This window comes from Trachemys scripta, chromosome 2, assembly GCF_013100865.1.
Source record: "Trachemys scripta elegans isolate TJP31775 chromosome 2, CAS_Tse_1.0, whole genome shotgun sequence".
NCBI classification, from domain to species: Eukaryota; Metazoa; Chordata; order Testudines; family Emydidae; genus Trachemys; species Trachemys scripta.
Window position 1 is genome coordinate 143,451,180 of NC_048299.1, and position 142,274 is coordinate 143,593,453.

Consider the following 142,274-nt stretch of genomic DNA (forward strand, 5'->3'; position numbering starts at 1 on the left):
TTGGTGGACTCTTCCCCACTGCAGATCCAGAGACTATTTCTCAGGCTTGGTGCTCTTCTAACCAGAGACTGTTCCACCCCCAGCGAGGCAGGGTCATTCAATAACCAGACCCATCCAAGGTTACTAAAGGAACTGAAAGGGGAAAGTGAGGTTTTTACTCACGAAAGCTTATGCCCAAATAAATCTGTTAGTCTTTAAGGTGCCACCAGACTCCTTGTTGTTTCTCTAGGGCACCTCATCTAGGGGATTTCTACTGGCATGGAAACAGATAGCCCCACGGCTCTGTGACTCTGACATGGCCAACAGGAAATCCCAGTGAGATGGAGCATCCAGCTACTTAGAAAGTTCCTCATTAGGGACTGTACTGACTTATCCCTGACTTGGATCTTGAGGATGACACCCTCTTGGTTGCAGAGCTACCAACCTACCTCCTCTTTTCCCTACCAAACCCGATGACCGGTGACTTGTCTAGCCCTACATGCGCTGATTTCCAGCTGGCTTTTCCAACTCTCTGGCCTCTTTCAAGACTTGTTCGCCTAGTGGCAGATCTCATCTCAGTCCCGGAAACAACATGTGTAATGCCTAAAAATAGTCACTTGTTAAAAAAAACAAAACAAAAAAACAGTCCCTCAAACCAAACCTTGTCATCGTTCCCCCAGGGATAGGTGATATTTCACGCCCTATTTGACTTTCAACTGCAGCATGGAGCTTTGGGCATATTCGTAAGTCACCGCCTGTCAGCTTTCAGTGTCACAGAAGAGACAAGATGGGTGAGGTAATAACTTTTACTGGACCAACTTCTGTTGGTGGGGAGGACAAGTTTGAGCTACACAGAGCTCTTCCTCTGTCTCCATGTACCTCAAAAGCTTGCCCTCTCCACCAACAGAAGTTGGACTTATAATAGGTTGTACCTCAACCACCTTGTCTCTCACACACCCTGGGACCAACGTGGTTACACAACACTGTCCATCCCACAGAATAACAGTTTTCCAGCGTAACCTTCAAGTGCAGTCAATAGATATTTGAACCAGATCTGATGGAAATGACGGACCGGTGGAAAACGATGGAAAATTTCAGCTCCAAAACGTGGCAGCGCGGGCCCGTCTCTTCCTCCAGTTTGGAAGCGCCAGGGTATTTGTGCTTGTACTTCTGCTTCAGGAAATTCAAATCCTGTTTCTTTGTTGCAGATCGCCCCAGTTCCAGTTTCCTGAGTGAAGATACCTCGTTCTCCCCTACAGTTGCAGGTGGAGGGACATTCATTCTCAATGTGATTGGAGAGAAGGTGTGCTAGCTTCTTCCTTTGCTTCCCTTCTCTGGGGACGCTAGAAGGCTCTGTACACTCTCTAACATTCGCACACGATGTGGAACCTGCCTTTGAATGGACGTTCTTGTGCTTTTAGAACTGAAGTTCTGGAGATGATTCCCAACAGCCAGTAATGTCTTCTGTTCAGACATCCACAGACAATCCTCTCTCAGCTGAGACACATTCAGGTTCCAGGATCTTGGCCCAGGAGCTGCCTGCACATGGAAAAGTGGGGAGCAGGTCCTCAGCTGGTGAAAACTGATGGAGTTCAGTTGAAGATTTCGCAATGGGGGTATGAAGTCCATGGAGTTATGCCAAATTGTGCCAGCTGAGATCTATTTCTTCTTCAGTAACTGCCTCTCCCTCCTTTTCCTAATGGAACCCAGTAACTGCCTCATTGCCAGGTTCTCACTTGGTGCTAGTGAGAAGAACTCCAACTCCACCTCCCACATGCAAACGTCCTTTCCATCCCACTACCATGCGAGAAGTGCTGAGCTTAATCCACGAGGCTGGTCTCTTTCTCACAGGTGGTATTTGATGCTGTGCAGCATTCCCTTGCTATATCTTAGGGGAGAGCTAGCCAATCCCCCTGCTAGGTCAGACAAACCCATGAAACCTAATCTCTTTCTGTCTCCTCTTGCCCTTGAAGTGAGAATCCGGTCAGTGTTGGGAGCAAACATGATCACGTCCTCTTTTATTTATTTTGTTGTTGTTTTTTTTTGTTTTTAAATATAAAAAGAGTTTGTTTTTCTTCTCATAAAGATGTGTGTGTGCTTAACGAGAGAGAGAGACAGAGGCGTCCGTCTGCGTGCAGGCCAGGAGGCAGCCGCGCGGGAGAGACGAGATCGCATTCTAGATCACATTCTCGAACAACTGCATGGAGTTCATGATGTTCTCGTCCTGGAAGGGGAGGAGAGAGAAAGGCCAGGGCAATGGTTCAGAAACAACACGACCAATGGAGATTTGTGGTTCAGTGAATGAGGAAGCGGCTTGGGAGACAGGAGATTTGGGTGCTAATCTCAGCCCTGCCACTGGCCTGCTGTGACACCTTGGGCAAGTCACCGTCCTCTCTGTGCCTCAGTTTCCCTTCCCTGCTCTTTGGGGTTGTAAACCCTTTGGGGCAGGGATTAACACATGTCTGTTCAGTGCCTACCAATGGGCAACTGGTTGGCTGGGGCCTCTTAATCTCTACTGTAATAATAACAATATATCTGACAGAGGTGTGGTCTGTACATTAGACTGGCAGCTGTCAGAACTGGAGTTCTAATACTGGCCTACTGGGTGAACTTGGGGAAGTCCCGTCCTCTTTCTGTGCCGGTTTTCTCATTAGGGATAGTAGGACTGACCTGCTTTGGACAGTGCTTTGAGGTCTGCTGATGAAATTAGCTAAGGATCATTACTGAGTCAATGTGCATCATCTAGCACTGTTCATGTGCTACCATGCACACATGGGCATGCTCCGTGAATTAAGTCAACCTGCTCTTAATAGGGCTTGGTCTGGTCTCCTGTCTCCCTACAACAGCTCCATCCCCTCTTCGCTTATGCAGTAGGTGCCTCCACGGCAGGAATCAACATGTGTAACCCCACAGCCCGCGTTACACAAGAGGAGAGGATCTGGACGGGGGGAAGCTGCAGTCAAAAGGGATTAGAAATGGTGTGACTGGAATTTGGAGGGTCAGATGAATCAGTGTCCTGGCTGGAGAATGCTCTGGACAAATTGATAAGATGACTTCTAGGAAAGGAAGATGGGTAAGATGGGCTCTGAATCCTATAGAGGGGTCAGGGACGTGGTCAGGAGGAAGAGGAGGAGGGATCTGCAGGACCCGGAGGGCGATGAAGAATCCACAGCAGCGACCTGCTCACCTTTTGACAGGTCTCTAAAAACTCCTCGATTGTCACCACGCCGTCCCGATTTCTGTCCATTTTCTGAAACAGAAAAGCGACGCTCAGCAGGTGCGTGGGTGGCGGTCCCGGCGAATCTGTTCCTAGGTGCAAGAACACGCTCATCCCCCCACCCCTGCAACCAAGCCATGCCCGCCTGTACCCTAAAAGTCCACCTTCCTGCAATCCTGGCAGGCCTGGGAATGGCCTCTCTCTGCCTGCATTCTGCCCTATGGCTGTGAGCCCCCATCAGTGACGCTCCTCCCAACCAGTCCTCCTTCCTACCTGCCAGCCCAGGCCTAAGGCCTGTAATGGAGCAGCCCCCCCGGGACCGGAGTGTGTCTGTGGCTTGTAACCCAATCTCAGTGAATCCTCATCAAGAGTCCCTAATGGGGCCCCTGCTCTGCAGCTGCCAGGGTCTGCAGCGGGATCGCCAGCCACGGCCCCTCCATCTGCCTCCTGCCCGCAGCCATGTGGGAATCTGCATCTGCCCTTGTGTCGGTGAAGCTAATCCCACGCCCACACCCTTTCCACCCCGGCATAATTCCACTCATGGGCGCCGACTCCGTGGGGGCTCCGAGGCTCAAGCGCCCAGGGAAAAAAATAGGGGGTTTTCAGCACCCACCAGCCACACTGGTTCTGGCCCGGGCTCTCCACCGATCAGCTGTTTGGTGGGTGAAAGCTGTTGGGGGGGGGGGGAAGAAGGGGGAGCAGCTGGTGGGCGAGGGGGGCCTCGGGGGAAAGCGCGGAGTGGGGGTGGGAAAAGGCAGAGCAAAGGCTGGGCCTTGTGGGAAGGGGCGGAGCCTCAAGCAGAGTGGGGCTGGAGCCCCCACCGGGAAAAATACAAGTCAGGACCTGTGATTTCATTGTCTTCTGAGACACCACTCCTGAGTTACACCTAGGGTGACCAGACAGCAAGTGTGAAAAATCGGGATGGGGGTGGGGGGGTAATAGGAGCCTATATAAGAAAAAGACCCAAAAATCGGTACTTTCCCTATAAAATCAGGACATCTGGTCACCCTAGTTACACCAGGATAAGCAAGACCAGAATCAGGCCCTCTGTGCCCAGCTTTTGGAGGACTCAGGCCCATCCGCCCTCTGGCTAACTTGGAACCTATGGGTCTATGGGCCAGGCCCGCTGCCCTGGTTAGCAAAAGGTTTCTACTCCCAGACGCCTGCGAGCTGGCTTACCTGGAAGAACTTCTCCACGTGCTCTACGGGGGCATCGTCCCTGACGATTGGGTACGTGTAGCGGCCCATCATGTCGTAAATGGACTTCATGATCGCCAGCATCTCCTGGCAGAGAAAGAGAGAGACGCACTGAGCACAGGGAGGAAGCCCAAACAAAGCCCACCACCGTCCCCCGGTCTCGGCCAGGTTCAGGTCGGCGTCAGGGCCAACGGAAAATCACGAGGGCGAAACGACGGGTTTCCAGGCAGGCCCTGTGAGCTGCATCCCCGAGGAGGGGTTAACTCCATTGAGCAAGGCAGTGGGAGAAACCATTGCGCAGCGGGAGCCCGGGGATTTTAGGAGTATCCCAGCCATCCCTATTGCCCACCTCCAGGCAAATGGCAGCAGTACGGTCTAGTGGACGGAGCACTGGACTCAAGAGACCTGGGGGGTTTAATTCCCGGCTCTGCCACTGGCCTGCTGGGTGACCTTGGGCAAATCACATCGCCGCTCCGTGCCTCAGTTTCCCCATCTGTAAATTGGGGAGATCGACTGAGGATAAGTGCTAGTTAACAGTCACCTATTCTCTTGTGCTGTGACCTTGTCGAGGTAAGCAGGGTCGGTCTGGGTTTTAGATGAGAGACCTCCAGGGAGCACCGTGGGGCTGCAGGAAGCGATGCTGAGGATTGAGGAGGGGATACGTGCGTTCAGGGTCCCACGGTGGTGTTACGGATACAGCAGTGGGGTCCGCCATGCGGGAAGGGTGCTGTGGAGGTCTGTGCTGTTGGCAGTGCATCAGGACACAGAACTCATGTCCTGACTACATGTGGTCATTAGTAATCCTGGGGCACTTCTTCCTAAAGCTAAGGATGGCCCCTTCACTGAACTAACCCCCCGAGGTCTCCTGGCAGGCAGTGCTGCATCCTGCTGAAGCCTCTGGAGATGCAGCCAGTTGAGTCTTTGCCATTTAAGTCTCCTACAAACCTGAAGAAGGGGAGGCTGCGTCTAGATGAGGAACTGTCTCCTGCTTTGTTGCGCCATATGGCGTCATATGGATTATTGCCTCAAGCCTGTCTTCACATTTGGGAGTTGAATGCACGTCCAAGGGGCAGAATTTTGGCAGTGCTTTTCCAGTGTCGCAAACATGGCCCCTATTATGGTATCACAGAGCATAGCCAGGGACCAAATACTTCCATAAACTGGCTCAGTGCATGATGTGAACCTCGCTTTGGTAAACAAACCACAAGGGAGCATTGACACAGACAATGCTAGGGCAGGCAGTAGGCTCCAGATGTCTCGACCAGCAGCACCAAAGCAAACCGGTGCTCCTCACCAGCATGGGGAAGTTAGGCCAGTAGGATGGGGAGGAAGCGGCGTCCAGAGGCTCACAGCAGGAATATCCAGCACGGGAACCTACAGAATTCTGCTGACTCGTCACAAACTTGTCACACAGGACCAAGTCGTGGACCCAGTGATGTCAACGTGAGTTTAGTCATTGATTTCAGTGGGGCCAGGATGTGACCCACAGGAAGTGAGAAGCATCACAGGTTTAATGAGTAAACCAGGTCCATGTCAGGTAGCCATATGGTACACCACCAAAGAAAGCCACATTTGGTCATAGTTCTCTCCCAGCCTCTGACATATGGTCATGGCCTGGCCTGGTGATTTCAGCTGTTATTCTAGCCCTATGGGCTTCACGAGGGCTCACACACTGATCTAGGGGAAGGGGGATAAAGTTGGGGTTTTATGGACACATGGAAAGAGGCTGTTGCCTTGTCAAGGCCATGGAGGTGGCCCGGTGGGAGCTGAGGTCTCACATATGGCAAAACTCAAGCAGCCACTACCGCCAGCTGGAACAAAGCACCCGAACGGCCAGACCTTTTCAACCTCAGGTGCCTAAAATGAGGCACCCTGAAGTAGCCTGATTCATTCTCAGAGGTGCGGAGCGGCCAAAGCTTCCACCACCATCAAAGGCAGCCTCAGGCCAACCCAAGAAACAGTTCCAAGAGCCCAAGAGTAGGCCCCCCAAGACGGAAAATGTCGGCCTAAACCAGGACTGGAGCCTGTCATTGCCTGGAGAAATAACTCCGCCCCCCCATTATGCCCCCCACGTCGCTCGTGGAGGGGATCCCTCAAACCCAGTTGTACCACTAAAACTTCTGAATCCGATCCATACCCGCAGGGATCCTGCCTCAGGGCCTCCATTTGTGCTCCTCACCCAAACTCTCAGCTCCTTCCCATCCTACGGGCTCCTGTCGTGGTGGGCGGTCACACAGCAGGCCTGGCCTGCCTGTCTCCAAACCACTCCCACTTCATGGGGTCTCTGAGATTGAACTTTATTCAGATTCCCCCTGGGCCCTAGCTAGCACAGACACACACTCATGCTCCTACCGCCTTTGGAGCTCCCATCTCTGACTCAGACCCTCCGTAGACGTAAGTACCACACCTGCTGTGGGCTGTGGTACTCTTACTCATTTCCACCTCCAGATGCCCCTGTCTCTGATATGGAGCCCCCACAGATTCATGTGTCTCCTTCCGAACCTCACGCATACCCGCAGCCACATTCCCCTCAGCCCAGCTGCAGGTACCTCCTTGGTGATGTAGCCGTCCTTGTTAATATCATAGAGGTTAAAAGCCCAGTTCAACTTTTCGTGCACGGTCCCACGGAGCAAGATGGAGAGGCCGACGACGAAATCCTGGAACAGAGAATGAAGCAGAGACCTAGTAGGACAGGCCAACAACCCAGCACATGGACAACTGCAAAATATAGCAAGCAAACCCTCCCCGCACCACCACCCTGAAACCAACGCCCCAAGAAAAAAAACGGTTTTGCAGCTGGTGCCTGGGACTTGCTCTTTAAAAGGGGGCGGCTCTTGACCCTTTAAAGGGTGAAGCGGAAATGTTATCGACCATGAAACTCTCCTGGTATTTTTCCTATCGATCCTGTTTCTGTTCTCGGCTGGATCTATTTTTAGTTGCCTCGCTACCCACCTGAGCCCGAAAGCCCCTCGTTGACAATAATAATACGAAAAACCCCCTCCTCTTTGGTTCCTTACTGCTCAGCGCGTCTGGCAGGGAGCACAAATAACCAAATGAAAATCATTAACTGCCTCTTCCCCAGTGTAGAAATGAAATAAAAGGCATTTTGGTGGCTGGCTGGCTGAGAGATTTGTGTTACATCCATTTACTAAATAAAAGAATGATTTTATGTATACATACACACACACTCATTTGAGTGTGATCTTACATTTCTATATCGTCTTTATTTAAAACAATCCCACAGTTCATTGGACATTTGACTGTTTGAACACTATAGATATACATTGCATGTATGAACGGTGAGGTAAACAAATGAGAAAAATCAACCCAAGGCTTTTTGATCTTATGATCCGCTAATTTTGAACGACTAACAGAACAGGGCCTAACCTGGTTATATAGGCTTTATGCTCCACAATAAAAATACTGTCTGATGTATTACCCTGTGCACTCTGCTCTCACATAGAGAGCTGAGCTGGAAGACAACATCTCAAGCTAAGCAGGCATGCCTAGAACCTCAGAGTTACAAACACCGGAGTTACGAACTGACCAGTCAGCCACACACCTCATTGGGAACCAGAAGTACACAACCGGGCAGTAGCAGAGACCAAAAAAACCCAGTAAATACAGCACAGTACTGTGTTAAATATAAACTACTAAAATAATAAAGCGAAAGCAGCATTTTTCTTCTGCATAGTAAAGTTTCAAAGGTGTATTTAGTCAATGTTCAGTTGTAAACTTTTGAAAGAACCACCGTAACGTTTTGTTTAGAGTAATGAACATTTCTGAGTGCCGAACAACCTTCATTCTCCAGGTGTTCGTAACTCTGAGGTCCTTCTGTACTGGGAGGGGAGCTCGAGAATGGCAGGACAGGTGCTGGGGAGTCAACAGGAGCTTGTGATCCTGAACCAACGCCTCAATAGTGCTACGGGACACAGCACTTCCAGGGGCAGTGCCCTCGCTGGACAAGATGTAATGCTGAGGCCCTGATTGCTTGTGATCATTAAAGGTGTGTTGGCACTTTTTGTATATGTATGAATCACTCCACCCAGCACTGAAATGCAGCCACCTCTGGGGTTGAATGCAGCGGCTGTTTCACAATGTGCAGCAGCCACCGCACAACGCTTTAGGACAGGGAGCCAAGAATGAGTGGGCCAGATTTTTCTCTCACTTAGGCCATTTTAACACCCTCCCCCACCCACACACATACCGATTTGAACAGAGTCATTTCGAATTTACAGCACTGAAAAGCAGAACCAGGCCCTCCGGGTCCATCTGAAGCTAGACAAATTCAGACTGGAAGGACAGCGTCCATTTTTAGCAGGGAGGGTAATTAGCCATGGAAACAATGTACTAAGGGGTGAGGCGGATTCTCCATCACTTATAATTTTTAAGTCAGGTCTGGATGTTCTTCTAACAGATCTGCTCTAGAAATTACTTTGGGGGAAGCTCCCAGGCCTGTGTTTTACAGGAGGTCAGACTGGATAATCACACTGGTCCCTTCTGGCCCTGGCATCTGTGACCCTATAAAAGTTGCAGAGGGTGGGCTTGGGGGCAGATTTGGGGAGGAAGAATGTGAGTATCCAAGCTGGGAGTCTGGGCAGGACACCAGGGTTAACCCCCCTGCTCTCCTATGGGGAGTGTCCAGTGCGGTCCCCTTTACAAAGCTAAGAAGGGAAAAAAATCCACACAAGGGGCTGGAAACAGGCAGGAAGAGAGGCTTTGAGACCCTGGCTGCCCTGGAGAGGAGGAGAACTCTGATGTGACCGTGGAGCAGAATCAGGAGAGGAGGATGTGACTACCCCTACCCATTGGTCAATTTCTCCCCTGCTGCCCCCTGTACATGGCAGAGGCCCCCCATGAATATCTGCAAAGCCACCACATTGTCCTCCTTTCTAATCTCTGTTCCCTTGAGTGTCCCCCCTGCCACTCCTACCAGCTCCCTGCTGTATCCACCTGGTGTCTCGCAATTTATTAGGAGCTTAAGTCACAGCTCATGACCGGATGGTGCTAGGAGCTGTACAAACACAGAACAGAAAGTCAGCCCTCGCCCCCAGGAGCTGGCAGTCTCCGGTTACAAACTCTCCAAGGCAGGGATCTGTGTTTGTGCAGCACCTAACACTGCGGGGCCCCATCAGACCCTCTGGACACTACTGCAATACAAATAAAAACCCAACCACAACGGGGAACATTTCCAAACTCCCACAGGGAGTTAGGCACCTAAATACCTTTGTGGATGTGGGCTGATTCATTAGGTTCCTAAATACCTTTTTTAAACACCTGGCCCTTTGAAAACCGGGAGCTGGGATCTTACCTCGAAGCAGATGGCTCCGTTCCGGTCCACATCAAAGGCGTTGAACAGGAAGTGGGCGTACATGCTGGCGTCTGCGAGGAGAAACAAGAGAGACCCAGTGAAAGGGCTGCACTTTCCTCCCCACCCCCGCCATCCTCGACCTCATACTCTTTAAACACATTTACCCTCACGCCCCCGGGAGGCCGGTTCTCCCCATTGTACAGACGGGAAACTGAGGCACAGACAGGCCCAAGGTCACACAAGAAGTCTGTGGCAGAGCAAAGAATGGAACCCAAGTTTCCCACGGGCCCTAACCATTGGACCGTCCTGCCTCTTAGCTGCTGCCAGTGTGGAAAAGGGTAAGGGTAATCTCACAGCACAGTGAGGGTGACCGGGGAGCTCGCGTCCTCTGATCCCAGCGCGGACTGAGGCAGGGGCTAGGATCATTATTTCACTAGCAATGGGAACTGACTTGTAAAGCTACAGCTATTTGGGGCGGGGACCATCTCTGCATTATCCAAGGGTACCGCACCTAGCACAATGGACTTTACACACTGCAAAACACCAGCGCCTTTAACACCCGGGCTGCTTTATCCCCTGCTCAGGCCAGGCGAGGGGCTAGCCGCAGTGCTCAGCTGGCTCCCGGGGCCCAGCCTCAGCGGAAGAACTCGGGAACTTTGCAGACGAGAGTCTTTTCCTCACAATGGGACATCGGCAACGTTGTGACAGGGAATCTGCAGCCTGGGATAAAGGCTCTGAGCTCCTGGTGCCTTGCTAGATAATTTAACCCTTTCCCTGCTCTGGGAAGGTCTTGATGGGGACTGGTGCCAAACTCACCTCCCTGAGGGAAGAACTGAGCATAGATCAGCTTGAAGGTGTCTTCGTCTACCAGGCCGCTGGGACATTCCTACGGAGGGAAGTCATCGCCAGGAGGTTAGCCCCCTATTGGTCTGACCATCACCCTCCGCACAGATCAGGCACCGAGATGTAGCCGGACTGGCTGGGAACACGACTCCCCTCTCGCCCCATGGCTCTGCCATGCAACAAGCATCTGCCCTGCAATGCACCCAGGACATCCGTCCTCCTAGGGCATACGAACATAAGAACGGCCCTACTGGGTCCATCTAGCCCAGTATCCTGTCTGCCAACAGTGGCCAGTGCCAGGTGCCCCAGAGGGAATGAACAGAACAGGGAATCATCAAGTGATCCATCCCCTGTCGCCCATTCCCAGCTTCTGGCAAACAGAGGCTAGGGACACCATTCCTGCCCATCCTGGCTAATAGCCATTGATGGATCGATCCTCCATGAACTTAGCTAGTTTTTTTTTAACCCTGTTATGGTCTTGGCCTTCACAACATCCTCTGGCAGGGAGTTCCACTGGTTGACTGTGCGTTGTGTGAAGAAATACCTCCTTTTATTTTTCTCTGCTCTTACGCTCCCTCCTCGAACCCTGACCCCCATGCACCTTGGTATTTGTGGCCTACTCTCATCCCACTGCACCGCCTCTCCCCAGCAATAAACCCACCCCATCCCCATGGTGACAGACGTCTCAGCATGTAGCTTAATGCACGGCTGGAAGGCACTCGGGAATGATGGTGATGAGTGCAGTAGAAAAACCTACCTAGAAGGAACAGAACCCCCAGCCAAGCACACTCATGTTTGGTGGCTCAGGTCTGTAATACACCCTCCTCCCTCCCCGCCATACACTCCGCTCTCAGCCTGTGTCCCCCAGGGTCTGTCTATGCCGCAGGCAGAGGTGTGATGGCAGCAAGTGCAGACGTCCCGCGGTAGCTTTGATCGAGCGGAGTAACGATAGCAGCGAAACCACAGCAGGACAGGGGGTGGCTGCCCAAGGACACAGCCAGGGAGCGGGCAGGACGAGCCCGCGTAGCTGCCTGTGCTTTTGCTACTCGATCTCAGCTAGCTGGAGGATATCTACACGGGCTGTAATCATTCCCGAATGTAGTGTCAATGTAGCCTGAGTGTTCTCACATTGCAGTAGGAATGCCCTTCACCCCATGCCCCGCTCCTCAGTTCAGTGAGCAGGGAATGAACAGGGCACAGGCCAAAAACACTCCATCTCCTATCAAATCTGATAACATCTCGCCCTCCACGCTTCAGTAGGACTTAAGTGGTGCCTTGGCCTTGTGCGCGCACTCAGCACCGGGATGAATTTCACCCATGGCTCCCTGAGCCCCCGAGGCTGCATCTCAACCAGCTCCCATCTCTCCAGGGTTCAGTTTCCAATCTCGTAGGGGCAGCAGATGGAGCCCGACAGAGGCCACAAGGCACAGCTGTTCTCGGGGATCATTTGGCTGGGGGAAGGACCCAACACACACTCACGTTCTTGAAGCCCCTGTACAGGGACTGCAGCTCCTTCTTGGTGAATTTGGTCAGCTCCTGCAGCTGGTCTAGCCCTTCTGGCTGGTGCCGGACAGATGAAAGTTCGAGGTCGCTGTCGCTGGTGTCTGGAATGACATAAGAGAAACTCTGTGAGCAAGCAGGAAGGGAGACACAGACTCCCAAAGTCCAACCCCATGTAGTCCTAAGGATTAATCTGCTTGCTTGCATAGATATATCTTTTCTTATAAGTTTAAGTATTTGATGTATTGTAACAGGTTTATAGATTTATATTCAAAATAAGTTTGGCCTACAGGCAAAAACACCTGCATGTTAAGCTAAGGCAAAGTTAGTATCTCTATATTGGGCCCTTTTACCTAGAAAGTAGAGTTGACCTTTATCTTATTTATCCTATATCCAAATAGATAAAGTACCTACGCCTATGTCTAAGACCTTTACCTAGACTGATAGACAATGAAGAATGGCATAGGGGTTTTTTTCAAAGTTGTACCCACAGACTTAACAAGAACACCACAAGGGCGCATGTACCTGTCATCCATATGCACATACATATTAGCCTATGGGGTAAGTGTACCCTAACATTTTTGTGGGGGAGGAATGAAACTTGGGCATAAGAGGAAGGATTTCCGTGACTTATTCCTTATAAAAGAGGTGATCTACGATGGCTACTTCACTCTTTTCATTCTATCTTCACTCTTCACTCTCTTCATCTTCAACTACGTATTGCTGCTATCCATCTACGACGGCTATTAACTATTAATAGGCCGTACTTATCTTCTTTTCAAACTTTCGACTAGCTTGGTCTCCCTAAACTTTATTCTCAGTTTGTGTATTACGTTTTGTTTTAACTAAGTTAGAGAGTAAGCTTCCTTTGCACACCTCTGCAAAGGGCAAGAAACCGGAACTGCCAGAGGCGAGGTCCTGTGTCTTTCAGCACCAGGGAATCAAAACCGGGTGTGAGTATTAACCACAGTTTGCAGCACATAATATTGTATTGCCCTGTGTATCTCTTGAATAACAGCAATACAACTGTAACTTTGTAACTCTGACTCTTTTACCATTTGCTTACTATTTCATTGATCTTAATAAAAAGTCTTTATGAGTATATCTGTCTGAGTGTGAGCTTCCTGTCATACCCCCGAGGGTCCCTTATAAATTCTGTAGAGCCAGGTTCGGGACAAGAACTTTAATCTTCTGATCAAACAGACTGGCAAGCCTAAACCCATACTAATTAATATTAATACTTAATTATTATTAATATTAATTAATTAAAATAAAAGAAAATTAAGTTGATACATTAAATCAACATTACTAACACACCCCAAATCAGGCTACACCCAGCACAGCAGGGAATAAGGAATACTCTTGTGTTAGAGAGGGTTATTGGTTGCCAGCAATCAGATGTTTGATCTATGTATTATTTATTAATTATGGTGATGATGATGATTAGATCTATGGGCAATCACAGACCTTGCTGAAGCTGCATGCTATCCATCTTTCATTCAGGCTAAATGAGGGAGCAATTAAATACCCATCTATTTAGTGATAGCTGAAGCTATGGAAGTCACTGCCCAAGGCACTGGGCTGCATTGGAAGGCTTGAGCAAGAACTAACTCGGGGAGAATAAGAGAGGTTTCCCTGGGGACTGATTGCAAACCCAGCAGCTGGGGCATTGATTTGGTTGCAGCTCTGTGTGTGTATGCCTGTAAGGAACCAGAGAAAGCCAGCAGAAAGCAAGAGATGCACTGTCAGCGAGGCCCTGGGAGGTAGCCGAGAGAGAGAGCTTCTTCCGGGCAGAGTGCTGACTGGAAAGGCAGGCTTGGAAACTGTGAGCAAGGAAACTGACTGCTGTTGTTTGCTCCTACTGCCTTCAGGGACAGGACTTTGTGCTCATTCTTTGAAATAAACAGGTTTGCACCACAGAAATGCCTGACTCCCATCACCAATTTCTCCTCCTAATGGAAACAGCCTAGCAAAGCCCCAGATACTGACTCACCACTCAGGCCAAAGGACACCAATACACAGACCCACTGTGCACAGGAGTCATATAGACCCGCCAGTCCAGGGAAGCAGGGGACTCCAGAGAAGCACCCCGTAGGTGAGGGGTAAGCATCAACGCTGCCGGTTTGGTCTGCGTAGGGTTGCTAGCCGGTCTCCCCAGCCCAGGAAGGATTCAACACCATGGCGAAGCCTCCTGCAGCCCCTTCCTTCAGGGCACCATTTATTAATTCAAATAGAAAAATTACGAAGAAAAACAAAGCGATTCCCCTGATCGACACAGGCTGCAGGCCCAGATGACTTTCACTCTCTCTGCTCCAGGGCCAGTCACAGGTGCCACCCTCCCTCCTGCAGCTTCTGCTCTCACCTGAGCTCTTTACAGCTAGGTCTGATAATTGAACAGGGCTGGTTGGTCCTAGGCCCCTGGTCCTTAAAGGAGAAGACCATCCTCAAAAAATCCATGCCTCTGAGCCCCATAGTGACACCGACCTAACCCCTGGTGCAGATGCAGCAAGGTCGATGAAAGAATGCTTCATAAACCTAGCTACCATTGCTCGGGGAGGTGGTTTTTCTACAGTGATGGAAAATCCCCTTCTGTCGCCGCAGGATGCGTCTATACTAGGGGGTGATGCTGGCTTAACTATGCACCGTAGCTATGCTGCCACAGCCCCGGTAGTGGAAACAATCCTGGAGGGAGGCACGGAAGCAGACCCAGACTGAGAGCATCGTAATGTGGCCCTGAGATAAAGCTAAGAGAAAAAGCTTTTTGGGCACAGAGTGTTGGCTGGAAAGGCAGGCTTGGGACTGCGAACAAAGGAGACATCTCCTGTGATTGGATTTGTACTGCGTTCAGAGAAACAGGAGTGTGCACGTTCCTTATAAATAAACAAGACCCCATCAAAGAAAAGATCAGACCTCATCATCAGTTTCATCTCCCAACTGGAACAAATTGCAGGGCCCTGAAATCGGACAAGGCGCTTGGGTAACATTATGTTCAAGGCACAGCTGCAACCGATCCCCTGTCGCAAATTCTCCTAAATGCTCTGTAGGGCTCATATTCCCCTATGCCTTCCACCTCCCGGCAAAACTTAACAGGATGAAAGATTAGTTCAGTCGTTCGCACAGAACTGCCCTGGCCCCAGCTCTGTATCCCAGGACAAGAACCATGAAATTTCTAGCACACACACGACCTGCCAGACTGGATCAGAACCAAGGATCAGGCCCAGTACCCTCTCACAGTGGCCAGCACCAGCTGCTCCAGAAGTAGGTACAAGAACCTTTGCAGAAGACAGTGATGGGACAACTTGCCCCAAAGGAAAGTCACTTCTAGACCTCCCATTAGGTTGTTATGGGTTGGATGAAACCTAATTGAAACTCGGGGGAGGGGGGAGCGTAACTGCCATGCTTCACTTACAATAGTTGTAAGACACCATTAAGGCTCAGATGTAGGTACTTAGCAGGGTGACCATACATACCATTTTGGCTGGGACAGTCCCTTTTTTAAGCCCTGTCCCGGCCATCCTGACTTTTTTGGCAAAACTGGGCATGTGTCCCATTTGCTTTTGCCCACTGACCATCAGCTGTCAAAAGCCAACGGGACCAATGCCCAGTTTTGCCAAAAAAGTGGGGAGCGACCCCTAGCAGGGCACAGAAGAATGTGCAGGGGGCGATGCCAGCCCCATGCGTGGGTGAAGGGGCCTTGCTGGGTATTGTTTTAAGCCGGGGGGGGGGGGGGTGTTTGTGAGACAGAGGGACAAGGAGAAAACAGGCCACAAAGACGGAGCAGAGAGCTAAGGACAAAGCCTGGAGAAGCACTGGGAAATGTGGCTCTAGAGAGGGATCTTTTGGGCAGAGTGCTGGCTGAAAGAGGCTTGGAACTATGAGCAAGGAAACAATTTCCAGTTTCATTCCTGCTGTGCTCTGGGAAACAGAACTTTGTACATTCTTTGTAAATAATCGGGACTGAAAGGAGTTGACTGTGACGTTGCACTACATAATGTTTTATGGAAATATGCTTATAAGTGTGAATATAATGTAACTGGAATATGTTTTATGCAAAAGGTCTCTTGTAAGGTATCATTACAAAGCTTATAATCTACTGAGTGTGTTCATCCTATTTGTATACATGTATCATTCTTGTATCTGAAGATAGAAATATGAAGTATAACTCTGAGATCCTACTGTAATTATGCCAAGTGTGGGCCATTAATGGTGGTTTATAATCTTGATGGCTCCCATTGACTAGGACAATTGGTTGTAAATGGTTTATTTACCTGCAAGCCTTCCTGTGTGCCTGTGGGCCAGCCCGTGGGTAATGAAGAATGAGGTCTCACAGGACATGTGAAAATGTCCCATGATACTGGAATACATCTTAAATCTGGTACTTTTCCATTTAGAAGGAGGGATGGGGACCCAGAGAGATAAAAGATTCCCGCCTTGTGCCAAAGCTATAAAAGGGGGTGGAACAGAGCAAAGGGGGCTGCAGTAATGAGAACACCCCTGCTTTCCACCTAAGATGTCTGCTGGAACTAACAAGAACTGTACCAGGAGAAAGGATTGGGCCCAGACTAGGAAGAAATCTAGTCTGTGAAAGAAGCTTATTGGAACATCTCTGAGGGTGAGATTTTACCTGTAATCAGTTTCTTAATGTATTAGGCTTAGACTTGTGCGTTTTTGCTGTATTTTGCTTGGTAACTTACTTATTACTTGAAACCACTTAAATCCTACTTTTTATACTTAAAAAAATCACTTTTGTTTATTAATTAACTCAGAGTAAGTGATTAATACCTGGGGGAGCAAACACCTGTGCATATCTCTCTATCAGTGTTATAGAAGGCAGACAATTTATGAGTTTACCCTGTATAAGCTTTATACAGAGTAAAACAGATTTATTTGGGGTTTGAATCCCATTGGGAACAGGGTGCTGGAGATAGGTGACCTGCTGAACAGTTTTTGGTTCAAGTCTGCAGCTTTGGGGGTGTGGACCAGACCTGGGTCTGTGTTGCAGCAGGCTAGCGTGTCTAAATCAACAAGGCAGGGTTACGGAGTCCCAAGCTGGCAGAGAAAATGGGCTCAGAGGTAAATTCAGCACGTCAGGTGACAGTCCCAAAGGGGTCTCTGTGACTGAACCCGTCACATTGACATCCTTTCCAAAACTCTTGTTTGGAGGCCTGTCCTGCCTGTAAAAGAGCACTGGGCTTGGTGACTTATGGAAGGGTTACAGCATGTTTGGAAAACAGAATGCACAGAGAATCTCCTGGAAATCTAGAAGAGTGAGATTTCACCATTTCTGGGAAAGAATGGGGGCATGGGAAGGGGTTTGCAGCAAAAAAAAAAAACCAAAACCACAGAATAATTTGCCAAATTGCCACATGCTTGCTCAAGATAAAAGAACCCTCAGAACACCTTAAAGTCCTTTGCAGAAGCAACCTGGTTCAAAGACATTAAGGAGGCTATAGGGCTAGCAAACAGATATCTTCAAGTCTGCCGCCAAACTAGCCGGGTTGAAGGACTTTTAGAAGTGTACCAGGGCAGTTTGCTGACCTCTTAGTCTGGAGCTGAACTGGCTGGGCTGGACGGCATTAAGAAGGCTGCAGAAACTTTGATGAGTTCTGTCAAGCAGACCAATGTATGCTAATGAACATAGCTGTCATCTAGAATATAATATAATTTACTTACTTGGTGGAGAATAAGTACTCCCACCCAGCACCGGTGGCTTTCCTCTATAGCTTTATTTTTAAAAACTAAGGAAATTCCAGACCAATAACCTCGTTCAGATGACAGTGATGATTACAAATTGCTATCATTTTCTGAATGGAGTAACAAGACTTATCTCAAACCTTTTAAAGTTGGGCAACTCTAAGTTAACATTAACCTTCAGTAAACAAAATGCATGAGTCTGGAAATGCACAGTTATGGTTTCATAAGGGTAACTGACATATCAACACCTATTCTATCCAGCAACTCAACCGACTCCTCACAGCCCCCTTCTGTCATTTCTAACCACCAACCCTCAGCTTTGTTATTCTAAATACAGATCTGCACCATGCCTAGAGCTCAGCACAGATGTGCTACTGACCCAACCACAAACCCTGCTCTTCTTCAGCCACCAACATGTTGAAAATGAGAAACAATGATGCCTTCTTTCTTATTTTTCATATAGATTCCAGAACAATGCGATCTATCTATCCATTCATTCATCCACCCCCATACACACCTATCTATCCATTCATCCATTCACCCCCACACACACACCCTCTCCATTTATCCTCAGACACATCTATTCATCCATCTCTCCATCCATCCCCATACACACCCCTCTATCCATTCATCCATCCCTATATACACTTATCTAGCCATTCATCCATCCACCCCATACACACCCCGTCTCCACTCAGCCTCAGACACATCTATCCATCCATCTCTCCATCCATCCCGATACACACCCCTCTATATCCATCCATCTCTCCATCCATCCCCATACACACCCCTCTATCTCTCTCCATCCATCCCCATACTCATCCATCCATCCATCCATCCATTTTATCCTGCCACTCATCACCGTATTATCTGAGCCCCTTCCATGTAAAATCAGTAGCAATAGCGAAGTCCCTAGTGGGCTACATGGAGTCTCTGGCATTTCTCCTTTTTTGGGGTGGTGGTGGTAAAAAGTCTGTGTTTGGGGTAGGGAATTTGGTTTTGATTTTTTACATTTTTTGTTTTCTGTTGCTGAGGTTGATTTGTTCCCATGTTGGGTGGGTCTATCTCAGTCCCCCCTCCAGAGGGGATAGTGGCTGTAACACCTTGTAATAGTTCCCTTCTTCATCGACTGATAAGTGTTGAGGATTCTGCACCATAAGAGACTTGCCCATGTCCCAAGTCTGAGAACAGCTGGCAGAGCAAGAAGTAGACTCAAGGATTATGATACCACCAGGGCTGCACCAGGACCACCCAGAGGATTCAGGGGGCCTGGGGCAACGCAATTTTGGGGGCCCCTTCCATAAAAAAAAGTTGCAATACTATCAAATACTATATTCTCGTAGGGGCCCCTGTGGGGCCCAGGGCCTGAGGCAAATTGCCCCACTTGCCCCCGCCCCCCCGGGCGGCCCTGGGCTGCAGTTGGGCATGACCCAAAGCCCACTGAGGTCAATGGAAAGATGCCCATTGACTTCAATGGGTTTTGGGTCAGGTGCTAAGTGAGGGATTCATTCCCCGTTCAGAGATGTCGCCTCATACCAGAGTAAATTTCCTCAGCAGTTCAGTTTGCAAGGACTTTCCACTGGGATTCCAGCCGGCCTTTAATTCCATATCCCCTTTCTGAAAGGAGAGGGATCCCTCCTACGTATGTAGCGCAGCACAGCATGGTACAGCCCTAGGAGCAGGGAGACCAGCTCATCAGACACTAACAGAGGCTGGAACTGGGACTCCTTCGCAACCACCAAAGCCAGAGCCTCAATCGGGTCAGCATCAAACCTCTGTGAGGGGTTAAGGGCTCTTGGAAGTGCCTGCAGTTCACATACATTAAAAAAAGAACTGCCCTGAAGATCTGTGCAAACTTCATGACGCTATCTGCCTTCCCCCCCCCAGCCCCGAGAGATTAAGTTCATTCAACTTTGCCTAGGAGCTGGACACACAGCAGGCAAATGCAGTTCATGATATCAGGCTCTAAACTCCATTTAGATAATGATTCAGCTGACCACGTCAATCATCTGCAGCAGCAGGTGAGAGAATGGGTACCACACCATAGACAGAGACATGGGGAAAGGGAAGGAAGGCGGCACTGCCGGGTACAGTACATGGATATGGAGAAAATGACAGGAGACGAGGATGATACAAGCTGGATTTACTGGGTCAAATTGAGCCCTGTTGCAAACCAGCGCACTGAAGTCAATGGAATTGTGTCTCCTTACAGCAGGGCTGAATCTAGCCTGGTGCTGAAAGGCTTTGGGCTGCGCCATTGAACCGAGGTGAACGTCAGCCATGCAGCATAAGATACATGAAGGTCTAACCAATGGAAATAGATGCAGCTGAATAGCTGGACGTACTGCGCAGTACAGGACGCAGCGGTGGAGAGACAGACAAACAGAACAGAACAGGAGGATGGAAATCATTGGAAACACGGGCCCAGTTCCTCCGCTGGTGTAACTTAGCGTAGCTCCATTCAAGTGTGAGGATCGGGTCCGGGGACAATACAGAGCAGAAGGGAATGGGACAATGGAGATCTCTGTATATGGCACGTCCGAGGCAGGTGACCAAAGATGGCTAGAACAATAGTCACAGAGATCAGGCCCCAGGAATGGAGAGAGACCGCTGGATTCAGACATTGCAGCCTAGATCTCAGGAGGGTAAAACTGCTGGGTGCCTGGACAAACCCAGCAGGGCTGGGGAATGCATTCAGACAGAGGCTGGAGCAGGTAGTGATGGGAATAGGTTCCCAGCAAGAGAGAACGGCACATGGAGAATGAACCTTGCTGAATACAGAGACCTAGAGGACAGGAGCCTGGGTTATATCTATGGTGCTGAAAGTAAGTTTGTATAACCCCCAGCACAATGGAGCCTCTGTGTTGACTGGGGTCTCTTGGAGCTCCAATATTAACAACGCTGCAAAATTTAGTCTGAATTCCCAACAGCCTGAAGTCCAAGTGTCTTTGGAGCTGAGGTCTGAGCCCTTCTCTGAACACAAGACAGGAGAGCTGAATGGACAGGTTGATACAGGGACAGATCCAACACCCACTGAATGCAATATAAAGACGCAGATGGAGTTAGGTCATTCTGCTGTGTATTTTCCAGTGGGCCAGGGGAACAGCCAGGATTTCGAGGGCTGGGGGTGAACGCTGCTAAATTATTGTTAATTAGTATTAACACACCACAGATGAAGGTGCATGGGCTCTGGACCGTCACAGTAACACACAACAACTCCTGAGCTCTTTGCATGAAATTGCCAGCTTTCCAGCTGGTAAAACTGGCAAACTTCCAGAGAGGTCAAAGCCAATGTACTCCAGATGAGGAGCTCTCCTTAAATATACTGGTTAATCCGCCTGTCGTTTTCAGTGGTGCATTTCTCATGCCGGGGCAGAGGGTCAGGAGCAAGTCACGAGATCGTTAGGTTAATCAGCACAAGCGGCTGCATCAGAGACAAGAATCTGCACCGACTCCTGCTCCCTTTGTGAGCGACGGGCCCGTCACAAACGCAGGGAAAGGTTCAAGTTCACCTCCTCGATCCATATTCATTACACTTCCTGAGGAGGGGTCAGCCGAGGCTGCATGCCAGCCCAGTTCTGCAAGCAGTGCATGTTTGCAAGCGAGTATTAACCAAACAAAGGTTTTCGGGGTGACTATTGGCTGAGATTTGTTTCTGCATGCAGCTCAGACCTGGGATGCTACCAGGAAAACCTTGGAAATCAGCTTGGGGATACCCCGGAGATGATGCTGTTCCAAGCGACTCATCTTCTGGGATGCCAGACACCACGTTAATTGCACCGTACACTAAATAATTTGGAGTCAGTCGTACTGAGTGAAATCCACCACGTGAATCCTATTTCCAGGGCTGCTACATTGATTTACACCAGTGGAGGAATCAGCCCCGAAGCCTAGAATGTCCTTTGCAGCTAAGAGTGATTAGAACCAGGTGACATTTTTTGGTGGAAGTTTTTTTCGTGTGTGACAAAAATGGAGATTCAGAGACACTGAACCATTTCATGAATATGTGTCAGTTATGCCAAATTGTTTTGGTCAAAAACCTCTCCCCAGCCCCGAAAATCTGACAAAAATCAAAATGTTTCATTCCCACATTTTCAAACTGAAACATTTCTATTTTTCGGTTCCAAGTTTCCTTTCCTTTTATTCACAGACCCACTCCAAATCCCTGTCAAACGGTCGCAATCAAAACAAAACGTCGCAATTTTGTCAAAACAAAACCTTTCACTTGACTTGAAATGAATTTTTTTCTGACTTTTCGAGGTGCCAAAAATTTAGAAAAAAAATCGTTTCCAGTTGAACCCAAAACAATTTGCTTTTTTTCGTTTTTTTTCTTCCTGAACGGCCAGCAAACCAAAAGGTCTGTTATTCACTCAGCTCTAGTGACGACAACAAACCGGTAGGGTATGGTCAGAAAAGTGTCCGTATAGAATCATAGAATAGAATCATAGAATGTCAGGGTTGGAAGGGACCTCAGGAGGTCATCTAGTCCAACCCCCTGCTCAAAGCAGGACCAATCCCCATCTAAATCATCCCAGCCAGTATAAGAATGGCTCCTCCTTACCCAATCAACCTACTAGTTGGGCCAAACTCTGGAGTAGCTCCTCCAAAGTCAGTTAGTAACACCAGGGTTCACAGTTATGAATGAGCGCGCAGGACACATCTGCCGACTTTAATGACAACAAAACTAAGCCTGTACTGCTTTTGATTCCCATGAGCCTCGCAGAGCCAACCCCGCTACGGGACAGTGCGCCAGAGCCTAAACTGGCTGATGCATCATCAACAGGATTGTTAATTTAGTCCCACTTGCAGGATCTTTATTGCCGGTGGTGATGCATGAGCCAGAAAGAGCACCATGCCTCCCCCAGCGGGAGACTGCATGGCCAGCCAGCAGAAGTGCTGAGTACCCACAAAGGCAACTGAAGTCAATGAGAGCTGCGGCTCTGCAGCCTCTAGATCAGGGTGGGCAAACTACAGCCCGGGGGCCGCATCTGGCCCTTCAGACGTTTTAATCCAGCCCTCGAGCTCCTGCCAGGGAGCAGGGTCTGGGGCTTGTCCTGCTCCGCCGCTCCAGCTGGGGAGCGGGGTTGGGGGCTTGCCGCATGGCTCCTGGAAGCAGGGGCATGTCCCCCCTCTGGCTCCTATGTGTAGGGGCAGCCAGGGGGCTCCGCATGCTGCCCCCGCTCCAAGTGCTGTCCCCACAGCTCCCATTGGCCTGGAACCGCAGCCAATGGGAGCTGCAGGGGCGGCGCCTGCAGATGGGGCAGCATGCAGAGCCGCCTGGCTACCCCTACTCATAGGAGCCGGAGAGGGGACATGCCACTGCTTCTGGGAGCTGCTTGAGGTAAATGCCGCCCGGAGCCTGCATCCCTGACCCCCTCCTGCACCCCAACCCCCTGCCCCAGCCCTGATCCCCCTCCTGCCCTCTGAATCCCTCAGTCCCAGCATGGAGTACCCTCCTGTACCCCCCAACCATCGTCCCCAGCCCCACCCTAGAGCCCGCACCCCTAGCCAGAGCCAGAACCCCCTCCCACACCCCAACCCCCTGCCCCAGCCCAGAGCCCCCTCCTTCATCCTAAATTCCTCATTTCTGGTCCTACCCCAGAGCCCGCACCCCCAGCCGGAGCTCTCACCCTCCTCCCACACCCCAACCCCCAATTTTGTGAGCATTCATGGCCCACCATACAGTTTCCATACCCAGATGTGGCCCTCTGGCCACAAAGTTTGTTCACCCCTGCTCTATGGCGATCATGCTCCCTTCTTCTTACCTGAAACCTGAGGGTATTTCAATGGAGCTACGTTGATTTACACCAGCTAAGGATCTGGTCCCATGCATTCAGTATGCTCCAAAATGATTGCCATTAAAATGGAGCATCCCGGCTACCCCCAGCAGGACAGACCCACAGCAGAATCACTCTGAATTACACTGTTCAACCCTTTAATCAGGATTGATACGGAGGGTGGTTTTGCAGTTCATGCACTGGCCTGGGATTTAGGAGAGCTGGGGTCAGTTTCTAGCCATACCGCAGACCTTCCGTGTGACCTTGGGCAAATCACTTAATTTCTCTGGGCCTGTTTCCCCTTCTGGGGTCATTCTTTCTCTCACCCTTTGTCTCGTCCATTTAGGGCCTGATCCAAAGCTAGACTTCAACAGGCTTTGGACGAAGCCTTTAGACTGCAAAAACTGTATGGGGCAGGGACTGTCTCTTACTATGTGTCTGTGCAGCGCCTGGCACAACGGGCCCTGATCTTGGCCGGAACTTCTAGGCATTTCTGTAAAACAAATAACCTATGCATAATAATCGGCTCAGCTGTTCCCTTTAAGTGCAGGCACCGACGAGGGGATCTTGATTCCTAATTACCTGATTCGTGGATGCAATCAATTAGTTAAAAGGTCAAAATCCCATGAGCAGCACCCACAGTTTAGCTGCGCCCACAATTGGCTGGTGCCTGGAAAGTTAGAGGCGTTGTTAATTATGTGGCCCCTACAGAGCTAATTATTCTGTATTCAGGCAAATGTCCTATGTCATAAAAACTCAGGGTTTGCCACCGTAGTCCACAATTCAGGGCATTCCACATCCCCCTTTGTGCCTGATCCACTCAGCATGTGACTCTAGAACAGGGACCAGCTAGGGAAGTTACTCCTTTAGCACAAGTAGGAGAAACTCACTGTTTTTAGCTCCGGAGGTCCTTAGTTCAATCCCCAGTGATAGCTCAGATGACAGTTGTGTGATGGGGTAGGCTTACCCCATAAAGGCAATACTGCCTAATGGTCAGTCCACCCCACCACCTGGCTACTTAAAAGCTGAAAAGTCCGATTGTAGACACAAGGATCTGGGAGATATTCAGACAGAGGAAGCGGGGCCGGGAGTAAGAAGTGTTTGAGAGGAAATCTTGTTCCTGTTTCTTTAAGGGCCTGGGTTCCTGAGAAGGGAAACTGAGGCAGGGAGCATGTGCAGGCCCACTCTAATTCAGCAGCGGGTGCTGCAGGGCAAGCACACCCTACGATGCTAGCAGTACCTCAGCTGAACTTGAGTGCTAAGGGATGGAGCCCTACTGTCATGGCTGCCGAGTAACAGAGCCACGTGAACATTCCCTGGGAGCAACGGCACCACAGCCCATTCCTTGCACGTCACCGGCGCATCTCCTGTCTGCTGCTGCCCTATAGCTGTATGGTTGGAGGAAGAACGTCATGTGTCCAGAGCCAGCTTTATGCACTGGAGCATGACCTACCCCCGGGGGGCCTGGCTGATGTCGGTTGTCCCCAGGATCACACTGATTGCTTTAGGAAAACAGCCAATGGTGGCCACAAGCAGAGGCAGGATACTGGGTCAGCTGGGCCAATGATCTGTTCCATTGCTGCACTGCTCAGCTTCTCTGCTGGAGCATCTTCCTTTGCCCCTGGGAGGCAGGGTCTTTGGGGCACCCACCGGCAGAGCAAACAACTCCCAGGGTCTCTTACCATCCCCTCTGTATCTGCTACAGTCCATCCACCAACCTGTATGTGACCACAAACTCCTTCCACTCAAATATAACTGGGTGCCAACCAGAGCTGTCACCCACTTTCGCACACTCATCCTCCGTCCCAGTGGTTCTCACAACAGAGATCCATCCATCCATCCAGAGCAGCCTTTCTAACGCTACTATCACCGGGGCACTCGGTGACAGCAGTGGGTCTAGGGGACTGTTCTCCCTGCACATTGCTTGCTCCTGCAGTCCAGCCCAATCAACCCTGATAATACTCTGTCCTGCTTTCTTCTGTCTAACCATTCGGTATTGATGTAACATGCATCGGACTGTATCAGATACTAGAACAGGGGCAGGCAAACTTTTTGGCCTGAAGGCCACATCTGGTTTCGGAAATTGTATGGAGGGTGGGTTAGGGGAGGGGGTCGTGGCCCAGCCCCCACCTCCTATCTGCCCCCCCCCCCCAGGACTCCTGCCCCATCCAACCCCCTCTGTTCCCTAACCCTCCCCCCTTCCCCCAGGACCCCTGCTCCATCCACACACCCCTGCTCCCTGACCCTGACCTCCACCGGATCCCCGCCGCCCCATCCAACCCCTCCTCTCATTCCTGACAGCCCCCCTGGGACCCCTGCCCCATCCAACCACTCCTTATCCCTGTCCCCTGACTCCCCCCGGAACCTCTGCCCCTGACTGCCCCCTGCTGCCCCATCCAACCCCCCTCCTTCCTGACTGCCCCCTGGGTCCCCTGCCCCCATTCAACCCCCTATTCCTCCCCCAACTGCCCCAACCCCTATCCACCCCCCCGCCCCCTGACCACCACCCCAAACTCCCTTGCCCTCTGTCCAACCCGTCCCCCAGTCCGTGCCCTCTTACTGCGCTGCCTGGAGCACCGGTGGCTGGCGGCACTGGAGCTGAGCCATGCCGCCACCGCCACCACGCAGCACAGAGCACAGGGTCAGGCTGGGCTCTGAAGCTGCGCTGCCCCAGGAGCTCACAGCCCTGACACCCAGAGCATTGTGCCAGTGGTGCAGTGAGCTGAAGCTGCAGGAGAGGGAGGACAGCAGGGGAGGGGTGAGGGTAGCCTCCCAGGCCAGGAGCTCAGGGGCTGGGCAGGATGGCCCCATGGGCCGGATATCACCCGTGGGCCGCAGTTTGCCCACCCCTGTACTAGAACATGGACTCTTATGGGTAATCACAGACACCTCGTGCAGAACCTTCCAAAACCAATACTCTTGTGCCCTTCAAAACCAATATAAGGAAATATTTTTTTCCTCGCAGCACATAATTAGACTGTGGAACTCACTGCCACCAGATGTTTTGGATGGGCTATAAACCCTCATGCTTCAGGATTTAAGCCAATTGCTAGCAATTAGGGGTCAGCAGGAGACTCGCCTTGGGGACAAATTAATCCACTGCAAGGTTTCTTGCCTGTCCCCCTGAAGCAGATGGTACTGGCCACTATCAGAAAAACTGGACCGGATTAGATGGACCTTGAGTCTGATCCAATACAGCAGTTCCTATAGGCTAGCAGATTTGGGTTCTGTTCGATGGTCAGACCTTGCCCAGCTCACTTCACCTCCGTACCAGCGGGCTAAGGATATATTTCCCCACTTCCCAGAGTGCAGTGAGGATTAATTCACAAAGTCCCTGATTCAGCTAAACACATAGCTCATTGGCTTCAGTGGAGCTTAGGCATGTCCTTGAGTGTATTGCTGAATCGCGGGCTTCAGTACTTTGAGCTTATCACACTCTCAGAGACCTGGTCCACATCAAAAGCTCCGACCCAAATCATCCCAGGCTTTGAGGAAGTCGAATTCTGGGTCAAAATTTCACAGCTCAGTCCTACTTCTGTCTCCGTCACTGTCACAGCTACCAAGAATAAAGCTCGATTTGCAATCGGCCAAACTGCTCAGGCTCATAGGAGCAAACGAGAGTTTGGATTCCAGGAAGTTTTAAAGGGACACGCATTTCAACTCCCAAGACAGAGCAGACTGTGGAACTCATTGCCACAGGATTATTGTTGAGGCCAAGAATTTAGGCTCAAAGAGGGGACAGTCATTTCTATGAATAACAAGAATAGCCACAGTTTGAGTAGTTAGTGCGGACGGAGTTTTGGAGGGGACCTAACACCTCATGCTTCAAGCCAATCACTGACATTTAGGGATTTGGAGGAAACCTTCATAGTGATCATCACAGCCTACCACAGGGTTTCTCCTTCCATTGTATGAGGCGTCTGGTTCTGGCCACTGTCACAGACAGGATGAGCCATGGATCTGATCCTATATCTCTAAAACACTGTCCCCAACCAATGTGACAAACATGCCACAGCTCGCAATACTGTTACTTTAGTGCTGGGTGGCTAGTACTGTAGGGGAAAGGCAGTGAAGGGCTTGTTCCCTTTGAAACATCATGACTGGACAGCAAACCACTCTGCTGGGATGAGCAGCTACAAGATGTTCTTAGCAGCAGAAGTCACTGTGGTATTTTGCAGCACAGTAACACACACCCCTACAGAGCCAAATTCAGCTCTGCGGTAACTCTGCCTTCCACGGAATTGCGCCCGGGATCCATTTCCATCCACTATGTCTTTGCTTTAGTGCGGTCCAACAGAATCATAGAATATCAGGGTTGGAAGGGACCTTAGGAGGTCATCTAGTCCAAACCCCTGCTCAAAGCAGGACCAATCCCCAGAATGGTCCCTTCCCAGCTAAATCTCTCCCATTTACTCTCCCTGTCTCCACAACCTGGGGTGCTTTTTCAACGGATGATGCAAATTCAGCCTCCCCGGACAGAATCAAGGCAACACTCACACAACAGCAGTCTCAATAGGAGAGCCAAAGACTGCAACCTGCATTCCCTCTGTTCAGATGCTGGGGTGAGCTAATGCTTCCCAGCTGAGCGGATTGGTCTTTCTGCCTCCAACCAGCACAAATATTAAGCATGCAATTAATAAATAATGCCACGCTATAATCTCCAGTAATGGAGTCCCACGATGGGCTCAGAGCTGAGTCAGGGGCCTACGTCACATTCTCAGTCAATGGGAACTAACCCGCTCCAGAGAGAGCCTGAAATTCCATGTCCACCCTCACCCCGCCCTGGGCTTCCTCTGACCCTGCTCCACCAATGCACCTCCACCGTGACCTGGGGAGAACGGCCACTACTGGCCAGAGAGGGGAACACCACTGCCACTCACTTCTCCAGCACCCTCTCGCTCTTCTTCCCACCAAATGGAGGGGTCAGAAGTCAGTGGAGCTCCCCCCCAATTCCAGCAGCTGAGGATCTGGCCCTAGGAGTTTTATTTGGCGGGCAGGGGGAGGGGCGAGATCTTTAAAATTCAGCCTACTTATCGCTGTAATCAAAGAGCCAGGGCCACCGCACGAGATTCCCCTAGAGCAAGGTCAGAGCATGACTGGGACATGACGTGGCCACCGGGCGCCTTTTAAAAATAGGAGAAAGCAGCAGCGACACAAGCGACTCGGGGAGCTGCCAAGTCAGGAGGGGGGTGCTCTCACTCAGGGTCCTGCCTGCTGCCGGGGCGGAGAGGGGGGTTAGGGAGGGTGGGCGAGGCGCTGTATCTTTTGAAGAAGCTTTGGGGTTCGCGAGCATCTGCTTTCCTCTTCCTCCTCCCCACCCAGGCTGGCCTTGTGCCGTGGAAATGGTGCAGAGGGAAGTGCCCTTGAGGGGTCGGATCCAGTTTCTTGATTTAAGAGTCAAACAAGCAGGTTTCGCTCCTTGGTTAATATTTCATGGGGGCCACGTGACGCCGAGATGGCTGTGTGGTTACTGAGACGCCTGGCTCTGCACTTTGCAGCGGAGGGGGCGGACGTGGAACTACAGAGAGGACCGTCCCGGGGTTGGCGGGGGAGATTGGGTTTGGAAGTGGGGACTCCCAGCCAAGCAGCAAGAGACCCTCCCCGAGGAATGCTTCCCCTGTCACTAGTGCACCAGCGTTCGCAAGTCACGTGCACGTGCATCCCACTGGTGAGTGAGCATTACAGGCCCCCCTCCCGCCGTGCCCAACTCACAGAGGATATGAGCCTGTTATAGACTCTGTTAAGGAGCCTTGCTCTTTAGCTCAAACTCCAGCGGCTCCTGCTTTTTGCTCTAGAGCTCCCTGGTTCAATCCCCGGCCAAGCCGGTGGCCATCACATGTGTCCATGACATCTCCTCCTGAGGTAAGGAACATGGGACTGCTCAGGAAACAAGTTCCCACTCATCCCAGGTGTGATCCTGAGGGACTTGCACCCAGAGGGAATTTGGCCCTGTGCATCCCAAAATATGCATGGGGTTTTGATAGGACTTCGCTGGAAGTTTGCCTGCCTGGAGCACGCAGGAGGAGTCAGAAGGGGTATGGATGTGTTGAATTCCTGGCCCCTCCAGGTCAGCCTTAGGCTCTTATCACACTGGGCACAAGCGAGAGGAGCATCCGTGCACCGGGGGTGGGGGCATTCACACCTGCGTGGAGAGTAGCAGCTCTTCCCCCTTCATTTCCAAATCAGGGCCTTTCCTTCGGGTGGGCAAAGGGGGCCCTGAATGTGCCTTCGGAGCCTGGTGCTGGTGCTGAGAGCACCTCAGTCAGCAGGAAATTCACGCCCGAGGGGCAGGGCTCCTTTGCAGGAGACTCACCCTGCATTTCCAGCCAGGGAGAAAAGGACCCTCAGCCCCAGCAGGGCAACCGCAGAGACTCCTAGTGAGTCCAGGGGGAAGCTCAGGGTAGAATTTCCCCTTATCCTGTACCCCGTCCCCCTCCACCACCCGGGGGAACAGCACTAGGAAGGAGTCAGTGGCCACTGTCAGTCCCTGGATGATGCTGTATTGAGGGTAGAGCTGTCCTTACCCAGGGCGTGGGGTTTAGAAGGGGTCAGGGGAGGGGATCATGGGTGCTTGGCTCCAGGAGCAGGGAGAAGGAGAAGCTGGACTGAGCCAGGTACCGGGGTCGGGATGGGGGTGGATCCAGGCTGCAGGGAAATGTACAGTCGGTAGTTACCTTCCATGGACATGGGCTCCAGGATCCCGAACTGTTTGAGGACGGCGATGAAAAGCATAATGACCACGGCCATGGCACAGAGTTCCATCCCCTGGATGCCCATGGCCGGCCAGCGTCCCGCGACGGGTGGCGCAGCTCCGGGGGCATGCGACTCACGCCCCCCGGGGCCAGCTCAGCTGGGCCAGCGCCCGGAACCAGAACTGAGGGGCCAGGGAGCAGCTGTGCAGCAGAAAAGAGCCCGTGGTTCCCCACCACCACCAGCACCTCGGCAGCCTCACATCTCCGAGTCCTGGCTGGAGACAGATTGCTGAGTAATCTCCTCCTTTGGCTTCCCCCGCGGGGATGGGAAGGCAGGAGATGGGAGCGGTGCCGTTGCCGCCTTGGTAAAGCCTTGAGCGTGAAAGAAGAAAGAAATCAAACTTTCCGAACTTGGCAGGGCAAACTTTCCTAGCAGCAGAATCCTGGCACGACCGGCTCCTGCCGGGGGCCCATGTCGCTGGGCTGCTGCAAACTCCCGTCGCTCCGGTGAGTCTCTGATCAACTCAGCGCTCCATCAGTCCGGCACAGCAGGGTCAGCTGGAGGTTCTGAGGGGCTCCCCCATGCCCGGGTGATGATGCACTGACGGATGGAGCATCCGCCCGGCGCCTCCATCTCGCCTCTCCGCAATGCCATTGGCTGGAGGGTGGCTATAAAATTCCACACACTCCCCTCCCTCCCCACCCCCCCACCCCCAGGCACACTCACACCCTGAGACCTCGGAAAGGGGGAGGAGGCTGGAGCGGGGCTGGCTGGGTGTCTCTCGTGGCGGGGCGGCATTGATCCAGACGAGAGAAGCGCCGGGCCCCAGCTGCGTCTCCGAGCGACAAGCGATGCCGGCGGTTGCAGACAAGCCGTTTAGTTGGTTTGTTGGTGTGGAAGCCGCGGCACGTGAGGGCAGTTTGGGAAGCCGGGGTGGAAAGGTGACTCTGTAGTGCTGACCCCCTGAGCTCACCGACCTGGGGTAAGGCAGAAGCAACTCCCCTGGGGCCAAGGGAGCAACGCTGGAGTAAGGAAGAGCAGAATCCAGGCGGGCACCAGCCGTTAAATGAAAGGTGATTGAGAGCACACAGCACAAATAAACCCTGGGGATGCAGGAAGCATCGCAGCCGATTCCTCCCCACTGCAATACAGTCATGGGGCCACACTCTTCCTGGGTATAAATCCGGGAGCTTCATGGACTCCACTGGAGTTCTGCCCATTTGCACCAGCTGAGGATCTGGCCCCTGACCTCTTAAAATCTCCCACGCCCTGCAGTGGAGTTCCTACCTTGCAGGGGAACGTTATTCACCAACTGCGAGCTCCTGGGAGACTGACAAATCACTTGCTCTCTCTGCCTGGATTTTAAGGCTGCAGGACTGTACTTCTGCCAGGCCACACCCTACTATTCCACAAGCCCAGGAGATAAAACGCTCCTAATGACACACGACCGAGCACAGTGGGTCTGTTTAGGAGATGGACCCTGGGACATGCTCAGTATTGCACACACATGCCTGCATGCAGGTTGTCCAGTTATTCATTAGCTGATGTAGGGGCCCAGACAAATCTGCTAGCCTGTGGCACTGTATAAAACATGCAAAGAGCTTGAATGCTGCATGCACACATGGCCATGTGCCACGCATGTTCACACGTGCTGCAGGAGACAAGGCCAGACAGTGTAATAGGAACCCCCGGGGGACCACAAGGGGAATGGCAGCATAGCAAGAGGTATAGGGTAGGATCCCCAGGGGTGTTAGCAGGGAGCTGGGTGGCATGTGCGGGGTCAGGAATCCTCAGGTGCTGCGCCGTGCCAGCTGCACATCTTTAAATATGGTAAGAGACAGTCAGTTCTAGCTGGCGCATTTAGGGGAACTACGGTAAGAGAGCCAGATCCCTAAAGCACGCACCTGGCTTCACAGTTTGCACAGCAGTGGGCAGATTCCGTTACCCCTCGTGTGACTGTTATTGACTTTGATGGGTCTGTGCGGGCCGAAGGGAAACCCACTGTGGTTTTCGCAAGGGAAGCCAATCTCCTGTGGGGAGGGTGGATGGAGAGAGATAGAGGGGTGTGTACAGGAGATTGTCTCCGCTTCCTCTTAGCACAGGAAGTGAGGACACCCCGGGTCTCCTTGCGAATCGGGGCGGTGGCAACGCCCTCGGCTCCGCTCTAGGCACTGTGGGACACGTTCTCCTCCTTGTGCCCAGCTCACTGAGTACCTAGATCTGTTTGCACACCAAGACATTCACCTGCGCATGGAGAGGCCCGGAATTTCTGTGACGCGCTGCGTACCCATCCATATAGACGATTGGGCTACAGGTTTATGAACCTGTCGGAATTATAACCTCACCCACTAACTCCAGCGGGAAATCAGCAAGATTATGACCCCGTGCGTCTGACTCCGCTCGGGACACGAATGATCTAGCAAAAGTGTTTGTCCCAGGGTATCATTGCCCCAGTCCTCCCCTCCCTACAGGGCTGCATGGTGTTCTGCATCCTCCACCCCAGAGGTGGCTGCATTTCAGTCACTCTGCACAGATCTATAGATTACACATACATGCACTTTATAAGATGGGACACTAGGAAGAAGTGACCAGATTAGACACAAGGTCCATCTAATCCTGTATACTCCCCCCTCAGATGTTTCAGAAGAATCTGTATAATCTTCGTAACACAGAACCATGCAATAATTCTTGCATAGAAGACAGATTTTTCCAATCCCCAGCCCCAGCCGGTTAATATCCTTCATGCATTTTTAGCATGTGGCTGTTTTTAAAAAAATCATTTAGGCCCCGATTCCTTCCAGTAAAGCAAATAAGTTGCATTGAAATCAACGACACACACACATGCTTAAAACTAGGCTGAATCAAGGCCAGAAACAAGTAACCCCTTTTTGACCTCTTTCCCTCTGACATCCACTGGCAAGGAGTTCCACAGGTTAATTACACATGAGGCAAGGAAAAAGCCTTTATCAGTTTGCCTTCTAATTTGGTCAGGTCCTTGTGTGGGAGGGAAGGCAGATAAGAGTGCCTGACTGACCTTCTCTAAACCATTCATTATTTTATATTTGTCTATCGTGTCATCCCTTATTCATGTCCCGTCTAAGCTAAATAGTCCTTTCCCATCCCGCAGTGTGAGAGCTGAAAACTGCAAATTATTATTATTCCAGCAAGAAAGCAGCTGAGCTCTCAACACGCACACTCCGTGGCTGGGTATTCACCCCATTCCTCCACATCCCTCCTCCCGGGAAATCCGCTTGCAAAGGACAAAAGCCCAGAGCAATTCCCCATGAACACGGCGCTATAAACAAGACATTGATCCCTGTTTTCTCATTGTAAAATATTAAAGATGTTTAAATGGATAAAAGCGCCAGCCTCCAATCCTCTCCAAGCCAGTCTGCATTAGCAGCTGCAGCAACCAATTGGTTTAATGGATGGGGCTTGGAGTTGCTCCCCCCAAAATCTTGCCTGCTGGGGACTGCCAGCCAATTTGGGGTTTGGATTCTTTTTTTCTGCTGAGACTGAAAGTTTGACTTAGAAACATTGTCAGAGGCTGGTATTTGGGGAGGTTCGTTTGCAGCTGTCGGAACAGGATGGGAGATGCAACCAGTGACACACAGGAGAGCGAAGAGGACAGATTCTCACTTATGCTAAAGTTGCCTGGCAGCAGGCAGCTTTCTGGGAACACCGCTGTGCAGGGGGCTTCCTAGTTGGTGTTAGGGGCTCTCCACCTGCCCTGCTCCCAGTCCCCAGTGTGGCCAGAATGCCCCAACAAAAGGACCCTGAGAAGCAGAATGCAAGTTAGAGCTGTCTAGTGGCTGCTCTAAATTATGCTGAAGGCCAGGCAGAGCTCTGAATAGCCTCAAAACCTGGGAAGGCCAAAGGTGGCTAAAAGCTACCCCCCATTCCCTCCCTCCCTGCCCCAAGCACAGGAATGGAGTAAGAGAGAATCAGGCCCATGAGCTCCAGGCCAGGGCACCAGGAAGTATATTGCTCAGAGAGGCAGTGGTAATTGCTGTCCTTCAGCCGCAAGGCCATCAGACTTCAGGCTTCCCACGTGGGGATGGGTCTTTTGGGTGCCAAAGCCCCTCGTGGACATAGCTTTAGCGAGAAGCACGCTGCAGCCAGGACCGATGCAGCAGTGTGGCCAAGGACAAGCAATGCTCTTTGCAAGAGGGAATGTTTGCTCCTGCCGGGAGGCTGCTCCTCCCCATCTCCCACCAGCGCTGGGCAAAGGGACACCTTAGCCAAGTTCTGACGGTGCAAAGCTCCCAGTGCACAAGCTAGATGGAGCTGGGGTCCACCTTTCCTTGGGGTCTCTCACCTCCCTCACCATTCAGTTCCCCTCTGCCAGTGGCTGCAGTGAGCAGCTGGGGAGAGGAAATGCAGGTGAAGAAAGCAGAACCTAGGTTTAGTGCAACGCACCCTCGTCTCTGGCAGGCAGAGCTGAGGCCATGGGAGGAGGCCAGGAGGATTAGCTGGAGAATGATGGGTGCGGGGAGGACATGGCATAGGTCTGCAGCAAGGGGAAGGGAGCCAGGGTCTGGGATACAGAGGGTAGCTGGCATGAAGCCGCCTGCAAAATAATCCTCCATGGATCCCTTCCAAAGGCAGCTGCTGAGAGCTTTACAGAGGGGCGTGGTGTGAGGAGGGCAAAACTGAGCCCCAGAGGTGGTTGGGAGGAAGGGGAGAGTGCTCTGGATTGAGGCTGGAGAGGCGATAAAGAACCGCTAGGGCCAGAAGCCCCCGGGGAGGAAAGCGAGAGAGACGGAGAGGGCAGGGGCAGAAAGCATGATCACAGGGCCTAGGCCCCGGGGAACCGGCGCTCTGCAGGCACGGCCACTGGATCAGCCAGCGGGGGAAGAGCTTTGGTGGTTTCATTAGGAAGCGTGGGAAGGGGGAAAAGCCACTGTGGAGAGATGGACTCTCGCATTCACTCCTTCCCACGCCACAAGCTGCTGGCAAAGCCCCAAGCCGCGGCATGATCCACCTCCGGGGCCAGCAGCCGGGCCAGAGCCCATCGGGCAGTTCCCTGCTGCTGTGTTCACAGCCTCTCGCACTCCCTCTAACCGGCGGGACAGACCCCTTGGGAACTCTCCGCCAGATGCTCCCCTCCCCATCCCAAGCGCCCCGTGACCCGAGCAGGTCATTAAAGGAAACTTCCCGGGGTGCATCTACACTGCAAAGAGAAACCCGCGGCCCCGCAGCTCAGAGTCCAGGGCAGGTGACTCGGGCTGTGGGGCCAAAAAGGGCCGTGGTGCCTATGGCTGGAGCTCAGGCCCTGAAATATAGCCGGGAGAGGGTCTTGCTACAGAGGGAGGCAGAGGGAATGGCCCCCCCAAAAACGCCAGCAGAGAAGCAGGGCCTGGGATCACAGGTTCAAATCCAGGCAGTGTCCTCTTCTTCCTTCCCTGGGGGATAAATGGTCACCAGCTGCCAGGGTGAGCCTTTCAGTGGAGACCACAAGGAAACCTGTGCTCCTGCTGGCTGTGTGTGGATGCTAAATACCTCCCTGTACCTCTTCTAAGAGTTGGGGTTTACTCCAGTTGCCTTGGCCAAAATCCCCCTTGCCTGCAGCATCTCTCGTCCCCTGGCTGCTGCCCTCCGGCCCAGAAGCGGCTGCATTTCAGCAGTATTATAGAGATAGAGACAGCAAAGCACCTTGGGACAAGGAGTCAGAAAAATGCAAGGTGATCCAGCAGATAGAGTACTGGGCTGGGACTCAGGAGATCTAGTTCTTTTCCAAGCTCGGCCCCAGGCCTGCTGGGTGACCTGTGGGCAAGTCACTGCACCTCCCTGTGCTTCTTCACCCCTCCCCGCCCCCGCATCTGATCTATTTAGACCGTAACTTCCTTGAGGCAGAGACCATGTTTGTACAGCACCTTGCACAATGGGACCTGATCGCTAACTGCTGCCGTAACGCACATCGAAAAGATGATTCACATTCTACTTTAGGCTCCACGTTGGGTTCTCAAGTCCCTGGACTCCTTATGTTCCCGACTCCCGGTACCAAGGGGGAAGGCGTCAGCAAAGGTAATAAAAGCCCTCAACACTAACCTCTTGGCTTTTGCGGTGAGTTGGAGGACCAGGTCTGGCTCAGCTAGACACCCCACCCAGCCTCCACCTAAAGGTGCTCGGGGACTGGGACACGAGCATCACCGCTCCTGTGTGCGCCAAATAGGGTGACCAGATGTCCCGATTTTAGGGACAGTCCCGATTTTTGGGTCTTTTTCTTATATAGGCTCCTATTACCCCCCATCCCCTGTCCCGATTTTTCACATTTGCTGCCTGGTCACCCTAGCGCCAAAGGCGCATGGGTGTGGAGTGGGGGGCTGACAGAGCCCTGGGCTGCTAATAAGCCAGCGTTCCTGTCTCCCCCCTTATGGCCATGCTGGCTGGGCCCTGCTAAATAGGAAACCTCCATCCACTATTCCCCCAGCTGGTCCTCTCTCCACTGGTCAAGGGGAGGGGTGGGTCCAGGATGGAACCACTGCTCGAGCCCTTTCCCAGGCCCAGTCCTGGATGCATCATGCCCGTGACCTCCCCTCTGCGAGGATCCGGGGGAGGTTTGCACACTAAGTCGAGGATGTGCCTGCTGGGATTGCTCCCCACCCGCAGCTGAACAGCTTTGCAGCAGGCCCCAGATTTGCTTACATCAGCCCCGCTTAAGTGTCCTCCACTCAGGACTCCGCTCCCTAAGGAATCCCTCCCTTTCACTCCTCAGAGAAGTCAAGAGGCTGGATTTTGCCTGATCCCAGACTCAGCTCACCCAATCTGCCACAGCCTGGAAAAGCTGGAGGGAATCTCCGAGATGAAGGGGGGATTCTCAGGAGCCCTCCCCTCCCCCCTTTAACACTGCAGAGCCCCCAGCAATCAAGCTGCCATCTGCTCCTCACCACGTGAGAAGCTGGAGACGGGGCTGCGGTGAAGGATGCGCACTGATGGATAGGCCATTATAAAGCTTGGCGGTTCAGTCTGCATGAGCCGTGAAGGACTCAAATGATTAGCTGAACCGGATCCAAAAACTTTCTCGTTCTCTGCCTCCACACCTGCCCTTCTCCCATTCACCTTCCTTCTCACCTAACAGCCTTCTCTGGATCCCTTCCCCAGAGAGGGGATCTCTGCCCCAGTACCTCTACGAGAACTCCACCGGAAATTCTCTTCCCTTCTCCTCTAACAGGCCTTGGGGACTCTTGCATTGCTGCTCCAGCCAAGTGTAATGACTAGCCTCTTGGCCACCGCTGGGGATCCAGCCCAGGACCGACAGAACTAAGAACACCAGCTGCAAAGGAACCATCTCCCCTAGCTGATCACTGTAGCAGGCTCTTGTCTTCAGCGGCTTGGGCACAGAGGGGGTTGACACATGACGCACAATGAGCAGTGAGCACGACCCCCTCCTGGCACACACGGTTCCCTGTAACGAACCCGGGTTACAGCCGACTGCAGCAGGCTAATAGGACACGCTGCAGGGCTTGTCAGACCTTGGAGACAGTCTAGGGCAGGGTGGCCAACCTGGGGCTCCGGAGCCACATGTGGCTCTTCAGAAGTTCATATGCGGCTCCTTGTCTAGGCACCGACTCCAGGGCTGGAGCTACAGGCGCCAACTTTCCAATGTGCCGGGGGGTGCTCACTGCTCAACCCCTGGCTCTGCCACAGGCCTGCCCCCACTCCACCCCTTCCCACCATAGGTGCCAACTTTCCCCGGTGCCGGTGGGCGCTCGCACCCCACAGCCTCTGTCCCCGCCCCGATCCCACCTTTTCCCCGCCCCCATTCCAACCCCTTCCCCAAAGTCCCCGCCCCAACTCCGCCCCCTCCCTGCCTCTATTGGACTCCTTCCCCAAATCCCCGCCCCGACCCCGCCTCTTCCCCGAGTGCGCCACGTTCTCCTTCCTCCCTCTCCCTCCCAGCCACGCGAAACAGCTGTTTCGCGATGCAAGCGCTGGGAGGGAGAGGGGAGAAGCAGGTCTTGGCGGTGCACTCAGGGGAGGAGGCAAAGGAGGAGTGGAGGCAGAGGTGAGCTGGGGCGGGGAGGGCAGGGGGGAGCTGCCAGTAGGTGCTGAGTACCCACCAATTTTTCCCCGTGGGTGCTCCAGCCCCGGAGCACCCATGGAGTCGGCGCCTATGCTTCCCACCCCCTCCCCTGAGCCTGCCATGCCCTCACTCCTCCTCCTCTCCCTCCAAGCCTCCTGCACGCCGTGAAACAGCTGATCAGGAGGGTGCAGGGAGGGAGGGGGAGGTGCTGATCGTGTGCTGCAGGGGCTGGACTCTGGCTCCCATGGGCTATCGCTGAGGCTGGACGTGCTGCAGCCGGCAGAGCTAAGAGGACATCGCTCTACAGGGGGGCTAATCTGGAAGCATTCATAGGGCCCCCATCAGGTCTTCCTTGGCCAGAGAAAGGTCACTGCAGCTCCGGGAGCTTGGGGAACAGGGTGGGCAAACCAGAGCTAGCCAAAAAGTGTGGCAGGAGGGAGATTCCCCCCTGCCCTCAACCCCGGTCCCCAGGCCATATATGCTGCTCCAGCAACTAACAGCAGCTGTGCGGCACAACTAGCCAGGGACAATCCCCCAGGGTAAGACCAGAGTAAAGTGCCATAATCAGTTCTCTGCTGCTTCTGCCCCAATCTCTGACCCAGCAGCCTTGAGAGGGCATGTCCTATGGACAGCTTAGCGAAGAGCTCTGTAGCAGCGGGGGCAGAGAATAGGAGCAAACAAAGTTTTAGGCTGCCTAAGAAAACGTATGGACAATAGAAGGCTGCCCTTGTATAAATCAACCAGGGGCAGTAGGGGGCACCCCAGCTTTAAACAGGGCACAGCAGAGGAGGCTCAGAGATGGAGGACAACAATTATAAGACACCTGGAAATAATTTCCACTGAAGAAAGGCTGAAAAGACTCGGTCTATTTAGTAGGGAGGAGTCACATAAGAGAGGATATGGCAGAGGTCTATAGAATAATGATTGGGATAATATTCTTATATAGAACTTTTCAGCTTTAGATCTCAACATGCTTTACAAAGGAGGGAAGCACTTTTACAAATGGGGAAACGGAGGCATGGGAAAGTGGAAATGACTTACCTAAGGTCACCCAGAAGGCCAGTGGGAGAGTTGGGCATAAAACCCATATATACCAAGCACCCGTCCAGTGCCCTACCCAGTAGGTCAAGGGCACACCTCTTTTTCCTGTCTCATAATACAAGAATGGTGGAAGGAGATCGAACGCAATCGAAAGGCGTCAATTTTAATATTGAGAAAAGCAGCTGCTATTTCACACAGTTGCATCCTTAACCTGCAGAACTCACTTCCACAAGAGCTCAGCAAGAATCAAAGAACAAGACTATCCGGCTCGTTCGTAGTGCTTTTCGTCAGCAGATGGCAAAGTGCTTTACAAAGGAGGTCAGACACTTCTATACAAAGGATTAGACACGTCTATATGCTAATGAGAGACACGACGCAGGGAAGGGATATAAACTCTGATGCATCAGGACATAAGCCCCTAGATTGTAAACTCTTGTGATAGGCCTGTCCGGTACCCAGCACAATGCGTCCCTGCCTCTAGGCACTGCCAGGAGACAATAAAGAGAAGTCAGCACTTGATTGGTCGGTGCAGGAAGCAACTTCCCTATGAGCAAGTTCTTCCACAGTTATCCAGTTATAAGGTTTCTTGACCATTGGAGACGGAGCACTGGGCTGGACCCCCAGGAGTGGATTTACCATGAAACAAACCGTGTGGTGGCCCCCGCCCCGGGCAGTGCACGGAGACCTGCTGCTCCCCTCCCCCAAAGGGGTGCAGAGATGTGCCAGCAGCAGGGCTAAGGCAGCGGTGTGCGGAGACCCCCTGACCTCCCTGCCTAGTAGCCGCTGCTGGACGGGGTGTGTGCCGGTTGCTTTGGGAGCCATGCTACCTGAGGTAAGCACCACCCTTTCTCCCCCTCCCGCACCCCAACCCTCTGCCCCAGCCCAGAGCCTGCACCCAAACTTCCTTCCAGAGTCCACCCCCCGCATCCCCTCCTGCCCCCCAACCCCCTGCCCCAGCCCAGATCCCGCACCCCGCACCCAAACTTCCTCCCAGAGCCCGCACCCCTCACCCCCTCCCACACTCCAACCCCCTGCCCCAGCCCAAAGCCCGCACCCCGCACCCAAACTTCCTCCCAGAGCCCGCACCCCCCACCCCCCCCCCCCCCCCCCACCCCCCTGCCCCAGCCCAGAGCCCACACCCTGCACCCAAACTTCCTCCCAGAGCCCGCACCCCTCACCCCCCCACACCCCAATCCCCTGTCCCAGCCCAGAGCCTGCACCCAGCATCCAAGCTTCCTCCCAGAGCCCACCCACCGCACCCCAACCCCCTGCCCCAATCAAGGTACTTCACTTTATTTTCATTTACTTCCCATTATTTATAATATAGGAGGAGGATGAAGAAAAAAAGAATGAAAAACGGGGGGAGATAAGAGAGAATGTTCTTTTTCTTGGCTGGGTCCCGGAGGGCCCAAAAACGAAGATGCGCACAGGGTCCGACTAACTAAATCTGCCACAGTGGACCCCTACTCTGATCCAATCTGGTAGTTCCCCACGTTCCTTCCTTCTGTCCGCTATCTATTTCCTTGTCAGCCTACCGAAGGGAGTGCATGGTGGGAACACGCCTTCCCCTGCCAGGACACAGGCTCCGGTGCTCCCTCTTAGCAGGCTAACTCCCCTGTCTTTGTGACACCAGGAATAAAAGCGCCAAGCAACGCAGGCTGGGAAGGCCACTGAATGACATTGGTGGAGCACAAGCCGTGCGGCGCTTTCCACAGCAATGAGCAGCAGCGGCGGCTCCAGGCACCAGCGCTCCAAGCGCGTGCCTGGGGTGGCAAGCCGCGGGGGGCACCCTGCCGGTCCCTGCGAGGGTGGCAGTCAGGCAGCCTTCGGCGACATGCTTGCGGGAGGTCCGCCGGTCCCACGGATTCGGTAGCAATTCGCAGGCATGCTGCCGAATCTGCGGGACCGGGGACCTCCCGCAGGCAAGCCACCGAAGGTAGCCTGCCTTCCGTGCTTGGGGCGACAAAAAAGCTAGAGCCGCCCCTGATGAGCAGTCAACACGGAGCATGGGGGTAAAACATGAGGATGGGCCCTGTAATAAAGCAGTGGGGTCATGTAGCTCCACCCACTTGGGAGGAGCCTTTGAGTCCAGGGTAGGAACCATGAAGGACAGATTTCCAACTGGGAGTGAGGAATCTCCCCCCTCCAAACCCTCTTATGGTAAAGGACCTGAAAGGCAAAGAAACTGGGTCTTATCTCTCCTCCCCTCACTGATTCCGCCTAAAAGGGTGGAGTTACTTGCAAGCCCCTCCTCCTCAATTAAAGGGCCAGTCCTATTTTCACCAACTTTCTTCTCCTGGCATCACATGAAACCAAAAGAGACAAAAGACATTTCAGAAGGGAAAGGAGCAGCTGGCTGTCAAATTGCACCAGGCCATAAAAAAAAAAAATGTATTTGATTCCCCCCACACACACACTCATTACCGCAGCTTGGATTTCATCAGCAGCTACTCTTTGAGAAAGCCTTTTAACTCAATTAGCTGTGGCTTTCGTTAGCGAGTTGCGTGTTTAAGCGAAACCCGAGCGATGTTTATTTCTGCTCTAACAGTCACTTGCAGGCAGGGCCTGACGCGGATCCAGGGCTAATCATAATCAGCGATGGGGCAGCTAATGCAGCCCGGTAAGCTTCATCCCCCTTTGCCTCTCTCATTGAAGGCAGCAAGGAGGAGAAATGAAAGGAGCGGGAGAAAAAGAGAGAAAAAAGTGAGACCAAAAAAAGAGAGGAGTGCGCAGAGAACGTGACGGATGGAGAGCAGTGGGGAACAGGGGTGTGTGTGTGTGGAGATGAACTCACTGAGTTGGCATTTTAAAGTTTGCGTTTCTAGACAATTAGCGCCGTGAATTATTAAAGAGCAAAAAGGAAAGAGGTTGTTTTTAATAAAGTATGAGTAAGCAAGTATTGTTCCACTGGGGGGGGGAGGAGCCCGATCGAAGGTAATCAATCAGCTCCCTGCCCCATTCTAATGGCTGCTAATATTTACTTGGTTTTATTGTTGTGTGTTTAGCTGTGTCCCTGGGTCCCGGCCAATCGTGTACTTAACACAGGCGGTCGATGAGTAACACGGGCCAAATTGGGCCTCGGAAATGGGGGGGAAGGGGATCTCAAAGCTGAATGTCATCATGCGTCATCTGCAGCCCCGCTGCTGTTACTATTAGTCTCACTGAGATCGCAGCCCCATTTTGCTAGGTGCTGTACGCACACAAAGCAAGAGACCAGCCCCAGGAGCTTGGGCTCTAAACAGACCCGACCAGAGCAAGGAAGGATTCTTATCCCCGCTTTTACAAATGGGGAAACTGAGGCACAGAGTCAGTGACATGCTCCAACTCACAAAGGGAGACTGCAGCACAGCCAGGAACAGTTCTCAGGAAAAGTGAGTTCAACTCGAGCACCTTAGCCACAAGATTATCTTTCCTAGCTGCACGCAAAATCTGAACACAGTCACAGGGGCGGGATGAGGCTGGGAGGGGGCGGAGCAGGGGTGGGAGGAGGTGGGGTGGGGGTGGAGCAGGGGCGGGGCCATGGGGAAGAGGCGGAGCAGGGGCGGGGTCAGCTTTCCTGGGTGGCTCAGCAGGCTGGGGGATCAGACTAGCCGCTGGAGCAGCATGCAGCTGCGTAGGGCACCGGGAAATTTGGGGCAATTTGGTGCCCCAAATTTCCTGGTGCCCTGCGCAGCTGTGTACTTTGCATATGGGTAAGGAGGGCCCTGTGCATGCTAAGCCAACCACGAAAAAGAGACCAAAGCATCACAGCCTACAGGAGACTAGATTCTTGTGTGCCACCGGCAGAGAGCAGGAGGTACCGAGGTTTAAATGAATAAGTGAGAGATACCCACATAATCCTTGCATGTCACCCGCACCCCACGCTGCCGAAGAAGGCGAACCCCCCACCCTGAGGTCACTGCCTGGGGGAAAATTCCTTCCCGATGCCACACGCGGCAATCAGGGAGACCCTGAGCGTGGGAGCAAGAACCAGACAGCCAGGCACCTGTGAGAGAGAATGCTGGGTGCCACCTGTGAGCCCCGGCCCCCCCGCCCAGCGTTCCATCTCTAGCCATCCCTGATGCCTCCGAAGGAGAATAAAAACTCCAAATGCATGGTGGGGAGGGTAAATCTGTTCCTGACCCCTGCCAGTAGCCAGCAGAAACCCAGCAGCAGGGATCAGAAAGGGCTATGTTTTAACTCATACTTGACAGCATCTACCAGTCTAGGCCACATGTAGATAGCTGCCTTCGAAACATGCCCCTGCCCATCCTGTCTCCGACCCTCTCCAAACTAGTGGGGCTAGAGATCCAGCAGAGGGCCTGCTGCAAGATCCCAGGGCATGGGGCAAGGGGCCAGCTTCAGCAGTGCTCCCAGAAGCAGAGGGGAGCAGCTGAGCCCACTGCATTTAAGCCAGTGTCAGACTGGCTGCCTCTCTTCTGTAAGTAGGGCCCTACAAATTCACAGACCATCTTGGTCAACTTCACGGTCCTAGGAATTTAAATATCGTAAATTTCATGATTTCAGCTATTTAATCTGAAATGTCAGTGTTGTAATTGTAGGGTCCTGACCCAAAAAGGAATTGTGGGGGGTTGAAAGGTTATTGTAGTGGGGGTTGCAGTATTGCTACCCTTACACCTGTGCTGCTGCTGGCAGTGGTGCTGCCTTCAGAGCTGGGCAGCTGGAGAGTGGCAGCTGCTGGCTGGGAACCTAGCTCTGAAGGCAGCGCTACCATCAGCAGCAGCGCAGAAGTAAGGATGGCCTGGTATGGTATTGCCACCCTTACTTCTGCGCTGCTACCTGCAGAGCTGGGGCCTCAGTCAGCAGCCGCTGCTCTCTGGCTGCCCAGCTCTGAAGTCAGCACAGAAGTAAGGGTGGCAATACCGTGACCCCCCCTAAAATAACCTTGTGACCCCCCCCCTGCAACTCCCTTTTGGGTCAGGAGCCCCAATTTGAGGAACACTGGTCTCCCCCATGAAATCTGTATAGTATGGGGTAAAAGCACACAAAAGACCAGATTTCACGGGGGGAGACCAGATTTCACAGTCCATGATGCGTTTTTCACAGCAGTGAATTTGGTAGGGCCCTAGCATTAAGCTACAAAAGAAAGGTCTGATCATGCTCTGCCACTGGCTCAAATGGGAGTAGGATCGAGCCATCGTGCACCTGTCGTTCTACAGACGTTTTCACCGCTCGGTGCCAGCACCACCAGTGCAAGCATCCTGTGGGAACCTCCGTGTATGAGACACGAGTCGCTCGTCCTGCTGAGACAGTCAGCTCGACGGTTAGCTCCAGCTCCAGCGCCCCCAGCCAGAAATCCCAGCTGAGAAAGCCTTGGGAGCGGAGAGTCTCTGACTGCATCCAACAGGCTGGAAAACACGGTCTGTTACCGGACTGAGCCGAGGGGGGATTATTTCCATCCAATGGCTTCTCCTCTAGGTGTGGGGCTTGGAAAGCGCAGAGTGTTTCGTGGAGGAGCTGCAGCTGACGGGATTTTCCTGGGACTCTTAAAGCTGTTGGGGGCTGGTGAACAGGGAACAGAAGCTGGGGGATGGATTCAGACACATGAACTTTGAGGGGGCCCTGAAGCCAGTCTAGTGGCCGGGTTACTAGCCTGGAGATCTGTGTTCTAGTCCCACTTCTGCCAGTGACCTTGAGCAAGTCCCTGTTTATGCAGCTGTAAAATGAAGATGATACAATCTATGCAGACAAGAGAGAGGCAGGGAACAAGCTCTATGGGGAAGTGACTGTTTCTCACTACACATGTACAGCACCTCGCAGAATGGGCCCCCCCCAAGCTCAGTCATGGCCTGTGTGCGCTACTGTAGTACAGCCAATCAAGGCTGCTGCAGTTGTTGGCTCCTTGCCTTATATTCAATCCTCTAGACTAGGGAACTAGGCTAGGACAGGGGAGACCCAGCTCAGACAGTGTGTGGGACCTTGGGCATGTCACTTCGTTTCTCTGCACCTCAGTTCCTCATCTGTACAATGGGGACAAAGCCCTGCCTCGGGGGGCATTGGGAAATATCAAATTGTGAGGCACACAATAGCAGAGAGGTACTAGGACAGACCGGAGCATAGAAAGCAGGATTATCTTTAACAAGGAAATTTCCCTGGCCGGTGTGGAGATTTAAAAGCGATTTACTGGCTGCAACCATTCCAAGACCTGCCTATCACGCTGTTTAGCCATTCACGTTAATAGGAACCAGTTTGCCCTCTCTTGTTCAATACAGAAGACACGCAATACAACAGAAGTGTCCTAGAATGCAACAGAGGCACCTTGGGCTAGCGCGGTGAGATCAGAAACCACGTTGCACTTGTGGTTACAGTGACGTCTCAGTAATGATCTGAGTTGCTATAAAGGGAGCTGCACTGCACACAGTGAGATGCAGTGAGACAGGGAATTACATCTACCCAGCCCCTTGCCTCCCGGCACAAGTTACAGTGGGATGCTAATAATAGCCTGACACAGAGTTAAAATTTGGCTGTGAAGAATCATGTTAGTGGCATTAACAATATTAACCAGGCTGGGCACTGCTGCCCTCCAATGGATGGAATCAGAACTGCTCAATGGTGTGTCCTACACCCTGGACTGCATATGGCGATTCTCCTGCACGCCAGTAGTAGGGGCTTGTGGGTGTGGAGATGGGGTCCATGATATTCCACATGGCTACAGAAATGCAGGCTAGAGAAGCTTAAGGTAGGCACAGATGTATTAGTACATAACTGATGGGAAAATAGAGCCAATATTATTATTATTCACTCGCCTTGCAGGGTAAGGGTTGATGGGAGTTGGCCCTGATCCTGTCAGCTGATCTGCATGGGCTGGAATCAGAGAGGCTGCGTAGAAGGGATCCCCCTTGCATGGGCCATAAAGTGTTCCTGGTGGTACCCTGGTAAGCACAGTCCTTCCTCCCTCTGAAGCCACTGGAGGTGCTTCTAGGCAGGCGGTAGCAACGGTGAAGGTGGCAATGTAGGCAAAACTCTGGCATTCTCAGTGCTGCCAACCCCAAAAATAGCGAGGCTGGCCCCGGGATTTTAAAAAAAAAAACATGAGTTTTTAAAAATAGTAAATATTGGGCTCTTTCCATTGGCTGTGCTGGTTTCTGAGCCTTGCCAGCGCAGTCTCGCTACATTTCCAATCTTTTCTCCGCCGCCGTGCGGACCAGGCGCTTTTTTAAAATGAAAGCCGAGATGCTCAGGCCATCTCCTGATTCCAGGAGCTAAGGATTTTTTCATATTTGTAAGGTACCCATCACCGGGGTTTCCAGGCACCAGTCCATTTATAACCCACGCCTGCTCAATGTGGCCCTCTCTCTCTCCCTCTAGTGGTGGCTGGGTCACATATACAGGCTGAAGAACCTGCTACCACCTTGGCTAACACAGATCAAAAAAATCCCTGGTTTTAGCTCCAGAGAATGAACCTGGGATCTCCACCACCAAAGCTACACCCAGGAGATGCTTACAGTATGTTGACAATCACTACAGGGAAGCTCATGGGGCTGGGAGCCAGCAGTGGCCCCCCTCCCCCTCCACACACTTAAAATATAAAGTCATGGAAGTGAAACTTCAGGGCACTGTGCTCAGCAAAACTAGCAATGCTTTAATGGTTTTGGATCGTTCCAGGTACGGTTGAAGTTTCCTTCAAGTTTGCACTTTTCAGGGCCATCCATCTCGCTGCTGCTTCGCCAGCCAGCTATGAAGCGAGACGCTGTCAGCTCATCTCCTGAAAGATGCATGAGCACAAGGACTTGGGGTTCCCGGCGCAGAGGGAGGGGGAAGACCAAGTGCATGTGGACAGACCCAAGAGTTTTGGGGGCAGATCTGAAACTCAGCCAGGCTTCTTTGAACTGAGAAATTGGGTCGGGAACGTGGCTAGATCTGGTTTTTCCATTGTCAATGGACTGACAACGGTGGTGGGGCAGGGACCCACTCACTGTGGGGAAGTTGGCAGGGAGAGCTCTTCATAGGGCCATAAAAGCAGGTAGGGGTACACCAGCCGTCGAAAGTCAGGGACAGCTAAGTGCCGATCGCCCATGTGGCTTCGTACAGGGCCCAGCGCAACAGGACTCAGATCGGCTTGAGATGCGTGTGAAGTGCTGGCTTGTACCTAGACCAGGGCCACAGCCAGAGTCTCTTTCCAGGCAGTTAGGTTTTCCAAACAAACAGTTCCTCAGCCCACCCGGGGCTACAGCTTCAAGGGGATTTTCCCCCTTCGCCTCCCAGTCCCTCCTGCAGGATTCTGCCTTGTTCTTTCAGTAAGCACCACGCTGGACCCTTTTCCCCCAGCAGGTTCCCACTGTCTCCAATCCCAGGGGACCGACTTCCCAGCCCTGCGGCTTCTGCCACTCTTCCATTCTGCCAGCTGCTTAGAGAGAAGCCCCTGTCCCTTCCTCAGCTGCACCTGATTCTCAGGGCTGGCTGTTATTCAGGGACAGACCCCCCTCTTTACAGCATGGCCGTCATATAAATGTCATAACAGCTAATAGTTTCAGGTTTGGGCCAACTCTGAAATGCAGAGACAGCCGCCCAGTCTCCCAAGTAGGGACGTATCAGCCAGTCCAGATGTAAGCTCTCGCCTGAATCCGCACTAAAAACATGAGCTGAGATCGGACGACCATTCCCAGGAGACCATGGACTCGCTTTCCTTTCCATGCATTTCGGGTAGAAATGCCAATCTGCCCAGGAAACCCCTGTTTTCCTGAGATCACGAGCCCTGCTTTGGAGAGAGAGAGAGAGAAACTTCTATAGCTCTGAAGCAGAGTTGCACCTGGTCCTGGTGCCCTGCCAGGGGATGGTGTGTTCCAAAAGCAGGTGGGTGAAACTGACCTGGAAAGATGTGCTAGGAGCCAGCCAACAGCCCCAGAGAAAATCACACTAACACTCAACAGGAGAACACGTCCATCCTTCTTGCCCTGAGAAGCTGCCAGTGCCAGTGCAGATATGAACCAGGGATGGGAAGAAATTAACCAGAGGAGGTTCGCCTGAACACATGGAAAGGTCTCTGAGAAGCGAGATCTAACAGGCTGGGGCATCATCTCCCCAGGGGAGGGGGTAGGAGCCTCATTACTTGAGACTTTTAAATCTACACTGGACGAGAACACCAGAAAGTGAGCTGTAGGGGACAGTCCTCCCCTGAGAGAGGCAGGGTGGTCAGATCTTAGGCCACCAGCCTAGACCCTCATTCAGTCCCCTGCTCTCGCACTGACTCCCTGGGTGATTCTGGGCCACTCATTCAGCCCCTCGGGGCCTCAGTTTCTCTTCTGAAAAATCGGAAAACAGCCCTGCCCTGTTGTACAGGGGTGTGGCAAGAATCAATACAGAAAGGTTGAGATAAGTCCCTACAATAGAGGAGTCCCAGGGCATGGGCTAGGTGGGGTCTGACAGCTTTCCTTGTATCCTCTCAATCCCATGCTTTATAGCAATGATGAACTCTGCCATGTGGCCCTTCCCTATACCCTGCAAAGGGCTGATTGCTCCTGGAGCAGCTGAGTGTGCTTAGAATCATAGAATAGCAGGTGTGACAGACCCAGACCAGTGGGGTACAGGAGTCTGGTAGAGGGCAAATATACTGGTCACTGGATGAGTCGTTTTCTGTTCCCTGAGTGACCAGAGAAGGGGCTACACTAGAGTAATCAGGAACCTGCTAGAACCAGTTAAGGCAGGCAGGCTAATTAGGATACCTGGAGCCAATTAAGAAGAAGCTTCTAGAATCAATTAAGGCAGGCTAATCAGGGTACCTGGGTTTTTAAAAGGAGCTCACTTCAGTTTGTGGTGTGAGTGTGAGGAGCTGGGAGCAAGAGGTGCCAGGAGCTGAGAGGGTATACCGCTGGAGGACTGAGGAGCACCAGTGTTATCAGACACCAGGAGGAAGGTGTTTGGAGGAGGCCATGGGGAAGTAGCCCAGGGAGTTGTAGCTGTCATGCAGCTGTTACAGGAGGCACTATAGACAGCTGCAGTCCACAGGGCTGGAACCCAGAGTAGACGGTGGGCCCGGGTTCCCCCCAAACCTCCCAATTGACCTGGACTGTGGGTTCTTCCAGAGGGGAAGGTCTCTGGGCTGTTCCCCAACCCACATGGTGAATCTCTGATGCAAGAAAATCTGTCAATAAGCGCAGGACCCACCAAGATAGAGGAGGAACTTTGTCACAGAAGATTGGAAGGGACCTCAGGAGGTATCTAGTCCAACCCCCTGCTCAAAGCAGGACTAATCCCCAGACAGATTTTTGCCCCAGAGCCCTAAATGGCCCCCTCAAGGATTGAACTCTCAACCCTGGGTTTAGCAGGCCAATGCTCAAACCACTGAGCTATTCCCCCTTAGCACCTTGCAAGAGGAGGCCCACTCTGGGGCAGTTAACGGCATAGAAAGCAAGACAAAATACCGGCCGGGAACAAGAACAGCAGCTGCTGCAGGAGGCTTAACCCCCACGTCTGTGCGCAATAGCAGGCTGCCTTCACACGGAGCTGGAAGCTCGCTCTCAATCACACTGGTGCAATGCCCTGCAATCGCCAGGGAAGCACTGGCATAGGCAGCAGTGCAAGGGATTTCTGCCAGCTGTGCGCAGAGAGCGGTAAGTGCTGGAATAGGTCTGCAGCTGCCGAGAGCCGTCTCTCACTGTGACAGCACCAGCGCCCCGCAGACCCGCTAGAGGCCATTTCACCCAGGGATTCACACCGTTATCGCTGGTTTACAGATGGGGACACGGGGATGGAGGGAGGGGAAGGCGCTTCCTCAAGGCCATATAATGGACCGGTGGCTGTGCACGGAGAAGGAAGGAGCTGGGCAGCTGGTACTTTGGAACTCTGATCCAAGCTACCCTGACGAGTCCTGCTCCAGAACTGCCTCGCACGAGCCGTTTGACTCAGCTCGCCCTGGGGCAGGCAGCCGCGTCCGGCCCCGCACACAGGAGCTGGGCACCGCGGGCGGAGGACACGTCAGCCTGACTTATTTCACTTCACCCGCCATAGCCAGCTACTTCCCATCCTCTCCCTCTGGAGCCCATGTTAACCCGTATGGCCCAGCTCTCCCACGGACGGTACTATACACAGCTGGGGCGGGACCTCTGCAGAGACTGAATTCCCATCTCATGGCTTCCAACGTCCCTGGGGGCAGGTGATCACCATAAAACAGCTTCAAAGCCCCCGAGTGAGAAGGGTTCTCTGCCTCCGTGGTGTGAGCTCGCAGGCGTCGGCCAGGGCCAGGTGAGCCTAGGACGGTGAAGAAGCCCCATCGCACGCAGAGATGGAACTGGCTGGGTCTCCCCAAATGCAGGAGTGGCTTATGAATGGGATTCCAGTGCCTGCAAGCTGGCCTGATCTCTCCCCCGCCCCGTTCCCTGAGTTGGGAGCAGGGAAGCAACGTCATGGCCTTGTCCTGTCAAACAGTGGGGAACCCTGCAACTCAGTCAGCCAGCCTGGACTGCAAGCCACCTCGCACCCACACAGCAAGAGCCCTGCTGCCCCCAGTATACGGCCATGAGGTTTCTTTGACCTGTGTGTTTGTTGCTCAGTCCCGGTCCAGGATGCAGCATCCAAGTCTCACTAAGGCATGGTTCCCTCGGCATACCCCTACCCAGCTTCCCTGGAAGCCTTTATGTGGATGGAGACAGGGACACCCCACTTGCCTTTTCCTCATCCTTCCCCAGCAGGGGGGCTAGACCTCACGGCTTTCGTCTCCAGAACCACGGGCCTGATGCTCCATCAGCAGTAGTGGGGCGTCTCTCTTCTTTAGGCTGCAGCCACTAGGTGGCGACCTGAGCAGAGCGTAGCCACGGGCTGCAGGGCACTTGGAGCTTGACCGGATGCCTTCTGAAGTCAACGGGAGTCTTTGTACGGGTTCGAGATCAAGCCAACTGATGTGACACCTGCACTGGGGTTGCATTAGGACACGGGCTGGCCTGCAGTTTAGTTTCAGGGCAGAAGATGAGCGGGGCGGTGGAAGACAGGAGAAGTGGGAAAAACTCCACCCAGTTAATTCCATAGCTCTCATTCCATCTCCCCACCCTCTTCTCAAGCCCGGGCAGGCTGGTCCTTCTGGCACAGGGGAGAGGGGGCAGCTGCTTCTCTTCCTGCTGGGCTCAGAAGAGACAGCGGCACCAGCGATGCATTCATATGCACTGCTCCACACATAGGCCAGTCTGTTATTCAAGGCCTCAGCTGCCTCCTACCACACCTGGAGCCAGTCTGGAAGCAACCAGCTGGCTGTGCGGCATTAGCCAGAATTGGAGAGGACTCTTTGTCCCACAAGGAGACATCAGATCTTGCAGTGCTGGTTGCAATTACAGCAGGGCCAATGAAGGGACTCGCTTCCCCATGCCCTCAGCAGAGGCAAAGCTCCCCGTTGAAAGGTGCGAACCTTCTGCTGTAAACCCCCCTGGAGCCGGGGAAAGTCAATGCGAATATCAAATGGCCTTTCTAGCACAGCTCCCCTCCGCCCCAGGGCTCCCAAAAGCCCTGCACAAACTGTTTGGGAATCACTTCAGCTGCTGCAATGTGGCCACCTCTGAAGTGGAACAGGGCAGCTGTGTATCGGAGCAATGGAAGAGTAAGGAAGGGGAAGTGTTAGGGAACAGCTGGGGCAATTCAAGGGGAAGGAAGGTAGCTGAATTTAGCCAGGACATAAGGGGTAAAAAATACCCCCTCAATGCTGCAAACAGCAGCCAGCCTGGTGCTAGGGGAGCTTTCGTGCCAAGCAAGGAAGAGCTCTGTTTTACATCTGCCCAGTAGATGGCGAGACACCACCACGTAGCGCCTAAGCTCAATGCTGCCTCAGATGGCTCTGCCAAATCACCAATACCAGGGACAGATCATACAGACCCAGGCCCCCGCCTTTTGGTCTCTCTGCACCCGCTCTGCTGAGCTAGGAGAAGTGGGGCTACAGGGCAGTGGGAGAAGGCAGCACCGGTTCAACCTGCCCAGCCAGCTCCTGCAGCACAGTGCCTCATAGCATCACGCTGGGGCATTGTAGCGGGCTGGTCACCCCGCTCCGGCCCGGAAGGGGTTAAGCAGCCCTGAAGAGGGCTGTGGAGGAGAAAAGCCAGGCGGATTGGGGGAAGCAGCCACAGGTGGGGCCACGCCCCAGTCAGACCACAGCTGGCCCTATAAGAGGGCTGAGGGCCAGAGACTGAGAGGAGAGACACTCTCTCTAGCTCCCTAGAGAGAGAAGGACCTGGCTGCCTGGGAAGCTGAGGAGGGTACCTAGGGTGGAGCAGTGCTGGGGAAGGGTAGAGGGAGCTGGGGAACTCCAGCCCAGCAAAGCCCCAGGCTGCAGGCCAAGTTAAGGGCCCACAAAAAGGAACTGGGGCTGCAGAGGGGCAGCCCAGATATAGGCAGAGGCCGCAGGTCTAACCCCCGTTGCCGATGATGAGTGGTATACAGACTGCAGTCTGCCCCCGGGAGCGGGGGCTAAATGGAGACCGGCAGTAGCCACTGAGGTGAGGTTGGGATAGGGAGTTGGGGGTTCCCCTGGCAGGGGAGACCCAGATTGTGGGTTGCTGCTGGGGGCAGCTCCCCAAAATAAAGGGGCACCGGGGTCTGGGAGGGACATGGGGGCCAGCGGCAGGCAAGACACTGGCCTGCAGAGGGCACTCCAGGCTGGAAGAGCTAATTCCTGAGACAACCAGCTGCACCCCGCCACAGTCATGGACTAAGTACAGACTCTGAAGGGGATGAGCTTCAAGCCTTCAGCACGGTGGTAATCCCACAAGATACGTCTACATGGCCCACCAAGCCTGGGTTCGGTCTCAGTTTTGAGCCCAAGCTGCACCTTCCGTCCAAAAAATCAGTCTGACTCGGGTCAGCCAGGACACTGCTAGGGAGGTGGGTCAGAGCCCAAGTGCTACTGAGACCAAGGTCCAAGCCCCGTCTGTCTGTAGTGTGGACACAGCTCAAGCCCCAGCCCAGGTTTACAATGCAGCATGGGCTTAAAACACTGAGACCACAAGCCTGGGCCCCAAAGACCTAGGCTCAGCATGCAGTGGTGTCAGTAGGTCCCCAGCCCAGAGTTCCTGCACAGGTACCCTGGTTACACGGGCTTCAAGCCCCCAGAGCCAGGGCCAGCTCCAGGCTTGGGGCGGCCACTCCGGACAGGGGCGGCAGGTCCAGCTATTCGGCGGCAATTCGGCGGACGGTCCCTCACTCCCGCTAGGAGCGAAGGACTTTCCGCTGAATTGCCGCCGCAGATCGCGATCGCGGCTTTTGTGTGTGTGTGTGTGTGTGTGGCTGCTTGGGGTGGCCAAAACCCTTGAGCCGGCCCTGCCCAGAGCTGCAGCCACCCCATTGCATACCCCCATCTGCTGGTTGCCCCCAACCTGGGAAAACACCCCATTGCTGACCTCACCTGTTATGGACCCTATTTCCCTAGGGATGCCCTTTGTTCTCCAGCCTCAGGTCCCTGTTAAGCTGCCCCGTCTCACCCTGGCACGTCCCCTTCCATTCCTGCAAGGAGCTACTCCAGGCATGCTCTGAGAGACGCTGGGAGGAAGGGAAAAGCTTTCCTGCTTCCCTTGCATTTTTCCGCTCCACCGACACTGGCTGTGTCTGTCATTTGGGTCACTTCTTCCTCATGCGATCAGCAAGGTCCCAGTGGGGCTCTGACACCAGAGTTGGCTGCTGCAATGAGGAGAGGCTCAAGGCTGGCCTCGGAGCTCGCTCGGAGCATCCCACCAGCAACCGTGGATTGCTCCCCCGTGCAGCCATTTCCAGTGTGGGCCCCGAAGCTGGGGTCTGCCTTTGCTGGCTGCCACATTCCCCAGAGCACCATCTATCCCATGCCCAACGCCAGGACAGGAAGCAAAGGGAGTCTGACCCCAAGTCATCAGTTACTGAGGGTGGGAATAGGCTGATACTTTGCACTTGGGAAACTGAGGCACAGAGAAGCAGGGGAGCGACTTGCCCAAAGTCACGTAGTGAGTCAGTGGCAGAGTCAGGAACTGAGCCCAGGAATCCTGACTCTTGGCCCCCTGGTGGGAGTCCTGACCCCCAATCCCCCTCTTCTGAATATGAAGCAAACACCTTCCCGGAGCTGGAATTTACAGTAGACCGAGGAGCACAGGACCGCGAGGGATCTACTACAACAGGTTCCCTGCTGTTCTGTTATTTATATCACAGCAGGGCCGAGCCAGTCAGCCCACTGTGCTAGGCTCTGTACACACACACACAGGAGGCATGTTTGCACAGAAGAGCTTTGCAGAGATGAGACAGGCCAAGGGTGGGAGGGGAAACTGAGGCACAGAGAAGGGAAGGGACTTTTGCCTAAGGTCACACAGGAGGCCAGTGTGAGAACCAGAAATAAAACCCAGGTCTCCCGAGTATCCAGCCACCACACCGTGCTATAACCACTCCTTCCTGCATCCTCCTTGCAAAGTCGACTGGGCGGCGGGGAGGGGGGAGAAGGAGTTATTCCCTAACCAAGCATAAAGACTCAATAACCATGTTTGTTTCAGTGTTCACACGCCACCCCCCTCTCCAGCTTAAGAATAACAGTAGATGAGTCACCCCTGTGGATGACTCATGACAATTACTGCCCCTTCTCCGCACACCAGAGCCTGCCTGGAGCTTGCCAGGATGGGCTTGAATTAAATCGGTGCACTAAACTCAGCAGCAGTTTGTCCTTCCCCTGGAACGCCCTGCCCCCAGGCTGGGAGAGGTCTTATACCAGGAGCTGACAGAGCTTTAGTAGGGCCGAGATGCTGCCAGGACACGAAAACAGAGGCTGGCTCTCAGGGGGCAGACAAAGATAACTGCACCACACAGCCCTCCCAAAAACCCAGGTTTGTGTCCTGACTTCAGGCCTCTGCTATGACCTAGCTGTTTTCAAGGAGTAACAGTCTCAAGTTGCAGTGGGGAAGGTTTAGGTTCCTGAGGTCCCTTCCAACCCTGATATTCTATGAATCAGTAGAGCCATCTCAGGGCAGTATCATCTCCATTTTATAGATGGGGAAACTGAGGCACAGAGCTGGACTGAGACTGGTCACCCAGCAGGCCAGGGCAGAGTTGTTCTTTAACTCAGGTCTCCTGAGGTTCAGTCTGGTGGTGTTCGATCGATTAGGCCGCACTTAATGATATTGGCCCACCCGGGCACTTTAAGATCCAGCGAGGAAAAATGCTACTGCAGACCTAAGAGGCTTTATTTCCAGAGCTGTATATGGGACAACCCCCTGCTCTCCCCACAATTAATGTTACTTCCTAACCCCACCATGCCTTGCTTTTTATGCAACATCAGGACAGGGATGGAGAGAGAGAGAGAGAGAGGGTCAGACTAAATTCACCTCGATGTGCTCCAAGAACAGATGCAGTTATTGCAGGGGGCAATAATTTCACCCCTTCATTGTTGCAGTCACTGGGGAGATGGCCATTGCATACAATCACACTTTATATTAAAAGGTCCCCTTAACCCTTTCTAAGCTGTTTATAAAGATATGATTAATAGAGGTCTTAAAAAATGGTAGAGAGCAGGTGAAAATTTTGCCAAAACGTTTTTGACCCGCTCCCACTGCCACCCCTTGCCAAAAATGACTTTTTGAGCTACATGAAAATGTTCAGAACAGATTCATGGTTTTTTTGTTTTTTTTTTGGGAGTGTCGGTGGTGGGGGAGGAAGAGACTATTTCTCTCTTTCCATCAAAAGAAAGTAATTTGTTTCCAGTCACTTTTGGTTGTGCCTCCTGGTGGAAAAAGGGGGAGGGGGGAAGAAAAAGGCTGGGGGGGAGATAAAAACAAAGAACTGAACATTTTTTGTTTGGATGGGGAAATTTTTCAAAGAGAGAGAAACAGTTTGGGATTTTGACAATTTTCAAGAGAAAATAAATACTTCCCATTTTTCAGCCAGCTCTGACCAATTGTTATAAAAATCTAACAAGTCAATCAGCTGCCATTTAAGCGCCTATAAATACTTCACACACTCATGCCTAACATACTTAGAACAGCTATCAATCACATATTAACCCCTTATCGCACATATCCTGGGAGTTCAACCCACAAAACACTGTTAGACTGAGGCCAGAGAGAGGGGTTAAGATTGGCATATGGGCCTTTGGCTGGCTGGGTTTGATTCTTTCCTGACTCCGGTATAAGTCAGGAACAAAGACCTATTAAGTCCCATCTAACTCCACCCCAAACAGTACTAGCATTTTGTCCAGTCTGGCTGCAAATGCGTCTAGTGATTGAGCATCCATTGCTTCCCTGGGGAGATTTAGGTAACAGCCGGGCAGATCTCACTGCCAGGAAATCTGGAATTCAAGGATGAGATCTTGTAAGGTACTTAGCTTCCTCATAGCCTCTCTCTCCACAAATGGTTCAACTGTATATTTAAGGAACTTGCATGATTGGGTTCTACACTGGTAATTAACTAAAGATGCCTTCTCCATAAGCACTGCCTGGTTATGTTAGAAGAAACAAATATTCATTCATTTTTGGACCACATGTGTTTTACTTCTATTTTTAGTTGCTCTCCTTCTACTGATAATTTCTGAGCCATATAGCCAGGGTACATCAGACACTAAGTTTCACTACATGCTGACTAGTTTGTATGTGCAGCTCTGCCCTCTACTGGACGAAATCAGAGCTGCTCATCTGTGTGTCATAGGCCCTATACTGTAAATGGGGAGCCTCCATCACTTCTAGCCCTAGGGGGCTGTGCTTTAGGAGCGGACAGGTTAGAGTTCTACCACCGCTGTCACCTTGAAGCTGTGAGTGGCCCTGGCATGCAGCAGCGTAACAAACATGAGGTCTTTTATAGCCACAGAAATCTGCAAGTCACTAATGTTCTATGCTCCGGATTCAGATCTAGAGCGTACAGATCATATAAACAAGAGCCAAGGAGTTCTCACTTGAGGAAGTAAGCGAGACTATATTTAGGATCGGGGGATGGATGTTGTTGTTTTCAAACAGCTCCCAGAAAACTGTCAACACACCAGCAGCCACTGGCAAAGATAAAGGCAGAATCAGAGCTGCAAAGGGACTCTGTGCATCTCATCGGTTTGATCATCTCTGCCTAACATGCAGCGCTCGGAGTACAGAGACTGTCTAGCAACTGTCAGTGAATCCATGTGGAATCTGAATTTTCAGGTGGACTCAATTAAACTGGAAAAGTTACTTGTGCTTAAAAACACCAACCTGGAGAGATCTAAGTAGACAGTAGCTCTGGCTTTTCAGTGCAGTCCCTGGAGGTTCATGGGTCTGAAATGTTATTTTTTCCACAGCCTATATAGCAGCACGTAAGTGGCATAGGGTTTCTGGTGCAGCTATGGAGAGGCTCTGGCAATGGAAAATAACTTCCAAAATTAGGCTCCCTTCTTGTCTATTTTTGTGTCTTTTGATCACCTACTCCAGGTGTGTCTCTTTCCCTCCTCCACCCCCCAATGCACACCTTCATTTTCATTTCTATGAGTTTAAAATTAATTTGGTGCTGGTGAAAGAAAACAAGTAAAGACAGCAGCAGCACTGTAAGCTACCCCAACCAGCTTAACCTTGAAATACCAGGTGTAGCAATAGAAGGGGCATTTGATCTCCACAGTCCATCAAGCTCTCAGCTTCCCTGCTGAAACTGACTATATAAGGACCTCTGGTTATTAGCGGAGATCTAACCCACGGCTTGCAATACGACCCTCTGCCACTTGAGCTAAAGTAGGAACTCCAATGGCTGGCAGCAGTAGTAGGCTGTTACCTTCTAGTAGTTGGTGCACATAAAGGACAACACAATGTGTTATAACAGGACCTGTCAGAGCAATTGGCGCCAGTGGTTTTTGCTGTTTGCTGTTTCACACAAAGAAATGGAAATGAAAACTTACAGAAATCTCTCATTTCGGGACCAATCCTGCAGCCCTCGTGAAGGCAGTACCCCCATGGGGGTTAATGGGAGTTCTGCCTGAGTAAGTACTGCAGGCTTGGGCTCTTAATAGCATTTCTAACACTATTAAACTTGTGGAAAGTGTGAAACGTGTCCATTTTGCTGGTTGTGATCCCATTCATTACTCATGGGCAAAAGGGGCTCTGAATTCAATAAGATCAGGACAAGGCATCTCACTGGGGTTAATACCTCTGTGTACAGAGCTTAACAGCCACACTGGCTAAGCAAAGGGATAACCAGAATCAAAGCATAAAGCAGTGATGGGATTGGAAACAGGGCCCAGGCAGATGTGGTCAGCCCCAGATCCCAACTTCAAAGGCTCAGCTCCACAATAAACAGGCTGAATTTTATGTTAAAATGAGCCGTCTTAGTTCTTATTATGTTGTTCCCCCATGGCCACCTCAAACTTCACAGCAAGAGCAGGGCTAGAACACACAGTCTCCTGCTCTGAAAGCACATGCAACTAATACTTGAGCTAAAGGAGAATCACCATTAGCAGTATGGGGTCTAGGACACACAATTTTAGACAAACCAATAGACAGCAGTGAATGGAATTATACACACACACTAAATAATACATGCATTAACAATGATAGATTGAAAACCTTGTTATCTACTCTAAGTATTGGATCATTATATTACACCTAAGAGTGTAAAGTGTTTCTAATTTTGAGAAAAACTGCTTAAAATATATTAAAAATGAAATATTTAATGCACAGAACATACGGACTAATAACTGTTCAGGATTTCTCTTTTTCTCTAAATAGGGACAATTCATTAGAGTATTATGAGAATTTATTTATTTATATAATGCTTTCAATCATGCACTGCTGAAATGCAGCCACTTCTGGGGTGGGGCATGGCCACTGTTTAACAGGATGGAGCAGTGCATGACATCAGATTTTCAGGCGGATAGAAAAAAAACTTCAACTAAGCTACACACAGAGTTTTGGGCAGGCAGGAAATAATTAGCGCTTGACCAAGACATCGCTGTTAACAACCCATTTCTCCTGAGAAGTGTGATGGGGTGTGTTAGACCCACAAAAGGTCAGGACATCATCTCTCATCTAGAAGATGACAGTTCCAGAACCAGGCTGGGAGCATTGGCTCAGTCACAGCCAGAGGGAGGTGCACCACTTACTTGCTCAGCAGCGAGAATATTTGGTTATGTACATTGCAAGAGTACAGCAAGAATATATTTCTGTCCCTGATTTTTCACCACCCAGGCCGCGTGTCCTGTGTTTTCTAGCATAGAGCTCCCAACCCAAAGCGTGTGTCAGCTGATCAGTGCCTCTTATCTTAGCATCTCAAAGGCACTTTACAAGCCAAAAGGACCCAATTCTGCTGCTTTTACATTGAGTAGCAATTACTATTGAGTAGCCTCTCTGGTCTGGCAGGTCTCTTGAGATTGTACTGACTAGTCCCTGTAAGGATTGCAGAATCAGCCCCTAAATAATTCACCCGTACAGCATCCCTGTGAGCTAGGTAAGATATATGGCTCACCATTCCCCTGCCTCAAATCACTGATAGGCAGCTACTTCTGGAGCGAAACACAGCAGCTGTTTAACAGTGCCCAGCAACTCTGTATAACAGTTTAAGACAAAGTACAGCAAAATCCAGTTCATTCTTCAGGGGTAATTTCCCCTGATGGAGTTTGGCCACAAAACAGTGTTAGACGCTTACAAAAACAAGGGTTTTAAAGACCACAAAAATCAAGGACTGTAGCTTTACACTGCATCCACAGGAGTCTCTTTGGTGGCTTCTCTATGATGTTTGTCAATAGAATATGCATCCCTCACACACCATTCATGAATTTATCCTTCTGGAACACCCTGCTAGGATTACTATACCCATTTCACCGATGGGGAAACTGAGGCACAGAGTGACACTGAGGCGACAGAGGTAGTCTTGGGACACAGCCGGAATTGAACGATCCCAGGCCCATGCCTTAGCCACAAAACCACCCTTCCTCTCTACCACCATCGCCCCAAGAGCCGTGACAAAGCCCGCCCTGAATTGGAATTCCGATGCTGCTTTCATACAATTTCGTTTGCAGTTTGACAGTTCTTCACTGCCCTCCTCTTCCTCCACCCATGATCCTGCCCCCTGTGTTCCTTCCTGAGCTTAAAAGTCAATTACAAAACCCCACCACAACAAAGTCTAGCCACCCTGCCAGGAACCCTTCTTTGGAACCCTACACTGACCTACGCATGCAGCTTAAGATGAGGCCAAATGAAGGCCAAATACATTGGGAACTGAACCAGGGACAGCCAGGGCAAAAATCTGGAGCTGCTTGTTTGAGCTAACGCTCCCTAGCTGGGGCTGTAACAGACTCATATCCTCTTGGAATCAGGCACAGAAGGAAGCTCATAATACACCCACACCAAAGGTTACGTTCCCTTCTTGCAACTTTAAAACCCCCTCTAGAAAGTCCCAGACAGGTGTGAGACTAGAAGATGCCTCAAAGCCCTTAGTCTCCATGCTTGGAGAAATCTCCCTGGGAATACCGCCAGCTCCCTGCTAAATCTAGGGGTGGCTAGAATCCTCTCTGAGTAGCTGCAGTGATAGAAGCAACTCTTTGAGGTAGCATTGCCCTGCTACGCAAGGTGATTACAGCGATGCCTGGAGCAGGGCCGATGGATTCCCTGGTTCCAAAGGACGGGAGATCATGCTCTGCCCAAATGAAGAGCAAGGAGTGAACATGCTCCAGCCGGCTGCTTGATTGAGTTAGCTGATAATCTCTGGAGCCAGGCAGCTGTCTGTGCCCGATTCCAATTAATTAACAGCAGCGCTGGGTTTGGTGTTTAACAAGAGAATCGGCCTCCTCCAGCAAATTTTGGAAGAACGGGTAGTAATAGATTCAATCAGGCAGCCCGTGGCTGAAGTCTCCCTGCTCTCTCAATCCTCCTTCAGGGGAGAGGTGGTTTGATTAGCCAGGAATGCCCATCTCGGAGCTGGTCCTCTCATCCGGGGGGTTCCCCAAAACCAGGAATCTATGGGCTGCCGTGATGGGGAGATTAGAGAGACAAGGAAACCTGTCCAGACCTCCCCAGCCTCATAGAAAACCGAGCCCAACCAGCATGACCTCGATCATTGGGGGGAGACAACCTGTCAACTTGGGAGACCCATTCTCAAGTGGCCCCATCCCAACCACTTGGGAGACCTAACCTGGCCCATGAAATCCAGCAGTTGCTCTCCCTTTCCTGGCTGTCTAATGCCACCGAGCTGGATCTGCAACCATAGTTCCTGCTTCCATGTCTGGCCATTCCACATGGTGGCTCCCAGTATCACAGGTATTTCCCCAAGGATGGGTGCTCATACCAGGGCCCTGCCTCTCAGAAAGGCGTCCTTGCTCCTGGGCATCTCGGTTGCTTAACGGGGGAAAGAACCTCCCGTCTAGTAGCCCCTTGGCTATTGGAAAAGATCCTCTGGAACCCAACGAGACTCCATCCAGCTCAGACAGAGCAATGAAGGGCGGGTGGATGGAATTACCTGGTTAAGCAACCACCTAAGCCTTACATCTGTCCATTCTCCAAACCAAGAATCCCACTCCTCTCCCTTCCTCACCATGCCAGTCACATCCCCAGCTCCATCCCTTTCCCCATATGGCGGTTCCCCCTTTCCTTACTCCTCCCATTGCTGGCTGGCTGCCCCTCCCATAGAATCATAGGATTGGAAAGGACCTCAGGAGGTCATCTAGTCCAACCCCCTGCTCAAAGCAAGACCAATCCCCAACTAAATCCCCAATGGCCCCCTCAAGGAATGAACTCACAACCCTGGGTTTAGCAGCCCAATGCTCAAACCACAGAGCTATCCCTCCCCCTACATCTAGCCCTGCAGGGAGCTCCATGCATCTTCTGAACACAGCCCTCAGTTCCTTCATCTCTCCCCACACTGGACATTCTGCACGTACCCAGCACTCTATCTATTCATCACACTGTGCAAACATTAACCCTGATCACCCGCTTGGGAGGGAGCCTTTTGCCACCATTTTACAGATGGGGAAAATGAGGCACAGCAAGGGGCCCAAGTAGGTCAGAGGCAGGATTCAAACTCCAGATTCCCTGGCTCCCAGCCACACTCAGCTCCCTCATCCCCCTACTACAAGCCACCAAAACACCATTGGCCCACACTGACTGCTCCCTCCAAATGCCTCGCAGCTGGGGGTGCAGGGAGCCCCCTGCTGCACGTCTTACCTCGGGACAGGTTCCCGGAGATGAAGCGGAAGAAGTAGCTGATCAAATTGCCCAGATGTTTCTTGCAGCTGTAGTCCCAGATCTCAAGGCGCGCTTCCAGGAAGCGCACCGAGGTGGTTGCTGCTTTGGCCTCTTTCGGGGGCATCCTGTCTCGCTCCAGCAGGCCTAAGCACTGCCCCACACCCCTTCCACTTGCCCTGCCCTGGCTCGCTGGGCCAAGTTGTCTGGGTTTCCTTAAGGTAAGTGCTTTGTTTCTGCTGCTCTCCGCTGCACTGACCTTCTCTCCCACTCCACCTGCTCTGACTCCTCCTCTGCCTCTCTGGGTCTCTCCTCCCGCTCCGTGCTGGAATCTCTGGCAAAGTTGTATTTTCTCTAGCTGAGCGCAAGGTATTTCTCCACCTTCCACAGGGTGTTCGGGAATAGAGGCGCTTGTCCAGGCCCCTCTGGCAAACACCCAGCAATGCCAGAAGGGCACAATGCCATTCTTCTCCTTCTGAATTCAGGAGTCCCAAAGCGCCCCATCCTCTGAGTATCGCCTGCTTTCTCTTCTCCCCTTTCCCACCATGGTACAGTTATTACTTTCTAATCCCTGGATTTTAGTAAGTTTAAGGCAGTGCCTGGTTCAGCCTTTTCTGGCCAAAGCCGCGTTGAATCCCTGAATTTCAGATTGCCTTCCGCCAAGGATCTGCGTACCACAAGAACTCCAGCTCAACCCACCATCCCCTGGGAGCAGAGGAGAATGCTTGCCTTACATGTTAACCCTAGCCACCCTGAGTGCTTTGCAATGCTCTTTGTGCACATCTGTCCCTTTGTCTCAAATGCCCCAGAGTCCCTGCCACTCCCCGGGCCAGGGACATCTCTCAAAGCCTTACCAACAGCTGGACAATTTGCTTCTGACTTCTCATTTTGCTTCAGGAGAGGCGCTCATGATTCTCTGTTCATCAGCTGTCCCCACAACCATGGCCTCCACTCCTTAGGCAAGATAGACCTCACAGCCTTCTAATCCAAAGCCACAGCTCCCTACCCCTTGAGCTACAGGACCCCCTGCAGTCACTGCCCTGATATTCGGGCTTATCTCTTGTTTAAACATCCAGCCAGCAGAGAGGCAGGAGTCACAGCTGTACACTCTGACCTTCTCTCCAATGCAAGGTTACCAACAGGCTCCACCACTGCATTGCAAATCCCTGCTCCTCCAGTGTACTAAGTACCCCTTGTCCCCACTGAATCAGGACGGGGATCTCCTGGTCTAGATGTTTTATTCCCCACCACAGCAGAACGTTCTGGCCTAACAGACCCTGTCCCAACAGGCATTAGGGAATGCAGGCATTTGGCCAAAGGGGCCTGGACAACACCCATCAATGCCAACGCAACTTCTTCCTGAACATCTCAAAGCTCTTTAAGAAGGGAGCATCATCCCCATTTTACAGACAGGGAAAGTGAGGCAGAGGGAGGTGGGGAGGGACATGCTCACGGTGTACAGGAAGTCAGCAGCAAGCAGAGAATAGAACCCAGGACCAGGAGTCCTGATTCCCAGTCCTGTGCTCTAAATCCTCCAGGGCACTGCATGAGGACATGTTAGCAGGACCCTGGGTTCGCGTGTTCCAGGCAGATGTGGAGACCTTGTTTTTAACCAAGGCCAGGGGGCAGGAGAGGTCAGTCCATGTCCCTGGTGGCACTTCCCCCTTTCCCATATTTCACCTGCATCAAAGCCCCCCTGATCTCCACATCTGTGCCCATCCCCCTGGCCTGGCCCGACCCGACCCTTAGTGGAGTGGGGAAGTTTGCTCTGAGTAATGAGACACCCCCACTGCCCAGATGAGGCTGCATGCCCACCAAGCAAGCATCTGGGACTGGGAACCCAGGCTACCTGGGTCAGAACCTCCCCAGGATGCAGTGTTTCCCAGGAAGGGCGTGCACAGCTCAGTGGGAACCAAGAGCTCCCCTCACCGCACAGAACTGGGCCCTTCCCCTTCCCTATTCCCATCTCCCCTGGAAGCCAGTAGGGCCAAGGGGCTCCCCACTCAAGGGAGGGGGATCAGCTCCTTCCCCCTCCCACCAGGTCTCAGGCTCCCGCTCCCCTTCTGCTTTCCTGACCTTCACTGGGCAAAGACAACTCCCCGTGTGGCAGCACAGTGCCCAGAATACCGGCAAGGTATTAATAACGGTGCTGAGTGCTGGACAATTCCTGCCTTTCTCGGTGTAATTGGACCCCCAGCCCCTGAGACAGGGCTGAGGCATCACTTCCTAGCAGTGCAGAGTGCGGCACAGGCCCCCCTCTGTGCTAATCTGCAGAGAACCTGACTGACTGCCCCCCGCCCCTGGAGCCTTTGTTCTTCAGCTCAAGCCTTTAGCTCTGGAGGTCCCCGGTCGGTTCAATCCCGCGTTGGCCAAGAGGGTGGCCGTCAGAGACCGTAGCCAAGGCCTTGACCCAACCTGTCCTCAGCCACTTCCTTCACTGCAGCCCGCTCCCCCAGTGCCTTAGCTGGACACATCCTCGCACCCGGCACCCCATGGTGGCAGCTGATCTAGGGCTCACTCCTGCCTGGCTCATTTGGATGAACCGCAGACAGCCAGCAGTGGAGGTTTTACAGCTAAGAGCAGGGGTTCTCAAACTGGGGATCGGGACCGCTCGGGGGGTCACAAGGTGATTACATAGGGGGTCGCGAGCTGTCAGCCTCCACCCCAAACCCCGCTGAGGGGGTGGCACTCAGAGCCTTGCTATGTGAAAGGGGTCTCCAGTACAGAAGTTTGAGAACCGTTGGCTAAGAGATTTCAGCCCCTGCCCTTAGAAGGGGATGTATTCACTGATTCCAAGGCCAGATAGGACCACTGAGATCTAATCGGACCTTCTGGATGGCACAGGCTGTGGGACACTCCCCAGTTCATTCCTGTCTGAACCAGAGCAGAACTTTGAGAAAAACTTTCACTCTTGGCTTTAAAATGGCCAGTCAGAGAATCCACCACAACCCTTAGTAAGTTGTTTACCGTGGTCAATTACCCTCGTTGTTCAGAGTGGAAATCTAGCTTCTACCTCCAGCCACTGGGCACCGCTTAGTTAGCAAGTTAGCAGCTCATGCCCCCTGCAGACAATTCTTTGTATCCCAGGAGATCAGGGCCACATTGTGCTGGGTGCTGTACATGCTCATAGCCCTGAAGACACTCCCTGCCCCAAAGAGCTCATGATCAGAGAGACATTGAGGGGGGAAACTGAGTCACAGAGGAGCAGTACCTAAGGTCATCCAGCAGGTCGGGGCAGAGCTGGGAACTGAACACAGGTCTCCTGACTCCCAGTCTGGTGCTCTGTCTGCTAGAGGCCATTGCCTCCCACAGAACAGATACCGCACTAACGGGGCAGGGGAGATGTGCCATGTGCCTCTGCCTTGACCAGGAGGATTAAGGAAAGAGACAAGTTCAGTCCCTATGGCCCATTCAGTTCTAGGCCTCTCTGTGGATGCTGGTGACAAGCAGCCTGATTCCCTGTTATCCTGCATCTTGGGCTCTCATTCACACTCAGACAAGCGGTCCCAGTTACAGCAGTGGGGTTTTACACTCCCGATTGCAGGGAGGGTTTCTGCCTGCCCTTCACAACTCTCTTGGGGTGAAGCTAAGCTGGGGAGGCCTGTTTTGCACAGGTCAGAGGTTCGTGGCAGTGAGTTCCAGCTGCTGGGAAAATGCCTCCATAACCCACGTTGATATCAGCCTGGCTCTTGGTTCCCATTAGTGCCTACATGACACGGGGGCTTAGGAGTCCAATGGGAAAGGAATTTTTTTTCCACCAACTTTTTTTGGTGTTGGAAAATGTGTTTGTCAAAAGCAAAATTCTGTAGGAAAGAGGCCATTGTGGCAAATTTGCTGGAGGGGAAGGGGGAGGAAAATTTCAAAGTTGTTGAAAGCCCCATTCTGCCATTTTTTTAAACCAAAAAAAAAGTTCGTTTTTTGGTTCCCAATGGCTTTTCATTTTGAAATTTTAGCTAATTTCTAGTAAAAAAAAGTTGATAAGCCTCAAAATCAAAACCAGAACACTTCAATTGACTCAATCCAACTGTCCCTAATGGGACGAATTTTCAAGAATTCAAAATCCAGATAGGAATTTGTCCCCCCGCCCAAAAACCCGCCCCCCTCAAACATTGCCATGGGAGAGAAAAGCTATTTTCCACCCTGACCTATCGATGAGTTTGCTACTAATGAGCTAAAGCAGTGCTTTTCGGCCTCTCATTTGTGGAGCCCTAAAAAATTTCAACTGGAGGTGCTGACCCCTTTGAAATCTTAGGTGCTGACCCCTTTGAAATCCAGAGTTCTGTGGACCACAGGTTGAAAACCACTGAGCTAAAGGATCTGGTCCTTTGCTTCTGGCAGTAGCAGCTCATGGTTTTAAATCCAGGGTTCAGTCCCTGCACATTGACCCTGCAAAAGGGACATTATTTACACAGGCTCAGTGATGAGATGGTTCCTGAGGAACGCAGCTGTGGTGTTAAGTTATGGAGGGGGATGGACAGGCTTGGATCCGGCTAGCGTTTATCTATTGAGATACTTACTGTCTGATTAGAGGTTAGCCCAGCAGCACATGCATATCACCCCTGACCTCCTAGCATCTAATCGCAGCCTCATACCAGCAGAGGAAGACATTCCAGCGTCTCCCAGTAACGTCTGGGAGACGGATGAAGCTAAGACAAGCCGAGTACTTGTTTTGGACCATGAGCCATGAACAGGGGAACCATAGGGGTTCTTCTGCCCTTGGCAAACCAGCAAACGTCCCTCCCCACTCCGCTGGCAGTGAGCCACAGCCACACACACTTGCATCCAGCTTATAGCTTGCAGAGCGGTAGCGGGAATGAATCTCTCCATGCTGCAGAGCACGCAGGCTACCTGCAGAGGGAAACAGAGCTCCACCGAGCACTAAGCTGTTTCCCAGTTAGCACCATATGCAGAGCTGTTCTCCTGCCTCTCAGGAGAAGGGAAAGCCTTGCTCTGCTTGAGTCAGGAAGCAAGTTCTCCAGTGCAGGTGGGTTAACGCAGTGGTTTCCAGGGCGGGGGAGACAGAAGAATTAGCCAGCTGCTAGATCCCATCCACCCCACAATTCAGACTCCGGGGTGATCACACCCATTCCCAGCCCCAGATTTCTTTTACACTAGAAGTGAATTCCAGATCTTGACTTCCTCAGTCGGGTGATTCGGCTGCAACATTAACCCTGGAATAGCTACAGACCTATCACTGACCAGAGGGAGTTGCCCCCACACACACTCACGAGCCCACTTCTGCAGCTCCAGACGTACGCCTGGCATGACCAAAGCTCCCATGGAACCAGGTAACGACACAGGGTTAGAGCAGACACGCGTCATCCCCCAAGCAGACGCACAGGCCAGAGCACAGCCAGAAGGGACCTGCAGGGAAGCCTCCAAGTACAAGCAACTGCTTGGGGCCCTGTGCTTCTGAGGGCGGGGCCTGGGGAGACTTTGCTCATGGGCCAGCCTGAAGCTGCTTCCATCAGCAGGGATGAAGCTGGAGACAAGTCACCTTCTGATCCCGCTGGGCAGGTTGTGGCTACCACACTGCATCGCTGACACCTGTCACAGCTAGGAGGCAGCAGGGCTGGGGGAAGTTGGGGGAGGAGGGGGAAGAAGCGGATCTCTCCAGAAGCAGCACGGGACCTTCCTCTGGGGGGCCACCATTTCCACAAAGGGCACAATATACCCCGAGTCCCAAGCCACAGAAAGAAACCCCAGCAGCATGTTCCATACAGGAATCTGGGAAACCGTCACGGTGACCCAGGCTGAAAGTGTGGGATGACGTCAAAATAGGCTGGGAGAGGGAGGGGCCTTCCAGGCAAAGGACGGTTCTCCCCAGACCCCTGTGATGGAGGGTCTGTAGTGTTCATAAGGCTTTATTATGCTGCTCCTCAGCAGCCAATCGGATGGGACAGCAGGGGAGGGATGGAGGGAGGGGGCCATGCTGGGGACACAATGAGAATCGGCCTATGGGATGCTGTACAGAACTCCACGTAGGGGATTTTAAGTCCAGACTGTTCTGGATCTCGACAGCTGCTCCTGCTCCAGTGTGGCATTAATCCCTAGAGCAATGTTCTAGGAAGGAGCCAGGGATTACACGGGATTATGACCGGCCTGGACAGGAGGTGGATAAGAGACTGACCCCCGCCCCCCCCCCGACCCTCTTCCCCACTTCCAGGGCAGGAGCATCTCAGCAGGGCTGCTCCAGGGAGACTGGTCGGATAGAGCCGGGCACAAAAGGGAGTGTGCTCTGCCAGCATATGGGGGATTGGCAGCGCTGGCACAGATGTGGAAGCAGATGGATTCCCATTCCCCACCCTCCCTCGCCTGGGTAGGCTGGTCCCAGGTGGAACTTTACAGGCTTGGGAAGTTCTCCATGTAGCTGGTCTGGAGGGGAGAGATTCCCAGACCCTTATCCAGAACCTGACACCAAACGGAGACAACCCAGGTCCCAGCCCAGCCCCAGCCCCCGGTTCCGTGCTCGTTACCTGATCCCTGGGGCGCCGCGCGGGAGAGGATCCGTTTCACCAGACAGCAGTTCAGCAGCGCCTTGCGCGTGAGCCGCGGCTTCTGCCACTTCACGTGCCCCTTCTTCCCTGGGGGAGTGTGACCTGGGTCGCCCAGCAGGCTCCCGTCCGTCTCCTTGGTCTCGTCCTGCAGTGGAACACAGCCCAGGTCATCGCCCACAGACAGGGAGGTCACATAGGCAACCAGGTTCCTACTCACCACCTGCAATTACCCATTATGGTGCCCCACCCAAGGTGGGCATGGCTAGGCACTGGCCTGATAGCCATGGAGGTATCAATGCAGGACAGCTTCCAGCAGAGCTGGGTCCAAGTCCCAGAGCGCTGATTGCCCCCAAAGTCAGGGGGACATGTTTGATCCTGGGGTTCAGACCCCATCTCTAATAACTGCTGTTCACACACATACGCTGCACCTTCATGCCGGGCATCCTCTCTCATGCCAAGAGGATGTGACAATCCCACCAAGTTAATCAACACAAGAGCAGGGGGAGAGGGCGCTGTGGAGCTAAGACAACATCAGCCTGTGGCCCCTCCATGCCAGCCCACAAAGCAGGTACAAGGCCTGTCTGCAGACATGCCCGTGTCCCTGCACCACCCCTAAGCACAAGAGGCATTCGGGGGTGTGGGGGGAGCAGAGCAGAGGTGCAGCATGAGCAGGCAGGGACATGGTGGGGGTGGATTTGCACCCCAGCCATTCTGCACCCCGAAGCCTCACCAGGGACCCCAAAGCAGGGGCACACCTTGCAGCGGAGCTGCTCCAGGCAGGAGATGCAGAGGAGGCGGCTCTTGCACTGGGAGCAAGAAGGGGCGATGCAGAGACTGTGCAAGCAAGCAGGGAAGCTGGCACAAGCAGGCCTCCAATTCTGCCCTCCTCTATGCCCCCGCTGGCTTTAGCAGGATAGCAGAGGGCAGGGTGTGGCCCAGGTCCATGAGGTCAGCCAGAGCAAGTCATGGGCAGGTTGGGAAGCAGTTCGTGCAGTGACTGGGGAGCAGGGTGGGCCGTACAGGGACTGAGGCACTCTGCCTGTGGAGTGGGAGCCTTGTGGGTTGGCAGGGGAAGCTGCCCCTCACTGGGGTCGGAGACCAGCAGCAGACGGAGATCAGATGCGAGATGATCGGGGAGCAGGGCAGGAGCTGCAGAGGAGGCGGCTCTCGAGCCCACAGTGCCAGCAGGAGAATGGTTTCAGCAGATGCCCAGGAAACCGAAAAACCTCTGGCAACCCCCATCCCTTATCTCCAGCCCCTCCCTGCCCCATGCCACACTCTGCAGTCTGCACACTGCACAAAAACTTCCCCAGAGCATTCTGCCTCGGGCCAGGACCATTACGGGTGCATTCCCAGTCCCCATAGCTGTCGGACCCCCCTCCCAACCCCCGCTCTCATCCCAACACACACACACACACACACACACTTCCACGCCACTTTAGCCCACCTGCAGGGGCAGTTCTGAAGAGATGCTGCCACGGGGAGCAGAAGTGAGGACATAATGATGGTTTCCTAAGGCCTGGCCTCTTCCTCTTTCCTAGGGGTATGTCTACACTACGAAATTAGGTCGATTTTATAGAAGTCGATTTTTTAGAAATCCATTTGATACAGTCGATTGTGTGTGTCCCCGCTAAGCGCATTAAGTCGGCGGTGTGTATCCACAGTACCGAGGCTAGCGTTGACTTCTGGAGCGTTGCACTGTGGGTAGCTATCCCACAGTTCCCGCAGTCTCCGCCACCCATTGGAATTCTGGTTGAGCTCCCAATGCCTGATGGGGCAAAAACATTGTCGCGGGTGGTTCTGGGTACTTATCGTCAGGCCTCCCTCCCTCCCTCCCTACATGAAAGCAACGGCAAAAAATCGTTTCTCGCCTTTTTTCCTGGGTTATCTGTGCAGACGACATACCACGGCAAGCATGGAGCCCGCTCAGCTCATTGTCACCGTATGTCTCCTGGGTGCTGCTGGCAGAGGCGGTACTGCAGTGCTACACAGCAGCATCCCCTTGCCTTGCCTTGCGGACAGCAGACGGTGCAATACGACTGCTAACCATCGTTGTCCCGTGGGTGCTCCTGGCCGACCTCGGTTAGGTTGGTCGGGGGCACCTGGACATAAATGGGAGAGACTCCCGGTCATTCTCTTCTTTAAGTTTCGTCTAATGGAGATTCAGTCCTGCCTGGAATATCATGCCAGCGGGAGGCTTCTGCCTCAGGCTGCTCTCCCAGCCGGTAGCATCACGCGATCGCGCCTACCCCAGCCTACCCCTTGCTCCCATAGCTCATGAAGCCTGGACAGTAGTAAGAGCAGTTCAGCTATAGGCCGAGCAAGTGCAGAATGGTGGTAGAATGTGCCTTTGGACGTTTAAAATCTCACTGGCGCTGTTTGCTGACTAGGCTGTTTGCGATTAGAATAGGGTTACCATACGTCCGGTTTTTCCCGGACATGTCCGGCTTTTCGGCACTCAAACCCCCGTCCGGGGGGAATTGCCAAAAAGCCGAACATGTCCGGGAAAATGCCGGCCGGGCACTTCCCCTCCCGCGGCTACTCTGCTCCTCCCCTGACTCTTCAGCTCTGTTTAAGAGCCGAGCTGCCCGAGCGCTATCGGCTTCGGGCAGGCCCCTTGCCTCCGGACCCTGCGCCGCCGGAGCTCGGGAGGGGAAGTGCCCGGCTGGGGGCGCAGGGTCCGGAGGCAAGGGGGCTGCCTGAAGCCCAAGCGCTACCAGCTCCACGGTTTTCCGGGCAGCCTCCAGACCCTGCGCCCCCAGCTGGGCGCTTCCCCTCCCGGGCTCCAGCTGCGCTGGGGAAGCGCCGGCCGGGGGCGCAGGGTCTGGGGGCTGCCTGGCAAACCGTGAAGCCGGTAGCGCTCGGGCAGCCCTTTCCGCGTGGCTGGGAGTGGGAGGGAGGAGGGGGCGGAGTTAGGGTGGGGTTGGGGTGGGGGAGGGGCGGAGTTGGGGCAGGGCTGGGGTGGGAACTGGGCGGGGCCAGGACCCCGTGGAGGGTCCTCTTTTTTTATTTGTTAAGTATGGTAACCCTAGATTAGAAGAGCACACTGAGGCGCGCTGCGCATCACAGAGGCTTTGAAAACCAGTTTCATGACTGGCCAGACTTCGGTGTGACAGCTCGCCACGGTGGCCAAACAGGAAATGAAATTCAAAAGTTCGCGGGGCTTTTCCTGTCTACCTGACCAGTGCATCAGAGTTGAGAGTGCTGTCCACAGCGGTCACAATGGAGCACTCTGGGATAGCTCCCGGAGGCCAATACCGTCGAATTGCATCCACACTACCCCAAATTCAACCCAGCAAGGTCGATTACAGCGCTAATCCCCTCCTTGGGGAGGAGTACAGAAATTGATTTTAAGAACCCTTTAAGTCAACAAAAATGGCTTCGTCGTGTGGACGGGTACAGGGTTAAATCCATCTAACACTGCTAAATTCGACCTAACCTCATAGTGTAGACCAGGGCTAAGAAAGGGGTGGCCTGGAGTTGAGAGTGCTGGACTGGCAACCAGGCGCACCAAGATCCGATCCTGATGCTGACACACACTCAGGGTTCCTTAGTCTTTGTGCCTCAGGTTCCCCTCTGTGAAGCCAAGATGATACTTACAACCCTACTTCACTGGCAGGTCGGGACATCCGAAGTGGTTTATGAACACTGAGTTCTTCTGATGGAAGGTGCTGCCATTTGCCCAGTGCCCAAATACCACAATGATGGGCACTTAGAAACACATGTAAGGAGTTCAGGCTGGCATAACCAGCCACTCAGCAGGTGCCCAGATTGCTGTTTCTAAACTCCGAGGAGCGCATCTGTAAAGATAACAGAGCTGCGTCTCTGCTGAATAATTGATGTTTTTATTTCAGCTCCCACTGAAAAGAGAACCGACCTCAATCCGTCCGTCTGTCAGAGCCAGCCTCTCTTTTCATTGCATGCAAGGCGATGCGACAATGCTTCGGTACGGGGGGGCTGCCTGGAAGTGATAAGGGCATATCAATCACATCTGCCATCGACGGAGCTCAGAGACCTTGGTAAGCATTGATTAGCCAGCCAACGTCCCTGTGCAAAGGAAGGTAGACAGGTACCGTTATACTGGTTTTACTGAGGGGGAAACTGAGGCACAGAGCGCAAGGCTAATATTTTTCAAAGCATCCAGTGCTCTGGGTACCCAGCTTGCTACACTTCAGATGTCCAAAATGGAGGCAGGCCAAAAGCTCTTAGGTAAGTCCCTTGCCTGAGACATCCCAGGACATCAGTGGAAGAGCAAGGAACTCCCAATTCCCTGCTCTGAGCCACTAGATTTCACTCTCTCTGGAAATATTGATCTCCCACTGCTGTCTGAAATTCAGTCTGACAGTAATGAGGACTGTCTCTTGAGTCAGGCCATTCAGTTGTTCGTGGCTTCACACCAGGCAGAGAGCCAGGGGCTGGCTTTAGCCAATCAAGCCCTAGGACCTCGCCTCACATTCGCATGGTCTCACCTTAGGCTGTGTGAGCCCTTTGCAAGTGGTTCTGCTGCCAGGCCACCATGCAGGGCATATCAGCCACACGAGTGAGTATGACACTTTCAGGAAAGGGCAGAGTTCGGATTGCAGTTACCTGTCGTCAGGGCAATTTGGAGCCTGGGTGGCTTCCATCCACACCCTGCACTTCCATGTGAATAGGGGTTTAAAGCAAACCTGCTCGCTCCTTCCCCCAGCCTCTGTCCCCTCCCTCTGGCTGCAACCCAGCACTCCAGCAAAACGCCTTTGACTTCTGGGGGCATCAGGATGGTGCAAAGATCACAGTACAGGAGCTTGTGTGGAGACAGCAGCCTCTCTTAAGCTCCAGCTGGAACAGCACCTGGACTTGCCTCCTCCTTCAGCTTTTCCTAGTCTGAGTAGTTCAGTGTGATTGGCCCAAGATGCCAGGGGAGACGCCCAGCTGGTAGGGAAGCAGCTGCCAAGCATGTGCCACTTATCCCATCAGTCATTCCCACCAGCCTGGCTCACCGCCGGCACAGAACCCCTCCCAACGGACACAGGCACCGGCAAAGTTAAGAAAGCCAAGCCACCAAAGTGGGGAGATTCAGCCAGCTCCCACTCGCACCCCAGCACGTCTCTATACCATTCTAGTCACCCTGCTCGCAGACAAGCTGCTGCGCTGCACAGAACGTGCGTCCTGGATCCCAGCAGGCTAGCTGCAGTGGGATGCGACGCATGATTCAACAGACCAAAGGGGCTCTGTGTTACCAAAGTGATTTGAGTAGTTCGGAGCCAGCTGCAGACAGATGGCTGTGGAGTCACATTTTTTAAAGCACGTCATAACTACAAACGTGACAAGCTGGATTTTATTTTTAAATTACGGATTTTTCCAGCTAAGCAAAGTCAGGCTCGCTTAGGCTGGTGGCTCACAATGAATTCACCAGTGTGTCCCTAGAGGGCTGTGGGCTCGGCTGCCAGAGAGACGGGACACTAACAGGTTTCCTAGGAGTCACCCCACGGGCTCCTGCCAAAAAGACATCGGGGCATCTCAGGCTTGGAGAAGAGAGCAGAGGTAGCAAAGCCAACAGGTGAATCTGAGAGCCTGGGATAACGGCTAAGACGTGTCCCAGCGCAGAGGATCGAATAGAATTCAGAAGAGGGGATTTGGGACTCAGGACCCCTAGGTAAGTGTCTTCATGACTGTGCCACTGATTCAAGCCCAGTGAGCCCACGCTGGGGCAGAGTCGGGAGCCGGAAGGAAGTCCCTTATCTTGGTCCGTAGCCATCTCCCCAGCGCTTCCTTTCTACACGTCAAGCTGTTTTCTAGGTGGACCAGGCTCCACACATCACACCCAATACACCATCTGCAGTGGAGAAAACCAGAGACGTGCACCAAAGGGGGGGGGGGAGCAACTCAGGTTTCTGAGAGCTGGTGAGATGTTGACACATTGCAGCTGCTGAATCACCACTCCTGGCAGATGGTCGACGTGTCCCCATCTGCCCCCCCCCCCACGCAGCCGAGCCAGAGGGTGAGATTCTATGGCTGGCAAGTTTGGGGGGGTGGATTTGTGCACACACGGAGCGGAAGGAAAAGCTAAAGTCTTTCTTGCAGGAGAGCGCCCATCAACCAAGTAAGGCCTGGAGGGATCGGACAGGGAACAAGACGCAAAGGGACACCAGAGTCAGAGCAGCTGTCGGGCTAGAAGAGAGGAGGTTTGGTACCAGTCAAGTCCCAGCACTGGGCAGACTTGAGAGGAATCAGCCTGGATCCAGTCTGAGCGAGCGCTCTTCCATCTACTGACCCCATCACAGACTGCTCATGGGACCCTCTGCCTAGCCTGACTGACGATTTTACGGGGCCCCAACAACTGGGCCATCAATTGCCTGCTAAGTGGTAGGTGGGGGAGACAACAGAGGAGGAAACTGACTTTCATGGCTTCACTTCCAGAAGAGAACATAAGAGCGGCCACACTGGGTCAGACCAAAGGTCCATCTAGCTCAGTATCCTGTCTTCCGACAGCGGCCAATGCCAGGTGCCCCAGAGGGAATGAACAGAACAGGGAATCATCAAGTGATCCATCCCCTGTCGCCCATTCCCAGCTTCTGGCAAACAAACAAACAAGAGGGGTGGCCGCAGGGCTGCTGAGGTTATGGTTCCCAAACCTTCCCATCCCTTGTCTTGCTTTAAACAGGTTCCTGCTCCACCAGGGTTGAGAAGTGACAGGGAATCTGGGCAGGGGGAGGCATGACCCATATGGCCTGCCCTGTGCCACACATGGCACCCGCAGTGCAGCATCTGTTCCTCCACGTGACAAGCGCCTCATCACTGCCCATCAATAATGCACAGTGCTTCCTCTTTTGTTGTCAGCTTTACCGGCTGGTTCATTATTTATAGGCATGGGCTAATTCCACCTGACAGGTGCACCTGTTCCTGGGAACCTTGGCCCAGCAAGATACCACCTAGGTCAGAACTAGACAAAAGGAGACACATCCCAAGAGCCTCCACCACAAATGCACACTTCCTAAACTTCTGCTGGGTGTCACGAGTCTGCCGATCTCATGCACAGTGGCTCTCCGATGCAGGCATTTGTTACACCCATGCCCTGGCATCCAAGTACATTTCTAAGGACCTGTTGGAACAGAGATTCCAAAGCTTTTCAACAAAAAGCCAGATTCCTTTCTGGTGGAACTCCATTGGCTTCAGAGAATTTGGCTCAAGCAATCCAGGATTCACTTTGCTCACCACTGAAATGCAGCCACCTCTGGAGTGGAAGTCGGCAGCTGTTTAATATGACTCAGTGTATCCATGATGTACCACATGACGAACTGGAGTGTAGAAGGGTTCGGCCAGGTTTGGCCCTCTTCAGGGCGGCGGGGAACCAGACCGCCTCGCTACGTCTGTCGGGTTATCTTGGGGGAGAACTAGCCTGGCTGTAGGGTTTCACCCCCGCGGCAATGGTAGAGACCAACAAACAGTACTATTCCGCAGACCCAGGCCCTAGTTCAGGGCGGGGCAGTCAAGAGTCTTTGGCTCAGGCCCTTAGGCAGGGGCTGAGCAAACAAATGAGGTCAGGAGGCCGAGGCCCTGGCTCTGAAGGGCCTGGGAGAGGGGGAGAAGCCACGCGCATGTTGGGTGGCAGGGGGGACGCAGGCCCACCCACTTCACTGCGTCCCAGCCCGGGCCCTAGCCGCGGCAGAAGACCTGCTGCTGAGTCAGTGGGGATCCCGGCCACAACACACTGACATCGGCTCTAGGGCTGCTGCAACCAGACCAGGGTCGGCTGCCCCCGGGCTACTTCCTACCTCCCCCTCTAGAGGTACCTGCGTCCGGGCGGTGTCCTCCAAGGGATCCAGCACCCTGGGCTCCTCCAGGTAACCGGCGAGCGGCAGGCTTGGCAGCTCCTCTGGGTAGCTTGCCACAGGCAGGCTTAACTGCTTCTCCGGGGCCTGGTCGGCCTCAGGCCTCGGCTGGTCTGGCCAGTCCTTGGGTCGGTCACAGACTGCAGGAGTCTCCACACCGGGAGCTAGGCCACAGGCATCTGGCGTCTCCGGCGGCCAGGTCTCTAGTGAGCTCTGGGGTTGGGCTTTTGTACTTCTTGTCCTGCACCTTGACCTCTGGGGGGGCGGGCGCAGGCTCTGCCCACTTTGGCGGCCAGAGGGGCTCGTCCCTCTCCAGGGCGGCAGGGAACCAGACCGCCTCGCTACATGGAGCCATTCCAGAGCAGACCGCAAAGGACGAGAGATTTGGAGGAGCTGGGCAGGGCCACGCTGCAGAAGAAATGGCGACGGGGAGAACTAGAAATGCATAAAGGGATGTTCTAAAGACGACAGGGACCAATTATTCTCATTAGTGGCTGAAGACAGAACAAGCAGGGATCGGCTCAGAGTTGCAGCAGGGGAAATGTAGGTTAAATGTTACACAAAACTCACCAATCCTTTGCCCTTCTCCTAAGCCCTCTTGGGACAGAATCTCCCAGGGCTTTGGCGACATTAACTAGTTAATAACCCTCAGCTGTCCTGCAAGCTGGGTATTCTCCTCATTATACAGATGGGGAAACCGAGGCACAGAGCTTCAGTAACAAAACTCACCCCGCAGATCAGTGGCAGAGCTGTGAAGAGAACCGGGAGTCCTCTCTCCTGTCCTAACCACGCAGAAACTCCCTTCTGAAGCAAGGAACAGAACCCAGGAGTCCTGTCTCCTAGCCCATGCTGTGTTTGCTAGGCAACTCCCAGACAGACAGCTGACTTTCCCTCCCCAGTTTATCATCTGAGCGGCCTTAAGCCCGTGTCCTTTCGGCTTTCTTCCTTCCATCAACCAAACTGGTCCTGCTTCTCAGATCCCCATGGAAAATGCTAAATGGGGAGCAATTGCAAACACCAGCATGGGAGAAAGAACTATACGGGGGATTTGGGGAGTTTTGCTAGCCTCCGTTAGGTCCAGCACCTACTGGGAATATAATTCACAATGCTGTCACCTATCAGATACAAGGGAGACCCTCGCTAGTCAATGGAACAAGCTGCCAAGGGCGGTCCTGAACTCCCAGTCTCCGGAGGCATTCGGCACTCAACTAGCCCCCCCTTTTTATCCAGTACTAGGTAGGGCTGGCTTTGTGACACCATGAACTCCATTGCTGGCTCTCATGTATGCCAGGGGTACTGCTCCGAGCTCGACACTCCTCTCGAATGCCCGTGGAGCCCTGCCCACAACCCGTCTCCTCTTAAGGGAGCGATTTGCTTTGGAACCTCAGAACATCCAGTGTTCCACCTCACAGACAACAGGAAGGGCAGCAGTGAGGCCCGGGGCTAAGACCCCAGGGTCGTTGCTAAGGGAAGGGGGAGAACGTAGATCATAAGAACGGCCACACTGGGTCAGACCAAAGGTCCATCTAGCCCAGTATCCTGGCTATTGACAGTGGCCAATGCCAGGTGCCCTAGAGGGAATGAACAGAACAGGTCATCATCAAGTGATGATGTCGCCCATTCTCAGCTTCCGGCAAGCAGAGGCTAGGGAGAAGAGGTTCTGGAAGCAGGCATGTGTCTCCTTGTCTGGCTTCAGTGAATACCGTTGGCTGGGGAAGGCTTTGTGAGATTTCAGCTCCCCAAAGCCTGCAGAGAGCAAGTAGCATGCGCTGCTTCCCAAGGAAGGGGCAGGGATGCGCGGCTAGGTAGAGGGCAGATTCTTATGGGCTGCACTGAGCCGGAACTCACTTCTATCACTGCCACCACAATACTGGCTATGGCCTCTCACTGCCCAGGACCAAGGGCTCTGGTTTCCCTTCTTCCAAAGGCTGTCCAAGCTTCTCTGCACTTGCAAGGACTCTCTGTAACAACTACCATCTGCTATTCCCTGACTTCACCTCATCCTAGATCACCTACCCACCCCGTCCCCTCCACCTGGCCATCACTCCTGACTTTCTTCCACCTCCAAAACAATGTCTCAATCCGCTTGATGTCAAACTGCCCCTGAAACCACCTGTCCCATCATGCATTCTGCCCCCCAACACTCCCGCATTCCCCCAGTTTTGCATCCTGCTGCACCAGCTTGTGCCCACGGACTGTTGCTCATTGGGGTAGGCACCCTACTGACTTGGCACTGCCTACCTACTGTGCCAGACCGCCCCTGCTTGCTTCATGTCTAAACAGCTCATAAAATCTCCAGCAGTGTGCAGCTATCCGGCCTATTATCAGGGCAGGAGAGGGAATGGGGCAATGGGAGGTGGGAACCGGAGCTGTTTACTCATAACTGACAAAGCAATTACAGGAGCTAAAATTAAAAGCACTCTGGAGGAGCCCAGCCGGGATGTCAAAAGCAAGCACAGAGGTTGGAAACGGAGCACAGGGGCTTTGCATTAGCACCTGGGTGTGGCATTCTACCTTCTGCTGCAGGTCTGCAACCCCATTCATTGTCGGGTTGGAATTTCTTCACGAGATCCACTCTGAGCTCCTTTCTAGAACCAGCCCGCAGAGCACCAGGGTTTTGCAGTGCAATTGCACCATCGGCCTCTAAGCGTGGGTGGTTCAAAAGGTTACCATTCATCTGAACTGGCATCCTAAATACACCATCCCCCACCACTAGATTTGGGATATTCAAAACCTCCAGTGCTGGGTCAGGTCCTAAATGGACCTGTTTTCCACAGCTAGCTTGGATGCAGTCCACGATTGGAAGTTGTCCCGCAAAATCAGCCTGTGGGATTTTAGGGCGCTTGAACCCACACTTCAAACCCCATTCCAGGCCCACACCCCTCCTCCTCAGTCCTTGTTTGCTAGCCCTGTTAGATCAACCTGGGATCGGGAAGTCAAGACCTTTGCAAAAGGTCTCTGGTAGTAAAGATCCGCCCTCCGTTACCATCCTGCCTTGGAGTGGGACAGCTCAGAGTCTGGCTCTTCATTTGGGAGCGTAGTTAACAGGTCTACCAAGTGCTGCTGCAGGCACACGGCTATTTTTAGGCACTAGCAGGAGCACAACGAGCATGTATATATCCACCCATGCTGGGGATGACACCTGAGCCAGAGTGTAAGCACCCCATAAATCACTCAAGCCAGCAGATCTGATGGATACACACAGGGGCAGAGGCCATGGGAGTACCAAGGTGCTATTTTTGTAGCATGATTTTTAAAGGGTGGAACCTGCACTTTAAGTCACTGGGAACCAGGTTAATTCCCCGCTCAATAGTGATCGCTAACTAGTGTGAAAGTGGGGAGGAGAAGGGACAAAGGGTTCTGCAGGAATGGGAGGTTGCTGAGCTAAGACATGCTGGGCTGCAGGATCTGAGGCAGGAGGGGAACAAGTCAAGGGGGGTCAGAGTAAAGGAGAAAAAGGACAGGGCAGAATAAAGGGTGTGGTGGTGGGGGGGAATAGGATTTAAAGAAGAGACATTGACTAGAAAATGAAAGGGAAGGTAGAGTCAGATACTGGGGGGGTGGGGTGATATACAAACTTGGCAGGGCAAGTGGAAGAGGGGGTAACCCAGAGAAGGGGAGGGGCAAGCAGGAGGGGGAGCATGAAGATCAGTACCAGGAGGGTGGTAAATAAGTGGAGCACCCAATCTTCAGTGGGATCCCAGCAATCACCCCAGGAGGCTGCCCCCTGTCTAGAAACAGGAGGGAGGGAGCTGGGGCGGTTACAGCAGCACTCGGCAAATACAGGAGGGTCGAACAAAGTCGAGCAGGGGCTGATCACTTGCAAACCACACAGTGCCGGGCTGCAGAGAGCTTTAACTCCACTGGCAAAGCTCCCAGCTCAGGAGCCGCTTCCCTCCCCGCTGGGGAACAACCCTACCTGCAAGAAAGAGACCGAGCTTCTCGGCCAGCTGGTAGGCTCCAGGTGACACAAACAGAACCAGGACCCTCCAGCTAAGCTGGAAGGCTGGAAAAGTCCCTAGATGCTGTCTTTTAATAGAGCAACACGAGGGTCAGGTGACCTGTAGGCCTTAAAGTTACACACACCCCAGGACGGCGATCCATGCCCAAAACAAGGCCCCTTCCTATTTCACAGGGGGCTGCTCAGCATCTTAATATTAATGCTTTATATATATATATATATATCCTCTCCCTCGCAGGCTCATCAGCAAATCATCAGGCATGGGGGACCACATTGGAACGAGCGAGGACATCTAGGAAAATGACCCCAGTTATCTGCAAAGCATCCTCGTCTACGCCAGTACCTGATCTGCTAGTATGACTGCTAGTGCCGATTGGACCTACCTTTCAGCACCATAGCGAAGCATGAGCAAGACCACTAGCAGTTAAGCCGTGCTTCTCCCTGTGAGAAGGGATCAGTGGCTAACAATCCATTGCCCTGTATAATCTGATCTTGTTAGGTCACCAGTTCATAGCCAGCCCAGATCAGCAGTGACTGATGGGCATTCAATGGCTGCTCGGTGACCTACATAAAATAAGGTGGAAGGGGTAAATTATGATTTGGGGCAAAAGCCCCCCCACACACACACACACAACATTTTGATGAAATTTTTTCGATCAGCTTGGGGGACGGAGGGGCTGTGAGCCCAGTTCCTTGGGGGTGGGTATATACAGCACAAAGACCACAACTCGGGTACCGATTTCTTCCCTTACCCATTGGAAAGTCTCAGTAGCCAAGGGATGACCAAGCCCTGGAGACCCATCTCCCCTCCACTCCCTGCAAGTCTCTCTCCAGAGCTGAGAGGTGCTGGTGGGGGAATACCCAGGCTGCACCTGTTTTGGAAGGTAACTAGAGGGATCAGGCCCCAGGGCTGCCCTGCCATCAGCTAGTGGGAATGTGGGGTGTGTAAGGACAGGGAAGAAAGGGAATAGGAATTGGAGAGAGAACAGAGGGATGGAGGGAGGGGGATCCAAGATTTGCAGAGAGCCTGGGAAGGTCCATGCAGTGGAAGGAGAACAGGAGCGGGTCAGAGTAAAGGGGAGGAGTGGGTGGAAAGGGGGATCTCAGAGCATGGGGGAGGTAAAGAGGGGCAAGTGACCAGTGGTGGTGGGAGGGTGAAGGGGGAGCATGGAACAAGGGAGCGGGGCAGGGGGATAAGGTGGGAAGGTCAAAGTGCAGTGGATCAGGAGGGGAAAAGGGAAGGAGATGGGGTGGGCAGCTGGGTGGAGGTAGGAGAGGGGGCTGAGGCAATGGGACAGGAGGGGAGTCGGAGGCCCCTCGGGATCCTGTCCCTGGTCAGTGTCCTTGGCTTCCCCCCAGACTCCTGCCCCTCTAGGATCCAGCCCCATGGCAGGGTTTCAGTGCTTCTCCCCACAGCGACGGAGGGGATGATCCTGCCCCCCACACCCCTGTCCCCCAGGGCTCTCTCAAGGCAGCCTTTAGGGGCACGTTGTCCTGGGGTCTCTCCGCAGACCCCCGCCTTGGACACTGCCACTGGGCATGGGGCAGGGAATGCACACACACACACACACCCCCGCACACACACACACAACCCCGGACCCCTCCCCTGCACCCAGCCTCTCCACCGGCCCCCCACCCAACTTCCCCTGCCTGGGCGCCCCCCGACCCGTTGGGGGGGGGGGGGGGCAGGGGCAACTGTCCACGGTGCCCGAGCGTCTCCCCTTCCCCGGCCGGGCCATGCCCCGCCGCAGCCCGATGCCAGGCGGCCCCCGCTACCTGCATCGTTCGTTTCTGCTGCTGCTGCTGCGGGGAGCCTGCCCGGGACCGCAGCTCCGAGCCGCCTCCAGCCCCACCGCCAGCGGGACTCAGCGCCGGGACTCCGGGCCAGCGCTCAGCCCCCGCCCAGCGCCGAGCCAGCCCCTTAACCCCCTCGTCCCCGGCCCTCCCAAACCGCCGGTCCCGGAACGCAACGCCCCCCCCCCCCATCCCCATACAGCCCGCACTGCAGAGTCCGGAGCGAGGGAGAGGGGGAGGATGGAGAGACACGGGTGCTGGGGCAGGGGAGGTGTGGATGGGGAGGGACGGACAGATAGAGCCGTGGGGATGGAGAAACCGATGGATGGATACATAGAGAGGTGTGTATGGGGACGGCGAGATAGAGAGATGGAGCCACGGGGAAGGATAGATGTGCCTGGAGCTTGGCAGGGTTAGCTAGGTGTGTATGGGGTTAGCTAGGTGTGTATGGGGATGGATGGATGAACAGACTATGTATATGGAGATAGGTAGGTGTATATGAGGAAAGATAGATGCATATGGGGATGGATGGATAAATGGGTGTCTATGGGGATGCATAGATGTATATGGGGATGGATGGATAGATAGATGTCTATGGGGATGGATAGATGTATATGGGGATGAATGGATAGGTGTCTATGGGGACGGATAGATGTATATGGGGATGGATGGATAGACAGATCTCTATGGGGATGCATAGATGTATATGGGGATGGATGGATAGATAGGTGTCTACAGGGATGTATAGAAAGTTGTGTATGGAAATAGGTAGGGATGGATAGATGTATATGGGGAGGGATCGATATGTGTATGGGGATAGGATAGATGTGTATGGGGATGTTTAGATAGATAGATGTGGGTATGGGAATGGATAGATGTGAATGGAGATAGGTAGGGATAGATAGATGTGTATAGAGATGGATAGACATATGGGGATGGATGGTTAGAAAAGAGATGTGTATGGGGATAGGATAGATGTGTATGGAGATAGGTAGATGTATATGGGGATAGATCGATGTATATGGGGATGGATGGATAGATGGGTGTCTATGGGGATGCATAGAAAGATGTGTATGGAGATAGGTAGGTGTCTATAGGGATGGATGGATATATGGATAGATGTATATGGGAATGGATGGCTAGATAAGAGATGCGTATGGGAATAGAAGGATAGATGTGTATTGGATAGATAGACAGATGGCTTATCTCAGGCTGTATAATTCACAGGCATAACCCTTTCACTCACTCCCATCTCTTGCTCACCTCCTTATCCCTTCCATCCCATGGGTCACAGTGCTCTTACCTCCACCCCACTCTCAACCCCTCCCCTCTTTCTGCCAGGCTCCTGGGTCGCCCTTACCCCTTTCCATGCCCCATGGCTTTGCAGAACACACACCCTGAGCATGGGATATGGCCCCTGTGCTGGCTATCTCTCCCGCCCTTATGCACGTGGTGAGCCAGTGGACAGTCTGTCCTAAGGCAAAGGGGGTGGTGTACAGGGTCATAGGTGCTGGAACTAGAAGTACGGGGTGTGCTGCAGCACCCCCTGTCTTGAAGTAATTTCCATCATACACAGGGTTTGCAGTTTGTTTCAGTGGCTCTCAGCACAGTTGTTCCAGCACCCCTGTCCAGGGTGAACACTTTGGGGAGGCAGGGCTGGCTTTGGAGCAGACACGCCCTTCAGGGTACCTGGCCATCAGGTGAATGCCTTTCCTCTCAGGGGAGCGATGGCATTCAGATCCCTTCCCCCTCACGGGATGGGCATGGTGGCCGAGCGCATGGCTCATTCCTTCAGAATGCATGATACTCACTTCTTTCTCTTTGTGGGCAGGAGAAGCAGCACCTTCCATGAAGGCAGGGGCCCTTCCTGTGAGGGGACCAGGACAGGTGCCCCTTCCTTCAGAGCCTGAGATGAGGAGGGAGGTTTGGATGCTGATGGACCTGGAGGAGTCTGAGCTCCCAGGCCGGAGGTGATGGGAACTCAGGAGCAGCATCTTCAGAGAATGCAAGAGGCACAATCAACCAAATCCAATGCTCGGCCAAATCCATCGAATTTGGCCCATTATGGCTTGAGCAAGGCTTCAGCTGTGAGCATTGGAGGAGGGTTTTTTCCCTCATTTGCTGCTATAGATTAATGGTGCCCTGTGGCTCCATTCTGCACTGTAAAAGAGGAGCTAACAAACCTTCCTCCCCCTGCCCCCTGTGTCTGTATTGTCCACTGAGAACTCGGCAGGGCACGACCACTCTCTCTTGATGTGTCTATACAGAGCCCAGCATGATGGGGCCTGCAGATGCTCCTGAAATTCAGTTAACAATAAAGATGCCGAGATCTTTTATGTGGTGGGTGCAATTCACCGAGCACCTCCTGGGACTGGAAATATAAGACTTGGCAGGCCGAACTGAGCAGTCAGCGAAGGCACAAAATACCAGTGTTCAAAAAACAGCCCAGGGAATCTTTTGTTCTGCCGACTGCACGTTGCTTGGCACCGCCTCCCTCATTAATCCACCCATCCCCCCCTCCCCCCATGCCCTCGTTTGCACTGGGTAAACAGCTCCTAATAGCACCTTTGCCCTTTCATTCAAACAATGGCGTCTGGGCCCCAAAAGAAGGTTGAGAGCCACTGAGGGCCCGAGTATACTGGTTGCGAGGCCAAAATATTACAGCCCTTAAGACAAGCGTGTTTATTTTCCCTTCCCATCCACTTGTAACTCCTCAGAGGCAGGCATGAGAGGGTTTTGCAGGCCACATCCTCAGCTGGTGTTAATCAGCGAAGCTCCATTTACATCAATTCACACCAGCTGTGGAGCTGACCCTGTTTGTTGCTTCATCGCAGCCTTTTGGTTTTGAACCAGTCTGTTGTTGTTGGTTTCACCCACATCTAAACGTCTCCCAAAACATGTTGCTTTTTGATCCAATTTCACACAGAGAAAAAGGAAAGGAAGCATTTTGAAAACATCCCAATGGCTCGTTTCCACATTTATGGAATGGAACAGCTCCAAAAGGCATTTCAAAAATGAAATTCACTGGGGTTTTTTGAATATCATAAAACAGTTTTTTAAAAGCTCAGAATTGGAACGCAGTGGTTAGATTTTATCTCAACAAAAGGACAGGCAATGAATTCCCCCCCCCCCTCCAGAATGGGCCTGTTGACTTCCGTGAGACTGAAAATTAAGCATGTGCTTAAGTGAGCCGGGTCTGAAAACTTTAACCCCAGGGGGATAAACGGTAATGAACAATCCAATAGAAAAGCCAAGTGGTCTGTAGCAATGTCAGGTCCATGGGCTGATCTGATGAGTACAATAGAGGCTCAGCACCGTGCAGGATTCCACTCATTGTAGAGTGGTGCAAACAAAAATCAAACCCTAAGATCTTCGCTCTTTAGAAAATGTTTGGTTTTGTAAAAATTCAAAACTGCGGAATTTCCCATGAGACAGAAAATCCAGAGAGAGAGTTTACAATTGAAAGACTCTACAGAGCTAGTCAATGGACTCAAGTGTGGTGTAGTTGTGGACTACAAAATCAAGGGAGCTGGGTGCTAGCCCTGCCTCCATTCCAGACCTAATCCAGTTTGGAGGGTGGTATTTGTGGTGACACGTTGCTTCAGTTTAATATCAGATCATGCAAGTATTCTCTCAATCTGGCCTGAGAGTAGGAGAACAAACTCCCTGACCAGCTGTGATCCTAAATGCATGCACCTCTGAAAGCCTTTAGAAGCACTTAGCGCCAAATTTACAATGGCATTTAGGCACCTGACCAAAGCACCAGGGTTTTCAAAATCCAACCCTTCTTACTTTGCCTGCGAGTGCTATGAGATGGATAAAGACACCTCCTCTTCCTTATGTTCTCAGTGTTACATGATGAAAACATATGAGCTCACTGGGATCTGGCAACCCTATTGTATTTATTTGGACTGAGAGCTATAATTGCATTCTGAGGCTCCCTCTATGACAGCAAGTAGCAGCTGTTTGTGATCTGCGTAAGTATCTGTTGATGAAGCAGACATAGGGAAGTGTATCGGTAGGAAAGGAGTCCCAGGTCAGTGCAGTGGGACTAGGAAGTGAATCTTTATCCCTCTGTTCTGGAGAGAGGGATTAGAATAAGAAATTGAACACAGTTTGCATTAATAGCAAAGCAACTTGGTCTGATAGTAACAGCAAGGATCTCAAAGAGTTTACAGCAAGGACCTCAAAGTGTTTACTAGCCCCATTTTACCAAGGGGGAAATGGAGGCAGGGAGAGAAGAAATGACATGCTAAGGTTCTATGGCAGATCTGGGACCAGAACCCAGTCATCTCAAGTGAGGGCCACACTCAAAGGGCTAAGATAGTTTGTTACGCACTAACCTAGATCTGTAATTAATACTTTGCGCTGTCTTGGGGGGTCTAGAAAGCAGGGCCCTGTTGTGTTGTGTGCTGTACAGACACACAACAAAGGTCTGGTCTGAAAAGCTGCCAATCTGAGTGCAAGACTAGACAGACAACAGTTGGATAGACACAGGGGGAGCACAAGGAAACAAGGAAATGACAGTGCCCTGTGGGATAAGTAATGGTCACAACACACCCACTGCCTAATCACTAGCAAACTGTAGCGCATTGCTGCTCTTTAAGCCATAGTAACTGGTGGTTTTAGTGCTAGAGGTCCTCAGTTCAGCCCCCAGTGTATCGCAGCCGTTGCATAAGTATCGCCGCAGAAGAAGGCTGGAAGGAGGACAGTAAAATGGCCTTGCTGCGGATACGAACAAGCAACCTTTCCTATGCGTGGAAGAAAGCATTCTGCCTCTTGATTCATTTCTTTAAACTGAACGGAACTAGTCGAATTGAGCCAAACTTTGATTGAAAAAAGAAAAGAGGGAAAAAGCCCATTTTCCCAATTCCCCCCAGTTTTTTCAAGTAGCTGATTGACATTTTTCAAGTTTGCAAATTTCCATCGAAATTTCTAATTTCGTCAGGAAAAATTTTCAGCTCAAATGCCCCAAACTATTTTCATTCCCATTTTTCAATCAGCTCTAACCTTTCATTTGGTCTTTTTCTCCTTCTCCTCTTAGCTATTTTCTCCTCATCAGGCTGGCGCTTTTGAACTATCTTAGCATCCAAGGCCTTGATTGAGCCAAGCACTTAACTTTAAGTATGTGAATGGGCCTGTTGACCTCGGTGGGACTGAAAATGAAGCACGTGCTTAAGTGAATTGGGGCTGAAAACTTTAACATAAAGTGGATGAAAGGTAAGGAACAATCAGACAGAAAAGCCAGGAGGTCCATAGCAATTTCAGGTCCAGGCACTGATCTGATAAGTAGATATGCTCAGAACAGCTCAGAATTCTGCTCATCCCAGATGATGCAAACAAACATCAGATCCTAAGATCTTTACTCAGCTCTACAGCTGGGTTATATTATTCCCGGTGACTAAATTATTGGATGACTTACGCCCTGTTTTTCTGATCAAGAACCATTCTCCGATGGATCAGGATTCCTGTGAATAAATCCAGTATCATTTTGCATCCACCAAATAGTCCTCACAAACAGACTTTTACCTAGAGGATGTTTGTAACCAGTTGCTCCCTAAGTCACATGGTAACCTTCTCTGCTCCCTAACTGAATGACTGAAACTTTTCAAACAGGAAGATAGTGAATGACACCCTTTCCGGTGAGAATTTTTATTGTCAATATGTGAAAGCTTCCGGTTCAGCAATGAATAGACCATTTGCCCGGCTACTCAGATACAACGAAAAAACCATATCTCAAACTTATATAGCACTCTTCATCAGTAGATCTCAAAGCGCTTTACAAAGGATGTCGGTATCATTGTCCCCTTTTTACAGAAGGGGAAACCGAGGCACGGAGTGGCTAAGCGGCGTGCCCCAGGTCACCAAGCAGGCCAATGGCAGGGCCATCTAGATCTGAGTCTCAATCCAGCGCTCTAACCACTGCAGCTACCAGCACAGCTGATTTGCTGCAGCTAATCACAAAGATATTCACCAGCCCATTGTTCAGTCAGCTGTACCCAGGCAAAATGCTCAATGACTGGCAGGGGGAGTTTTGCCTGAGTAGTAAGGACCGTGCAGCATCTGGGTAAAGGAGCTTGGAATTTGGTCCAGGGTGTTAGAATCAGGTTCCTGGGCAGAGATGCCTTAGAAGTAGGCCGGGGAGCTGCTCGCATGCTCAAAGAGATGGTCACAACCCCCAAACGCCTGACCTGCCCCTTTATTGCCATTCTCAGTGCTCTTCAGCGCCACCTGCTGGAAGGGTTAAAGAGCAACTTTGTGCCCAGCTGGTACCCAGACGCCAGTCCCAGCTGTGCAACACTGGGGCGTCATTTGGGACAGTTAGCCCACAGGGTGTCACCATTTGCTCCTGATCTCAGCCTGCCAAACCCGGGGCAGGGTCTTATTTTTACTTACCCTGTCTTCAAACATCTTCTTATGGGGGACTGATGGACGATTGTCAATCAATGTGCAGCGGAGGCGGGAGTCACTGGACAGCCAGGGGTAGGTGGCGGGCAGATCCAGAGTCAGCCGCGGCCGTTCAAAGCGTCGCTGATGCTGACTGCAGATCTACAGTTATTCCCATCTGGTTCCTCTTGCCGTGCCACGTACAAGATGCAAATAGGGACAGAGAGATCCTGGCAGCTGCTTTTGTCTTTGTTCAAACATCCCCGACAAAGGAACCATCCCTATGCCAACTTTACCTTTCGGGCCATTATTCCCTCTCTGTGACATGCAACACGGCCAGCCTACAGCTGCTAGTTTCCATGGAAACAGAACCCATAGCATCCCCCTTCCCTCTTGCTCGCTCTTTTTTAAGGAAGCCAATTAACGTAAAATAAAAATCCCTTTAAAAACGGGACTGGAACTAGCCACTTCCTAGCATCCAGGGGAAAACTTAAAGGGGAAGTTCTCCACTTCCAGGCTCTGGAGGGAGAAAGACCTGGGCTCTGGGGCCCAGGAGAGCCCAGCAAGTCTATTTTAGGTGCTTATCTGCCCCCGCTCCATTGTTGTTTTATCCACACAACACACCTGTGGAGCAAGGCGGTGCTGTTATGCCCATTGTACAGGTGGGGACCCGAGGCACAGAGTCCTGCAGGACGTCTATGGCAGAACAGGGAGTTGAATATGGGTCTCCCAAGTACTAGCCCAATGCCCTAATCTTTCCTCCGAAAGAGCCTGGCATCACAGGAGATCCCTGCAAACAGATCCCTGTGCTTTGGGTGGCTGCATGCTGCCCTAACTGACCCCTGCAAATAGATCCCTGTGCGGTGTCACCGGAAATTCCCACCAACAGATCTCTGGACTATGACAAAGGAGATCCCTGGCGGCGTTTCTCTTGTTTACTGCATCAGAAGAGATCTCCTGTTTGTTGCATCTTAGGAGAGCCCTGGAGGCAGTTCCTCGTGCTCTGTGCTAGAAGAAAGCCCTAGGAACAGATCCCTATTTTAATCCACTTTCAAAAATTCGCCTAAGGAACGGATCCCTCTTTTCTGCCTTGGAATAAAAAGATTCCCAGGGGCAGGATTCCTGGATAACGCAGATTCACACTGGCCTCACCGGAGGCTGAATTATAATGAACAACAACATGAACTGGGTGGAATCTCAATAGCAAACATTGTAAACAGAGGAACCAACCTCATGCGCCATTAGACACTGGGGCGGGTGCAGTCTGCTCCTTTCCAAACAAGGTTTCTGTTGAAATTCTGTGCAGCACCATTTCATGCTGACATCAAAGGCGTGATTACAATAAACAGGCTGGAGCATCCTGGCTGCAGCAACAGAAGTCAGTTTCCTTTGAAGAACATCCAAGCAATGCAGCTATTTTGTACCCCCATTAAAGTCAGGATGAGCCCTTATATCGGGCCATGCGTATGAGGGTCTCAAAGCACCGTACAAAGGCATTATCATTTTCACTATTGTTTAGAGGGGGAAACTGAGGCACAGAAAGGCCAAGTGACTTGCCCAAATCCATGCAGTTGGTCAGTAGTAGGAAAACAACCCAGGTGTCCTGACTCCCAGTGCTGCATCCACTAGCTGTGAGTCCTTTCTGTTCTCCAGGCCAAATTCTGCAATGCCCCGTCCCACAATTCAGCTGCTCATTTGAGTAAGGGCTGCAGGATCGAGCTCTAATTTAAGGACTGATCCTGAAAGGTGCTGGGCATCTTCTCTGAGTACCTTCAGTATGCATTGACTTTAGTGGGAGCTGAGAGTCCTTAAGGGTTCAAGTCCTTAGACTGTTGGCTCTTTATGGCAGGGGCCTTGTTCTTCTCTGTGTCTGTGGCCAGCCATGCACAGCCTGGAGCATCATGGAGAAATAACAATAGCCACCACTAGAGTTGGTCCAGGGCAGTTACTTCCCCACCTGGACTGGAAGGAGGGTGAGGCGGGGGGCTGAGTTTGGGTTTTTTGAGGCTATCCCAGGGTTTGGATCCACACCCCAATTCAGATCTCCCAGGAGAGCCTGGGCCCCAGTGGAGAAGGCGGGCTTCGTGTGTATTTCTTATAAATTTCAGAGTAGCAGCCGTGTTAGTCTGTATCCGCAAAAAGAAGAACAGGAGTACTTGTGGCACCTTAGAGACTAACAAATTTATTAGAGCATAAGCTCTATGCTTATGCTCTAATAAATTTGTTAGTCTCTAAGGTGCCACAAGTACTCCTGTTCTTCTTTTTCTTATAAATATCACGTACACTTCAGTTTGCCAGCATGATGTTAGCCTGCCTGGCTGCATAGAGTCAAATCAAAGGGAGGAAATGGAATCAAAACAGCGAGAAGGGGCTACCATAGGCAATACCAAGGGGAAACAACGGGGAAGGTATTAAGTGGGAAATAGCCCCAACTGTGGTGCCCACTAGGCAGGCAAAGCTTATCCTTTCCAGGCCAAACCTAGGATCAAAGGGACTTTGAAATCCTAGAGGGGGTGTCTACATGGCAGTTGGAAGCGTGCTTCCCAGGGCAGATGGACGGAGGCGCTAGCTCTGCTCGAGCGTGCTAAAACTAGCCGTGCGGCTGCAGCAGCATGGCCTATCCGCCCCAGTCCAACCAGGCCTGAGCCCCTGGGTATGTCCTCAGGCAGCTGGCCTGAGCCACCACGGCCACACAGCTATTTTTAGTGTCTACCCAGGCTGGGAAGCAACCTCCCAGCTGGAGCACAGAGGTTGCCTGAGAGACGCACAGAAAGAGACACAGAGGCTGCAGTAGCGAGATGGGGATAACTGGGCAGAAAGGAGAAGATTAAGTGGCAGTAAGCAAATAGGCCTGTTTAGCTTTCGACCTGCGCTCTGCCTGCTTTGCTGAGATGATGCGCTGTCTGTGTCACTGCAAAACCTGGCGGATGAGGTTTGCTGGGGCTGAATCCAGTCGGGCCCGTCGTGTTTGTATGGGTGAGAAATAGGAAGGATTCAGAGCCCTTGAGAGAGACCAAACTCTAAAGCACAGGTCAGCCTGTGATCGTGACAGCCCCACCAAGTGGAAATCTCAGCGACTCGTAAGACTCCAGCCCCATCTGAGCTGAGGGTGGGCTGTGTTCAGTCCAGCTCCGAAGAGAGACGGGGATTTGAACGTTAGCCCCCTGAAATGCTAAGTTTGGGATGCTGGTTTGGCCTCGTCTCTCCTGACAAGAAATACAATGCACTGAAGGGCCAGCAGGCCAAGTCGAATGGAAGCAGACAGCTCAAAGTGACCCAGGAGGGGTGCGGAGTTTGCATTTCACAGGGACTCTGTCGATAGAAAGGCCATTTCAGAAGAGTGAGAGACAGGCGACGCGCAAAGACTCCGGCGTTTGGTCAGCTGGGTCGCACGGTAACTGTCTGCTCCCCGACTGGACGAGTGAAATGTTTGCAAATTTGGGTTCTGCTCGGGAAAACATCAGAAACCCTGGGCTTCTTCTCTGTATCCCCTGAGACTGCAAACAGGGACCGGTGATGCCAGGGGAAGCATCGTCCCATTTCGTATTCACACCTGATTTCTGGAGCTCTTTGCTCCAGCTGGGGAGAATAAATTCCCTGGTGGGGTTTTGGCCTTTGGGATTTTGGCCCAGATGAAAGCGGCAATGCAAGAACAGGGCAGAAAAAGTTATTCTACTGTTTCATCTTGTCTGGGTTGAGTCCTGCAACTAGCAAAGGTTTGGATATATGTGCGTGTCCACATGCTTATGTCCATGTGCATATGTGTTTGAATGTACATGTCGGAGCCTGCATGTGAAGGAACATCCATATTCCAGTGTGCTTGGTCATGTGTACACACACACACACATCCATTTTGTGTACATTGTCCATGTGTCTGCACGTCTATGTTCCTTTCTGAACATTCACATGTGGATATGTTTGTGCATGTACCTTGGTGCCCACCCCCATGTTTGTGTACCTGTCCATGCACATCAATGTTCATTTGCATCCGTTTTTGCGTGCATTTACATATGTGCACACATATATGTTCATCTGCACCACGTTCACAGGTATGTATGATGTCATAACTATAAAGGGAAGAGTAACAGCCCTCATGTATACAATACTATAAAATCCCTCCTGGCCAGAGACACCAAAATCCTTTTACCTGTAAAGGGTTAAGAAGCTCAGGTAACCTGGCTGACACCTGTCCCAAAGGACCAATAAGGGGACAAGATACTTTCAAATCTTGGTGGGGGGAAGGCTTTTGTTTGTGTTCTTTGTTTTGGGGGTTGTTCGCTCTTGGGACTAAAAGAGACCAAACATCAATCCATGCTCTCCAAATCTTTCTGAACAAGTCTCTCATATTTCAAACTTGTAAGTAACAGCCAGGCAAGGTGTGTTAGTTTTATCTTTGTTTTCTCAAAATGTAAATGTTCCTTTTGCTAAAGTGTTTACTTCTGTTTGCTGTAACTTTGAACCTAAGGCTAGAGGGGGTTCCTCTGGGCTCTTTGAATCTGATTACCCTGTAAAGTTAATTTCCATCCTGATTTTACAAAAATGATTTTTACCTTTCTTTCTTTAATTAAAAGCCTTCTTTTTAAGAACCTAATTGATTTTTCCTTGTTTTAAGATCCAAGGGGGTTGGATCTGGACTCACCAGGAATTGGTGGGGGGAAAGGAGGGGGAATGATTAATTTCTCCTTGTTTTAAAATCCAAGGGTTTAGAACGGTGTTCACCAGGGAATTGGTGGAAAAGTCTCTCAAGGCTACCCAGGGAAGGCTTATAGTACTTGGGAGGGAGATATTCTGGGCGGGAGGTAAACAGAGTTTCCCAAATAACTCATAAATAATTTGGGTGGTGGCAGCAAAACCAGATCTAAGCTGGTAGTTAAGCTTAGAGGTTCTCATGCAGGTCCCCACATCTGTACCCTAAAGTTCAGAGTGGGGAAGGAACCTTAACATATGGTCTGTGTAGGCATCCACCTTCATGCATGTATATGTCTGTTAATGTGGGTCCATAGTCCGTGCCTAACACGATGGGATCCTGGTCCATGACTGTGACTCATAGGCGCTATGGTCAGACAAATAAATAATTAATAAATAACTAATAATAATAGGTTCTTCCAGCCCTAGTGACAGGCTATGGACAGCCTGATATACAGGAGCCAGCTTTCCCTCTCAGACCACCCTCTGCACCTTCCGCCACCTTTAGAGCATTGGGCTGTTTTCCAGCTGAATAATGTATAGATACCAATCCAAGGAGTGAGGACATTTGTCTTCTACTGTCTTCGTCTGTCTTCTACAACTGCCCTAGCAACCCACCTCTGCGTGCGGTTTACCTTGCCTGCTTGCTAAGTACAGGCAGCAGGTTTAAACCAAGCAAACAGAAGGAAGTATTTTTCCATACAATGCACAGGCAGCCTGTGGAACTCATTGCCACAGGATGTTGTGTGAAGTCCAAAACTATAAGTGGGTTCAGAAAAGAATTAGGTACAAACGTGTGGGATAGGTCCATCAATGGCTATTAGCTAAGATGGCAGGGACACAACTCCATGCTCTCGGTGTCCCTAAACCTCTGACTGCCAGAAGCTGGGAGTGGATGACAGGAGATGGATCACTTGATAATTGCCCTGTTCTGTTCTTCCCTCTGAAGCACCTGGCACCAGCCACTGTCCTAAGACAGGACATTGAGCTAGATGGACCATTGGTCTGACCCAGGTTGGCCGTTCTGATGTTCTTATCTCTCAGTTCAACAGGCTATAGATCCATTTGGCTCAGGCGCCAAAGGGATCTGCCTCAGGATCAAATGGGAAAATCCTTTTAACTGTAAAAAAAAAAATTTTTTTCCTTGGTGGCCGACGCTAACGCTGTGTGTGAAGCTGAATGTCATTAGCGAGCCGGGGGTGGGGGGGCTGGGGCCAGATCCTTAGCAGGTATAAATTGGCACTGTGGGCAGCAGATTTACACCAAGTGAGGGACTGGCCCAGACTTCCAAGCCTCCGGCAGTTAAAGCTCACTGAAGGCGACTGGAAGCCGGCAGGCCTGAAATGGGCCAGAAAGGGCCGAGTCTGATCTCAGTCACACCGGCGAAGGCTCTTGGCTTCACTGGATTTTCCCTCTGGTGTCAATGAGCTCACATTCAGGCCCACACTCTCCATTTGTACAAAGCACACAGCAGCTCTCTGCTCCCCGGAGTGACTGTTCTTAACACTGCCCCCCATTCAGATCTCACAGCACTGTACAAAGATGGGGCACAGGGTCATTTTCCACATGGGGAAACTGAGGCACAGCAAGAGCGCAAATGGCTTCTTTCTCTCCCCCCACCCCCAGAGGTCACTCAGCAAGCTAACAGCAGAGGTAGGATCAGAACCCACATCTCACCCCCCTGCCTGCCGGAGCCCAGCATCCGTATCCAGAGAGCTCCGGCCTTTGGCTAAATGGGACTCCAGGGGCAGGTTTGAAAAGGCCCTGACCAGGGATCAGCGGTGGGCAGTGCTGAGCGCCTCCTAGTGGAGTCAACTCCCTGCGTCACAGAGGTTCAAGCCTCTGCGGAGCCCCTGGCAGCATCATTTGGGGTGACATTCTACCCCTGCCATGCAGAGGGCCAGCCTAGGCCGGAGGCTGGCCCTCTGCCCAGCGGGGAGCTTTATCCAGCATGCTCAGCACCTCTCCTGATTTGACCTTAACTGCAAGACACTCACTGGCCACTTGCCTGACCGGCTGGGCATCTGCAGTGGACCCTCCCGCTGCCTTCCCCTTGAACTGCATGTCGGGGATGAGGGGAGGGGAAGACAGAAATGCTTCCCAGCCCCTCGCAAACCAACTCTTCCTAATCCAACTTAATCTCAGCTGCACTGATTAAAACCAACTCTCGCTTTTTAATCTCTGCCTGAACCTTCTCACTGCCCCTCCCCACCTTCTCCTCCTGAAGCCAGCTCCAGTCTGTCCTTAGTACTGCAGCACGCGGCACAGTGCCTCCCTCTGGTGCGCACATAAACCCTGCAGAGCCCCTGGTGCTAGCCAGCATTACCTGCCCCTGCCTTTTCCGTTTTAAATGCATTTGCTCTTAACCACTGTGCAATATCCAGACATCGGACTGGAGGGGCTTCATCGCTACACAGAGCAAGCAAGTCATGGGATGTAGGATCAGAAGGGATCGACTGGATGATCAACTCCAGTGCCCTACTATTTCAGGCAGCCCTGTCATCATCCGGTTCATAAATTTATCATGCTCCATCTTCTGCTGTCCCAGACCCTCCATCCTCCGCTGGTTAGGAGCCTTCTTGGGCTGGAAAAATTTCACCCAGCTCTGCTTTTTCATAGCCCCTGCTGCCTCTGAGCACAGCAGCAACCAGAATGATTCCAGAGCACAGGGCCCAGAAGGAATGCCTGACCCACCAAGAGGCGGCAGAAGAAATTTACGGACTGGAGGGAATGGCTTAATGCCAGCTGAGCCTCGGGTTTGAATTACACAGATTCCCTGGGACCGTCGTTCCTGCCCCGCAGCACTGAGTCAGCCTGCCAGCCTGGTGCAGTGCTTACCCTGAGATCCAGTTCAATCCAATCAGAATGTACGTGGCCTGCCGGGCAAGTGTTGGAAAAGCATGTGAAAGAGAGAGATCCCCGAGGGGCTCTGTCAGAGGTTCTAGGCCAGTTTATGCTGGCTGAGGGCACATGGGCGTGTGTCAGTGTGTGTGTGTGCACCCATGTATCAGCGAGGACGTGTGTACTGCTGGGTCAGTTTACCAGGGCCGCCCAGATGGGGGAGCAAGTGGGGCAATTTGCCCCAGGCTCCGGGCCCTTCAGGGGCCCCCACAAGAGTTTTTCGGGGCCCCTGGAGCAGGGTCCTTCACTCACTCCAGGGGCCCCGGAAAACTCTTATGAAGCCCGGGCCCCCAGAGCTTCTTCTGCTCCAGGTCTTCGGCGGCAATTCGGCGGTGGGGGCCCCCCCCCGCCACCAAAGACCTCAGGCCCCCTGAATCCTCTGGGCAGCCCTGCAGTTTACACATGCGGGTTTGCATCAGTGTGCGCACGTGTTCATGCGTCTGTGCGCTCACAAGTGCGTCTGCATGCAGCCATGTGCACATGTGTGCCCGCTGGCGTATGTGTGTGTGTGTGTCGATACATATTTGTATAAGTGTGGACATGCACCTACACATCTGAAGCAGCATGGCCTAAGGAATCACTTTGAGACCTTGGACCTTCACTGCCTCAGTTTCCCCAGATGTGCAATGCAGCTCCCTCCCAGGGGATGGGAAGGCTGAAGCTGTCACCGTCCGTGGAGGGCTCGGAGGAAGCACAAATGGGGAGCACTGTGGCTGCTGCCCCTTTCACTGCTGCAATGAGCATTTCTGCTCAGGCAGAGGAGCTGGCTGGAGCAGTCCTCGCTGGGTGGACGGGCTGGGGAAGTGTTGGCAGGAGGCGCTCCTTAGCAGAGTGGTTTCCCTGGTAATTGGGGCTGTCAGCTGCTCTCTCCAATTATCTTCCCCCTGCACAGCTGACTTGCGGGATGACAGAAAGTGAGCAGCTTCTCCCCAGCCCTCCCCAACCGTCCCAGCGACGCTCTTGGAGGGGAAGATCCCTGCCACGCTACCAGGGCCCTTTGGCTTTCCTCAAGCATCACAGCTCCCAGGGAGTCCACAAAGCCTCAGGGCCAAGGTGCTGCCTTCTCCCTGCACCAGCCTGTCAGGGGCAGTCAGAGGTTAGAGCCACAGGATGTTAGCAAGAGTCACTGTCCTAGGAGAGTAGGAACAAGACAGGGTGGGGGGTGTCTATCACCAAAGACAAAGGCGCAGGTCCTCAAAGGTATTTAGGCGCCGAACTCCAATGGGCCAACGCTCTTTGCACTAATGCAAAGCCTGAAGACGTCCCCCATCCCCTCTACAGCCTCTATTCCTGTACTACCCGAGCACCTCCCAAACATCAGTGTTGGCACAACTGGGACATGGGCAGTCTGGCCTAGCGGGTAGGACCAGGAGTCGGGCTGAGGAGCCAGGAGCCAGGCCTGGCGGTTGGAACAGGAGCCAGGGCCAGTGAGTAAGCCGAAGGTCTGAACCAGAGTTAGGAATTGGGAGTCTAGTCAGAGATCACAGCTGGAGTCAGGGATCAGGAGTCAAGCCAAGGAACAGAGCCGGGCTCCGAAGCAGGGAACGAGAGCGGGGTCTGTTGTAGCAGCAGGCCAGGTACTGCCAGGTTGCCCAGACAGCTTCCTGGAGCACCCTCCATGGTTAAATAGCATGCTTGGCGCAATCAGGGGCCACGGGGAGGATGGGGGGGCTGCTGATCTGGTTTCCATGGGCGGCACTCAGTCTCCCAGGGTTTACAGAGCATGGAAGGTGGCTCTGCTGTGGGTGGAGGTGTGGAAGCATTCATCAAAGCTCTGCAGACCTGGGTCCTAGTGCTGGGTATCCTTATAAATGTATTTGTTCTCACCCCCTCTCGAAAGGCAGAGTATGCCACTGGTTCTCATCTGTAATGTGGGGATGTGTCTTCACTGGCTAACTGGCAGCTGGGTTAGCCCAGCCTGGGTGTGAGCTTCCCCTCTGTAAAGCCCTCCCTGCCTGGCTGCATCAGCACATGGCGGGGGGCGTGTCCCAGGGTTCTTTGTGCTGAGACAGGCTAGGATTTTTCCCCCCAGTCAATTGTGGGGGAATTTGTCGGTTCACTGGGAACAATTCTGGGAAGGGCGCTGGAGGCCTGGCAGCGCTCAAGTGAGTTTTGCCTGCATCCTCGTTGCAGAGTTGTTACGGGTTCCAGCCAGCGCTCTAACCCACGCTCAAAGCTGGATCGGCTAGCCTGGACTTAAAGCACCTCCAAACCCGAGTCAGACGTACTGTGTGCACAGTAGGGAGTTTGGGCTAAAACCCAGATAAGATCCTGTGACCATCTGAACCTCTATGTTCACCCCTTTTACAAGACTGTGATACATTTTGTACGAAGTATGGCTTGTGAGGTTGAAAACTCGTAATTTGCTGATTATTATTGTCCTGGTAAAATATGTGTGGCAAGTGTATGTAAAATTGTAAGACTCTACTGTGTGATATTACTAAGACAAAATGTCACAAACCAGTTCCCCAGAGACAAAAGGCTAGCTGACGCCTTGGCCAGAAATCAAATGGACCATCACCTGGTTAACCGTTCTTTGGCAGGAAAGAGGGTGTGGGTGAAAGAGCAACATCTTGACAAAGAAACAGCTTGGGGTTCCCGTCTACACAGACTTTCTGTCTCCTCAACCTCAGCTGGAGGTGATTCTCAAAGAAGAGAAAGAATTATAAGAAGGGAGAGAAGATACCCTGAATTATCTCCCCCTTTCTCTCTACCCATAGCATCGGCAACATCTGAAGAACAAGGAAGCAGCACTGGACTGGGGGAGAGATCCTGACTGAAAGAAATTCAGCCAGTAAAATACTGTTGGAACATGGGGGGAGAGAGACTTCACTTTGAATTCACTTAGCTCATTAAGTTGGCATCTGTTGCATTTTATTTTTATTTTATTTTAACCAATTCTGACTTTTATGCCTCTTTACTTGCGGTCACTTAAACTCTATCTCTTTGTAGTTAATAATTTTGTTTTATTGTTTTATCTAAACCAGTGTTTGGGAAACGCCATTTGGGAGAACAGAATGTGTTTGAATTTGAAATGACGGACTTTATATGAGCTTGTATTGTCCAGGAGGGAGCTGGGCAGTACAAGACATACATTTCTGTGGGAAAGTCCAGGACTGGGAATTTGCTGGTGTTGCTCTGCAGTGTAATTCATGAGTCGCTGCCCATATTGCTCAGACTCTATGACTAGGAGTAACTTACATGCTGGAGGCTGTGTATGGGCAGACCAGGAGTGGTAACTCTCACAGCAAAGCAGTATAAAAGGGTGGAGAACTGAGGGGTCCAGATTGTACCCTGGGTAATGTCACAGATCCTGGGCTAACTGTGCAGTGAAGACATATCCGAGAGGTTAAGTCAGTTGCCCAAGGTCACACACAGAGCCTAGACCAGAGCAGGACATTTGTAGGCTTTCCCCAGTCCCAGGCTAGCCTTCCTCTCCAGCCTGGCCCTCTGACATGGATCCACAAGGACGGATACCTTGGGAATGCACTATTTCGAGAAAACAGAGAGGATTTATCCCACCCACCACCGATCCTCACCCATCCCTCCCCTCCAGAACAGAGCGCCAGAATGGATGCACAAAGCAGTCACAGTTAGAAAAGGGGCCAGTGCTTTAATGGCATCAGCATCCTCCAGCACTGACACCCCTTTGTACCCTAAATCCCAATGCCGGGGCTTTCCAGGATGGGTTAAAATACAACAGGGCCTTGGTAGCCTGCCCTTTGGCAGAAAAGTCCAGAGAAGCATGAGGACCCATCTTCACCTCAGAGGGAGCCAGACCAGTTTCCTTTAGGTGCCTAGAGTTGGGGACAGAAGGGGCGATCTCCCAGCTGGGGGTCGAATTTAGACCCGTGTCCTCTCCTCTGGCAGCAGGGGTCCTGCACCACCTGGAGGAGTCCCCAAAGACCCAGGTAGGTTTTCACCCAAGCAGCAGTGACAGGACGTTCTGTGAGCTTGGTGCTCCAGAGCCGGGCAGGGACAGCAGACATAGAAGCAAGAGTCCCAGCGAGAGGCCTGACCTGGGAAGAAGAGACGAGCCCCAGCTGCAAAACTGAGATCTGGACTTCACATCCCCCCTCACCCCATCTCCTGGGATCTTTGGAGCGGAGGTTTGTGTGTGGCCCATTAGCGAGCCAATGACCAGGGTGCCGGGTTCAGATCCAGATCTGGGTTTTGGCCGCACTGGGGAGCGTTTGGCTCTGGGGAGCTGGTCCAGGCTCTAAGGGGAAGAGCCCTGACCAGTCATCAGGTCATATATGCATCCTCTTAACCTGAATGAGTGAGAGCCCTGTGTGAGCACGGTGGATTTAGCATTGCAGCCCAGTGCGTGTGTGTTTGCAGAAGGCCAGGGAGGAAGATGAGCGAGCCAGGCAGGCTCACTCACTCACAGATCCTAAGAAAAACTTGCTGGAACCATGAAGCAGCCTGAAGCCGGGAGGACACCGCAGACATGAATTAATCCGGGAGGTAACATGGGCATCGGTAGGTTTTAATGGCTCCCCTTTGGGATGGCTGGAGACGTCGAACCCTGGAGGGATGCTGCTATGCGGCAGGAATTTTCCCTTCTGCCTTGCTGTGCTGTGCAAATCCACTGGCGCTGCAGTGAGTGGGGGTCACTAGAGCGGGGTGCTGGGAGAAAGAGCTGAGGAGTGGGGTCATTGCAGGAGTCTCCTCCAGCAGCTCAGAAGCAACATGGGGAAGGTGAGGCAGAGTGGAAGGGAAGTGTCTCTGATGGGGATGGTTCTGGCACTGGGAGGGATCCAGGCAGTTTCCTCAGGAGACCTACAAGTGAAAGGACTCATTAGCAGTTACCTGGGGAGATATGAACAGACTGGACCCCCCCAGAACACTTGTGATGGAAACCTATGGGAGAACTCGGGGGGCAGCTTTGACTCAGGGGTGTGGGCGACCTTCAGAAATATTTGCAACATGGCAGCTTGGTATCCACAAAGAGTCCCATGGCACTGAGGTATAGGATCCCCAAGAGAAACCTTGGTTCAGGGGTCCAGGAGCTCTGAAGAGGACCTGCAAAAGAGAGGTCCAAGAATGTCCATCCCCAGGTGACATCAAGGTCCCAGAGCCCACCTAGAGCTTGCCTGGGACCAGTGGTCTGTAGTCCCAGGACTCCTGGGGAGCCCCAGGACTCTCAGATTCAGGAGTCCTCCACCACAGAGATATGAGTTCCCAGATTAATTAGTTTCCCCCTTACCTGGAGATGCCGGAGACCCCTTCCTATAGCTTGAGAGCTGTAACGCGGGGGATGTGGAAAGGATAGGTCTCCTCTGAGGCAGTAGAGCTGCAGGTGGTGGGGAAGAAAAGGAGAGAGCATAAGGGCATATTATCTCTGTTGTCACCTTGCAGCCAGTTAAACACCTGCCAGGCTCTGCCCCAGAGGAGGCTGCATTACTCTGGTGGGTAAAATGACCCTCTCTTTGTAGAGGATTCAGGGGCCATAAGAACATACAGTAACGAGGGGCACATGGGAGAATTCAGTGAGCTGAGCTTGGCTAGGCCTGGGGCAGGCTGTGGTTCAGGGTGGTAGTTACCCGTTTGTCCTTAATCTACCTCTGAATTATGCACTGCAATTCCTGGATCTATCCCGGCCTCGCAGGGAACTGAGCCCTGGGCAGAAGAGCTGACAGAGCCATGTGCCAGTTAACTAACCCCTGTGTGCAATGGGCATAGACCACACGCAGGTTCACCCTACGTGTACGGGGACGAGGACTTCAGGCATGTTTGAGGGGGAGCCCTCAAGGGCAGCAGGATGGAGTGTTGGGGGGGAGTTAACCCTTTCTGTTCTCCAGGGCCAACACTCCAAAGGTGGCTGCACATAAGAACAGGAAATAAGTGCCCCCTGCAGGCTGCATCAGGCGCTGTCACGGCATTCTGCAAACAGGTAAAGCTCTGAGTATGCGCAAGATCTTGGACTCTGTGTCCAAGGATTCAGGGAGCGTACAAAGGGGGACAAGATCCAAGGGATAAGAGATACGCCCACTGGATGGATCTGTCCAATGGGCTTACTGGACACAGGACTGCAGGGATCAGAGATCCATCCAGGACTGGATCAAAAGCAAATGGAACTTTATCCATCTCCCTCTTCGCTTCCTCGACCCCTGATTGTGGCCCTTCGCCTCAGTCCATCCAACCTATAGGTAAATACCTCTCTGTATCGAGGTGCTGCTGGGCTCCTGCTGAACGTCTACATGGAGAGACACCAGAGGACCCTAGGTGGGCATGTGCCCAGGGTTGCCACAGCTGGGCCTATTGATGGGGCATTTGCGGGGGGGGCTCAAATGGGGTCCCTCCAGGAGTACGTCTACACAGCAGCCAGGAGGTGTGATTCCCAGCTAGTGCCCGTACGTCTCCTCCAGCTGGGAACGACACCTGCCAGCTGCTGCTTGGTGCGTTCCCCTTTCCTGTGGGTCCCTTGCTGTCATGGCATGGAGAGGACACGGGCGGAGCACAGGTCCCAGCACCTGCGGCGCCTGCCACTTACATTAACCGGTTCCTGATGGGGCGGAAGTGCTTGGTAAGTTTGATGGCGAAGATGATGCTGGGGATGAGGAAGAAGGTGCAGCAGCCCAGGCTGAACCAGAAGGCATTCTGGAAGGACACAACAAACACCCTGATCAGCTCCATTGGGTGGGGCATGGGGGGAGAGAGTGGGGGAGCTGGCCCCTTGGTTACTCTGGATACAGATGGAAGCTGGTTGGACAGAGAGCCTCTAACCCTTTGCTCAGGGGCCAGTTTCTGGGCCTGATGAAGTCAATGGGAGTTTGGTCACTGCCCCGATGCTATTAGCTTCTGGCCAGCAGTCGTCACCTTACTCCATAGAGGGACTGCAAGAGGCCTGCCCCGTGGGCTCCTAACTCCTAATCAGAGGGATTCTCTGGCTGGTAGTAGGGAGCCTACGACACACAGTGGAATAGCTCCGATACCATCCAGCAGAGGGCAGTGGCATGAATGTGCTCGCACACACAGTGCATGCCGAGATTTATCGTAGATGGTCCCCCTCCTGCTGCCAGATCAGGGAACTTGGAAATCCTGCCATGCAACGAACCTTTGGGCAGCCCTGCTGAGGAGGAGAGCACCCTGCATGGTACATAGATGCCCCCAAGCTGGCTGTTTTCATCCGGCGCTGGCCCATCTCAGCAAAGGCTGCGTCTTCCCCGGGGCAACTTAGGCTGCTCAGACAAGATTAGGCAGCCTCATTTATCCCCTCTCTGCATCTATTGGCTCTGGCAGCACCATGACCAGGCAAGGAGATAGAGGGAGACGGGGTCCCAGGAGACAGGGTGGGGTGGAGGGGCTGATTCCAGTTAGTAACAGCTGTGGGGGACACGGTGTGAGAGGTCAGTCAGGGTGGAGCCCGCATCTCCTGACATCAACAGGAGCGGATCTGGCTTATGCCAGGACCGAGATGGTCGCAGCAAGAACCGCGCTGGCTCCCGGGCTGCATCTCATTTCCTGTTCGATTCACATCCCTTTGGTGGACACAGCATGGCCTAGTGGGTCGGGCGCTGGATTAGGTGTCGGGAGACCCAGGTGCTCTCCCTCAATCTGTCAGTGACCTCTGGCAACCCACTGTCTGTGCCTCAGTTTCCCCTCCCACCCCATGTCTATTTAGACTGTGAGCTCTAGGGGCAGGGATGATGGGAGTGGAGACTGGGCATCACTCAGTGCCTGGGGATGGGAGGGCTCTGAGACAGACCAGCTAGTGCTGTCTCCATGGTGCCTGAGAGCTTCCCACTCAACCCTGGCCGGGAACAGATTCCCCAGGGCAGGGAGGAATGGGGGCTAAAGCCCAAGGCAGCGGCAGGGAGTGGAAGGTCCTGCTGTCCTTACCCAGGGCTCAGCAATGCGGTCGCACAGGATCACCCGGCCATTATCCAGTGCCGTGGCGAGGGGCTGGCAGGAAGCCACGTCCTCAGTCAGCTGGAGCAAAAGAGGAGACAACGAGTTATCCAGGCAGCGACCTGGGTGGAGGCTGACACAGTCACAAACCCAGTTATGCTCAGATACCCAACCAGCTGACCTTTGCCTTTGCTGGCCAGCTCTGCTACACTCTCGGGGCTGAGTTCTCTGCAGAGCTGGGCATGGCAGGTGCTGAGCTGGCCGGAGGTGTGACAATGGGAGCCAAGACCTTGACGGGGTTCACTCAGGTTCACCGCTGGCCTCCGTCACCCTAATCTCTGAGCGCTCGTCAAGGACCTGGAGGTCCATCCCCACTGTGGGAGATGTTTTGTGGGGAAGCAGTGGAGAGGGCACCAGAGAGGAGTGGAGAAGGCAATTTCCAGCTCTGCCACTACTGTGCTGGGTAATCTCAGGCGAGTCATTGTGTTCCCTGTGCCTCAGTTTCCCCTGCTGTAATGGGGAGTAAAGACACGGCCGTCCTTTGTAAAATGCTTTGAGATCTATGGATAAAAAGTACTGGGAAAGAGCTTGGGATTGTTATCTCTATTTCAAATCAGAGGAAACCGAGGCACAGAGCAACAACAAACAGCTTGTTCACGGTCACACAGGGAGGCTGTGTCAGGAATTGAACCCACACCTCAGGCAAGCCCTTTAACCACAAGACCATCCCATGGGGTACTTGCATAGCTGCCCCGCTTGGTTACATGCTGCCCTGTAGCATTGGTGGGAGCTTCAAACTAAGAATGCCCTCAGGGAGAATGCTCTTTACTGGCTCCTTCTCTATCGTACCGAACATCAGATACTTGTCTTCACTGTCCAGGCCCTTTGTGACCAATCTCTGCCCTATCACCTCTCATTCGCTATTCACTCTGGGCAGGCGCTCCCTGGATTCATCCACAAAAGTCACTCACCAGCCTCCTTCAAAGCCCTCCTTCAACCTCTCCTTTGCCTTGATGCCTACAAGAAACTTGCCACCAGTTAGGCTGAGACCCCAGCTGCCTGCCTCCATCTGCTGTCTCTTGTTGTACGGGGGGCTCCACTGAATTCTTCCCCCAACCTCGCTGCCACCTCCCGGGGACATGGATTTCTGGAGAACACCTCCCGTCACTGCTTTAAGTGTTTACCCTGAGTGCAGCTGCAGCGTTTCAAGTGAAGACAGCCTTAGATTGTCACCTCTTTGTTCTGTGTCTGTACAGCGCCTAGCACAATGGGCTCCTGGTCCAGGAGTGGGGCACCGACCCGCAACAGTAATACAAATAAATCACAACCGCAGCAACCCCTGCTCTGACGGGGCTCCTCTGCTGATGTTAGCACCTACCGTGCGTCTCACCCAGTTCAGGTACTGCGAGAAATAGCCCAGTTCTTTCTTTGTGAAGCAGCCGATCTCCTGCAGGAACAGAAGGCAGCCTGAAGGACACACACTGGCTTCCAAAGGGCTCGCGAGGAATTCAGTGCCCCAGTGCGCAGTCTGGCCCAGAGTAGGCTCACACAGGCTTTGGGTTTGCTGGCTGGATCTCCAGCTACCCAGGATCTGCCCCAGTGTAGGTCATGCTGCCTCTGGGTTTGCAGTCCCAGGTGCCCCAGCAAGCATTGGGTTTGTAGGCAGGTCCCATGGAGCTGGTTATCAAGCAGGAGTCCCGTCCCCCGCAAGGGTCTCAATGCTGCTATGCAGCCATCTCTGCGGTTTCCTCCAACTGATTGCTGTGCCCCAGCTCTGCCCTTCAATGCCCTGTGGGGCTAAGGTCCCCTCCTGACTCACGTGTCTCAGGAGCCGCTGTGCCTGCACCGGGAGCATGGTCTCGACTAGGGCGATCTCGGCCATCGTCCGTTTCAAGAGGGGCTGGTGGGAGAGCGGGGTTGGGAGGAGAGAGGCACCTTAGAGGGCACTGGAGAGCTGAATGGTGCTATGAATCATGGGAAGGGAGAGAGATTGACCACTGAGATGGAGAATTCTGGGAGCGGGGGTTCTAATTAAGGATGGAGCTGTAGGCTTATCATGCAGCAGCATGCGTACATGAGCATTAACTCACTGATCCTCACACCAGCCATGGGAAGGAGGTAAATGTCCCTATCCCCATGTAACAGGTGGGGAAACTGATGCACACGGGGGGCAGGGTGGAACTTGCCCAGGATCACCAAGGGGGTTGGAGGTAGGACTAGGACACAGGAATTCCTGGCTTCTGACACCAAGCTCAGACTGCTACATCATACTTAGCTAGGAATGTATCTAGGTTCTTCTATGGCGCCCATTTCCTTGGTATCTGAACACCTCCTACTGTTTATAAAGTGTGCCCAGAATCCACTGGGCAGGGTGTGACACACATCCTCTTCCACACTGGGGCGGGGGATCGATCTAGGAAACGCAACTTCAGCTACGAGAATAGCGTAGCTGAAGTCGATGTTTCCTAGATCGAACTAAGTTTACTTACTGCGGGTCCACACGGCGCAGGCAAGCTCCCCCATCGACAGCGCTTCCTCCTCTCAGCGAGCAGGAGTTCCGCAGTCAACAGGGGAGCACTTCTGGGATCAATTTATCGCATCCAGATGAGACGCGATAAATCGATCCCAGAAGATCGATCTCTACCCGCCGAATCGGGCGGGTAGTGTGGACCTACCCTGTTGTGTGTCAGCCATGGGGAACGTGAGCCTGTTATTGCTCATGGCTACAGAAAAGCCTGACTCTTCAGCTTGGGTTGGGGGGAGGGAGCAGGCCTTGGCTTGATTTTTGGTGTTGTTCAAGGTGGTGCTCACAGAGATATCTTTAGCTATCTCTTCTGCAAGCAGCGGGGGATGGGACTATCTCCAGTCTTTGGTTGGGAAGGGGTCACTCTGGTCATAGAAGTGGGTTTTGCATCTAGCTTTGGAGGCACTAGCGAGAGTCTGTGTTGTTGATCTCTTCCAGAACTTCCATCTCAGAAGCTCCCTCCTCCTGCACAATGAGGTCTCACCCTGGAGGTCGAACAGATCTGTCTGGGAGGTCAGGATCAGAGAGGGTGAGATGGTCCCTCAGGCCAGTCCCAGCATTGGCTTGGAAGGGGAAGAGCAAAGCTTTGAGTTTGATCTGGGGCCCCAGGGGAAGCCAATGAGGTGCTGGGCTCTGGCCGGCCTGTGCCGCTGGGGAGACGGGCTGACAGACGTCTCTTTCTGGCAGCCGAAGCATCGCGATGTGGATTTGCCGTGGAGGCTGGGAGGCAGTGAGCATTGTGGGGAACTGACTGAAGGTGGAAGGTTCTTTCTTCTGTCATTATACGACAAAATCAGCTGGCTCCTCGTGTGGCTGCTGAGCATGTACCATAGGGTTAACCCCATGAAACGCCCACCTGGCCCAAGCCACCCTCCGAGTGACAGGGGCTGCGGACGAGCGGCTATCAGGATGGAGAATCGCTTTACTCTCCGGCCGTCGCCGTGACCCCGGTAGGGTGAGAACCTGAGACTATCCCATCCCTGCTGGGTTCCTTGCACCTTCTACTGACGCAGGTGGTGCTGGCCACTGCCAGAGATGGGAGTCTGGGCGGGATGGACCTTGGGTCTGATCCAGTGTGACTGGCTTCATATGCCTAAGCAGTATTATTATTACTGAGCCTTGATTGATAGGTCAGGGCTGGGGAACAATGTGTGGGTGGAGCCAAGGACTGAATAAACCCTGAGGGAGGAAATGTAGTGGTAGCCTTATTGGTACCTGGCTATTAGAGAGAAAAAGTGGGGGAGGTGATATCTTTTATTGGACCGACGTCTGTTGGTGAGAGAGACAAGCCTTCGAGCCACACGGAGCTCCTCTTTAGGTAGGACTGCGTGGCTCAAAAGCTCGTCTCTCTCACCAACAGACATCGGTCCATTAAGATATGTGACCTCGCCCACCTTGTCCCTGAGGGATGGAGTTTTCTAAAGCGCCTAAATGACTTGGGAGCCCAACTCAAGGGGACTGAATTCTCTCCGCTCCCCGGCAGTCAGGAGCGGGAAGCAGGGTAGAGGGAAAACCCGGCTTAGGTGAACATAGAGATTAGAAGGCAAATGTCCTTCTCTCCAAGGCCACTGATTGAGGAAGATTCATAGAACAAGGAGACACACACACTCATGGGAAGGGGACACAGAAAGAGGAAGAGCGTGTCCTGCCCAAGAGTGGGTCACCTCACAAGAGCAGGGTCCCTTCAGACCAGGATGGGAGTCAATGGAGGAAGCTCAGTTTAGAATGAATGACCACAGGGACTGAATTCCCCTCTCACCCCAAGAAAAGGGGGGGTCCCTGCAGGTCAGGGTCGAGCCCTGGATGATGTCCATGAAAAGCGGATAGCACCTGTAGGGTGTTTCGCACACACGCCCAGGCTGTTGGGTTGCCCCTCTGAAGGCGCCTTACCTTTGCGCCACGGGGTTGGGAGCTCCTGGCCATGAAATCACCGCTTGCTCCCCATCTCCCTACAGCAGCGGTAAAGTCCCTGGGTTCCGCTGGGAATGGAGCACCGAGGCCTTGCTCCTTATGGTCACTACAGGGCCCGGCAGGGAGTTTTGTGCCTGTAACTCCCAGGACCTGGGGCCACCACTGCCCACCCCCTTAACTCCGAGGACCTGGGGCCACCCACCTGCCCACCCCATTCCCTCTCCCAGTGGCCATTCCATCAGATGGACGGTCTCCCCTGGCAACCGTACCTGGAGGTGGGGTGCCATGGCAGATAAGAACTGCACGCTCTCATTCAGCTTCACCTGCAAGGCAAAGGGAGGCTCAGATGCGTCCCCTCCACTTCAAGGTTGGGGGGCCGCAGCCTGGAACCCAATGGCCTTCTTTGAAGGCAAAGGGTGGACGGGAGGAGAGCAGCCATCCTTCCCCACCTCCCACCCAGAGGCCTCAGCCCCGGCCCTGCCCCGGGGGGTTTGCTCTTCATGGCCATTCCCTCTGTGAGCTCTCAGCAGTGGCTGCCCGGTTGTGTGGGCAGGTTTTGCTTCCCCTGACTGGGAAGAACTGGACCAACGCCAGCAGCCCACTGGGCACAGCTGGCAGACACCACGCCCCCCCCCCCTTTCAGTCACCGCTTCCAACCCCACCCCATCTACAATGTGGAATCCAGGAATCTTCCCTCCACCTTTCCCCTATGCCGGCAAGTCTGGGATTCACACCCCTGGGGGTCTGTCATACAGCCCCCAGTCCCTCCCCACATGAATGACACAGCCCCATGGAGGCTTCCCATGATGCCCTGTGCCCTTCCCAAGTGGCATGCTACTGGGGCTAGGCCTAAGCCATGACGTCTGCACCCCAAAACGCTTGAGCCAAGGACGGAGTCCGGCCCTGGCCCGGCCTGGAGATGACAGCTGCTCGGTCCGTCACACTCACCACAAGGGCCTCCTGGATGAGCACGGTGGCGTTCTGGATTTTCCACAGGGCCTGGGACTCATTGGCCAGCCGTCCTGCTATTGTGATGTTGTTCTGTGGGGGACAGCAGGGAGACCAGAGTCACTGATGGCTTTCCTGGTCAGCTGGGAAGCACGGGAGCCCTTGGCAGGGGGTAGAGAGGTGGCATTGCTGGGCAGCAGGAGGCAAAGCACATGCATCTCCCCTCCCCGCCCCTGGGGATCACCCCTTCCTTTCCCTCCAGGTCGACTCTGCACTCACCTGAATTTTTCGGAGGCCCTCGAGGTCCCTGGCTAGATCTTCCAGGCTCGTCCTCACCACAGGGTTCTGCATCTGGAGAAAGGAGCCAGCCGCATGAACAACCCCATTTCAGCCAAGGGTCCCAAAGTGCAGGGCACACTTTACTAACGCTCCCTGAGCACCAGCGATGAGCCTCCAGCCTGCACATTACCCTGATTTCAGCTACAGCCATGCTGCCCCACGGGCTTCAATGCTCAGGGGTAACACGGGGCAGAACATGGGCCGAGGGCACAGGGATCCCTTCCCCCTACAATGAACCACCAAGAGGGAGTGTTTTCAAGTGACTAGCGTCAGGGAGTGGGGGGTCAGGACTCCTGGGTTCTATTCCCAGATGTGCAACTGCGAGATCTTGGCAACTCTGTCTAGCTATTTATACGGCCCCCATCACAATCATTAATGGACGTTACCCTCCCAAAGGGCCCTGTAAGGTAGGGCGGGACTATTACCACTTTACAGATGGGGAGCTGACAAATGGGTCAGATTATGTGATTTACCAATAGGATCCTGTGGTTGACCAAGGTCTTGAACTGTGGTCTCCCAAGCCCCCAGTCCAATGCCTTAATCCACTACCCAGTCACGCCACCTCGGTATGCCTCAGTTTCCCCACCGGTAAAGCTGGGGAGAAGACTATTTTTCTAGCTCACACAAGTTGCGCAGAGTCTGTCCAAGAGAGTGGGAGCGAGGAAGGATAGGAAGACAAGACGGGGTTGGGGTGTCTGCCGGGGGCCGATTGCCACCGTGAGGCGAAAGGGAGCCAGCAGGAGAACAGGCAAAGGGAGCGGGCGCATATTGACAAGCCTTATCCAGGAGTGGGATGGGCTCAAAGGCAGTAGGAACAGGCAGGGGGTCTGTACACAGGGCAGATGCCTCCGTCAGGGCCAGGGGAGGGTTGGGAGTGGACCCAGGATCTGCAAGGGTGAGAGCCGGGCCGGAGCAGCACGATCAGCCAGTCTCAACTCCCAGACCCGGCAGGAGGAAGGGCTGCTGTGGAGGATGCAAATGGAGAGGGCGACCCCCTGCCTGATGTCACCGCACTGGCTGTAGCTTTGCTCTGGCACCCCTCACCTCGGCCTGGAATGTGGGGTAGTCCAGCTGGTCAATCCCGCTCTGCCGGAAGGTCTCCAGGTCCCGTCTCCCAGCCCCGTCGAGGAAGTGGATTTCTTCAAAGTGGAGGTTGAAGTTGTCGAGGCGCTTCTGGAAGTCTCTGGTGTACTGAGGGCAAGGCAGGGCCATGACCACCAGCCCCACGGGTGCTGGTCCTGGCTAGGGCCCTGACCCACAGCCGAGGGGAGCCTTTCCACTGATTCCTGATTTGGATCTGGCCCTAGTTCCTTATAGGCTGGGTGACTCTGCTCCTACCTAGCATCACAAAACCTGTCAGCCCAGTAGAGCTAGATCCATGGAACGGCCTCCAAACCAGTCAACCCAGTAAAGGCAAATCTGTGTGCCCCATCCTAGTGCTATAAAAGCAGGACAGTGCGACATACAGCCCCTGTATGATACTTCACCCAGCATCCGAGAGGTTCCTCTCTCTTAGATGCACTCTTCGTCTCAGACCCAGATTTCCCATTCGTCCCGCTCAGGTCAGCTCCCTGCCGGGGGGATGAATTACTCAGCACTCTTTGGAAATTCTGAATGTTGAAGCTGAGCAGATAGGGCCCATTTTGCATGCAAGAGAAATTAGCCTTGTGCTATTTTGCAGTGTTTAAGGGATGGCTGTTATCTGGGCTGATACACTGGGGATTGAACTGGGGAATCTCCAGAGCTAAGGCTTCCTAACTAGGACTAGTCATAGTCTCACACCCTCTGTGGGTTAGGCAGGGAGCTATAACACACTCAGTGGGTTACACACACATTTGTATTTTTCCTAGGCCCCGCGTTTTGCATCCTGCCCTCTAAACCTCATGCATGAGCCCGCTAGGTGAGGAGAGGCATGGTACTTTATATGCACACAGCTGCAAGGCCAAATTCCCTTCCCACCACAACCTCTCCTGGAAGCCCAGAACGGAGGAAGATGGAAAAGGAAGAGTCTCCCCTTGTGTGAGGACAGATGGTTCCACCACGTCTGTGCTGGAAGGGGGACGCTGGAGGAAACCCGGGACTGGATGGAAAATAGAGACTGGATTCACTGGGAAAGAGAGGCCAGGGATTGGGTCCCTTGGAGAAGCCCTTGGCTGAATCAATGTAAAGACTAAATCTCCCTTTAAGTGGGCAGATCTGGGGGCAGGGGACAGTGCGAGACTGTATGAACGTGGAGGTTTAATTCCCCTCTTTGTTTAGGGATGCCACAGGGCTGGCGAGAGTGGGAGGACAGGTGCCCCCTGGGGAAAAGCCCCCACTCACCTGGCTGAGGTGGAGGTGATCCTCAAGACTGTAGGCATCTCTGAGCTGCAGAACGTCCCAGAGGCCTGCACCCTTCTTGCACTCCCTGGAACAGAGCGGTGGCGGGGGGGAGTCAGCATGGGCGGGAGAGGGGAGAGGAGTCTCCCGGGCAGCGCTCCTCGAGGGGATCTGCCTAAAGCCAGCCTGTGCCTTGGCTCCACATGGCTACTGCAACCCCACACGCCTCCCTAGCGCTCAGAGTCCAGTTTGGCACCACGCAGCTCCCAATTCAGTCCACGGGAGGCTTCCCACCAGATCAGATTCTACTTGTCTTCGGGTCCCCTTTCCTCCCACTCTACTGTCTCCGTTAGACATGGTAGGTCATTGCCTTGTGATTACTGGGGCTGGTAATAACAGGAGGTGCCTCAAGAACCTCTGCATCCACTGAACCCTTTCCTGTCCCAGGGATATGGTCAGATGATGAAGGGCTGAGACTGTCCTTTGGGGACCGGGATGAATTGCTTCCAGCCAGCCCTGCACACTGGAGCCTGTCTGGTAACAGAAGCGCTGACTGGCGCCTCCACTACCGTAACCCTAAAGCCAGGGAAGTTGATAGGTGGCATAAGCAGGTCACTGGTGTCAGCAGCAAGGTGAGGAGATTTCAAAGGAGCTTAGAATGGGCCAGGTAGGCTGGAGATCGCAATTCGCTGAACTAACTGTGTGAGGTGTTTTCAGGTCAGCGAGACTAGCCCAGGTTTGGCCCTCAGTTGTATGAGGGGCAACCAAAGGTGGAATCTGAGCTGCTGGGTAAGTATTCAACTGTTGGACACTTAATACATATGCGGGCACCTCAGTGAAAGGCGTCTTGATGCTCTCACAATACGAGCTGGGTGGAAAATGAATATTTCCACCCCCTCCGGAAAACATCAATAAAAATTGAAAACCAAAGAATTCCGGCCGCAACCTGCTAAAAACCAGAAATGTTTTTGGCCAGGCCTGAAAATGTCTGCTTTTTCACCGGAAAAAATCCAAACTTTTTGAGGAACGCCACGGCCGCTTCCTGGGGAAATGCCCATTTAGCCAAAAACCCAATTTTCAGTCGAAAAAGAGTTTTGCTAGAACATTTTCGACCTGCTCCATCCCCAGAGGTCAGTGGGAGCTGGGACTTCGGGAAATCAGGGGTCTAGTTCTGATTTAAGCTCCACCCCCAGTTCGAGACAGTTGGCCTTCATTTCAAGGAGTTTCCTAAGGAGGCCAGTCTGTTAGGAAGCAGCCGGACAGCATAAGCAGTGGCATTAAGAATGGCGGGGGGGGGGGGTCTCCTGGGCAGCCCCATAGCAAAGTACTCACTGGTAAGCAGAGGTTAGGTTGAGGTTCCTCTTCAGGCTGAGTAGCTGGGTGAGGTTCATGGATGGAGGCAGGTTCCCAGGAGTGTCGATAAACTGGAGAGTAGGGGAGAAATGAGGCATGAGGAGGGTCCTGGTCGGGGGAGGGGGGGGAGAGCAGGTTGTGTTGGAGCACAGAGGGAGCACAGCTGTGCTGGTCCCAACAGCATTTCGGGAGGGAGAAAAGAGCGATGAAGGGATGTGATCCTACTTCTGGGTACTGGCTAGAGCAACGTGGGGCTAAAATCACCCCTAGCAGAGAAAGTCACTGAGGGGCTTTGGAAAGCAAGAGGGAGAGGATGGGGTTCCACATCCGTACCTTTAGGGATCCCTGTCTCCATGGGCAATTCCCAACCCCAGCACTTGTATCATGGATATTCCCCTCAGACCAGACTTCTCAGGCTGCTTCCCCCACCCTCTATACTTGGGCACAATCTCAGTGGTTTGAGCATTGGCCTACTAAACCCAGGGTTGTGAGTTCAATCCTTGAGGGGGGCATTTAGGGATCTGGGGCAAAAATCTGTCAGGGACAGTACTTGGTCCTGCTGTGAAGGCAGGGGACTGGACTCGATGACCTTTCACGGTCCCTTCCAGCTCTATGAGATAGGTATATCTCCATATTAAAGCCCCCTCATGGGCTAATCCTAACACTGCTCATATCCCACAAAACCACAGCGTCTCCTCTAAAGGGACTCTTCTTGCACCCACCCTGGGCTGATCTCGCTAACATAGGTACCAAAGGTGACCCTTCCCCCTGACCTGCAGTACTAGGGGCTAATTCATCCCACAGCACCCATACCCTGGTCCCCACATGGCCTGTTCCATATGGAATGACCCCTGGTGCCATCCCACAGTTCAGCCACTCCCCAGGTCATACGCCACAGGCTACACCCAACATCCTAACCACCGGCTCTTCTCCCAGCACACACGTCCTGTGTGATTTCCTCTTGCTCCCCATATCTGCCCCAGGGGTGAGTCCCCTGATATAGGGGTCAATGGTAAGTGCCCCCCAGTAGCCTCTATCCCATGGGCTGATCCTCACATGTGCTGACTTGGGTTCCATTGGAATCCGCTGGTGCACAGTACAGCCATAGTACTGCACCCGGGGTACCTTGTACCAACCTAGTACTGCCCTCTGGGATACCCTAATATCATAACACTACCCCCGGCGAACTCCAATACCATAGCACCACCCTCTGGGGTACCCCGTTCACCATAGCACTATGCCCTGGAGAATCTATACCACACCCTGGAGTACCCAATACTACCACAACACTACCCCTGGCTACCCTAATACTACAGCAATCCCCCCTGGGGTACTCAGTACTTCCATAGCATTATCCCCTGGAGTACTGTGCTCTACCTTAGCACTAGCCCCTGGCCCCTCCTCTCCCTGCACTTGTAGTGGCCACCTTAGGGTTCATCTCATGGTCACTGCAATGGTCCATGGCAGTTGACAGACCTGGAATCCCTCCCTCGGAGCTTCCCTGCTATGCTGCGAGGCCTGGCTCCCTTTAATCCACATGGGAGACTCGGTCTTTGGGCAGGAAAAGGAGCCTTGCTAGCCCTTCTGCAGCCAGAGCTATCCAGTCCCTGCCTCTCTGGCTGGGCAGAGCCCCTCAGTGCATCTCTCTGCTTCCTAAGCTCCAGCTGGCCAACGGTGGCGGTGGGCGGTGTGTGTGGGGAGCTGCGGTGACAGTCGGCTTCCAAACAAAGATCAAACGTTAACCGCTGTTTGAGGAGCTTTAATTAATTCACTGGAACGATCCGTGCGGGCCAACTGTGCCCGGGGTAAAGCAGTGCAAAGGACCGGGCATGGGCATAATTGGATCATTCTGCAGCAAGCAGCGAGCGAGTTATTAGATTACACGCCGGACGCTGCGGAACAGGACGAGGTGACGGGACGGATTATCTCATCGTTGGGTCACGTCATCCCTGGGGCTGAACTCGGTGGAACTGCATTTGAATCGATTTACAGTATTTCTGTGTATGCACGCAGCTAAGTGTACCCATGTACGACAGCGTGCACCCGTGCAGGTCTGTATGTGACACGACAGGCCAGCTCCTCAGCCTGCCCTCCAGCTCCTTTCACTACGCCATGTGCGAGGCAGATGGGAAGCCAGTGTGACTGGCCACTGAGAGCAATTCCTCAGCCTCAGGGAGCAAGCTGGAAGCCTGGTGGAGGTAGGGTGACCAGACAGCAAGTGTGAAAAATTGGGACAGAGGGTAGGGGGTAATAGGAGCCTATATAAGAAAAAGCTCCAAAATCGGGACTGTCCCTATAAAATCAGGACATCTGGTCACCCTAGGTGGAGGGAAAGGGGCCGTAACCCTGGCTGGACACTGAGTGGGGCAGACGTGAGCATGGGTCTCTTCCATCACGTCATGTCACAAAGAAACTGTCATAACCCATGCACACTCACACATGCATGCATTGATTGGCGGGCATGCTCACAGGCTGACAAGCCCAGAGCACACTCAGGGTGCGTCTGCTCTGCAACCAGAGCCTTGACTGCAGCTTATGGAGATATACCCGAGCTAGCTTCTATTTAGCTAGCTCAAATCACAGCTGTGAAGCCATGGCAGCCCTTGCTAGCTGCCTGAATACGTACCCACAGTCCCGGATGGGCTTGTACAGACTGCCTGCGCTGCCATGGCTTCACTGCTATTGTTATTTAAGCTGGCTAGATCAAAGCTAGCATAGGTATGTCTCCATGTGCACCTCTGGCTGCGGTGGAGACGTACCCGAAACGAATTATTCTGGTGATGGAGAAGAGAAGTTTTTACAATGAAGCAAAAAGCTTTCAGTAGAGTCGTCAGTAGCCTGCAGGTTGCTACCTGCCAAGTGTAGTCATTCATGGCCTGATTCGTACACTTATACACACTTGTGCAAATGGTTGAGTCCCATGTGTGGGGACTCTAACCCCAGGGCCCCCCATATCCTTGGGACCGGCCCCAGGATCTGACAGCTTTATGGCCCCAGTATGTCAGGAGAGTATAGCGGCCTTAGGGCAATGATAAATGAAGGCCAGAGCATGCCTTTGTGATTGCGTTAGAGAGCGGGAGTTTGTGATGATGGCCTGGGTCCGCTACAATGAGTGTGTGCGAGAGAGCTGACTGTGTGAGTGTGATATGGCAGCTGCAGATGTAAGTGTGCACTGAGCATGCAGTAGTGAGCATGGTAATGAGTGTGTACATATGGGGTAGGTGCGTGTGCACTGAGTGTGTACAGGTGGGGGTGGGGATGAGTGTGTGATGGGGGTGAGGGTGTGAGCAATAAGGACAGAGTGCATAGGTGTGTGTAGATGTTGTGTGTGTGCATACAGTAATCCACATAGGATGCGTACGGCAATGAGTGTGTGCGCTAGGCAACTTTGTCTGGTTAACACAGCCCAGCCAGAGCTGGTTCTTCCACCTGGGGAGCTTACAGCACAGCTCGCCAGGCTCGGCACACCAAGAAAGCAGGGACCCACCTTGTAAATCTCCTGATTGGCCCAGTTCTTACACACCAGCGTCTGGACATTGCCCCCAACCAGAAAGGTGGCGAAGACCAAGAGAATCAGGAGCCAGGAGAAGAGGAAGCTAAAGCCAACACCCCTGCAATAGAGAAGGAGATGGGTTACAGGGAGCGCCCTGCCGGCTAGTCCTCCATCCTAGTGACTCTGCTGGAACAAGCAGGGAGGAGGGCAAGTTGGGAGCTGCCCTGCTTCTCTTCGTAGTCCCTGGCATCCACACACATGTCTCCGCAGCTGCACGGTACCATCCCACAACACTGCCACACCCGCACCGGAAGGCACTGACCACAGACCTGCTGGGCAGGTTTGAGTCCACTCCCATGGACTATGGGAGAACTCCCCAGGGACCAGGCCAGACATAGCTGCTTTACAGCTAGCATGGTCCCGGGTCGGGGAACCATGCATGCTTCAGCTAACGCCATCTCAACTGAGCAGGAGAGAGCAGCACCTCCTGAGGCAGTGTCCAGAAGAAGGAACCTCTCTGGGCTGGAAAAGGAGCAAAATCTGAGCCACGCTGGCTCACAGTATGTCTACACTGCAAATATAGGTGTAACTGCCAGCCACTCGAGGGTCCCGGGTGGGCTTCTATAGCCCATGTTGTCATGGCTTCACTGCTATTGGTACCTGAGCTAGCTAGAGCAAAGCTGGCATGGGTACCTGGATCTACATGTACTGAGGTCACTCCTCTGATTACAATGTAAACATACCATATGTCTCATGAGGTTCCTCAGGCCTGCAGGGTCCCTCTGCTCAGAGGGATCCAGGCTCCAGCGTGCTCGGTGGTGAATCACAACACAGGGATAGTGAGAAGGACTCTCTCTCCTCCCCCAAGTGCACAAACCAAACAAGAAACTCCCTAAGGCCATAGATTCATAGATTGTGAGGCCAGAAAGGACTGTCGTGATCATCTTGTCTAACCTCCTGCATCACAGAGACCAGAGAATGTCACTCAATGATTCTTGCACCAAGCCTATAACTTCCGTTTGAGCGAGGGCAGATCTTTCAGAAAGGCATCCAGTCTTGTCTGAAAGACTGCGAGTCATGGACAATACATCCCACCCTAGGTCACTTGTTCCAATGGTCCTGTGAGACCACACGCCCCAAAGGGGAAACATTTTAAGTAGCGCTGGTTGAAAAACATCAATTATTCTTTGTAGGGAAATTTCAGAAGTGTTTCTTTTATTCAAAACTTCTTGGTTTTTCATTGAAAAACTGAGTTTTTACCAACATTTTTCAGTTCTTGGTTTAAACTGGAAAATTTTGACCCAAATAAAGATTTTCCACACAAATTTTTGGTCAGAAAGCTATTTTCCGTTGAAAAAACTTTCAGTGAAAAACTTTCATACTACGTCTGAACAACTTTAAAATTAGAATGGGTTGAAACATGCTATGGTCACACCAACCATCCAAATGTGACGTGAGACATACTATGGTCACGCGAACCACACAAACATAAGACGAAATGCAGTATGGACAGATTCACATTAACTGAACAAACTTAAGATGAAACGTGCTGTGGTCAGGTGAAGGATTCATTGTAAAGATCAACCATATTACGTAAAGATGGGCCCAAACCCAAGTCATGGCTGGGAACACCCTGAACTCTGGGAAGGTCAGATCTAGACACAAACTTTGCAGCCCAGACCTGTCTCTGACATGAATCGTGCAAACCCAAGCGTGAAAGGTGCTAGTACAGGGGTAGGCAACCTATGGCACGCGTGCCGAAGGCGGCACGCGAGCTGATTTTCAGTGGCACTCACACTGCCAGGCTCCTGGCCACCAGTCCGGTGGGTTCTGCCTTTTAATTTAATTTTAAATGAAGCTTCTTAAACATTTTAAAAACCTTATTTACTTTACATACAACAATAGTTTAGTTATATGTTATAGACTTATAGAAAGAGACCTTCTAAAAACGTTAAAATATAATACTGGCACGCGAAACCTTAAATTAGAGTGAATAAATGAAGACTCAGCACACCACTTCTGAAAGGTTGCCGACCCCTGTGCTAGTATGTTGTGAAGCACATACTGCCGATAAAGAACCTGCTGCTGGTAGCAACCATGCTCAGGTCACCTGGCATCAGATGTCCACCAGGAACATTTCAGTGAGAGGTGGAGCTGCCTCTTAGCCATCCCCGAGGAGACCCAAACGGGAAGAGAAGCGAGACGTGAGTGCCTAAGCAAGCTCCTGCATCTGCTGGGCTTCGGCTTACCACCCAGCCAAAGGACCTCTCAGTTTCCACCCCCGCACACTTTGACTGTAACACCATCCACCTTTTACAGTGCCACATCACCATGGAGAGCCTCCCAGCTGACAGAGGAGGGCTGGACTCCAGTCCACTCCCAATATCATGTGCCCATCACAGAGTTTCAGGCCAGATGGGATGACCAGATAATGTAGTCTGACCTGTTGTGTAGCACATGCCACCAATGCCACCACATCACAGAGATATTCTCTCCCCATCACCCCCAACTGAGGTGTGAGGGCCCTGAACTCTCCCCTGCCCTGCCCAGTACAGTAATAGCCCCTTACACCAAAAGGAATTTGGCCCCAGCTTCTCCTCTGCTTTCGTAGTCGCTCGGATCCTCCCGCATGGCGAGCCCACAGGCCCCAAGGGACAGCCCCAGGAGGTTACAGGCTACAACCAGCAGGACCACGGAGCACAGCACGATGCCCACAATCCACCTGAGGAGAGAAGAGGTCAGAGGAAGTCAGGAGCCACAAGGGCAGTTAAAGAACAAGCCCCCCCCCACACACACACTTCTGGCTCATTCCCCCATCCTCGGTGGCAGGAGGGAGCCTGCACCGTCGCCTGCCACAACTGGGAGCAAACCCTAAATTCAGCCTCAGGCCCGAGCCCACAATCATTGTTAGTCAGTCGAGGCAGGAAGTCAAAAATAACCCTTTGAGAGAAGCAGATGGGAGTAATGCACCCGCTCCTCTACTTCAGCTTTCTACCCTAGACTAGATTTGAACTTATTCGATTGGGATGTCATGACCCTCACACAGCCTCAGAGCCACCCAGGGCCTGCTAGCAAGAAGTCAAGTGATCAGCTGGAAATTTTTGGGGAGAGCCCTGAACTCCTCAGTGGACTATCAACAGTCGGGAGGCTTCAGTCCAGGAGCAGTTAGGGCTGGTACGATACATTCTGGACCCTCTTAAAGAAGTGTGACACACTGAGAATGCTTGTGTGTTCTCTTCTGCTAGTGGTGGTCCACCAGAGGATAACAGCCTACTACTGCTTCCTGCTAATAGAGTGGCTCCTTTAGCTCAAATGGTAGAGGGTGGAGGGTAATACAAGGGATTTAGCCATTCCCAGAGGTTGAACCGGGAAAATTGTTAGCCTGCTTCTGATTTCACTTCCCCTGGTTTTATACAGATGTTACCTGCTTGACTTCACTGGAGTGACTCCTGATTCACACTGGTGTGAGCTCAGAATCAGATCCATAGACTCACACAGCTGCAGCCACTCTCCTGTTACCTGTATTTCTCATAGTGTTTCACCTCCTGGAGGTAAGGGCGGCTCTTGTTCTCCGCCTGCATCAGGGCATCATTCAAGGGCTGAGTGTAATCGGAGACTGGGAAGCTGTCTGCAATAGACTGGACCTTCTCACTGATCTTGTTCACTTCGTCCTTTAGGTCTGCAAGGTGAGAGTGGGAGACATAGGGGGGACTTAGTGGGAACCCTGCAGCTGGCAGTGACGGGCGTAGGCAAGCACTGGTCCTTCTCTGCGGTCCCAAGGGGCTGGATCTTACAGGACCATTCACAAAATACATCCCTCCTCTGTTCAGGACAGACCCTCTCACCCAGCCTCTGCCGAAGTCCTAGAAGACTTGGTGCAGTAAACACATCCTAATCCTAACCGAACCTCTGCAAAATGACAGGGTTTGGACTCAAGTCTCAGGTACAGACCGAGCTCTCGGGCTCAGGTGGGTCCTAGGACTCAGGTCCCGAATGCTTGTTGACCTGTGTCAGAGTGATTTGTGCATGGATAGTAGAGGGGTTTGGGCTCAAACTTAAGTCTGAGGCTGGGCTTACAATGCAGCCATACCCTCAGAGACTCGTATTACCCCAGTTTGAGTCCCCTGTAATGGGTAGGAGGCTGGCCTGTGTTTCAGGAGACATAGATCCTATGCTCAGCTCTGCAACTAGGGTTACCAACTTTGGTTGGATGAATTCCTGGAGGTTTCATCACATGATATTATCTTTCATTAAAGATCCATCTTTAATTCCTGGGGACTCCAGGACAATCTTGGAGGGTTGGCAACCATGTCTGCAACTGATGTGCTGGGAGACCCTGGGCCTGTCACTTACCTTCTCACTATTTCGACTGTAAGGTCCTACAGGGCAAGGCCTGTCTCCTACTGTAACCACACCAAGCACAGTAGGGGCCTGGTCTCTGCTGTGGCTCTTTGGCTGAGTCTCTCACTCCCCTAAGGTTTAGTGCCTTTCAATATTGCCACTATTCATGCCAATTTCCAAGGGTTTATGACCCCAGTACAAAGATTTTCTTGTTTCTTGCAGTTCCATTGAATACAAGCAGGATCGTTTCCCAGGGACAGGTATTTCGGTGCCTAACTTCCCTTGAAATCAGTGGGAGTTAGGTGGCTAAATCCCTCCAAGGATCTGGGCCCCAGTGCATGGCAGGAGCATGGATTAAAGTAAACAACAAAATAAGAGGGAACAAAAGTAAAGTCCCCAGAGGAGAGCGCAGGGGGGTGCATATCCTAACAGTCTGAAGCCATGCTGGGAACAAAATGGCCACTGTCTCCGCAGACAGTTTTTTTTCTTAGGAATTTAAAGGGGCAGTTCTCAAGAACCAAAGGCATTGTGGTTGCATAGCTCCAAGGCCCAGAGTTTGGAAGTGCAACACCCTACTGACCATAAAAGAGGTTTTGCTCACCCTGCACAACCTGGGCCATCTTCGCAACGGCTAGGTCTGGCATCGAGTTGAAGGTGCTGTTGCCCTGGAAGAGCAAAAAGAGACGTGTTCTCCCCCAAAATCGAACCAGCTTTCACATTTGCAAACAGGCCCCAGGCCTTGTCAGTCACATACCTGGTCAATCAAGTCTGGGAAGTTAGCTTTGGGGAGACCAGACAGTGTCTTCAAAACTTGTTCCACTGAAGGAACCTGCAGGAAGAAACCATCATTCCATGAACAAGCGAGTTCCCCTCTACGACTCGGCAGAGGGTCCCTGCTGAGCCAGCGTACGTGGGTGGAGCAGCGTTGAGGGATGTCCCGCACCAAATGAATGGACACAAAGGTGCCCAAGTGGCAAGAGAGACCCACCCTTCCCTCAGACCTGGGAGGAGAAGGCCTTCTCTCTACAATCCTACACTCACCCTGCTGTAGTCAGCTCCCAGCTCCAAGCTCTGGGCTTTGCCCAGTGCCCGGGCACAGGACGTGCAGCGCGGACTGTCCAGCAGGGAGACTGCGCTCTCCTTGCGATCTCTCAGCGCCAGGCTCAGCTCATCCTGGAAATGGGTCAGAGTCCGCACGGTCTTGTTGAGAATCTGTAAATGGTTCAGCGAGTTCTGTAGGTCTTAAAGAGAAAACCCAAAGCTAGTTCTGGTGCTCCGCTCCGTCTGTGCCACTAACACTATTCCCTGCACTGGCAGGCTGGCCCCCAGACCCTCCTGCCTTGCTGCTACACAGGTAGCTACAGAGCAGCTCAACAGACGGCCATCTTCAGTGCAGATGCCATCCCCCTTGGCCCCAGCCTCTGGCTAGAGATAGAATGTCGGGTCACCAGAAGAGGGGAGTGGAACAGAGGAAGTTCTAAGGCATCTTCAGGATATGGGTGAGGGATGAGATGTGAAGCCAGCCCATGCCCACTGTGGGGCAGAGGGAGGGGCAGGGATCCCAGCATCAGGCAGAGAGGATCTCTGGGAGGTAGAGGTTTGGACCCGTCCCCATCCTAATCTGGCATGAGGAGGCTCCAAGGACTGGTCTGGAGGACTCTAAAGTCAGCGCCTTTCATTTCTGACAGTGAAGGACAGTCCCACTCGCAGGAGAAGGTGAGCTGCCATCTTACCTTGTGCTCTGCCCTGAATGGCCTCCAGCACTGAATACACTTGCTCCTTCAGCAGCGAATGGATGGTGAGGCCGATGCCGCGGCTGACATCTGAAAAGCACAAACCACCCTTTGTGAGCTGCTGCCTCCGCCCTGCATGGAGCAGATGTTGCTCTGACTCGCATGAAGTGGGAAGAAGCTACGGGCTGCAGTCAGGCTCCATTGCGGCAGAGTCTCACGCACATGGGGAGCTGGAATTTGGAGTCTGGAAACCCAGTTTTATAAACACCAGACCTGAGTGAAAGGACACCTCCTACAGCAGGCTGGAGTGGCGTGTCTCTCAGCCCCTGTGGGCTGCAGCCATTAGATGGTGTCGTCCCTCACTAATACACACAAAGCCAGTATGCTGCACAATGCAAACTTCAACAACTTCCATGACTTGCACTGATAACTGAGAGCAGGATCTGGCATTATCTCTGCCTTTTCCTCTCCCTCGGGATGAACCGTGGACACAGCCCCGCTCTCCCCCTGCCCTCGTGGAGTCAGAGACCCGACGTCCACCCAGGCCTGCTCAAAATCTCTCTATAGATTGGACAACCTACGCTGATTTGAACCAACCATGAAGAACCACTCCCAGCTCTGCAAAGGGTTCGGGAGAGTCTCCTCCTGCCCCAAAGGGGGCTTTGCTTAGGGTTAGGGCAAGGGCTGTGAACATGCACGTAAGATGCCCATGAGCGCTTAGGGCAGGGCTAAAGCAAAGCTGCTGAGAAATCGCTCCTTGCCGTTTCAGAAAGCTATGTGGTCCAGTGGGAATTTTCCTTTTGTTGGGCAAGCACTGAGAAAGACCCCGGGTGCCTGGGATAGAGTTTATTTGGGGCAATGGGAGTCCAGATGCTGTGGATACAGTTCGGACTTAATGACTTGATTCTGCTCCCATCTAAGTCAACGGGAGCTTTGCCATGACGTCGCTGGGAGCAGGGAATGGTGGAAGGGAGTCGGGGTCATGCAAAGAAACATGTGACAACTGCTCAGAGAGGAGAGCTGAGACCAGAGGTCACAGAGCTGCTTTCCTCTCCCCCAGGTACCAAGCCCCCCAGGAATAGGGGAGACTGCTCTGGCCTAGAAGAGGAAAGGACAACAGCCAGACACTCACTGTTCAGGTCGCCGATTATTTGCTTTCTGGGCACTGCAAACTGCTCCACGACAGACTGCACCCCCTGCCGGAGAGAGAGAAGCAGAGAAAGATCTCACTCAGCCCCCTGGAGGCTGCATCAACATGGTCAGTTGGCTTGGGACCCACCATCGCTTGGGCCTATGAGGCCTGGCTGGGCTCTGCCTCTGAGCTTGGGCACGGTTCGTCATGCTCCTGCCCCCAGACAGGGGCCCCCCTTGTGAGCAGATAGCCCTTGGGTTTGTTCCATTCCATGTAGCTATCCCAGTTTTGCTCAGTTAATTCTCCTGGTCCCCAGCACCCGCCCATTCTCTGCAGGCTGTAATGCCCCACCCGCAGGGCCGGCTTCAGGGTTTTTGCTGCCCCAAGCGTCAGGAAAAAGAAAAAAAGCCGCGATCATGATCGTGATCGGCGGCAGCTCCACCGTGCCGCTTTCTTCTTCGACGGCAATTCAGCGGCAGGTCCTTCCCTCTGAGAGAGACCAAGGGACCCGCCGCTGAATTGCCGCCGAAGAGCCCGACATGCCGCCCTTTCCCCTTGGCCGCCCCAAGCACCTGCTTGCTGGGCTGGTGCCTGGAGCTGGCCCTACCCACCCGGTTCTCGTGAGGGATCATCCCACCCAAGCCTCGAGTGGATTGTGACCATAAAGAGCCGAGTCAACTGCCAAGGACGGGCCATGGTCCCCCTCGTGCTATGGCTAATGGCTGGTCCCAGTGGGGTCTAATCACGAGTAACATCATAGCTGGGTCCCCTCTCACCAGGCACGCGCGGCCAGCACCACGGTCGCTAAATCCACTCCTCCCAGGCGTGTTCTAACCACATCCTAGCGAAGACAAGGGCTTTCACTGACAGGACGCCACCCAGGGAAGGCACACAACTCCCCAAGATCCCCTGCACTGGCTTCTCCATCCACCACCCAGAGGTGGGAACCCTGCTTCCTGGGCAAATCTCCATCCAGCCTTAGCAAGAGGTCCCTTCCCTAAACAATAACAGATAAACTCCACGCAACCAGTGCGCTCTCTCCACTCACACAGCAACCGAGCTGCCCGCTTGGCCCTGGGCTGAGTGGCGAGGTGCTGGGGCGGGGACCCAACACCCTACAAGAGGGCTTCTGGGAGAGATGTAGTTATGGTGCCATCCTGGGCCTCCCTTCAAACACAGCTCCCAAATCACCGGTTGGCTCCTGCTGAGGTCGCCACTGGAGAAGGCTGGATCAAGCCCTGGGCAGCCAGGGAAGCTCACCTCTTTAGCTTGCCCCAAACAGCGCCATGGGGAAAATCCAGGTCCCTGGGCAAAGCCTGAATACCTTGGAGAGCAGGGGTGTTTGAAAACCCCCTCCCTACCCCAGCGGCAGGCCCCAGAGCAACCACATTGCCCCTCACCAGCCTTGGGGCTGAAGTACCCTTTACAGCCCCTACACACAGGGTTATTTGCAGCATCACACTGGCTTTGCTCCCGCCTACACCCAAACCTCAGATCTGCCTTAGGGGCAAGGTGGGGCACAGGGAGTGGGAGGGGCTCCCCAGATCAGTGGGGCCATGCCAGTTCCACTGAATGGAGGGCCCTGAGGATTTAGCCCTGAGGGAAGGAAAACTCCATTGCATTAGAGCACTGATCATTAAGAGCTGCGTGTCTCATTAACCCCACCCTCAAGCCCGTGGCTTCGCCGGTTGCTCCCAGGTAGGTACCGGAACCCCGGCCGGGTCTGCCCCACCTTAGCTCTGTTCGGCTGGACGGGGCTGTGCCGCAGTGCAGAATGCGGACTGAGCAAACCGCCTGGCCAGGCAGCAGCGGGGAGGGAACGAAACAACGCTTGGCAATTAAAAATGCATTTTTAATGAAGCTGCAGCACGTTGTGCCTGCTCCAGCAGTGAAACCCAGGCCAGCCCCACCATGCCAGCAGCTCTAGGTCAGCCACAGGACAGCCAGGAGATAGATGAAGGTCAGAGGCGGGGTGTAGTATGGTATTTTTCCTCTAGGGGAGCCAGATGAGCCCAGGGGCCCATTGGAAAGGAGAGGAGCCGAGGGTGTTGGGAGAGAGCATGACACCAATCTGCAGAAAGCAGTGGGCACTCTTGAAACCTCCCCCCACTTGCTCTGGCATTGGCCCCTACGCCAGCCATCCACAGCCACTTCCTGTCGCGTCTCAGCCACGCCCGGCTGGGTGCTGCCCCATGAAGGAGGGGTGGGTGCCCAGGAGGGCCGATCCGGGCCAAGGGCTCGGTGCTGCGGAGCTGCTGAGAACTTGGTCTGAGACCCCTCTGTTCATCTCACATGGAGCTGTAGGAGTCTCCGCTCTGCCTGAAGGGAGCTCCGGCTCCGTCACCCATGCAGGAGGGTGAGTGAATCCAGCAGCCGTGTCTAGTGCCAGCCAGGCTGCTCCTGTGCAGCATGAAAAGCATCCATCTGAGCAGTTAGCAGGGCAGAGGAAGGGGTCTCCTGTGTGACCGCGGCACAGGATCGTAGGAAGGGGACGTCATGGTGAACTGTCCTGCCCCATTGCTAATATTCCCTGGGCCTACAGGAAAATCAGTGCACAGGGCTCCACCGCGCTGCTAGCACCCCAAGGCACAGCACCCCACTGCAGCATCCCATCCCAATGCGCAGCACCCCAGTACCTGGCGCCCCAATGCACAGTGCCCCCAGCCATCCCACCGCCATGCACAGCACCCCACGGCACAGTGTCCCGTTCTGCTCCATCTCACCACACAATGTACCCAACCCCACTGCAAAATACTCCGCCCACCTCAGCAGCACCCTTCTCCAGTGCTCAGGACCCCATCCGGCTGCCATCACCCCAAAGCACAATTCCTACCCCGCTCCTCTGTGTAGCACCACACTGCACCCAGTGTTGGCACAGCCCTCTGCTCAACCCCACAATGTACTGTACTGTGCTTCATTCCATCCCACAGGGTACCCCATTCCGTCCTGGATCACCGCTCCACACAGCAGCCCACCCGCCCTGGATCGCCCTTCCGCACAGCACCCCTCCCGCCCTGAATCGCCCCTCTGCACAGCACCCTACCCACCAGGGATCGCCCCTCCGCACAGAACCCCTCCCGCCCTGGATCGCCCCTCTGCACAGCACCTGACCCACTGGGCAAGAAGGACGCTGGTGCATCTTTGCCCAGCTGGCCAGGCTTAGCATTGCCCTGGCTGGCAGGCCCCTCCTCGGCCTTTCCCCAGCTCGGTGCTTTCCCCAGCACATTGCAGAGGTGACATGTGTCATCTCCAGGCTCGGGGGAGGTTCATGTTGATTTCCATGCCCTGGATTCATGGCTGTCTCCGAGGATGCCCGCCTGTCTCCTTGCATTAGTGCACCAGGCTTTTGAGGAGCCCTGCCGCAGCGGTGGCCGGGCAGCACGCTCAGCCTGCAGTGGGGGGTTCTGAGCCGATCGGAGCAGAAAACTTCCACGTTTGAGCAAGTGGCTGATGCACCCGCCGTGACAGAGCTTCCTTTTGTGCAGCAGCTGCCGCTTGCTGAAGGAGACGCGGTTCTGAGTCGGCACCCGCAGCATGCACAGGGGTTGCAAAGTGGATTGGCTCAGACAGGATCAGACCCTCCCTATGGATTCTGGGGCCTAATCTATCCATCCCCATACATACCCCTCCATCGATTCATCCCCATAGACATCTCTCTATCCCTATGCACCCCCTTCTCTCATGTATCCATCCATCCCCATACACTTCCCTTTATCTATCTATCCACATACACACCCCACCATCTATTCTTCTCAGATTTCAATCATCTATCCACCCACCCATCCACCCACCCTTCTTAGGGTATCTCTCTATATAATGTGCCCACCTCCATGGTATCTGACTGCCCTAAGTGAGTGCAGCTCATTGATTTCAATGGTTACATCCCCCTGTTTGTGCCACATCTGAGAGTATGAAAAAGTGCTCTGTGCTCACTGGTTCAGTCCAAGGCTGGGCATGCCGATACCTGAGAAGGGCAGCCCAAGCTCAAACCTGGAGGTACCTGTGATGTTTCACTCCATATTCTTTATGAAAATATGCTTATGATATGAATATGACATAACTGAGCTGTACTTTATGCAAGATAGGTCTTGTACTATATCATTGGAAAGATTATGATTTACTGAATGTGATTATCCAATTTGTGTGCCTGTATCATTTCTGCATCTGAAGTTAGGAATAGTGACTATGTATCTGTATTTCAACTATGCTACTTTGGATGACGCCCCCTGCTAACACGTCAGGTACAACAATGGAAAAGCCAGACGGGGTGGATGGCCCATCAGCGAGGACAATGGACTGTGAAAAGGTTTGGCCTTCCTGCAGACCCTCCATACTGCCCCTGACTTAAGGACACTGTGATACTACAGAGTCATGTGGGCTTGTCACCTGATACTAAACATTACCTGGGACTCCTTGTAACTTTCCACTGGAAGGGAAGGGGGGGGTCAAGTTTGGGGAACAAAGGATTCCCCCCTTATGTAAATCCTATTTAAGGGTGGGGAGGAAGGCAAAGGAGACTTCTCCTCTCCATGGCCTGTCTGCCTAAGAAGAAAGACTGCTAAAGCTACCTGAAGGGAAGGCGGGGGCGAGTCCAGACTGAGACGGGGTCCAGTCTGAAAAGGAATATAACTGGAATTCTGAACCACAGAAACTTTGCAACGTGCCTAAAATAACATTTAGGGTGAGAATTTACAGTTTGTAATCTGTTTCTTAAAGTCTATTGAGCTTAGCTTGCGTACTTTGGTTTATTTGCTCAGTAATCTGCTTTGTTCTGCCTGTTATCTCTTAACTTAAAGAGATATTCACTTAAAATTCACCTTTTGTAGTTAATACACTTGTTTCTTGTTTATAATATAACCCAGTTTATGTAATTTCTAACTGGGGGGGTGGGGAAAAACGTTGCGTATATCTCCCTCCACACTGAGGGAGGGGGCGAATTTCATAAAACCTTTAGGTTTGTCCCCCATAAAGGGAGTGGGCACCAGAGTGTTGGGGGAACCCCTAAGGCTGAATCTTCCCAGCGCAGGTCTCTGTCTCTGTGCAGCTGGGTGTGTTTGGCTGGAAGAGGCTTGTGAGCCTAGCCAAGCAATGCAGGGTAAAGGGGACCCAGGCTGGCAGAATAGGCTGACTCAGTGGCACCCCAGCACATCAGGTGACACCCCAAAGGGCCCAAACCCGTCACAGTACCAACCTGAGAGAGTTGCTTTTTATCAGCCATGAGGGCGAGCAACGGAGGGAGGGAGCAGACAGGAGCGAGCAGCAGACAGGATTTTGGGGGGAAAGAGGCAGCGTGGGGGGCAGGGGCGGCAGCGACCCCCCCACACACACTTTTAGGGAGCTTCCACCACTCCTGATCCACAGCCCCTCTCTATCCAAGTCCTGGGCTCCCCACTCCTGCCAATCAGGGCCGGCTCTGGCTTTTTGGCCGCCCCAAGCAAAAAAAAAACAACGGGGCGGCCAGAACGGCAAAGCAAAAAAAAAAACCTGCGGCGCGGCCAGAGCACAGGTGCATGGGGACCGGCTCGGGGGAGAGGGGAAGGGAGCGGGCAGGAGGGAGAGAGAGAGAAGGGGGCGGCCAGGGCTACAGCAGGGGCGCTGCCACGTGGCCCCTCCCGCTGCGCCGCCTCCTGCCGCCTGCCGCGAGGGCTCTGCTCCGGTTGGTGGGGAAGGAAGGAAGAGGACTGCCCTGCAGGGCGCTCTGGTTCTCCGTGCCGCTGCCCCCTACAGGGCGGCCGGAGCGGAACAACAACAACAACAACAAAAAGCGTCCGTGCCGCCCTAGGATTGGGCAGAATGCCGCCTCCAACAATCTGCCACCCCAAGCACCAGCTTGCTCAGCTGGTGCTTGGAGCTGGCCCTGCTGCTGATGAACCTCAGTCCTGACCTGGAGCCCCTCCTGCTGTCCCTGGCCTGGGTTCCCTCCAGCATGCGTCGCAATCCTGACCACAGCCCCTGCTATCCCAGGCCTGGGTTTCCTGCCTGCTACCATTGCACTTTAGTCCTTATCCGCAGGACCCTCTACTGCTGCCACCAGGGATCCCCTCCCCGCTAGCACTGCAGAGCTGGGGCAAAGTCCAGTTCTGCCATTGCCCGTCAGTCCCATCCCCAGCCAGCAGGCAGAAGATGCCCATCTTGCCAAAGTCTGTGCAAGCAGCGGGGACTCGGAGGGAGACTAGGGCCTAAACAGGATTCCAGAGGCAAGTGGGATGCCACAGCCGCCCTGATATGCAGCATTGGCTACCGGTCCCATACCTGCATCCCTCTCCTTCTCCAGCACAGACACACCCCGAGATCCCTGCGCAGCTGCTGTTCTCTCTCCTGGCCCCGTGGGCTGACAGCCAACAGGGAAGGCAGCTCCGGCTTACCTGCGGGATGCTGCCAATATTCTTCCTCAAAGTGTGTAGAGTGGCTGGCACGGCTTGGGCCCCGGGCTCCATCTGCTCCTTCACCCGCTGGTTGGCAATGAAAGCACAGATAACGCCGGCCCTGCGGGAGATGAGGCCAAAGTGGGTCATCTATGCTTAGTGCTCCAAAGAGCGACAAAATCTCCTATTGTCCCACAGCCCTCTGACATGCAATGGACCAGAACCAACCCCAAAGACTGGCGGGGGGCGGCAGGTCTTCAGATCCAGCTCTGAGCTCCATGGCTGGTCCAAACCCAGTCCCCGGGTCTGTCATAACTATAAAGGGAAGGGTAACAGCTGTCCTGTGTACAGTACTATAAAATCCCTCCTGGCCAGAGACTCCAAAATCCTTTTCCCTGTAAAGGGTTAAGAAGCTCAGGTAACCTGGCTGGCATCTGACCTAAAGGACCAATAAGGGGACAAGATACTTTCAAATCTTGGGGGGGGGGGAAGGCTTTTGTTTGTGTTCTTTGTTTTGGGAGTGTGTTCGTTCTCGGGACTGAGAGGGACCAGACATCAATCCAGGTTCTCCACATCTTTCTAAACAAGTCTCTCCTATTTCAAACTTGTAAGTAAATAGCCAGGCAAAGCGTGTTAGTTTTCCTTTGTTTTCTCAACTTGTAAATGTACCTTTTACTAGAGTGTTTATCTTTGTTTGCTGTACTTTGAACCTGAGACTAGAGGGGAGTCCTCTAAGCTCTTTAAGTTTGATTACCCTGTAAGGTTAATTTCAATACTGATTTTACAGAGATGATTTTTACCTTTTTTTCTTTAATTAAAAGCTTTCTTTTTAGAACCTGATTGATTTTTCCTTGTTTTAAGATCCAAGGGGTTTGGATCTTGATTCACCAGGAGTTGGTGGGAGGAAGGAGGGGGGATGGTTAATTTCTCCCTGTTGTAGATCCCAGGGGGGTTGGAACTGTATTCACCTGGAGTTGGTGGGAGGAAGGAGGGGGAATGGTTAATTTCTCCTTGTTTTAAAATCCAAGGGGTTTGGATCTGTATTCACCAGGGAATTGGTGAAGGTTTTTCAAGGCTTCCCAGGGAGGGAAAAATTGAAATGGTGGCAGCGGAACCAGAGCTAAGCTGGTAGTTAAGCTTAGAAGTTTTCATGCAGGCCCCTACATTTGTACCCTAAAGTTCAAAGTGGGGATCCAGCCTTGACAGGTCTATGCAAATGACCCCAGACCTTGTCCTGGTTCAGAGGCTCATCCCAACGCTGTATCTCAGCTGTTCTCGGTGCTCTCAAGAGCAGGGCAAAGGTGAAGGAGAACAGGGACCTGGGGGCAGGTCAGTGGGGGATGACAGGGTGAGAACAGGGGGATCGGGTCACTGGGGGTTGCTGGGGTGAGGGGAAAAGGGGGTGGGGCTCGTCATGGATGGGTTGAAAATTCGGGGTTTCAGGCCATGTTTTTCATATGCAGCCTCTGATTTGGGGTGCCTCCGTTCCTGGGTGCCCTATGGCCAGAAGGGGACCGAGCCCCTGCTGTGATAGCCAGGGTGCCCTTACCCCAGATCCTCTCCTGCATAGAGGGCCCCAATGCCCTTTTTCCCTCGGCCCCTGACATGCCAGCCCCAGTGCCCAGGAAATGCCCAAGGGGAGATTAACCCCCAGTGGCACCCGCCCCATGTGGAAAGACCAGCCCTGCCCCCACGTGAAGCCCTACGGTACATTGTCCCCTCGTGATGCTGCCTGGACTAGCTCCCGCGTCCCATCCCCAGTGAGCGGCTCGTCCGCCGTCTCCGTTCCCCTCCATCCATCACACACGTGCCTGACCCCCGCACCCTCCCAGCCCGGCGCTGGCCTCACTCACAAGAGGATGGCAGTGGTGAGGGAAAGGCAGAACGTGAGGAGGTTGCGCTGGCAGGTGAGGGAGCGGCGGTCGGCCTTGATGCGCCCCCCACAGCGCCGGCGGCGCCGGCAGCAGCAGAAGCACAGACCAGTCGCCGGGACCGCCACAAAGAAGAGCACAGCAATCATGGCACAGATGATATAGCCAGCCTGGTAGCGCACCACCTGGGGGAGCAAGCAAGGGCCTCCTCAGGGGGGTACCGCCCAAAGCTTCCACCCATCCCCTATGCCCTTCCCTTGCCCCTGCTCCTCCCTCCCAACCCCGCCCTCCCTTGTCCACCGCCACGCCCTTGCCCCACCCCCATCCATCCTCCCTGTTCCCCACCCACCCCCGCTCTACCACGCCAACCTCCACACCCCTTGCCTCGCCCCCACCCATCCCCTCTGCTCCCCCACCCACCCCTGCCCCTCCCACGCCCACCCTTTGCCCTGCACCCACACCCACAGCCCCTTGCCCCGCCCCCACTAGTCCCCATGCCCTCCCCTTGCCCCGTCTCCCCACCCCTTGCCCCACCTCCCCACCCATCCCCGCCTTCCCACACCCACATCCACGCCCTCCCCTTGCCCTGCTTCCCCACCAGTTCCCCACTCCCTCCCCTTGCCTTGCCCCCCACTTACTCCTTGCCCCAAACCTTCCCTTCCATTCACCCATGCCTTCCCCTTGCCACATCTCTCCCATGCCCTCTACCTCACCCTTCTGACACCATCCCGTACATCTCCCCCTGCCCCGCATTTCACTCAGCCAGCCCCATGTGTACTTGCCCTCGGGCCCATCCTTCACCTGCCCTTCTCCCTCTTCCCGCCCCCGCCGTAACCCAAGGAAATCCTGGTGTCCGCCGGGCCACAGGTGGGCCCCCAGAGGAGTGAGTGAAACGGGACCACTGACCCAGGACAGGTACGAACCCCACCCCTGCTCACCTGAGAGCTTCTGACTGACGACGGCTCATTCAGGGCCACCCGGAGCAGCTCTGTGAAAACAAAACCAACGTCCCGTCGAACTCCCGAACCCAGTTGCCTTTCCTCCTCCTCGCCTTCCCCCTGCTACCACTGCCCTGTCAGGATGCGCCAAGCTGCCCATCAGGATGCTCTTCCCCTCCATCTTGTGCCCAGCGGTGGGGCCCAGGTTTCCCAAGGAACTTGGAGCCGGCCAGGCTCACAAGCCACCATCAGGGCCAGAATTTCAGGCACGTACCATACCAAAGCGGGGCGAGATTTTTGACCGCTCCTTTGAGTGGACACTGTGCATGCCTCTTACTCTGGCACTGGGGGGTTCCCCGAGTTGCCCCAGGGCTCTCTGCCCCCCATCTGGCTCACCTGTGGGGAAGGGGTTCTGCTGGACCACATCCAGGTAGCGCCGGACGACGCCGTAGAGCGGATCCAGCGAGCTTGGGACCCGGTGCTGGGCGGGGACCCGCTGGTCAGCACCTATCTCCATGAACTGGTGGACGAGGAGGGGGTTTCCAGGTGGACATTGCAGGGAGCGAACTGGATCCAGGAGAACCCAGGCTAAGGCCAGAGACATGTGCAGAGGCAGAGCAGAGGCTGAGCCCTGGACGCATCTGGGCTGAGGGGCCTGCATTGGTCCAAAAACAGCTGGGGGGGGAAGGTTCTACCGCGTGGATTGCAATGGAGCTCCAAGGAGACCCAGTCCTTGAGGCAGAGAATTCCCTCCTGCAGGGGCTGTGCCTGGAAGCCGCTGTGCCGGGTGGTCTCCTTGGAAGTGCCCAGACCTCCTCAGTGCTCCCAGCTCCCGCATCCAACGCAGGGCGCACGGAGAGGCATCCCTGGCTCTGGCACTCCCTCCTCTTCAGCTGATTGTGTCTGCGGCTGGAGTGCCTCAGAAACTGGCCCGACTGGTTTGATGCCTCCTGAGGGCCCAGGCGCTGCTACTGCGGCTTGCTTCCCTCTGCTCCGGGGATGGGGCAGGGTGGGGCGAGGCGCTTCTCCCAGCAGCTGTTCCAGAAAAATCAGAGATATGGGATACTTTCCTGGAGGTATCTGAATGATCCTATTTGAGTATGCCCCCCCCTCATGTTTCCCTCTTCGAGGGGGGCCAGACATCTGATATACCAGCTTGTTACCTTGCAACACCCCTGCCCTACCCAGATTTTTCACACTTGCTATCTGGTCACCCTACCATCTTCTCTACCCACTTTTTTCCCATCTCTATTCCCCTCCTCCTAACTTTGCTTCTATTCTTTATCTTATTTTAATAATTTTTCTTAAACTAGTTGGATTTTGATAAGCAACATTGGTTCGTGTATACAAATAATTGATTTCTATTGTAACCATTCATATTATAGAGAATTAAACCTTTAAAGTATAGCTAAGGCTGGGCAGCAAATGGTTCATATATTCCGAGAAGTTCATGTATTCTGAGACGGTCATGTATATTTTGTTATGTTTGTTTTTTCTACAAGAAAAGAAAAGCCAAACCTCAGCTCTGCATGGGAAACACACAGCAGAAGGCACAAAAGCAGAGAGGCCTGAGAATAACCAAGCTGCACAAGGGAAACAGAGTCACAACGGGGCATGAAGCTGTGTCAAAAGCAACCCAGCCCCATACAGGTGCCGATTCAGGAATTGCTGCCCAGGTGTGGGCACAGAGAACATTGCTCCGTGGAGCTGACAAACTGACTCTCTTGCCAGCAATCCGGGAAAGACACTTCAGGGCCAAGGTTTGACTCAGGAGGGGATCTGAGAGACCCTCTGTGTGGCACTGACCCACCTCTGGGTGACCAGCCAGAGCACCCACTGTCCTGGGGTTCAGGAACAATATGGCGGAGGGAGGACAGAGTAAGCCAGAATCTGACCTGGGCCCAGCTGCTACCATATAGTGGAAAGCCTGGTACATGGCCAGCAGGTGGGCAGAAGGGAGGAGAAAGCAGTGGAGCGGAGAGAGATACGAACGGGCTCCAGGCGTGACTCTGGCGTTCCCACTCTGGGGGCCAGCACAGACTTGCCGACTGGGTGCTTACTCACCAACAAGCCTGGGGCAGGGTGCTTGCTCAGGCAGCTTCCCATGGAGGAGGAGGGAGAGAGCTGCCTCCCCCCAGCCCTGTGCATGGTCTGGGCCTGCTGGACCTGCAGGGGTGACTTATTTCCAGCTCAGATGCCAGAGGTTTCTCTGCCAGAGTGAGGTGTCCGTACACACCCCACCCCGAGGCTCAGCCCATTGCACTTGCTGCCATATGGTGTGGGGACTGGTGAAGTGTGAAAGAAGTAACTGCTGGCGATTACAGGCTTGCCCTCAATGCGTCTAAGGGTTAGAGCTCAGGGCAGGGAATCATGACTCCTGGGTTCTCTCTCAGCTCTGCCACCGACTCTTTTTGGGTACATCATTTATTGCCTACTGCTGATAGGTGGTGGGCACTCTCAGCACCTGCTGATTTCAGTGAGAGCTGCAGGTCCTTGGCACCTCTGGAAAAATCAGGCTGCTAACCGCTCTGTACCTCAGTTTCCCCATACATACAATGGTGATAATAATGCTGGCCTGTCTCCCAGGGCTGCGGGGCTGAATGAGTTACTGTTTTGGAAGGTGCTTAGAGATCCTTGTATGAAAGACACTAGAGTGATGTAAAGTATTGTTCACCGACCTTTTGTTTTTGGATCTATCACCACACGTACATACTTTATCATCCATCTAGCTAATGCTCATCATGGTGTGAGCTTCTAGTTTTAACCAACATTAAACAGAAATCTGAAGGACCATAAGCTGCAGTGTTATCGCCCACCGATTTGCTATTTCTTTGGCATCAAAAAAACCAGCACAGGGATTTCCAGCTTGTTTTTGGAGACAACCTCAAAAGACCTTTTTTGGAAATGGAATTTCTTTTCCTCTAGCTCGTTGGTGCCCTCGGATGGTGAGAGTCCCACACTACAAGAAGGATGTGGAAAAATTGGAAAAAGTCCAGCGGAGGGCAACAAAAATGATTAGGGGGCTGGAGCACATGACTTATGAGGAGAGGCTGAGGGAACTGGGATTGTTTAGTCTGCAGAAGAGAAGAATGAGGGGGGATTTGATAGCTGCTTTCAACTACCTGAAAGGGAGTTCCAAAGAGGATGGATCTAGACTGTTCTCAGTGGTATCAGATGACAGAACAAGGAGTAATGGTCTCAAGTTGCAGTAGGGGAGGTTTAAGTTGGTTTAGGAGGGTGGTGAAGCACTGGAGTGGGTTACCTAGGGAGGTGGTGGAATCTCCTTCCTTAGAGGTTTTTAAGGTCAGGCTTGACAAAGCCCTGGCTGGGATGATTTAGTTGGTGTTGGTCCTGCTTTGAGCAGGTGGTTGGACTAGATGACCTCCTGAGGTCCCTTCCAACCCTGATATTCTATGATTCAATTAATTGGAAGCAACCTGGGAGCAATACAGCCCCAGTCCTGAAAGGTGAACAGGTAGAGAGCTGAGCAAATAATTGATTTTTTTTTTTTTTGGTTCAGTAGCTGAACCAAAAATCTATTAGTATTGAACCAAAACTGAATCTTTCGATTTCCCTCAATGAGATAAAAAAAAGAAGAGGTTTGAAATGAAACATTTCAACTGTTGATTCATTTTGACATTTCCAAAAAAAAATGTTCAGGTTTTTTCAGCTGGAACTATTTGCCAAATTCAGCCTGAATCTGGGAATAGTTTCAGTGCTCCCCAAAATGAATTTATTGGCCAGTTTACTATTGATACTAAAATGGATGAACTCTGCCATGTGATTATGGTCGTAAAGCCAGTGGTAAGTATTTTAGGTCTGACCAAACTCAAGTGTCTTGCAACTGCGTGCCTGATCACAGGTCACTCATCACTTGACTAGTGAGAGTTAGTTGCTAGAAAAGTAAAACACAGACCCAGCTTTGAAACAGAGGCACGGGCGATTGTAATGGCATGACTGAAAAGGACAACCAGCAGTAGGTGCAGATGCACATAGCTATTGTGACTTGCTATTTCGTTAACTTTCTTCTGCTTTGCTACTGAGCCAAGCCAAGAGAAAATAGCTAAGTTAGTTCTGCCTTTTGTATGGATCGAGCTTTAGAGGACCGAAGAAGAAGATGAGAAAGCTGCAAATGATCAGCGAGACAAAAATGGAGACTTCTAGAAAGGACCGTCAGCCTAGAAACAGAGGCTTGCAAGAGTAACCAAGGAGATGGATACCACCCAACCGAGGGCTTCAAGGGTCTTCCACAAACAGTCCCAAGGTGCCCTTGGCAGGTATTCAACCACACCTTCACTACTAAGGTCTTCAAATAAGAACCAAGGAAAAGCCCATAATGAGTTTCACATGAAGTTGATGAGCCTTGAGCTCTGGTGGCTACAGGCAAAACTCTAAGAGAGATTGTAACAGGGTTGGCACCCACGCAGTTCGTGGAATGGGGTGGCATCCACCTCTCACAAGTGCCCCCCTTCCTCCCACCCCCGGGGTCAATGGTTTCTTCGAAGGTGCTCAGTGACTCAGCCTTCTGGCTGGCTGTAGGTGGAACAGAACAAATCCCTTCTGGGGTATACAGTCTTTACTTTCTCCTGGCCCTGGAATGGGGCCATACCCCCAGGGCTTCCTCCCTGGAGACACTGTCTTCTTGCAGCCCTCCCTGGGCTCAGTCCCAGCAACCAGCCAGGATCTCCTTCTTAGCTCCCCAGGTCCTTGCCCGCACTGAGCTGTCTGTGGTTCTGCTGCTCTTTCAGTCAGCTAGGAACCCAGACCTTTCCTCCAGATCCAGGCAGCAACTGACTGCTCTGGCTCTGCTGCTGCTTTTTATATGGCCCTCCTGGCCACTGACTGGCTGCTTCTGCAGCCCCTCTGATTGGCTGCTTCACCTACAGCCACTCTAGACCACTTGGTGGACTTCTCTTCTGCTCCTCTTTGGGATGGGATTTGGCAGGACCCTGAGGCCTCCAGCAAGGGGCTTCTGGGCCTAGTCTATCCCTTCCCAGAGACATTCCTTTCATCTCATTGGATGATGAAAAGGTAACCCCTCAGGGGAAGAAGATTAGGGTTGGACAATCACAATTCCTCATGAGAGATGGAGACTGTGTCATGACTGGCTGGGTCAGATTTGCAAAAAATTAAAAATTGCCATCAGACAACCCACCAAAGTTCTTATTAGAGAAGAATCCATCAGCCATCAAAACACTGTTCTTCCACGTCCAGGACACTGGGACACCAGAATGCCAAGAAAAGCAGGACTTTGTTGACTGGCCTCTGTGTAGCACCTCCTGCTGGTAACTATCAATTACTTGCTACAAGCAAACTCTGAGATGACTTTTTATTAACTCTTTCTACTTGACATCCTCGGGAAGGAAACCCACAGCGATACTGGGAAAGAACCGGCTCGGAGCTGTTCACATCATCTCAAGTGAACAACTCCCAAACTGACTTGCATCTTCTACGCATCTACCTCTAGAGACACCATCATTGTGAATTGGTAAATTGATCTGGAAACTCCCATTGTACCAGCTGCCACCAATAAGTAACAAAGAGACTTCTCTCCTATGCATACTATGTTCTGTGTCAGTGACATGGATCTGCATTAATCTAAATACTCATATGGTGTGTACTTGATTTATAAGGTCTGGGAGTGTTATCGGAGTGAAATATATTTGTCGTTTGCCAGCAAGAATGCTTGTCAGTAAATATCTAGAAATAATATTCTCACTAAGTGACCGAAATGTGCTGAGACTGAATAACTTGCTACACTAGTTAACTATAGGATGATTCTAACAAGAGGTGTGTTTATCTACAGTACCTGAAGTAATACCTTAATACCTAAAGTAAATGGAGCCTGAACACATGATTTGTGATCATCAGCAAGTGAGACAGTTCCTTAAAGAGATACAGAAACTTTAAGTGATGTTTAGAGTAACAGATTTACCAGTGTTGGGCCTTTGCCATAGAAATTCAAGTTTTTATAGTATATTAAGAATAGGATTGCAGGTTATCAATATGCTGATACTCGAAGGGTAAGAGAAATTAAAATAACTTTAATTTAGCAGCAGCCTAGGGTGGGTTCAGTGGGTTCTCTCAGAGTGTGATATTAGTACATTTAAGGTGAAGGTTCTGTCCATGACATAATTTCGTTACCTGGCAAGGCCATCTTGAATTAAATTGACACCCTTTCTGTCATTCAGCAATTACACAATTGTCTAATTCTCCACATTGTAATGGGAGCATTATTATGGGGTATACAGTCTCACACATTGCTGATTGGAACATATTTTGATGGTACTTAATCTAAGTAGTGTTAAAGTTGTGTGGCATATAACTGGGCTGGCAAGTGAAGGATCTATATTGAGGATGAGAACATAAGAACCTAAGAATGGCCATACTAGGTCAGACCAATGGTCCATCTAGTCCTGTATCCTGTCTTTGACAGTGGCCTGTGCCAGATGCTTCAGAGGGAATGAACAGAACAGGGCAATTTCAAGTGATCCATCCTATGTTGTCTAGTCCCACTTTTGGGCAATTGGAGATTTAGGGACATCAAAAGCATGGGATACATCCCTGCCCGTCTTGACTAATAGCCATTGATGGACCTATCCTCCATGAATTTATCTAATTATTTTTGAACCCAATTATACATTTACACTTCACAACATCCTCTGGCAACAAATTCCACAGGCTGACTGTGTGTTGTGTGAAGAAGTACTTCCTTTTGCTTGTTTTAAACCTGCTGCCTATTCATTATATCAGGTGATCTCTAATTCCTATGTTATCTGAAGGGGTAAATAACACTTCCCTATTTACTTTCTTCCTTGGATACATAAGTCTCTGTTGGCACCAAAAATGCCTACTCAGAGAGTAGAGAATTAGTGTAATGCCACTATTGTGTAATTAACTGAGGATGTAATATTAGCATTAAGTTTACCCCGGGGATGACATTTGGTGATAATTTCACCACCGTGTGATTAGATTCGAGGAATGAGAGCTTGGTTTGCAGTGACTGGCTCTTTCTTTCCTGAGAAATGTTAACATACTGTGTTAAACTCAGTCTTTTCAACTTTATTACAGTGTCGTGGAACTGTCTCCATTCAAGTCTCCATAACGTCCCGTTTTCATTTTGAGAAATAAAATGGATCAAATTCCTAAGGAATCTTAAATCTCTAGTTTAGCGCCACAACAGGACATCAAAAGAGCTGGTGAGAGACATCACAAGGGCAATTCATTCATATACTTGCTTGACTGAAATTTAAAAAGGAATGAAGGGGAAGGATGGAAGGTCAGTGGTTGGCAGGGGGCATGGGAATATGGGGGGGAAGAGAACAATGGGAATTGAGTTCGGAGAAGGGGGATCGATGGAAGAGGACTCATGGGGAGGAGGAACCTCGAAAATTTCAATCAGAGTGGGATGCAAGGGAGGTAGCGGGTGGAGAGATGGATGCAAAGGAAGTGGGTGGAGGGAACGGGGAACAGTATAAGGGGGAATTGGTGAGGTGGTAATCCCAACTCTCCTTTATGGCTGTGAGACTTGGGTGACCTACAGGAAACACCTGAAAAATCATCACTTTCTCCGGAAGAGCCTCAACATAGAGCAGGAGGATTGATGCTCTAACGTCAGTGTCCTCCTGGATGACGGTGTTGAGGCCCTGATTACCCAGCACCAGCTGAGGTGGAGCAGGCACTGTGGGCGCATGCCTGATGCATGCCTACCAAAACAACTGCTGTATGCCCAGCTCACCGAAGGAGAAAGGAACGGGGAGGCCAAAGAAATGCTTTAAAGACACTCTCAAGATAAACATCAAGAGATGTGGCATCGATACCACGCACTGGGAGACAGCAGCCCAGTACAGGACTAACTGGCGAAGACTTGTCAGAGAAAGAACGCTCACTTTTGAGGCAAATCGCCTTGCCCTGGTCACAGAAAAATGCCAGAAAAGAAAGGACAGACGACTGTCATGCAGCAATCATGACCCAACCCTGCCTTCCAACATCACCTGCAATGTCTGTCAATGAGTTTGCAGCTCAAGGATCGGACTCCTCAGTCACCAAAGGACCCATAGTTGGCCACCAGCTCCTTGATTCTTATGATGGCTGCATCATGTCAAGGTACCCATGTCCATACTGCATCTTTGTCCCTCACATCAGGGGTTCTCACACATCTGAGAGGCTTGGAAGAAATTGTCAGGTAGTTTAATCCTAATAGTTTGATAGACTGATCAAGAGATTTAATATATTTAGATGTGACTCATAGACTCATAGACTTTAAGGTCAGAAGGGACCATTATGATCATCTGGTCTGGCCCCCTGCATGCTGCAGGCCACAAAGCCGTCCCTACCCTTTCCCTTGACTCTGCTGTTGAAGTCCCCAAATCCTGTGGCTTAGAGACTTCAATTGGCAGAGAATCCTCCTGCTAGCGATCCCTGCCCCATGCTGCGGAGGAAGGCGAAAAACCTCCAGGGCCTCTGCCAATCTACCCTGAAGGAAAATTCCTTCCCGACCCCAAATATGGCGATCAGTAAAACCCCGAGCATGTAGGCAAGAGTCTCCAGCCTGACCCTTGTTAGCCATTATACTATTTACCTGCCATGGCACGGTATTCCTTTGGCTAAAATCATGTTTTTCCATTAAACCATTCCCTCCATAAACTTATCTAGCTTAATCTTAAAACCAGACAGGTCCTTCACCCCCACCGTTTCCCTCGGAAGGCTGTTCCAATATTTCACCCCTCTGACGGTCAGAAACCTTCGTCTAATTTCAAGCCTAAACTTCCCCACGGCCAGTTTATATCCATTCGTTCT

General features: G+C 52.8%; 2 protein-coding genes across 3 annotated transcripts; both read right to left on the minus strand.

Annotated features, from left to right (window-relative positions):
• Positions 1–1,708: 1,708 nt before the first annotated feature.
• Positions 1,709–89,143, minus strand: KCNIP3 (potassium voltage-gated channel interacting protein 3). Of its 2 annotated transcripts, none has more exons than XM_034761718.1 (9): positions 88,777–89,143; positions 68,794–68,959; positions 12,027–12,151; positions 10,521–10,590; positions 9,705–9,775; positions 6,943–7,050; positions 4,376–4,480; positions 3,167–3,229; positions 1,709–2,203 (listed from the first exon to the last, which is right to left on the minus strand). In XM_034761718.1, exons 1-9 carry the CDS (start codon positions 88,789–88,791, stop codon positions 2,156–2,158), a joined length of 771 nt encoding a protein of 256 aa, XP_034617609.1. In that variant the 5' UTR covers positions 88,792–89,143; the 3' UTR covers positions 1,709–2,155. The 2 variants fall into 2 exon arrangements, with proteins under 2 accessions (XP_034617609.1, XP_034617610.1); XM_034761719.1 differs by lacking the exon at positions 88,777–89,143 and adding an exon at positions 82,363–82,431.
• Positions 89,144–100,004: 10,861 nt separating this feature from the next.
• On the minus strand, positions 100,005–134,136 carry PROM2 (prominin 2). The gene is made up of 24 exons (XM_034759403.1): positions 133,872–134,136; positions 133,476–133,525; positions 132,520–132,722; positions 130,667–130,787; positions 124,302–124,365; positions 123,170–123,259; positions 122,478–122,677; positions 122,191–122,265; positions 122,038–122,101; positions 120,615–120,774; positions 119,665–119,817; positions 117,090–117,213; positions 113,582–113,673; positions 112,253–112,337; positions 110,975–111,121; positions 109,871–109,942; positions 109,592–109,684; positions 108,913–108,966; positions 106,028–106,108; positions 105,587–105,655; positions 104,200–104,289; positions 102,851–102,957; positions 101,564–101,650; positions 100,005–101,136 (listed from the first exon to the last, which is right to left on the minus strand). The coding sequence occupies exons 1-23, from the start codon at positions 134,134–134,136 to the stop codon at positions 101,587–101,589; spliced, it is 2,523 nt and encodes an 840-aa protein (XP_034615294.1). The 3' UTR covers positions 100,005–101,136; positions 101,564–101,586.
• Positions 134,137–142,274: the final 8,138 nt, after the last annotated feature.

Bases quoted from the DNA above. Each gene is read 5' to 3' on its own strand.
- KCNIP3 (XM_034761718.1), bottom strand. The intron at 7,051-9,704 runs GTAAGATCCCAG...TCTCTGTTCCAG, and splicing joins ACGGAGCCATCTGCTTCGAG to GATTTCGTCGTCGGCCTCTC. The intron at 4,481-6,942 runs GTACCTGCAGCT...TTTCTCTGCCAG, and splicing joins ACGGCTACATCACCAAGGAG to GAGATGCTGGCGATCATGAA.
- PROM2 (XM_034759403.1), bottom strand. From the start codon at position 134,136: ATGCAGGCCCCTCAGCCCAGATGCGTCCAGGGCTCAGCCTCTGCTCTG. The intron at 119,818-120,614 runs GTAACAGGAGAG...TTCTCTCCTCAG, and splicing joins AAACACTATGAGAAATACAG to GTGGATTGTGGGCATCGTGC. The intron at 102,958-104,199 runs GTAAGGACAGCA...GTGTCCTTCCAG, and splicing joins ACCGCATTGCTGAGCCCTGG to AATGCCTTCTGGTTCAGCCT.